This window comes from Eleutherodactylus coqui, chromosome 1 (assembly GCF_035609145.1).
Source record: "Eleutherodactylus coqui strain aEleCoq1 chromosome 1, aEleCoq1.hap1, whole genome shotgun sequence".
Classification (NCBI taxonomy): domain Eukaryota; kingdom Metazoa; phylum Chordata; class Amphibia; order Anura; family Eleutherodactylidae; genus Eleutherodactylus; species Eleutherodactylus coqui.
The window spans coordinates 513,450,719-513,594,897 of NC_089837.1; the positions used below are offsets into that span (position 1 = coordinate 513,450,719).

The 144,179-nt window shown below is 46.8% G+C and overlaps 1 protein-coding gene across 3 annotated transcripts; it reads left to right on the plus strand.

The window, feature by feature from the left end:
• Positions 1 to 10,606: 10,606 nt before the first annotated feature.
• LOC136588448 (leucine-rich colipase-like protein 1) lies at positions 10,607 to 94,602 on the plus strand. Of its 3 annotated transcripts, XM_066587663.1 has the most exons (7): positions 10,607 to 10,794; positions 11,868 to 12,032; positions 14,560 to 14,682; positions 34,324 to 34,446; positions 65,979 to 66,101; positions 91,451 to 91,582; positions 93,761 to 94,602. In XM_066587663.1, exons 1-7 carry the CDS (start codon positions 10,714 to 10,716, stop codon positions 93,956 to 93,958), a joined length of 945 nt encoding a protein of 314 aa, XP_066443760.1. In that variant the 5' UTR covers positions 10,607 to 10,713; the 3' UTR covers positions 93,959 to 94,602. The 3 variants fall into 3 exon arrangements, with proteins under 3 accessions (XP_066443760.1, XP_066443777.1, XP_066443769.1); XM_066587680.1 differs by lacking the exon at positions 11,868 to 12,032 and having other exon boundaries at positions 10,612 to 10,794; positions 14,563 to 14,682; XM_066587672.1 differs by lacking the exon at positions 11,868 to 12,032 and having other exon boundaries at positions 10,615 to 10,794.
• Positions 94,603 to 144,179: the final 49,577 nt, after the last annotated feature.

Consider the following 144,179-nt stretch of genomic DNA (forward strand, 5'->3'; position numbering starts at 1 on the left):
GGAGCATATAATCTCTACTAAAGGAGGAAAAACAGCGTTAGTGCAAATAATCTGCTTAAAACAGCAACAACGAACAATGTGATCAAAATAGGCGATAGCCCAAGATCTTCAATAACGAGAAGTGAATGTCAACTTGGAGACACATCACAAAAAGTCGCAATCACCCGGAGGGTCCGAACTGGATAAGTGTGAAGCCAGGTCGGCGTCCGGTGGGAGGCATAGTGAGAGTTCTAGATGACATCACTTCTTCAGTCGTCAGGGGCAACAGGAGGGTCTTTGGCCTTCTTCTTTTTGTTTCTGGGCGACTTAAGGTTACTCGCCACCTGCCAGGATTCTGGGAGGGAAAGCTTTGGAAGCTTAGGGAACTCCGGGAGGGGGAGCCAGTTTGGCAGCTTTATTGGGTCCATCTCAAGGTGCTCCCAGCAATTACTGAGGTCGTCTGGAGTACGAATCAATAATCTGCGGCCGTTGTATGATATATTAATGCCGAAAGGGAAGAGCCACGCGTAGCGAATGTCTCTTGCTCTGAGGGCTTCCAGAAGAGGTCGCATAATTCGCCTCTTTGTAAGAGTAGCAAGGGATAGATCCTGGAAAATTTGGATTGAAGAGTCCCCGTATGTTAAATTTTTGTGTTGTCTGGCAGCTTTCAGGATGGCAGACGTGTCCTGGAAGGTGAGGAGCCTGCAGATAACATCCCTGGGGGGCTCTGCAGGTGGGGGAAGGGGTCTAAGAGCGCGGTGGATGCGTTCCACAGAAATTGTCGCCACTCTGTCTTGCCCAAGTAGCTGGCCAAATATTTCAATGGCAACTTTAGACAGGGCCTCCGCTGCCCAGGATTCAGAGATTCCCTTGAAACGGATATTGCACCTCCGGTTACGATTCTCTAGGTCCCCCTGGAGAATGAGGGCTTTATTTAAATTGTCGTGCTGTTCCTTTAAGACTTTAGCCATGGCCAGGGCATGAGATGTAGCAGAGGCAGAGGCAGACTCCAGCTCCTCAACTCTGCCACCCATCTGCCTTATGTCAGCTTTTATCTCTGTTAGCTCGTTTATGAGGGGGGACAGAGCCTTTGAGATAAGCTCCTTCATAAATCCCCGGGACACAGGGCTGGAATCCTCTTCATCAGAGGAGAACTCTCCCTCCCCCTCCTTACTGTAGGCAGATGCAGCCTCCGAGGCCGGCACTATCTTGATGAAAGGGTGGGGGGAGCGGGAGCTGTGCTCCTTCAGAAAGCGCTGCATCCCCGTCTGGCTTTTGGAGGTCCTGGGTGAGCAGGCTTGTTCTCCACCTTTGTCCCTTACAGGTTTGGGCATTTTGATGCTGCTATAAATGCTGTGGGTCCCCTGTGGGCGCCTCGCTGAGGGAGCTCTGGTCTCAAGCGGCCATCTTGCTCAGGAGTTAGGCCACGCCCCCCCCCTTTTTACTATATTTAACAGCTCCATACAAGAGCTTGAAACACGTATGGAGCATGTCGAGACCAAAATGAGCGAAATCACAGCTTCTCATAACAATTTGATAGATGCTCACTACACGCTGGAGGAAGAGGTGGAGTTCATTAAAAATAAACTGACAGATCTGGAAGACAGAAGCAGGCAAAATAACGTTAAATTCAGAGGCATACCTGAGAATGTATCACAAGCAGAACTAAAAAACTATCTCACTAAACTAATCAAGATTGTACTTCCTAATTCCATGGAACATGATTGTATAATTGACAGAGCTCATAGGCTGGTGAAACCAAGCTTTTTGCCAGACTCTATTCCACGCGACGTCATAGCAAGATTGCATTTCTTTCATATAAAAGAAGAATTGATGACGACCTCAAGGAGATCTCACCCTTTTCCATCTCCATATGCTAACATTAGCCTCTATGCAGATTTATCACAATCTACCATCCGAGCCAGAAAAGCATTTTCTCAAGTGACCACAGCTTTAAGATCTGCCAAAATTCCCTATAAATGGGGCTTTCCAGCAAAAATACTAATCCATAGGAATAACGCTATGCACATAATTTCATCCCCAGAGGCCGGAGAAAAACTCTTAGCAAAATGGGACATTCTGCTTTCAGAAAACCCACAACCGGCTAAACCACAAAGAACTCAAAAGACCTCCAGTTGTCGCACTCTACCAACTACTCCCCCGCGAGAGGAGCAACCGATCTCTGAATGACTCTCCGTTGATCTGATTTGCTGATTTTCAAGATGCGTGAGTAAAATTAAAGGCTTTAACCTGCAAGGCGAACTTTTCTGTCCCCCAAAACGTACCAGGTTCCAAAACCTGATTTTCGACACTGGTTCACATGTTTTAAGTTTCAGGTCATAAGCCATATCTCTAGAACACTTTTATGCGTGTTTTTAATTAATGGAAGACCTGTACCCGGTTTATTATGCTGTATTCACCTTGTTTTGTTTGTTATTCTTGCTGCCAAACTGACTCCAAACAATAAGCTTTCTTTTACACTCCACCATGTCCATTAAAATATACTCACAAAATGCAAAGGGTCTAAATTCACCGTTCAAAAGGGCAATGGTTTAGAAAGATGCAAAAATGTCTAATGTAGATGTGTTATGCCTTCAGGAAAACCATTTCACACAACATACTTGTCCCAAATTCACAAACACATTTTTTCCCGCCAATGTGCAAAATAAAAAAAACAAGCAAATGGTACTAATAGCTTTCAAGGAGAATCTTCACTTCTCTTTAGAAGAACAAATATGCGACCCAAAAGGAAGATACATTATCTTGAAGGGCACACTTAACAAAATCCCAATTACACTGGCTAACATCCATGCGCCCAACAAAGCACAAATATCCTTTTTAAACAGGGTAATCAGAAAAGTCAAATAAATTCACAAAAGCAAATTAATTATCTGCGGGGACTTTAATATCATTCCGGACAAAAAACTAGACTCCACAGCGTATAACAGAACATCTGCTGTTTTGCAGCCTTGGCTCCACAGAGAAAGTCTTTATGACACTTTTAGATGTCTTAATGTTTCCTCAAAAGAATTCACTTTCTTCTCACCGAGACATAAAACCTTCTCTTGAATTGATTTATTTGTAGTGGACAGATGGACCCTCACTTCTATCACGAGTTCCACGATAGGAACAACCACATGGTCTGACCACTCTCCTATTTGCATCAATCTCAACCTCAACGTCCTTTTCAACCCTGCAAAAATATGGCGCAATGATGTAAACTTGCTCAAATCACCCAACACGCAAGAACAAATTAAAAAAGCCCTGACAGAGTATTTTGCTTTAAATGCAAAATCCAGAAATAAGCAATTTTACTCTCTGGAATGCCCATAAGGCGGTGATCAGAGGGGTTTTAATAAAATTAAAAGCACAAGAAGGGAAGAACAAACAAGCCAAAATTAATATCCTGCTAGAAAAAAATAAAAAAACAAGAAAAAGTGGAACAGGATAGCCCCCAAAGAAACTCTCAATCAGAACTAATCCCTTTGAGAAGAGAGTTGAGGAAAATTCTTCTCGACGACTATAACAAAAATCTCACATACCTCAAAGCTAACTTCTACTCTCATATAGATAAACCTACAAAATTAATGGCCAAACTAGCAAAAAAAAGACAAATAAAGGCAAAACTCCCCTACATTAACAGTATGAACGACGCTACAATAAAAATTTCTCATCCCCAACAAATTGCAGAACAATTTAAAACCTTCTATGCCAACCTATACAATTTGAAAGATAGTACAAATACCCCTCAACCTTCACAAGATATTATAAACAAATTTCTGAATAGCATAACTCTTCCCACTGTGGGATCAAATAAAGAAACGCTTAATCAATCCATATCTATAATAGAAGTACATAAAGCAATAAATGCATTAAAAAAAACCCATAAATCTCCTGGTCAGATGGTCTATCCAACGAATACTATAAATTATGTGCACCTATCTCCACATCTCACCTCCACATTCAACGATTCAATGAAAAAGAGCACAATGCCAGAAGAAATGTTACAAGCTACAATTATCACATTAACTAAACCAGGCAAGGCTCCTACATCTCCAGCTAATTTTAGACCGATTTTGCTTCTTAATACCGATACAAAATTATATTCTAAAATACTAGCAACAAGGTTACTAGAGATTTTACCTGAAATAATACACAATGATCAGGTGGGGTTCACAAAAGGCAGAAACACAACAGATGGAGCACGAAGGGCCCAGAACTTGGTTGAGATGATGGGCTCGAGTCGGACGCCTTCTCTCCTCCTTTCCCTGGATGCAGAGAAGGCGTTCGATAGAGTCCACTGGGGGTCTGCTTTTGCTGTCCTCCGGAAATTTGGAGTGGGAGACTATTTTCTCCGGGCGGTTCAGGCTCTTTATGCGAAACCCTCCGCAAGGATAAAGGTAGATGGAGCCCTGTCCTCCTCCTTTTACATAACCAATGGTACCCGCCAAGGGTGTCCCCTTTCTCCCTTACTATTTGTCATGATTATAGAGCCCCTGGCGGAGTCAATTAGAATGTCCACAGAGATTAGAGGAATACCGATCAGTTTGAGACAACATAAAATTGGACTTTTTGCCGATCTCCTCTTGTATCTAACTGATCCCCTAAACTCCCTAAGAAGCGTATGGGAATGCATCTCACATTTCAGTGGTGCTTCATACTATAAATTGAACTCAGACAAATCCCAAATTTTGGGAATCAATGTGGACAAAAAACTAAAAATAGATATCCAAAAAGAATTCCCCTTTCAATGCCACTCAAAAATACCTTATCTAGGGATCAAAATATGCCAATCTAAGACAGAGATTATATCGTCCAACCTAGACCCATTATTAAACACACTCAAGAAAGAATTGGAAGATCTAGAAAAGAAAGAATTCTCATGGTTTGGCAAAATAACGCTCTATAAAATGCTGATTTTGCCAAAGATCCTTTACGTATTCCGCACACTATCCTACCCTATCCCCCAAAATACAATTTCTAATTTTCAGAAACAATTATTAAACTTTATATGGAATAAGAAAAAACCTAGACTAGCCGCCTCAATTTTGTACCTGCACAGGAAACAAGGGGGTCTCGGAGTTCCAAACCTACTAACCTACTACCAAGCAATTATTATAAGCCAATCAAGCGCGTGGTTAAGGGAACCCCAACTCCCTCCCTGGGGCCATATAGAAAAATACAGAAACAATAATAGAACTTTAAGCTCCCTTATAACAGCATCAACCTTAAAAATTCTATATCCAAAAATCGCCTTACCTTTACAAACACAAAATCTCTCTCCTTTAATGGAAACAACCCTACACTGCTGGAATTCGCTAGCATATAAATTTAAGTCGGTCCCTAGGGACTCACCTACGCAACTCCCCTTAGAGATTCTCTCCTATTTTATCCAAGACGTAAACACCAAAGAGTGGAACAAAAAAGGGATCAGGTTTGTGTCAGATCTCTTGGACAAGGGAAAACTCCTCACTTTTAACTCAATTCAAGATAAATTCAACTTACCAAACACAGAAGCCTACTCGTATATGAAAATGGCTTCTTTTCTCCACAACACTCAATTGGGGAGTTACTCTATTCCTGGGGAGATGGAATCTATATTCCACATATGCACCACCTCCAAAAGTTCGCTAACCAGAATAATATATGATATCATCTCTGGCAATATGAACAACGTAAAAAGAATTCACTTGCTAAATTGGGAATGTGACCTACGGAAAAAATTTCACCCTACGCAATGGCTTAAATCGTTTAATTGGCCGAATGGGGCCACCCTCTCAACTAGCCTACTAGTTTTGTATGGATGGTATTACACACCTACAAAACTAGCTAAATGCTTCCCAGATGCTAGTAAGGAATGTTGAAGAGGGTGCGGCTGCGAAGGTTCACTTTACCATTTGTTTTGGGGCTGCCCCAAAATTCAACAATATTGGAAAGAAGTATTTAACAATATACAAATTATTACTGGGGTAAAGTTAGCCCACTCCCCACAACTAGCTCTTCTTCTCTTGGACTGCGAGTCGATCCCTAGTAAGAAAAGAAAATGGATATGTCACTTTCTTCTAGCTGCAAAAAACAATATAGCGAAAAAGTGGAGAGTGGTGGATCCCCCCGCCGTTAAAGATCTATTAGACATGATATCAGATCATCATTGTTACGAAAAATTAAACGCAAAAAACAACAACTGTCTACATAAATTTAATTGTGTTTGGAAGTATTGGCAGCAGTTTGAGTTAAAAAATTTGTTTTAATGAAAAATGAATTCATGAATGGGTGTGAGTGAGAGCTGCCTCTGATTGGTCAGGCTTTGACCAATCAGAGGCAGCTCATTCAGCAGGCGGGGATTTTAAATCCCCGGCTGCTGAATACTACAGAAAGCAGTTCAGGAGAACTGCCGGACAGACGCGGCTGAACTCCGGCTGCAGCGGAAAGGTGAGTATACATTTTTTTTTTTTTTTTTACACATTTTAGGATGATTTTCAAGTAAGGGCTTATATTTTTAAGCCCTTCCCGAAAATTCATCCCGCGCTCACCGGCAGCCCATTGCTTTCAATGGAGGCGGCTGTATTGCCGGCTCCATTGAATTCAATGGGCTAACATCGTTCTGCCGGGACAAGGTGAGTATGTTTTTTTTTTTACTTTTTACACATTTCTGGATGAATTTCGGGGAAGGGCTTATATTTTTTATCCCTTCCCGAAAATTCATCCCGCGCTCGCCGGCAGCCCATTGCTTTCAATGGAGCCGGCTGTATTGCCGGCTCCATTGAATTCAATGGGCTAACATCGTTCTTCTCTGCCACAGCTGTTAGGGCTGTGGCAGAGGAGAACAATCGTTATGCTGACAGTGTGGGGGGGGGGATCTCACTCTTGCCACTATTGTGGCTTAATAGTGAGACCTCGGAGTCCAAAATGCAGCCCTGCATGTTGTTCCTTGCCTGCCCTATCCATTTCTGTGTTTTTTACATGACTTTGGTGATTTGCTAAGATTTTCACAAATGAAAACCTTAGCGGAGCACCAGTCATATACCAAAATGCTCGAGTCGCCCATTGACTTCAATGGGGTTCGTTACTCAAAACGAACTCTCGAGCATCACTGAAAATTCGACTCGAGTAACGAGCACTCGAGCATTTTGGTGCTCGCTCATCTCTAGTAAGAATGTATTGTCATTAGAGATGAGCGAGCATACTCGTCCGAGCTTGATGCTCGTTCGAGTATTAGGGTACTCGAGATGCTCGTTACTCGAGATGAGCACCACGCGGTACTCGTCTCGATTAAACGAGCACTGACCACTGAATTCAATGGAGCCGGCAATGCAGCCGGCTCCATTGAAAGCAATGGGCTATCAACGAGCGCGGGATGAATTTTCGGGAAGGGCTTAAAAATATAAGGCCTTCCCTGAAATTCATCCAGAAATGTGTAAAAAGTAAAAAAAAAATATACTCACCTTGTCCCGGCAGAACGATGTTAGCCCATTGAATTCAATGGAGCCGGCAATACAGCCGGCTCCATTGAAAGCAATGGGCTGCCGGCGAGCGCGGGATGAATTTTCGGGAAGGGCTTAAATATATAAGCCCTTCACTGCAATGCATCCAGAAATGTGTAAAAATAAAAAAATATATATATACTGACCTTGTCCCGGCAGACGGAGTTCAGCCGCTACCGGCGGCAGTTCTCCTGAACTGCTCTCTGTAGTATTCAGCAGCCGGGGATTTAAAATCCCCGCCTGCTGAATGAGCTGCCTCTGATTGGTCAAAGCCTGACCAATCAGAGGCAGCTCTCACTCACACCCATTCATGAATTGATGAATGGGTGAGTGAGTGCTGCCTCTTATTGGCTCAGTGACCAATCAGGGGCAGCTCTCAACCCCTGATTGGTCCCTGCGCTGAGCCAATCAGAGGCAGCACTCACTCACCCATTCATGAATTCATGAATGGGTGTGAGTGAGAGCTGCCTCTGATTGGTCAGGCTGTGACCAATCAGAGGCAGCTCATTCAGCAGGCGGGCATTTTAAATCCCCGGCTGCTGAATACTACAGAGAGCAGTTCAGGAGAACTGCCGCCGGCCGTGGCTGAACTCCGTCTGCTGGGACAAGGTGAGTATATATTTTTTTTTATTTTTACACATTCCTGCTTGGGGTCTGAGGATCAGCGCTGGGCAACATGTTTTTTCTCTTGTGTTACCACAGTTATCTCAGACACTTGTTTGGGCCAAACAAAAGGAGTGTTACTGCATTAATGAGACGTTTACATCTGCACTAGTATCCGAGTCTGCTTTATGCCCAGGATTACTGAGGGTGTGAGCCGAGGTTGAGGTCCTTGGCAGGGGGAAACTGCCTTGTTTGGGGGCCCTGATACTTTCTTTGGGTTCCAGGGGCTCGTCTATGCTGTGGGCACACAAAGACTTCCCACTGCGTTATTTTACCTGTCTGTCACAAACACACTGACTGACTATGGCAGAAATGTGGACCGAGGCCCTTAACAGGGTGAAACTCTGCCATGTTTGGGCACTCTGATTTCCTCATGTGTAATACCAAGCTTAAGTTCCTTGGGCACGCCTATGCTGTGAGTGCACAAAGACTTCCCACTGCATTGTTTTACCTGTCTGGCACAAACACACTGACTGACTAGGGCAGAATGTGGGCCGAGGCCCTTAGCAGGGTGAAACTCTGCCATGTTTGGGCACTCTGATTTCCTCATGTGTAATACCAAGCTTAAGTTCCTTCGGCATGCCTATGCTGTGAGTGCACAAAGACTTCCCATTGCGGTATTTTACCTGTCTGGCACAAACACACTGACTGACTAGGGCAGAAATGGGGGCCGAGGCCCTTAGCAGGGTGAAACTCTGCCATGTTTGGGCACTCTGATTTCCTCATGTGTAATACTATGCTTGAGTTCCTTGGGCTCGCCTATGCTGTGAGTGCACAAAGACTTCACATTGCAGTGTTTTACCTGTCTGGCACAAATACACTGACTGACTAGGCAGAAATGTGGGCCGAGGCCGAGGTCCTTGGTGGGGTGAAACTCTGCCATGTTTGGGGACTCTGATTTCTTCTTGTGTAATACCATCTTTGTGCACCCACAGCATAGGCAAGCCCAAGGAACTCAAAGACTTCCCATTGCGGTGTTGAGCTATCTGACACCTACAAAGAATGAACTGTGTGGGGACACATGGATTTCCCATTGCTATGTAACTCACGGCACCATGAGTCCCACAAGGTGGAGGCTGGGACCGAGCCTGAGCCTGGGCCCGCTCACGTGCTTCCCACACAGAGTATTGCTGCATTGTAGAGATGTGTACAAGTGCTGGCACCTGAGTCCCCTTTATGCCGAAGTTTGCGGCTCCTGACAATTTTGTGACGGAGGTGGCGTGGGATTGGAATGATGATCGTACGTCAATTTATCTTCAATTCTCAACAGTATTGTGGGCTATTGCCCACACTTTCAAAGAGGGTCGCTGCCTGGCCCTGCCAACCCTCTGGAGTGTGTGCCTCCGTTTCCTCATCATCCACTACGCACTTATAAATAGACATGAGGGTGGTGTGGCTATAAAGCGAGCATGTGGCATGAGGGCAGCTGAACACTGCGCAGGGAAACTTTTGTGTGTGCTGTGGATGCAAAGTCGTGTGGGGGTGTTGGACAGCAATGCCAGCATGTAACCCAGGAGAAGAGGCAGCGGTGTCATCCGCAGGCAGTGATTGTCCTTACTTCCAGGTAGTGTGGTACTTAGCTAAGATGTGCAAGCACGTATGTCTTGCTAATGAGGGTTTGTCCAAAGTAAATTGTTAGGGTGGTGATGCCAGACTCTTGCCCCCATTATGGCTTATTATTGGGACCTGGGAGCCTCAGATGCAGCCATGTATGCTGCCCCTGCCCTTCCCTATACGTTTCTGTGGTGTTTCCATGACTTTCTGATGTTTTCTGGTGTTTGACAAGTCATGACCTATGCGGAGCATCGGTCCCATACAAAAATGCTTAAGTCGCCCATTGACTTGAATGATGTTCCTTACTTGAAACGAGCTCTCGAGCATTATGAAAAGTTCGACTCGAGCAACGAGCACCCGAGCATTTTGGTGCTCGCTCATTTTTAAAGTATGGGATTGTGTGCTGTCAGTGCAGCCATGCCCCCCTTGCACTCCGCTGGTGTATTTGTTAAAAAATATTAAAAGTAAACTAGGGGCCATTTTTATTTGGAGAGGGGATCAGGCCAGGGACACTATTGTTAGGCTACATTCACACATACAGACCTGCACCAAAATCTGCATCAAAAACCTCCATTTGCCCGGGTGTCTATACATGGGGCGCAAAATGCTGCTGAATATCTGCAACAAATTCTGCAGCATTTCTGCATCCAAAACAGTCAAAATCGGCTTCAATGAGGATTTTGACTTCAAATCAGCTGCGCACGTAGCTTTTATTGGAAATACATTTCTGGTATACTGTCATTACATGTGATATGAGTTCAGGTGGTCATGAAGCATCACATATTTCTGTTTTCCCATCATAGAGATAGCCAAGAATATTTAAACTTTACTAACTGGAAGAGCAGGTTGGATGCAGCATGGGACAGTAAGCTCCGGGCGGTTTACATTCTTCCTGATCATAAGACTTTCTGACGTGTCACTTATGGAACTATATACATCCCATCTATACACAACATTCTTCAGTCTCCCTGTCTCTTCCTGCAGGCTTGCTGTAAACGTTCAAGTCGTGGCCATAGCTTTCATCGCTGCAGATATGGCACAACATCGGATTATGACCATCCTGCTGTTTGTGTGCCTATCGCTCTGCTTTGAGGTCGCACAGTCTGAATTGAAGGTAAAGTAAATTCTTTATATCAGATTTTGTATTTTACACATTGTATATTTGCAATTATATAGATAGTTCAGGCTTCCATATTTAGATTCTCTCTGTGTTAACAATAGGGAACATTTATTACAAAAAGCCGAGCAAAAATATTATATATACACCCTGACAGAGGCTGGAGAAGGATTTCTAAGGGCTCTTGCACGCTGGCAAGAGCGATATTGGGCTGTGATTCACGCCCCCGATATCACTCTCACAAAACTTCCAAAACCCGTGGATGCAAGGTGTTTTCACATGGAAACAGCCTTGCATCCCTGTGGGCCTGAAAGAATCCCGCATACCAAGGAAAGAGAGTGAGGCGGAGTTGCAGGGGATCTCCTAGAGATTTCATATTTGGAGATGAAGGGGGCTAGGGCTAGAGGGCTTCCCCGATAGTGGGGTGAGGCTAGAGAGGGGGTGGGGATAGATCCCTTTAGCCCCACACCTTCTCTTGGCTAGAGAGGAATCACTATAAGAACCCCATCTAGCCCAGCCCCATCTCACCCCTGCTCTCAGGAAAGCCCTATGGAAGCCCTCTAGCCCCACCCCCTATCTCTCCAAATATGGGGAGATCTCTGAAAGATAACCTGTAGCTCCGCCCCCTCTCTGTTCCCTCTAGGATTCATTCAGCCCCGCAGGAATACAAGGCTGTTTTACGATCTTCTCCCATTGATTTTAATGGGGCCGGCGCTTTAGCTGCCGACCCTATTGAAAGCAATGTGCGATATCGCTAGAGAAAAAACATGCTGCAATTTGCTTTTTGCATAGCACCGCAACGCAGGTAAGCATTACAGATGTGAATGAACACATTCAAAAGAATGGGGTTCATGTTTGTGCAAGATTTGTATGTCTCGCAACGCACAAATCTTGCATGATTTCATCACCCTAAATGGGGCAGATTCCTATATTTGTAGCTCTGTTGCATTTCATTTAGTAATATGCTGCAACTAGGAAACATGTTTTGATGGATGAGTGGTAGATGGCAGCAGAGAGGAAAATAATGGTGGAGGCTCTGTATATTGCATTTATTATATATCTTTTTATAGTCTCTTGGACTCCGTGGCCATGTGGCCAATTATGCTGGTGGTATCATGCCTAATGGGCGCTTCCCCGAAGCTCACAGGAAGCAATCCACATGGGGTGGATTTGCCACAGATTCGCCATGTACGTGCTCCACACCGGAAATAAGCAACATCTACAGTAGCAGCAAAGTAGGTGAGATTTTCAAAATCTCGTCCGCATGTTGTGAAAAAAAAATTGCACAAAACCCGTGTGGAGATTGCCATGCAGTGCAGAATTTAAATCCACGGAATGACAATGAAAGCACTGGATAGGCTACAGAATCCACCTCTAATAATGAATTCCACACCAAAATCCACGTTAAAATCTGCATCAATTCCTTACCAAATGGTGCCGTTTTTAGTATGGGTTTTCTGCTGTGGAATGTCCGCTGCGGATGTTCCCCAGCAAATCCATCCCATGTGGACATAGATTTATGCCACCTGCAGACGGCTGGGACCCGACCCGAGCCCCTGCAGGGACCAGTGCGGCGCTCACCTCTCCCACTGCTCCGGCTCTGTGATGTGCCAGCTGCCGGTCAGCCGGCGCATGCACAGAATGGTGGAGCTGGCGACCCACGAGTGACGTTTCTGTGCGGACCTCTACAGGAGCCGCACAGAAATAGAGCATGCAGCGATTTGTTTTCCTTGTGCATTTTCACGGGGACAAATTGCGGCCATATGCATTGAATTGCGTATTGTAATGCAATCCTATGCAGGCGGGCAGGAGCACATATTCTGCGGGAAATCCCGCAGCAGAATTTCCGCCCATGTGCAGGGGGCCTTACTGTAGAGGGGAATGGTACATTGAGGGGAGTGTAAGTGCAGCAGCGGTCCTGAGGAGAGGTGAGGGACAGATATAAGTCAGGAACTACTGGAGGCAATGGGACAATTAGGGAAAAATTAGATGCACACACTGAAAAGTGCCCCCAACGGATGTGTATGTCATGCGCCATATTTTTATGTCATCTAGAAACTTTTAACACCTCACAAGATAGTTTTGAAAAGTGTGTAGAAAACTCTTGGTATTAAATGAACCGATAAATGACTATAAGGCTGGTTTCACATGGGCGACAAAATTGCATGCTTTTCTTACATGCGATTTGCAGCGCTATCGTACCGCATGTGAAGCCCATGGGTTCTATGGGTTCCTTCACATTAGCGATGTTTTGTTGGCTGCTACATTGCAAGAAAAAAAAATTACGGGTTGCTGAATATTATTGCAATTTGCCATATTTTGTAGCCCATGTTTCCCTATGGAGCCTTCCTATGTGTTGCATCGTACGGAAACATGGTTATCGTGCGGTCTGATGCAACTTTTACAACAGGAAATCCTAATGTGTCCCCTAACATAAGCCCCAGCTGCAGTAAAAAAACACAATACATCACCTAAGAGGCGCTACTCGGCTTTGCCACACGTCTCCTCTGAAGTTCCAGCAGACTTGCTTATGGTTTTCCCCCAGCACTTCCTGGTCAGGGGTTCAAAATCGCTGCCTTCAGGAACTGCAGGGCTCTGATTGGTTCTCGAGTGCAGCAAATCAGAGCCAGTGCTCGATGAACCAATCAAAGCCATTCAATGCTGTAATTTTGAACCCCTGACCAGGAAGCACTCAGAGGAGGTGTGCTGCAGAGGCGAGCCGGACAGCACCTGTTAGGTGATGTATTTTTTTTTTTTTTTTTACTGCAGCTAGGGCTGCTCGCTAGGGAGCGCGGGCACACAGCCTTCTGATAAAAGTAATTTACTCCCTTCAATTATTGACTTATATATGTCAAAGCATGGCATGAAAAAGGCACACTTCTACTGCACCTTTGGGATGAGCACCAGCTACTCCGCTGTCGAGCTCTGCCTCACTCATCGTGTTTTTTTCATGGGGTCCACCTGCAAGGGGCACTGCTGATCTCCTAGGGAGGGCAGACATGTTGCAACAAGATCAGTAGGAAGTCCAGGGTGCTGCATACATCCAGGGAAATATATTTTATAAAAGCTCCCTTCGCAGAGACTTCAGTGACATGCAGTAGATTCTTCATGGAATCCGGGAGGTCGCTCCTTTTCTGGGAGTCTTAAAGGGGTTGTCCCGCGCCGAAACGGGTTTTTTTTTTTTTTAACCCCCCCCCCCGTTCGGCGCGAGACAACCCCGATGCAGGGGTTAAAAAAACCACCCGCACAGCGCTTACCTGAATCCCGGCGGTCCGGCGTCTTCATACTCACCTGCTGAAGATGGACGCCGGGATCCTCTGTCTTCATGGACCGCAGGGCTTCTGTGCGGTCCATTGCCGATTCCAGCCTCCTGATTGGCTGGAATCGGCACGTGATGGGGCGGAGCTACACGGAGCCCCATTCAGAAAAGAAGAAGACCCGGACTGCGCAAGCGCGGCTAATTTGGCCATCGGAGGGCGAAAATTAGTCGGCACCATGGAGACGAGGACGCCAGCAAAGGAGCAGGTAAGTATAAAACTTTTTATAACTTCTGTATGGCTCATAATTAATGCACAATGTACATTACAAAGTGCATTATTATGGCCATGCAGAAGTGTATAGACCCACTTGCTGCCGCGGGACAACCCCTTTAATGACATTCCAGGGGACAAGTATGAATTGCCTTTACATCCTGCTGTGACATAAATGTGAAACCTTATAAACAAATTCACTAAACATTTATTTTTTGTGTTTTACATCTAGAAGGATGGAGATCCATGTATAAATAGTGATGACTGTGAGAGCCGGTGTTGTCACAGGGATTCCCCTAACGGCTCTGGGAAATGTGTCCTAAAATCCTCGCCAGGTGTGAGATGTTACGGCCCGGTGAGTACCTGTAAGCCGCTCTTGTACCGGTTTTTCTCCCATGCACTCATTTTACGGCATCATTTTAACGGACGCATGCATAAAATGTGTGAGCCGGGGTATCGCTGTGTATATGGTATTCACTACATGCCAGTAAGATAGGGCAGGTCTATCTTTTCCCAAAAAAACAAATAACGGCCGGGAAAAGAGGTGATGTAAATGAAACCACTGAAATCCCATAGAGATCCGTGGTTTGGTTTTGTCCCGTTATATGGCTGTGATTATCACGGCAGTAAAAGGGGACAAAACCGCAATCATCTGAATCTGCCCTAAAATAGAACATGCTGCGTCTTTTATACTCAATGAAAAACACCAGTGTGGGTGGGACATACGACGTATTTGAATTGCTACGATGCACCGCATATTATGCTGCGTAATACGCGATTCAAATACGGTCGTGTGAATGAGCCCTAATTTCTGGTTCAAACAGGCTTTAAACTGACAGATCTGTGTAATCCTTCCAATGTGAAACTGCATGAGTGAGAATTCCCACTAGACGACCTGCAGCTCGGATTGGCAGAGCATTCAATACAATCCTAAAGTAATGCTGATTTAGCTGCAGATTTGGGTGTGGAATCTGTGCCCAATTGTGCAACTATAATTATACTATGTAAATGAGGCCTAATAGCCCTCTGTCTCTTTAAGTAACTACTTTGTATTACCTATAAAATATAAAACTTGGGAAATCAATGGGATATCGCCCATTGTTTTTAATGGGGCCGGCAGAAGCAGTGCTGGCCCCACTGAAATCAATAGAAGATCACAAAGCAGACTAGTAATTCCTCCCAAGACAGAAGAGAGAGGGGGTGGAGCTACAGGTGGATCTGTGACATATCTCCCCATATTTGAAGAGATAAGGGGCGGGGCTAGTGGGTTTCCCTAGAGGGGTGGGGCTTGAGAGGGGAGGGGCTAGATAGGATATAGTAATCTCTCTCTAGCCAAGTGAGGGGGTGGGGCTAGCAGGTTCCAGAAGGATCCTACAAAAGCGCTATCACTAAATTTATGTAGATTTGAAATTCACGCAGTGCATGCAAGACTTAAGTACGGGTTAATCTGCCCTGAAACAGAGTTAAATGTAATCTGCCTGGCAAGCAGCTATTTCTCATTGGCTGCTGGCAGTCTGAGCTCTAATTGGCCAGTCTGTCTGGTGAGTTGAACAATATGATTGCCTATCTGATGGTGGGGTGACAGTTGAGAAGCAGGGCTTGATTGGAAGTAGCAACAGAGCCCACGCAGGAAGACGTGAAAGGAAGGCCTGATGCCCACGGCTGGGTAAGATTCTGACAGCGAGATTCACTCAGGGGAATGCGAGCCATGCCCCGGCATTGACCTCCCGCTTACCTGTCAGGGTCTTCTCTCTCCGCTCTGTGATGTGCCGGCAGGCGCGCAGCCACTCATGCGCAGAGCAGAGCTGGTGTGTCAGCAGTGACGTTTCTGTGCTTTGATCCCTATTATTTAACTCCTTACATGCCACGGTCTACAACGACCATGGTATCTAGGTGATTAGATAGAGAGGCAGAGAGAGCTGCCATGGTAACCCTCCCCCAAATGCAATTACAGGATGCCAATGGGTAACCATGGCAGCCAGAGACTTGGGAAAGCCTACCATTGTGTGATTATTAGACTGATCCTTCAGCATCGCCTAATAGATGGCTTTGCAGTTTTAGATGCATGTGGAATAATTCTTTGTCGTATTGAACACCAAAGATCACATTGTGTGTCTAAATAAATAACAGAATAAATCTTAACTAGAGACGAGCGAGCAACAAAATGCTCGGGTGCTCGTTTCTTGAGACGAGCTTCCCGCGATGCTCGAGGGCTCGTTTCGAGTAATGAACCCCATTCAAGTCAATGGGCGACTCGAGCATTTTTGTATATGACCCAACAATTTTTACTTCGGACAAACCCTCATTAGCAAGACACACCATAGCTAAGCACCACACTACCTCCAAACAAACACAAGCACTGCCTGCAGGACGAGCCGCTGCCTCTTCATCTGGGTTTCATGCTGCCCAACCCCCCCTCCCTCGCACGACCCTGCGTCCACAACGCTCACAAAAGTGTCCCTGCGCAGCCTTCAGCTGCCCTCATGCCACATGCTCACTTCATAGCCACACCACCTTCATGTCTATTTCTAAGTGCATCCGCCATGAGGAGGAACCAGAGGCACACACTGCAGACGGTTGGCAGGGCCAGGTAGCGACCCTCTGTAAAAGGGGCGGGGCGATATCCCACAATGCTGTAGAGAATCGATGAGAAATTGATGTTCGATCTTCATTCCAATCCTGTGCCACCTCTGTCTGGAGCTGCAAACGTGGGCATGAGTTACGTAGCTATGGGGAGTCCATGTGCCCATACAGTATTCATTCTGTCTAGATGTCGCATAGCTCAATCGACACCGCAAGGGGAAAGCCATCTGCCCTCTACCCCCTACCCAAGTCAGTCAGTGTCTTTGTGCCAGACAGGTCAAACACCGTGATGGGAACTAAGTGTGCACCAACAGCATAGGTGGGTCCTAGGCAACCCAAGACATGAACAATAAATAAATCAGAACGGCCAAACATGGCAGACTTTCACCGCACCGACGACATAGGATATGGCCCACAGCTTCAGCAATCGTAGGCATGAAGTGAACTTTCACTGCACCCAGGACATAGACGCCTGCACAAACCCTAAGCAATTGCGGGCCTAGAGTGGACTCCAATGCTAGCAGAGCTGTGAATGTACCATTAGCGCTGTATCGCTCCTCTTGTTTGTCCCAATGCAGTGCCCCGGACAGCTGAGCTAATGTCAGATAAAGTACAGGTTGGCTTCGGCCCACACTGCATGCCCTAGTCAGGCTGGCCTTTTTTCATAGTCATAGGCAGGTACAACTCTGCTCTGGGAAGTCTGTGTTGACCCACAGCATGGGTGGGTCCCAGGAAGCCACGAATGGTACATAAATAAATCCCATTGCAGTCCCCCGTATAGCTGAGGTAACGTGAGATAAAGTACAGGTGGGCTTTGGCCCACACTGCATGCCCTAGTCAGGCTGGCCTTTTTTAATAGTCACAGGCAGGTACAACTCGGCTATGGGTAGTCTGTGTGCACCCACAGCATGGATGGCTCCCTTGAAAGCCACCGACAGTACATAAATAAATCCATTGCAGTGCCCCGGATAGCTGAGCTAACGTCAGATAAAATACAAATTGGCTTCGGCCCACACTGCATGCCCGAGTCAGACTGGGTTTTCTTTATTAATAGTCACAGGCAGGTACAACTCCGCTCTGGGAAGTCTGTGTGCACCCACAGCATGGGTGGTCCCAGGAAGCCACCAACGGTACATAAATAAATCCCATTGCAGTGCCCAGGATAGCTGAGCTAACGTCAGATCAAATACAGGTGGGCTTCGGCCCACACTGCATGCCCGAGTCAGATTGGGTTTTCTTTATTAATAGTCACAGGCAGGTACAACTCCGCTCTGGGAAGTCTGTGTGCACCCACAGCATGGGTGGCTCCCAGTAAGCCACTGACAGTACATTAATAAATCCCAATGCAGTGCCCCGGATAGCTGAGCTGGGAAAACTTAGTGCACCCACACTATGCACAGATCCCTGTAATATTCCTATAGCAAAGGTAGAAGCTGACCTCACTAACTATTATGTTGCAGAAGTCCAGGGAGACCCCAGTAACATTTCTGTAGTTACAGTATAGACAGATCCCAGTAACATTTCCGTAGCAGCAGTATGGGCAGAGCCCAGTATTTGGTACATTTCAGTAGTAATAATATAGACAGATCCCTGTAACATTTTAGTTGCAGAAGTATACGCAGACCCCACAAACATTTATGTAGCAGCAGTATTGGCAGACCCCTGTAACATTTTTGCAGCTAAAGTATAGGCGGACCCCTGTAACCTTAATGCAGTTACGCTCCTCTCCTTTGGCCCAAACAAATTTTTCCGATAACTGTGGTAACACGAGAGAAAATACATGATGCACATTGCTGATCCCCTGCCCCCAAGTGGTAGGAGGAGGTGGCATTACAATGCCAAGACAGCATGACCAGGACCTGCTATAGTCTGTGTGGGAAGCACGTTACCGGGCCCAGGGTCAGGCTGGGTTCCGCGCCTCCACCGTCAATTTTGCCTCCATGGGCAAAATCAAACCTTCAGATGCAAATAAGAGCCAATGGACAACAGTGAAGCCACAGAACAAAAGTGAAGCAACAACAGCTATATGGAAAAGCTAGTATTTTCTGAGACAAGAGGGTCATTTGATAGCAATGAAAAGGATATTCTAGGAACTAAAAGTCTGAACTTCTCCTCATCTCAATCAGAAATATGGAAAGGCTTCATTCACATGTTTTCTGTTGACCATTTCAAAGTGTTAGCAATACAAGTTTCTGGCTATACCACTCATCTTTGTCAGGAATTACCAAAGATGATCACAAGTAAAGGCCTCATCAATCAGCCCAAAATCAGTCCGGCAGTATGTGGATCTCAGCTGGCCTGCTTCCACCAAATATATGTGCCTGCTGCTACTCTGTGCCCAGCCCTGCAGGGATGCTGTGTTCTATAGTCGGCTCTATTCCTACCTCAGCTGTACAAATCAATATGTAATTATTATCTGCACCAACAAGATGGAAGCTGCTATTGCTATCGGTCAGCTGAATGCTTCAGCTAGGGATAATTGAATACGACCCCGGTTGCATTTAGTTGGTTTTCGGAACTGTGGCCAGGATTAAGAGGGACGGGGACGGGGACGGGGGGATGGGGACATTCCTATTGTGCCGTTTTAGGTTGAAATTCTTGGACCGCCGCAAGAGCGACCAAAGCTTAACCATTTGCCAAGAATGTTTTCATTGTTGGAGGAGGAGGAGGGAGAGGGTTTAGAGGAGGTGGCATAGACCGCCGCAGATCCCAGAACCAAGGAAGGACCCGCAATTCTGGGTGTGGGTAGGACGTGTGTGGTCCCAGGCTCTGACTCGGTCCCAGCCTCCACTAAATTCACCCAATGTGCCGTCAGGGTGATATAGTGGCCCTGCCCGTCTGTGCTTGTCCACGTGTCCGTTGTTAGGTGGACCTTCCCAGTAACCGCGTTGGTGAGGGCGCGTACAATGTTGCGGGAGATGTGGTCGTGCAGGGCTGGGATGGCACACCTTGAAAAATAGTGGTGACTGGGGACCGAGTAGCGTGGGACCGCCGCCTTCATGTTTTTGGAAAGCCTCCGTTTCCACAAGCCTGCATGGCAGCATCTCCAGGCTGATCAATTTGACAATGTGCACGTTTAATGCTTGAGCGTGCGCTTGCGTGGCGGCGTATTTGCACTTGTGCTCCAATGCTTGCGCTAGCGATAGCTGGGCGCTGCGCTGAGAGACATTGCTGGATGGGGCCGAGGACAGCGGAGTCTGCCTGCTCATCAGAATAGCCTTGATGGGTGATATTATTACTAAGGTTGTAACTCGGGAACTAGAGAGTCGCCATAACATACAGTGAGTATAATTCAATCTCTGCAAGACTGCTATAGGTCAGTCTTGTAGAGGATAAATCAGTAGTCATTAGAGATGAGCGAACGTACACGTCGAGCTTGATACTCGTTCGAGTATTAGCGTGTTCAAGATGCTCGTTATTCGAAGCGAGCACCACGCGATATTTGAGTTACTTTCACTTTCATCTCTGAGACATTAGCGCGCTTTTCTGGCCAATAGAAAGACAGGGAAGGCATTACAACTTCCCCCTGCGACGTTCAAGCCCTATACCACCCCCCTGCAGTGAGTGGCTGGAGAGATCAGGTGTCACCTGAGTATTTAAATCTGCCCCGCCCACGGCTCGCCACAGATGCATTCTGACATAGATCAGGGAAAAAGCTGCTGATGCTGGAGCTGCTATAGGGAGAATGTTAGGAGTTATTTTAGGCTTGAAGAACTCCAATGGTCCTTCTTAGGGCCACATCTGACCGTGTGCAGTACTGTTGAGGCTGCTTTTAGCAGTGTTGCACATTTTTTTTTGGTATATTTCGGCCGTGCAGACCGTTGCGTCCTCAGTCTGCAGTCATTGTACATAGTATAGGGCCAGTACTGGGGAGGCAGGGACAGTGGGAAAGGTGAAAGAGATACTGTCTATATAGGCAGTGGGCCTTTTCAAACAAATTTGGGAAAAAAACTATATTTGGGCTGCCTGTGACCGTCCTCAGTGTACTGCATGTCTGCTGGGGTACGCAGCTAAGCGTTACAGCAGGCTTGCACAAAAGTGTTTCCTGGCTCTGCGGGGCCCGTTACATCACCGCCGTCATCCTGTCCACATTGAAACAGTATACATATATACGCTGCCTACAGTATCTGTCTACTGTCTCAGCTCTGCCGTTCAAAAAATTGAAGCAAAATACTTAAGCCCTACTACTGGCGTTTGGCCACTTGACTGCTTCTGCGCTGTGAATTCCACTATCTCATTCCTACGCACCTACGTCTCACTACAGGCGTGCGCAAAAGTGTTTCCTGGCTCTGCGGTGCCTGTTACATCACCGCCGTCATCCTGTCCACATTGAAACAGTATACATATATACACTGCCTACAGTATCTGTCTACTGTCTCAGCTCTGCCGTTCAAAAAATAGAAGCAAAATACTTAAGGCCTACTAGTGGCGTTTGCCAACTTGACTGCTTCTGCACTGTGAATTCCACTATCTCAGTCCTACGCACCTACGTCTCACTACAGGCGTGCGCAAAATTCGTTCCTGGCTCTGCTGTGCGTTCCGTAAGCGAAGTCAGCCACCAACCACAGGCCAATAAGCGGCACATTTGATTACAGCGTTCTGTTTCTGCTCTACTCGTAATACACCATGCTGAGGGGTAGGGGTAGGCCTAGAGGACGTGGACGCGGGCGAGGACGCGGAGGCCCAAGTCAGGGTGTGGGCACAGGCCGAGCTCCTGATCCAGGTGTATCGCAGCCGACTGCTGCGGGATTAGGAGAGAGGCACGTTTCTGGAGTTCCCAGATTAATCTCACAATTAATGGGTCCACGTGGTAGACCTTTATTAGAAAATGAGCAGTGTGAGCAGGTCCTGTCGTGGATGGCAGAAAGTGCATCCAGCAATCTATCGACCACCCAGAGTTCTACGCCGTCCACTGCTACAACTCTGAATTCTCTGGCTGCTGCTCCTCCTTCCTCCCAGCCTCCTCATTCCATTACAATGACACATTCTGAGGAACAGGCAGACTCCCAGGAACTGTTCTCGGGCCCCAGCCCAGAATGGGCAGCAATGGTTCCTCTCCCACCAGAGGAGTTTGTCGTGACCGATGCCCAACCTTTGGAAAGTTCCCGGGGTCCGGGGGATGAGGCTGGGGACTTCCGGCAACTGTCTCAAGAGCTTTCAGTGGGTGAGGAGGACGATGACGATGAGACACAGTTATCTATCACTCAGGTAGTAGTAATTGCAGTAAGTCCGAGGGAGGAGCGCACAGAGGATTCGGAGGAAGAGCAGCAGGACGATGAGGTGACTGACCCAACCTGGTTTGCTAAGCCTACTGAGGACAGGTCTTCAGAGGGGGAGGCAAGTGCAGCAGCAGGGCAGGTTGGAAGAGCAGTGCGGTCGCCAGGGGTAGAGGCAGGGCCCGACCGAATAATCCACCAACTGTTTCCCAAAGCGCCCCCTCACGCCATGCCACCCTGCAGAGACCGAGGTGCTCAAAGGTCTGGCAGTTTTTCACTGAGAGTGCAGACGACCGACGAACAGTGGTGTGCAACCTTTGTCGCGCCAAGATCAGCCGGGGAGCCCCCACCACCAGCATGCGCAGGCATATGATGGCCAAGCACCCCACAAGGTGGGACGAAGGCCGTTCACCGCCTCCGGTTTGCACCACTGCCTCTCCCCCTGTGCCGCAACCTGCCACTGAGATCCAACCCCCCTTTCAGGACACAGGCACTACCGTCTCCTGGCCTGCACCCACACCCTCACCTCCGCTGTCCTCGGCCCCATCCACCAATGTCTCTCAGCGTAACGTCCAGCCGTCGCTAGCGCAAGTGTTTGAGCGCAAGCGCAAGTACGCCACCACGCACCCGCACGCTCAAGCATTAAACATGACATAGCCAAATTTATCAGCCTGGAGATGCTGCCGTATAGGCTTGCGTAAACGGAGGCTTTCAAAAACATGACGGCGGCAGCGGCCCCGCGCTACTCGGTTCCCAGTCGCCACTATTTTTCCCGATGTGCGATCCCAGCCCTGCACGACCACGTCTCCCGCAACATTTTGCGCGCCCTCACAACCGCGGTTACTGGCAAGGTCCAATTAACAACGGACACGTGGACAAGCACAGGCGGGCAGGTCCACTATATCTCCCTGACGGCACATTGGGTGAATTTAGTGGAGGCTGGGACCGAGTCAGAGCCTGGGACCGCTCACGTCCTACCCACCCCCAGAATTGCGGGCCCCAGCTCGGTGCTGGTATCTGCGGCGGTGTATGCTTCCTCCACTAAACCACCCTCCTCCTCCTCCTCCTCCTCCTACGCAACCTCTGTCTCGCAATCAAGATGTGTCAGCAGCAGCACGTCGCCAGCAGTCGGTGTCGCGCGGTGTGGCAGCACTGTGGTGGGCAAGCATCAGCAGGCCATGCTGAAACTACTCAGTTTAGGCGAGAAGAGGCACACGGCCCACGAACTGCTGCAGGGTCTGACAGAGCAGACCGACCGCTGACTTTCGCTGCTGAGCCTCCAACCGGCCATGGTCGTGTGTGACAACGGCCGTAACCTGGTGGCGGCTTTGCAGCTCGGCAGCCTCACGCACGTGCCATGCCTGGCCCACGTCTTTAATTTGGTGGTTCAGCACTTTCTGAAAAGCTACCCACGCTTGTCAGACCTGCTCGGAAAGGTGCGCCGTCTCAGCGCACATTTCCGCAAGTCCAAGACGGATGCTGCCACCCGTTGGACCCTCCAACATCAGTTTAATCTGCCAGTGCACCGACTGCTGTGCGACGTGCCCACACGGTGGAACTCTACGCTCCACATGTTGTCCAGGCTCTATGAGCAGCGTAGAGCTATAGTGGAATACCAACTCCAACATGGGCGGCGCAGTGGGAGTCAGCCTCCTCAATTCTTTTCAGAAGAGTGGGCCTGGTTGGCAGACATCTGCCAGGTCCTTGGAAACTTTGAGGAGTCTACCCAGATGGTGTATGAATGGCGTCACCATTCCTCTGCTATGCCTCTTGAGAAGTTCCCTGCAATGCATAAAGGCAGACGCTTTGCGCTCGGAAACAGAGCCGGGGGAAGACAGTATGTCGCTGGATAGTCAGAGCACCCTCCTGTCTATATCAGTGCGTTGAGGAGGAGGAGGAGCATGAGGAGGATGAGGAGGAGGGGGAAGAGACAGCTTGGCCCACTGCTCAGGGTACACATGCTGCTTGCCTGTCATCCTTTCAGCGTGTATGGCCTGAGGAGGAGGGGGAGGAGGAGGAGGAGGAGGAGGATCTTGAAAGTGATCTTCCTAGTGGGGACAGCCATGTGTTGCGTACAGGTACCCTGGCACACATGGCTGACTTCATGTTAGGATGCCTTTCTCGTGACCCTCGCGTTACACGCATTCTGACCACTACGGATTACTGGGTGTACACACTGCTTGACCCACGGTATAAGGAGAACCTTTCCACTCTCATACCCGAAGAGCAAAGAGGTTCGAGAGTGATGCTATACCACAGGACCCTGGTGGACAAACTGATGGTAAAATTCCCATCCGACAGCGCTAGTGGTCGAAGGCGCACTTCCGAGTGCCAGGTAGCAGGGGAGGTGCGGAGATCAGGCAGCATGTACAGCACAGGTAGGGGAGCACTCTCTAAGGCCCTGGACAGCTTTATGGCTCCCCAGCACGACTGTATCACCACTCCCCAGTCAAGGCTGAGTCGGCGGGAGCACTGTATAAGGATGGTGAGGGAGTACGTAGCCGATCGCACGACCGTCCTCCGTGACGCCTCTGCCCCCTACAACTACTGGGTGTCGAAGCTGGACACGTGGCCTGAACTCGCGCTGTATGCCCTGGAGGTGCTTGCTTGTCCTGCGGCTAGCGTCTTGTCAGAGAGGGTGTTTAGTGCGGCTGGGGGAATCATCACGGATAAGCGTACTCGCCTGTCAACTGACAGTGCCGACAGGCTTACACTCATCAAGATGAACAAAGCCTGGATTTCCCCAGACTTCTCTTCTCCACCAGCGGACAGCAGCGATACCTAAACAATACGTAGGCTGCACCCGCGGATGGAAGCATCGTTCTCTATCACCATCAAAAACAGGGACATTTTTGCTTCATCAATCTGTGTATAATATTCCTCCTCCTGCTCCTCCTCCTGAAAGCTCCCGTAATGACGCTGAATGGGCAATTTTTCTTAGGCCCACAAGGCTCAGTCATATAATTTTTGTAAACAATTTTTATACGTTTCAATGCTCTTTAAAGCGTTGAAACTTTCACCTCAACCACTTTTTATTTTAACTGGGCTGCCTCCAGGCCTAGTTACCAATTAAGCCACATTAACCAAAGCGATTAATGGATTTCACCTGCCCTCTTGGTTGGGCATGGGCAATTTTTCTCAGGTACATTAGTACTGTTGGTACACCTATTTTTGGGGGCCTTCGCCTACAGTGTAATCAAATGAATTTTTAGCCCACCTGCATTACAGCTGACGTTACATCAGCTGTGTTGGGCACTGCAATGGGATATATTTATGTACCGCCGGTGGGTTCCAGGGAGCCACCCATGCCGTGGGTCCACAGGGAGTTGTAACTGAATGTGTCCACTTCTAAAGAACCCCAGTCTGACTGGGGCATGCAGTGTGGGCCGAAGCCCACCTGCATTAAGCACGACATTACCTCAGCTGTGTTGGGCACTGCAATGGGATATATTTATGTACCGCCGGTGGCTTCCTGGCACCCAGCCATGCTGTCGGTCCAAAGGGAGTTGTAACTGCATGTGTCTATTTCTAAAGAACCCCAGTCTGACTGGGGCATGCAGTGTGGGCCGAAGCCCACCTGCATTTAATCGGACGTTACCTCAGCTGTGATGGGCACTGCAATGGGATACGTTTATGTACAGCCGGTGTGTTCCAGGGAGCCACACATGCTGTGGGTGCACACGGAATTCCCATTGCGGAGTTGTACCTGGCTGTGACTATTTATAAAAAACCGCGGTCTGACTGGGGCATGCAGACACCTTGACAGAATGAATAGTGTGTGGCACATAGGTTCCCCATTGCTATGCCCACGTGTGCAGCTCCTGATGGCAGTGGCACAGGATTGTATTTCTCATTGCTTCTGTACAGCATTGTGGGCTATCGCCCCGCCCCTTTTAAAGAGGGTCGCTGCCTAGCCGTGCCAACCCTTTGCAGTGTGTGCCTGCGGTTCCTCCTCATGGCAGATGCACTTATAAATAGACATGAGGGTGGCGTGGCATGAGGGCAGCTGAAGGCTGGGCAGAGACAGTTTGGTGTGTGCTGTGGACACTGGGTCATTGGGGGGGGGGGGTTGGGCAGCATGTAACCCAGGAGAAGTGGCAGCGGAGTGTCATGCAGGCAGTGATTGTGCTTTGTTGGAGGTAGTGTGGTGCGTAGCTAGGGTATGCATTGCTAATGAGGGCTTTTCAGAAGTAAAAGTTGTTGGGAGGGGTGTGAGTGAGGGATGCCTCTGATTGGTCAGGCTGTGACCAATCAGAGGCATCTCATTCAGCAGGCGGGGATTTTAAATCCCCGGCTGCTGAATACTACTCACAGCTGTTTAGAGCAGTTCAGGAGAACTGCAGCCTGCCGCGCTGAACTCCATCTGCCGGGACCAGGTAAGTATATATTTTTTTTATTTTTACACATTTCTGGATGAATTGCAGGGAAGGGCTTATATATTTAACCCCTTCCCGACAATTCATTCCGCGATCGCCGGCAGCCCATTGCTTTCAATGGAGTCGGCTGTATTGCCGACTCCATTGAATTCAATGGGCTAACATCGTTCTGCCAGGACCAGGTAAGTATATATATATTTTTTATTTTTACACATTTCTGGATGAATTGTTGGGAAGGGCTTATATATTTAAGCCCTTCCCGACAATTCATCCCGCGTACGCTCGCCGGCAACCCATTGCTTTCAATAGAGCCCGCTGTATTGCCGGCTCCATTGAATTCAATGGGCTAACATCGTTCTTCTCTGCCACAGCTGTTACAGCTGTGGCAGAGGAGAACGATCTTTACGCTGACAGTGGGGGGGGGGTCTCACTCTTGCCGCTATTGTGGCTTAATAGTGGGACCTGGGAACTTGAGATGCAGCCCAAAATGTAGCTCCTCGCCTGCCCTATTCGTTTCTGTGTCGTTTCCATCACTTTCTTGTGTTTTGCAGATTTTCACAAATGAAAACCTTAGCGGAGCATCGGCGATATACAAAAATGCTCGAGTCACCCATTGACTTCAATGGGGTTCGTTACTCGAAACGAACTCTCGAGCATCATTGAAAGTTCGACTCGAGTAACGAGCACCCGAGCATTTTGGTGCTCGCTCATCTCTATTCGTGACACTAAAACAGGTTATTATGACTGTAATTATCATTTTATAGCTCACAGTAAATACTGATAAGGAGACTATATCAGTATCTGTACTACAGACATGTTTGACTTATAATTAGAGATGAGCGAGCACGCTCGTTTAAGGCTGCATGTCGAGCGAGTAGCAGTCTTATCGTGTTACTGTGTACTCACCCGAACAGCATACGGGTGTGTGTGTGTGTGGGGGGGGGGGGGGGGGGTCAGCGGGGGAAGAGAAAGATCTCTCTCTCCCCCTGCTCCCTCACGCTCCCCCTCACCGTCCCCACGCATGCTGCTTCGGCGAGTACACAGTTACTTGATAAGACTGCTACTCGCTTGAGCAGCAGCCTTAAACGAGCATGCTTGGTCATCTCTACTTATAATCTTTATTAGAGATGAGCGAGCACCAAAATATTTGGTTGCTCGTTACTCAAGCCAAGCTTTTTGTAATGCTCGAGAGCTCGTTTTGAGTAATGAACCCTATTGAAGTCAATGGGAGACTCGAGCATTTTTCAAGGTGACCCATGCTCTGCATAGAGGAGGGTGTGTGATTCACCTGAAAACATCAGAAAGTGATGGAAACACCACAGAAATGGATAGGGAACAGCAGGGGCAGCATGCATGGGTGCATCTAAGGCTCCCAGGTTGCACTATTAAGCCAAATTGTGGGCAAGAGCCTGGTAGTCACCCCCCTAACAATTTAGTTGGGCCAGACCATAATCAGCAAGGTACATGAGCTGGCACATCTTAGCTAAGCACCAGAATAGGTGGAACGAAGGCCAATCACCGCCTGCAGGTGACACCACTGCCTCTTCTCCTGTGTTACATGCTGGCATAGCTGTCCAAACCCCCAGAACGCAGGCACGAATCTGCATCCACAGTGTACTGAAATTTTTCCCAGCACAGCGTCCAGCTGTCCCCATCCCAGACGGAGTAAGGCGCACCCCTTCACCTACTCAGGAGTTCACAGCGTACTGAAATTTTTCCCAGCGCAGCACCCAGCTGTGCCCATCCCAGACGGGGTAAGGCGCACCCCTTCACCTACTCACTAGTCCACAGCGTACTGAAATTTTTCCTAGCGCAGCATCTAGCTGTCATTATGCCACACGATCGCTTGATAGCCACACCACCCTCATGTCTATTTATATATAAAGACGAAAGCCCTCACTGACTCACTGACTGACTCACTGACTCGCCAAAAGTTCTCCAACTTCCCAATATCGTAGAAACATGAAATTTGACGCAAGCATAGATTATCTCTATTATGTGATAAATAGGAAAAGCTAATGGGTCCCAACTCCATTATTCAATTCTATGCGCAAAAGAATTAGCATCCAAATTTTACGTACGGAATGTAATTCTTTCACTTTTCCGGTGTCATAGAAACGCGAAATTTTGCACGAGCATTGATTATGTCATAAATAGGAGAAGTTCATAGGTCCCAACTCGATTATTCAATTCTAGCGCAAAAGAATTGGCGTCAAAATTTTACGTACGGAATGTAATTGTTTCACTTTCCGGTGCCATAGAAACGTGAAATTTGGCACGAGCATTGATTATGTCATAAATAGGAAAAGCTAATGGGTCCCAACTCGATTATTCAATTCTAGGGCAAAAGAATTGGTGTCAAAATTTTACGTGCGGAATGTAATTTTTTCACTTTCCGGTGTCATAGAAATGGGAAATTTGGCACGAGCATTGATTATGTCATAAATAGGAAAAGCTAATGGGTCCCAACTCGATTATTCAATTCTATGCGCAAAAGAATTAGTGTCCAAATTTTACGCGCAGAATGTAATTTTCTCACTTTCCGGTGTCATAGAAACGTGAAATTTGGCACCAGCATTGAATATGTCATAAATAGCAAAAGCTAATGGGTCCCAACTCGATTATTCAATTCTAAGCGCAAAAGAATTAGTGTCCAAATTTTACGTATGTAATCTAATTCTCTCACTTCCTGATGTCATTTTATATAAAGGAAACATCGCATGGTTACCTCCCCGTGGTATTTCCTGGGTAACGCAGAGAACTATGCAAAATGGTGAACATATTTTTTTTTCTCAGTATCTCTAAAGTAACCACGACTTCATAAGCTTTTCTGTGTGAACACCAGATAAACACCAGTACCAAATTAACTCGGGTGAAGCTGGGTATATCAGCTAGTCTATTTATAAATGCGTATTGGATAAGGAGGAACAGGAGATGCACATTGCAGATGGTTGGCAGGGTCTGGCAGCGACCCTCTTTGAAATTGTGAGCGATAGCCTACTATGCTGATGAGAATTGCTAATAAATTAACATAGGATCATAATTTCAATCCCCTGCCACCTCCGTCACAAAATTTCATGAGCCACAAATGTGGGCATAAGGGGACTCAGATGCCAGTACTTCTACACATCTCCACAACTCAACAACCCATTCTAAAACATAAGGGTTTTTTTTACCCAGAGTGCAGGTGAACCCCTGAAAGATTTGTTTACCAAGAGTATAGGTGAACCCTTGAAAGATTTGTTTATTAAGAGTGTAGTTGAACCCCTGAAAGATTTGTTTACCAAGAGTATAGGCGAACCCCTGAAACATTTGTTTACCAAGAGTATAGGTGTACCCCTGAAAGATTTGTTTACCCAGAGTGCAGTTGCACCCCTGAAATATTTTTTTAACATAGAGCTCGTACTTGCTTAATGGGATTTAGGTGTCAGTCCACCGACAGGCAAGCTACCTGCCCCCACCCCTGACTCTCCCCAATGAGCTTTTTAACCAGCACCCCAGGGAAAGAGAGCAAGTACTATGAAGAAATTAGAGTGGCCAAACCAGGACAATTCATTCTGTCTCGGTGTCAGATAGCTGGACACTGCACTGGGATACATTTATGGACTCTGTGAGCATATAAAGCTGGAACCAGCACGTTTGCTGAACTCTAGGGGTGAACCAACCTTTTGAAAATTAGAGGTGAGAACCTGGAGGTGGCCCTCAGAAAAAATTGTTTTGACAGAGCCTGGAGGCAACCCTCCAAAAAAAATAGTTTTTACTGGGCCTTTTGGGCCTCTGAAGAATTGGCTGTTCAGCGTGCTGACATGCTGGTTTAGGAGGAGGAGGAAGATCAGAGAAGGATAGACCAAGCTACTTCTACCCTTTTTGGGGGTGATAGAGGGTGCATGGTTCTCCAATTCCAGCTTAAAGATACTTTATGTTAAGCTGCTTTCCACCGGTGGAGAAGAGAAGTCTGGGGAAATCCAGGCTTTATTCATCTTAATAAGTGTAAGCCTGTCGGAGCTGTGACTTGACAGGTGGGTACGCTTATCCATGATAATCGTTCCAACAGCACTAAACACCCTCTCTGATAACATGCTAGTGGCAGGGCAGTTCAGCACCTCCAAGGCATACAGCGCAAGTTCATGCCACGTGTCCAGCTTTGACACCCAGTAATTGTTTGAAGCAGAGGGATCACAGAGGTGGTTGTTACGGTCGGCTATGTACTCCCTCACCATTTTTTTATACTGTTCCCTCCTACTCAGCCTAGAGTGGTGAGTGGTGGCACAGTCTGGTTGTGGTGCCATAAAACTGGCAAAGGCCTTGGAGAGTGTTCCCCTGCCTGCGCTGGACATGCTTCCTGTTCCCCTCGTATCCCCTGCTAGTTGGCCCACTGAACTATGGCCTCTACCGCTAGCATTGTCAGATGGGAAGTTTAGTATCAGCTTTTCCACCAGGGCCTTGTGGTATTGCATCACTCTCGTTCCCCTTTCCTCTTTGGAAATGAGAGTGGAAAGGTTCTACTTATACCGTGGGTTGAGAAGGGTGAACACCCAGTAATCCATATTACCAAGAATGCATCTAACGCGAGGGTCAGGGGAAAGGCAGTTTAACATGAAGTCAGCCATGTGTGCCAGAGTGCCAGTACGCAACACATCGCTGTCCTCACTAAGAGGATGACTCTTCGTCTCCTCCTCCTCTAAAGCCCATACACGCTGAACAGATGTGAAGGAAGTAGCATGGGTACCCTCTGCAGTGTGGGCAGCAGTCTCTTCCCCCTCCTCCTCATCCTCCTCCAATACATGCAGAGAAACAGACCTGAGGGTGGTCTGGCTATCAAGAGACATATTGTCATCCCCCATCCCCTGTTCTATCCACAAAGCATCGGCCTTAATGCTCAGCAGGCAAATCAGCGGGATGGTTACGCTGATAATGGCAGCATTGCCGCTTACCATTTGTGTTGACTTCTCAAAGTTTCCTAACACATGACAGATGTCAGACATCCATGCCCATTTCCCTGTGAAGAAGTGCAGAGGCTGACTACCACTCCGATGGGCATGTTGCAGCTGGTATTCAACAAAGGCTCTACGCTGCTCATAAACCCTGTCCAACACGTGCAAGTTGAATTCCAGCGTATGGGCATGTCGCACAACAGCCGTTGAACTGGCAGCTGAAAGCAGTCTTGCAGTGTCCTGAGAGTGGCAGCATTTGTGGTGGACTTTCTGAAATGTGAGCGGAGCCAGGGTCAGACTCAGTCCCAGTCTCCACCAGGTTAACCCAATGTGCCACCAGGGAGATGTAGTGTCCCTGCCCGCCAGCACTTGTCCACGTGTCGGTGGTTGAGTGGACGTTCCCAGTAACCGTGTTCATGAGGGCACTGTTGATATTCCGTGACACGTGCTGGTGTAGGACGGGAACTGCACAACAGGAAAAATAATAGCGACCGGGGACCGAGTAGTGAGGGACGGCCACCGCCATGACGTTACGGAAAGCTTCAGTTTCTACCAGCCTATATGGCAGCATCTTCAGGCTCAGCAGTTTGGAGACATGAACGTTTAGCAATTGTCCATGCGGGTGGCTGGCTGCATATTTGCATTTGCGCTCTAATGTTTGTGTTATGGACAGCTGAATGCTGTACTGGGACACATTGGTGGAGACAGTGGAGGACCGTGGAGGTGAGAGTGTGGGTGCAGGGCGGGAAGGGGGATAGCATCTCAGTGCGAGCATGTGACACAGGGGAAGAGGCAGTAGTGTGACCCGCAGGTGGTGAATGGCCTTCGTACCACCTTGTCGGGTGCTTAGCTATCATATGCCTGCGCATGCTTGTGGTGGTCAGGCTTGTAGTGGGGGCTCCCCTGCTGATCTTGGTTCGGCACAGGTTGCACACCACTGTTCGTCCGTCGTCCGCGCGCTCATTAAAAAACCTCCAGACCTTCGAACACCTAGCTCTCTGCACAGGAGCTTGCCGCGAGGAGGTGCTGTCGGGGGCAGTTAGTGAATTACTTGCTCTGGCTCTGCTTCTCCCTCTGGCCACCTCACTGCCTCTTCCGACCTGTTCTGGTGGTGCACCTGCCTCCTCCTCTGAAGCGCTGTCTTCAGTAAGCTTACCAACCCAGGTCGGTTCAGTCACCTCATCATACTCCAGCTCTTCCTCTGAATCCTAAGTCTGCTTCTCCCTCAGACTTACTGCCCTAACAACAACCTCACTGACAAACAACTGTGCCTCATCATCATCATCATCATCATCATCATCATCAACAACAAATACCTCTTGAGACACTACTTGGAAGTCCCCACCCTCATCACCCTGAGACTGTGAAAGGTCCAAATTTTGGCCATCGGTCATGAAAAACTCCTCAGGTGGCTCATGAACCTTTGTTTGTCACTCAGGGAAGGGACCTGAGAACAGTTCCTGTGAGTATTCCTGTACTGAATTTCTCCTTTTCCTGGAGTGAGCAGGCTGGGAGGGAGGAGGAGCAGCTTGAGGATTCACAGGTCCAGTCCCTTGACTGGCGTGAGTGGACTGCATGGAAGACTGGATGGTGGATTAATTACTGGACGTGTTATCCGCTATCTATGTGATCCCCTGATAACACTTTTGTGGTTTTAATAATGGTGTACCATGCAGACCTTCAAACTGTGAGATGAAGCTAAGGAGCATGGATACGCAGCGTTCTTCTCCTCCCTCAGCAGCAGGCACTGTTTCACCCCGCCCAGAACCTCAACCTCTGCCCACATCCTCATTCGGACGCCTACGTCCTTGTCCTCATCCTTGACCCTTACCCCTAGTATTGATTATGTTGTATAACGCACTGCGTCAAAATGCTACGCAAACTGTGAGATATTTTGCATATGCTTTAAGCCAAAAATAGACACAGTAAACTGCGTGCAGTCTTGTTATATAGTACGGATTTACAGGACACACACAAAGGGTATTTTACGTATGCTTTAAGCTAAAAATAGACAGTGTAAAATGTCTACAGTGTTGTTATATAGTGCGGATCGACAGGACACACACTGGGGACTATTATGCAAATGCTTTCAGCCAAAAACAAATTAAAGAATTAAAAATGAGAGGAGTTTTGTTAGTTCCTATAAAGTCTGTGTACACCAGTAGTAGTATACTGTATAGAACTGGTAACAGTATGCAGTATACAGCCGTGAATGCTTTGTGTGCACTACTGGTCCCAGGCAGCCAAACTGATGATGCACAAAAGTGCATTTGTAGTCCTAAAAAGGACTGTTGGGTTCTTTGAAGATGGATCCTTGCATAAACGCTCCTTCTAACCTACACTAACGCTCTACCTCATTCACAGCAACTCTGTCCCTCAGCTAATCCAGCCTCCATGTGAGGCGAGCATCAGGTGACCTGGGTTTTTATGATCCTTGGTCACCTGATCCGGCCAGCCAATCACTGCTATAGACATGCATAGGGTTGGCACGTCATAGCAGGATGTGCCAATGCCTTCCCTGCATGTTTATTGGCTGAAAAAGCTGCTAAACAATTTGTACATAAAAAATGTCTGCCTGAGATTTTTTGGGATAACTTGCTCAAAAAAAAAATAAAGATTATTATTATTTTTTAAATTCTGATTGGGAACCCAGAAGCGAGATAATCAGGAAGTCTGCATGTCCCTGACTGCCTGCCATACATCTGCCACAAGGGCCACAAATAGTTATCTTGACATCTTTCCAGAGGCTTTGGTGACATATGGCAGATTTGCCAACCCTGTCGTGTATCTGGGAGTCCTCCCCTTTGTCTGGGAGGCTCATGGACATTATGGAAGAGTTGACAAGCATGTAATAATCTAACGTCTATTTTGTCTGTTTTACATTTAGAACAATGGAAATCCATGTTTTCACAGTCACCAATGTAACAGCAGGTGCTGCATTCCTGGGACCTCTGTGTACAATGCATTTTGTGTACCAAAATATGACAAAACTCGGAAATGTCTCGGCCCGGTGAGTACCTATAACCACCTGTTGTCTTGGTTTCTCATCTGCACACAGTATAAGGTGTTGTTTACACAGGTTTTAAACTGTCACATCCATGTTAGATTTTTCTGTCACCTTTTAGCTTCATCAATCTGTGTATAATATTCATCCTCCTCTTCCTGCTCCTCCTCCTGAAACCTCACGTAATCACGCCGAACGGGCAATTTTTCTTAGGCCCACAAGGCTCAGTCATATAATTTTTGTAAACAATTTTTATATGTTTCAATGCTCATTAAAGCGTTGAAACTTGCACCTGAACCAGTTTTTATTTTAACTGGGCTGCCTACAGGCCTGCTTACAAATTAAAGGGGTTGTCCCGCGGCAGCAAGTGGGTCTATACACTTCTGTAATGGCCATAATAATGCACTTTGTAATGTACATTGTGCATTAATTATGAGCCAAACAGAAGTTATCAAAAGTTGTATACTTACCTGCTCCGTTGCTGGCGTCCTCGTTCCCATGGAGCCGACTAATTTTCGCCCTCCGATGGCCAAATTAGCCGCGCTTCCGCAGTCCGGGTCTTCTGCAGTCTTCTATGGGGCCGCTCGTGTAGAATGCCGGCTCCGTGTAGCTCCGCCCCGTCACGTGCCGATTCCAGCCAATTAGGAGGCTGGAATCGGCAATGGACCGCACAGAAGCCCTGCGGTCCACGGAGACAGAGGATCCCGGCGGCCATCTTCAGCAGGTAAGTATGAAGACGCCGGACCGCCGGGATTCAGGTAAGCGCTGTGCGGGTTGTTTTTTTAACCCCTGCATCGGGGTTGTCTCGCGCCGAACGGGGGGGGGGGGGGGGGGGTTAAAAAAAAACAAAAACGTTTCGGCGCGGGACAACCCCTTTAAGCCACATTAACCAAAGCGATTAATGGGTTTCACCTGCCCTCTTGGTTGGGCATGGTCAGTTTTTCTGACGTACATTAGTACTGTTGGTACACCAATTTTTTGGGGCCCTCGCCTACAGTGTAATCCAATTACTTTTTGGCCCACCTGCATTAAAGCTGACGTTACATCAGCTGTGCTGGGCACTGCAATGGGATATATTTATGTACCGCTGGTGGCTTCCTGGCACCCACCCATGCTGTAGGTCCACATGGACTTTCCATTAGGGAGATGTACGTGCCTGTGTATACTTATAAAAAACTCGAGCCTGACTGGGGCATGCAGTGTGGGCCAAAGCCCACCTGTATTTTATCTGACGTTAGCTCAGCTGTGATGGGCAATGCAATGGGATATATTTATGTATCACCGTTGGGTTCCAGGGAGCCACCCAAGCTGTCGGTCCACACGGAGTTGTAACTGCATGTGTCCACTTCTAAAGAACCCCAGTCTGACTGGGGCATGCAGTGTGGGCTGAAGCCCACCTGCATTAAACATGACATTACCTCAGCTGTGATTGGCACTGCAATGGGATATATTTATGTACCGCCGGAGGCTTCCTGGCACCCTCCTATGCTGTCGGTCCACAGGGACTTCACAATAGGGAGTTGTACCTGCCTGTGTCTATGAATTAAAAACCCAGGTCAGGTTGGGGCATGCAGTGTGGCCCGAAGCCCACCTGCATTTAATCTGACGTTAGCTCTGCTGTCCAGGGCACTGCAATGGGATATATTTATGTACCACCAGTGGCTTCCTGGCACCCACCCATGCTGTCGGTCCACATGGACTTCCCATTAGGGAGATGTACGTGCCTGTGTATACTTATAAAAAACTCGAGCCTGACTGGGGCATGCAGTTTGGGCCAAAGCCCACCTGTATTTAATCCGACGTTAGCCCTGCTGTCCAGGGCACTGCAATGGGATATATTTTTGTACCGCCAGTGGGTTCCAGGGAGCCACCCATGCTATCGGTCCACACGGACTTTACATTAGGGAGTTGTACCTGCCTGTGTCTATGTATTAAAAACCCTTGTCTGACTGGGGCATGCAGTGTGGGCCGAAGGCCACCTGCATTAAACATGACATTACCTCAGCTGTGATGGGCAATGCAATGGGATATATTTATGTACCGCCGGTGGGTTCCAGGGAGCCACCCAAGCTGTCGGTCCACACGGAGTTGTAACTGCATGTGTCCACTTCTAAAGAACCCCAGTCTGACTGGGGCATGCAGTGTGGGCCGAAGCCCACCTGCATTAAACATGACATTACCTCAGCTGTGCTGGGCACTGCAGTGGGATATATTTATGTACCGCCGGTGGCTTCCTGGCACCCACCCATGCTGTCGGTCCACAGGGACTTCACAATAGGGAGTTGTACCTGCCTGTGTCCATGAATTAAAAACCCCGGTCAGGTTGGGGCATGCAGTTTGGCCCGCAGCCCACCTGCATTTAATCTGACGTTAGCTCTGCTGTCCAGGGCACTGCAATGGGATACATTTATGTCCAGCCGGTGGGTTCCAGGGAGCCACCCATGCTGTGGGTGCACACGGAATTCCCATTGCGGAGTTGTACCTGCCTGTGACTATTTATAAAAAACTGCGGTCTGACTGGGGCATGCAGACACCTTGACAGAATGAATAGTGTGTGGCACATAGGTTCCCCATAGCTATGCCCACGTGTGCAGCTCCTGATGGAGGTGGCACAGGATTGGATTTCTCATTGCTTCTGTACAGCATTGTGGGCTATCGCCCCGCCCCTTTTAAAGAGGGTCGCTGCCTAGCCGTGCCAACCCTCTGCAGTGTGTGCCTTCGGTTGCTCCTCATGGCAGACACACTTATACATGAGGGTGGTGTGGCATGAGGGTTGCGCAGGGACAGTTTGGTGTGCGCTGTGGACACTGGGTCGCGCGCGCGCGCGGGGGGGGGGGGGGGTTGGGCAGCATGTAACCCAGGAGAAGTGGCAGCGGAGTGTCATGCAGGCAGTGATTGTGCTTTGTTGGAGGTAGTGTGGTGCTTAGCTAAGGTATGCATTGCTAATGAGGGCTTTTCAGAAGTAAAAATTGTTGGGAGTGGGGGGCCACTCTTGCCGCTATTGTGGCTTAATGTTGGGACCTGGTAACTTGGTATGCAGCTCAACTTGTAGCCCCTCGCCCGCCCTATCCGTTGCTGTGTCGTTCCCATCACTTTCTTGAATTGCCCAGATTTTCACAAATGGAAACCTTAGCGAGCATCGGCGATATACAAAAATGGTCGGGTCGCCCATTGACTTCAATAGGGTTCGTTATTCGAAACGAACCCTCGAGCATCGCGATAATTTCGTCCCGAGTAACGAGCACCCGAGCATTTTGGTGCTCGCTAGAGATGAGATTCCGAACAATCTTCTGTAACAGCATGAGAGACCCCCTCTGGTTCGAGGTCTATCTATCCTTTACGCCTCTCCCAAAGAAAAACATGACCTTCCTGTATAAGAGCTTGCTACTCAACCAAGCCCCAGAAAAACCCTTGTTCATCAGAGAATGGGAAATCGAGCTAAAAATTTCCCTAAACAAGAAGGAGACCCAGAAAGTCCTTAGCAACTCGCATGTACAAAATCATCACTAGATGGTATAAAACGCCCGACTACCAATTTAAGCAAAACTTTCCCCAAATAATTACTGCTGGAGATACGAAGCCGACAGAGGCTCTCTACTGCACATCTGGTGGCAATGCCCTGCTATAAAACCCTTCTGGGAGAAAATTACCGATCAGATAAACAAAATATGCAAATCATCATAGACCTTTACCCCAGAAGAGGTCCTCTTGTGGAAACCTACTCCACAATTCACACCAGCCAAGAAGCACCTGCCGACTATACTCCTAACAGCAGCCAAATTGATCATTCCCCTCCATTGGAGAGAAAAATCAACCCCCAACTTAGACCTCTGGAGGGACAAAGTTTCGCAGATTTATAGATTGGAGGAACTGGTAGCCTGGGAGACTGCAAGCAGAGAGAGTTTCCTAGTAGTATGGAAGCCCTGGATCCACTATTCCGCAACACCCCAATAGACCTGACCTCCCACTCAAAAACTTGACCCCTACCAGAGCTCATTTAGGCACACCGAAGCATCTCTTAACATGAAAACACGACATCTCGCAGTTTCTTTTTTTTTTCTTGTATCCTATGTTACCCCCTTTCCTAGTTATACTCAATAACTCTTTCACTTACGCCATACCTACAAACTGTTAGCTATCTTTGCTACGCATTTATTAGCACTCATACCCATTATACAGCCTTCCTCACACAGAACTAATCTACTTCGTGACCTTATAATCCTACTATAACTGAAGATCTGCGTAGCCTACTATGATCAGTTTCTTTTGCATAATCACCTATGTTTGTATTAAAACTTGTAATGTGGATTTTTTTCACCGAGAAATAAATAAAAGAGATTGTTTAAAAAAGATATGTTTTTCCCAGCATTATTCTGTCCTCCCTTGTGATTCTAGACAGTCGTAATGTCTCGTTAACACAGTCAGTTCTTCTTCCAAACTTCATGGCGTGTGGGAGTTTCTTTTGATAACAATTGTACCAGGCACCTAGAATTGGTTTTCTTGGGAGAAAAAACAAATCATTAGACACTATACCGTACATCCAGCTCTAAAGTTATTTCTGCTTGAATTGTTTTACTACGCACAAGCTTATTTACATATTATAATGCTCCATTTTGTATCTAGCAGCCATTTTGAGATAGATTCTTCCATATTAAGAGCCTGTACCTTCTCAACCTCGCTCTCCATCTCCGAGTCCTGAGGAGCTTGTTCTGCTGTGCATTGCATTGATTGTGGTCTTGGCATAGAGCCTGGCGACTGCATGCTTTTTTTTTTTTTTAGAAATTTCTGCATAACTGTTAGGGTCATTTGTCTCCTCGGGGTGTCAGGGGGGTCACTGCTGGCGTTCTCTATTCCCCTTCACTATCTCTGACCCTTATTAAATGTAAGCAGATGGAGTAAGCGCTAGGTTCTTGAAATAGATCCTCGTGAGTGAAAATGCTAGTTCTGCCTTAGGCGACAAGTCGCCATCCTCCACATAGTCCTCCTTCAGTCCGCCATGTTTAGGATTAGTTCACTGCCCAAGGGCAGTAAAAATTAGAAAAATTGTGGTGGAATTAGCACCTCTACAGGAGGGTCCTGCAAAATTGTTATATCTTAGAACTTGACAAGAACGTTATGAAAAAATTAGAGCTGTGCTCTCAGAATGTCTTTTGTTTAATTGTGCAGTATGAGCTGGATGAACTGAAGGGTTAATAATCCTCTCAAAAGTTGATATAGTTTAAAACTTGACAGGAAAGTTCTGAAAAAATTAAAGCTGTTTAATTATGCAGTATAAGCTGAGTGAACTCAAGGGTTAATATTCCTCTCTGAGGTGCTTACTAGAGATGAGCGAGCATGCTCGTCCAAGCTTGAAGCTTGTTCGAGCATTAGCCTACTCGAGATACTCGTTACTCGAGACGAGTACTATGGGGTTTTCGATAAAAATATCCCCACGTTTTCAATGGAGCCACGGCTGCAGTCTGGCACCCCTGTATTCTTTTTCAGGGAAGGGCTTTACATATAAGCCCCTCCCTGAAAAAGAAAGATTTTAGTGTAAAAAAAAAGTTAAAAAAAACGTACCTCTCCAACGCCACCATGTCCCGCTGGCATGCAGAACACATTTGCTGCATGCGGCAGATGTTTCCTGCATCCCTGCAAGGGAAAAGAGTTCCCTGCTGCACCTCCACATCTGTGACAGATGCACCAGAGGAATTCTAAATCCCTCCGGGGAATAAAGGATTCCCTACCGCAGCTGTCACATATAACAGCGGCGGTGGAGGATCCTGTTGCCGGCACCCCTGAAATGTTTTTCAGGGAAGGCCTATAAATATAAGCCCTTTCCTGAAAAACAAAGAAAAGTGTTTAAAAAAATACATACGCACCTCCCTTCTGCTGTCGGGCTCAGCCGAGTCTTCTCCTGGCTGTCCCCGGCTCTGTATATCTCAGCTATCAGCAGCCGGGGATTGGCTGAGTGCTTCAGATTGGCTGATAGCTGAGCTCTACAGAGTCGGGGACAGCGGCAGAAGTCGCCGCTGAGCCCTGGCAGCCATTTAAAATAGTGTAACAAATAAATACTCACCTCCCTTCGGCTGCCGGGGTCAGCCGCGACTTCGAACTACAGAGCCGGGGACAGCGGCAGAAGTCGCGGCTGAGCCCCGGCAGCCAAAGGGAGGTGAGTATTTATTTTGCTATTTTTTAAAATCTATTTTACATGGCTTTTCAGGGAAGGGCTTATGAAGCAGTTCCCTGAAAAGCCATTGATGGCTTTTTTGATTTTATTTTGTTTTGTTTTTACACTAACATTTTTGTTTTTCAGGGAAGGGCTTATATGTAAAGCCCTTCCCTGAAAAACATTTCAGGTGTCCTGGCAGACTATTGATTTCAATGGAGACGCCGCTGTTATAGATTTGTACTAATATACCTAATGATAAATATCTGATTAGAAGGTTCAAGGCCTGAGGCATGTGGATGCACGGAAGAATCACACTGAAACCTGCTGTTCAGCTAAATGAAACTTCTTTATATTTAATCAAGCTACATTGGGTTTTATAGACAGTGTGCATGGTTAATACGTCATGAAGTACAAATCTGTAGTGATTGGATATTATCTTATATGGGTCTCCTCCTCCAGGAGCTGACGTCCCTATCTTGGTTGCATTCCTGGATGGAGGCGCCATATTGAGTAAAATTTTAGAAACACGGTAGGAGGGGGTGAGGAGGGGGAGTTAGGCTGCCTGTCCACGGGCGTTGCGGTATCCTGCGGCGGAAATTCGCCGTGGGATACCGCCGCCCAGGAGCAGGACCTGGCAGGAGCATCTCCGCCGTCAGCCTATCTAACAGATAGGCTGAGCGTGGAGAATTGCAGTAAATTTGCAGCTTGCTGCGAATTACCGCCTGTGGGCGAAGAATTGCAATGATTATCCGCTCATGGACAGAGGGGAAGCACTCTTCATAGCAACGCAATGGAGAGCTTTCCCTGCGTTCCCAGTGGCCGGATTATCAGCGCGAGGAATGCAATGAAAACCTGCCCATGGACAGTCAGCCTAAGTCAGCATTTTCAGATAGGAAGCTGTGTTAGTGATTGCTTACTTAGTGATTGTTAGTTAAAGTGAAAGCTGTGCTGTGATTGCTTACTGCGGGCAACAAAGACAGATTTTCTTTTAGACAGCTTTCGTAAATGTCATGTACAATAGTTGATAACGTTTAAACATAAACGGCACTATGGTGCCTTGTACTGCTGTACCTGTTATTGGTGATGGTGCTTGTCTGTTTATGCTATACTTTGTACAATACTCAAGTTATGGCCAGAGAGGTGCATGAGGAGATATTGGAGCACGTGGTGAATCACTGGGATGATTTCATAATTTTATCTCATGATAATGATGGCAATAATTATAACAGTTCTGCTGACTATTTTGCAAATAATTCACAAGCTCACACTTAGAGCTCTTTCCCACGAGAGGCTATATGGCAACAGAGCTTTTACATTTTCATGCCTGAATGGGTGTTTTTCCGTGAACACGGCCAGCGTTTTCTCATCCGTTTTAGCAAAAAAATACACCGCGCCCCAGAAAACCCTCGTTCTGCCCAAATCCTTGGAATGCCTTCCAGTGCCTATAGAGGCACCTGTAAGCTTTTCGCAGTGTGGGGCTGCTTCCCCTTGCCCTCCCTTCTCTTTCCCTGCTCCCATAGAAGTCTATAGGACCTGCCAGCATATATTGGCCAAACCATAGTTCCAGAACCAATGCTTCACATGTGTCTGTACTAATGCTCGGTGTGAAAATGCATCGTATATGTGCTCACAGGAATAAAGCCTTATGGTGGTTTGTGTGAATTAGTACAGTAGCAGCCATGCAAATATTTAGGTCAGTGTTTGTAATTAGAGATGAGCGAGCACCAAAATGCTCGGGTGCTCGTTGCTCGAGTCGAACTTTCCGTGATGCTTGAGAGTTCGTTTCGAGTAACGAACCCCATTGAAGTCAATGGGCGACTCGAGCATTTTTGCATATGACTGGTGCTCCACTAAGGTTTTCATTTGTGAAAATCTGGAAATTCCAAGAAAGTGATGGAAACGACACAGAAACAGATAGCGCAGGTGAGGGGCATCTCAGGCTCCCTGGTTCCGCTGTTAAGCCACAATAGCGGCAAGAGTGAGCCCCCCCCCCTAACAATTTTCACTTCAGACAAACCCTCATTAGCAAGGCACACCTTAGCTAAGCACCACACTACCTCCAACCAAGCACAAGCACTGCCTGTGGGATACACCGCTGCCTCTTCTCCTGGGTTACATGCTGCCCAACTCCCCCCGCACGACCCTGCGTCCGCAGCACACACAAGTATCCCTGCGCAGCCTTCAGCTGCCTTCATGCCACACGCTCACTTCATAGCCACACCACCCTCATGTCTATTTATAAGTGCATCTTCGATGAGGAGGAAACGGAGGCACACACTGCAGAGGGTTGGCAGGGCCAGGTAGCGAACCTCTTTAATAGGGGTGGGCTGATAGCCCACAATGCAGTTGAGAATCAATGAGAAATTGATGTTCGATCTTCATTCCAATAAAGTGCCAACCTCCGTCCGGAGCTGCAAACGTGGGCATGAGTTACATAGCTATGGGGAATTCATGTGCCCACACAGTATTCATTCTGTCTAGGTGTCATATAGCGAAATCGACACGGCAAGGGGAAAGCTATCTGCACTCTGCCCCCTACCTAAGTCAGTCAGTGTCTTTGTGCCAGACCGGCCAAACACCGCAATGGGAAATCTGTGTGCACCAACAGCATAGGTGGGTCCAACACAACTCAAGACATGAACAATAAAGAAATCAGAGTGGCCAAACCTGGCAGACTTACACTGCAACGACGACATAGGCCTCGGGCCACAGCTTCAGCAATTGTAGGCATAAAGCGGACTTCAATGCTAGTACACCTGTGAAGGTCTCATTAAATCACTTACATTTTCTTTCACCGCTCTAAAGACTGGATTAGCCAGGAAAAAGTTCCACAGGCCCAGCTTGGCGCCATTGCAGTTCCCCCGGGACATAGGCCTCAGCCAACAGCTTCAGCAATCGTAGACAGGAAGGGGACTTCAATGCTAGTACACCTGTGAAGGTTTTAGTAAATCCGTTACGTTTTCTTTCACCGATCCAAAGACTACATTAGCCAGGAAAAAGTTACACAGGCCCAACCTGGCGCCGTTGCAGTTCCTCCAGGACGTAGGCCTCAGCCAACAGCTTTAGCAATCGTAGGCAGGAAGCGGACTTCAATGCTAGTACACCTGTGAAGGTCTCATTAAATCACTTCCGTTTTCTTTCACCGCTCTAAAGACTGGATTAGCCAGGAAAAAGTTCCACAGGCCCAACCTGGTGCCCTTGCAGTTCCTCCAGGACATAGGCCTCGGCCAACAGCTTCAGCAATCGTAGGCAGGAAGCGGACTACGATGCTAGTACACCTGTGAAGGTCCCATTAATGCAGTTATGCTCCTCTCCTGTGGCCCAAACGAGTTTCTCAGATAACTGTGGTAACACGAGAGAAAATACATAATGCGCAATGCTGACCCCCTGACCCCAAGCAGGAGGAGGAGGTGGCCTCACAAGGCCAAGAAACCATGACCAGGCCCTGCTGTAGCCTGTGCTGAAAGGATGTGAGCGGGCCCTTGGCCAGGCTCGGTCCCAGCAAACACCTTGTGTGGCCCAAGGTGCTGCAAGTGACATAGCACTACTTATTCTATTTGGGTCTCGGTACCTCGTCGACAATGCAAGGGGTAAACCATCTGCACTCTGCACCCTACCTGAGTCTGTCAGTCTTTTGAGGACAGACAGGTAAAACATCTCTATGGGAAGTCTGTGTGCACCCACAGCATGGGTGGGCCCAAGGAACTTAAAGACAGTACACATAAAGAAATCAGAATGCCCAAACATGGCAGACTTTCACTGCAGCCAGGACATAGGCCTCTGCACAAACCCTCAGCAATCGCGGGCATAGAGCGTACTCCGATGCTAGCTGAGCTGTGAACATCTGATTAGCGCTGTATCGCTCCTCTTGTTTGTTGCAATGCAGTGCCCCGGATAGCTGTGGTAACGTGAGAGAAAATACATGTTGGCTTCGGCCCTCACTCCATGCCCTAGTCAGTCAGTGTTTTTTGGGGGGCCAGATAGGTAGAACACCGTGATGGGAAAACTTAGTGCACCCATAGTATGCACTGACCCCTGTAATATTCCTGTAGCAAAGGTAAAAGCTGACCCCAGTAACAGTTATGTTGCAGAAGTCTATGGAGACCCCACTAACATTTCAGTAGTAACAGGATAGACAGACCCCAATAACATTTCTGTAGTAACAGTATAGGCAGACGCCAGTAACATTTGTTTAGTAGCAGTATAGGCAGACCCCTGTAACATTTATGTAGCAGAAGTATAGACCGACCCCAGTACCATTTTTGTAGCAGCAGTATAGGCAGACCCCAGTACCATTTCTGTAGTAGAAGTATAGGCAGACTCAAGTAACATTTCTCTAGCAGCAGTATACGCAGACCCCTGTAACATTTCTGATTTTTAAATCCCCGACTGCTGAAAGAGCTTAAAGGGGTTGTCCCGCGCCGAAACGGGTTTTTTTTTTTTTCAATAGCCCCCCCGTTCGGCGCGAGACAAACCCGATGCAGGGGTAAAAAAAAAACTGGATAGTACTTACCCGAATCCCCGCGCTGCGGCGACTTCTTACATACCTTGCTAAGATGGCCGCCGGGATCTTCACCCACGGTGGACCGCAGGTCGTCTCCCATGGTGCACCGTGGGCTCTGTGCGTTCCATTGCCGATTCCAGCCTCCTGATTGACTGGAATCGGCACACGTGACGGGGCGGAGCTACGAGGAGCAGCTGTCCGGCACGAGTGGCCCATTCAGAAGGGAGAAGACCGGACTGCGCAAGCGCGTCTAATCGGGAGATTAGACGCTGAAATTAGACGGCACCATGGAGACGAGGACGCTAGCAACTGAGCAGGTAAGTGAATAACTTCTGTTTGGCTCATAATTAATGCACGATGTATATTACAAAGTGCATTAATATGGCCATACAGAAGTGTATACCCCCACTTGCTTTCGCGGGACAACCCCTTTAATAACAGTGCAGGGGAGCCACCAGGAGTTCGCATCTGAGCGCCGGAGAGGTGAGTAAATTTAAAAAAAAAAATTTTTACACACTTTTTGCTGATTAGCAGGGAAGGGCTTATATTTCAAGCCCCTCCCCGATAATCATCCAGTTGGGCTTGACAAAGCAGTGCTTTCAATGGGGTCAGCAGCAGTGCCGATCCCATTGAAAGCAATGGGATAGAATGCCGCGGACTTCTTCCTCAGCTGTGGCAGAGTATTCCTTTATCCCCGCAGTCCCTGTGGGGATAAAGTAAACTCCTGCCACAGCTGTCACAGCTGTGGCAGAAGTCTGCGGCATTCTCCCTATGTTTTCAATGAGGCTAGCACTGCTGCCGCTGGCCTCATTGAAAGCACTAGCGATATGCCAGTTATATACCGGCCTCTTTCTTGTGCTGCGAGGCGAGAGCTTTCTCGTGCTCTCGCAGCGCAAGAAAGAGAATATCGCTAGTGAGTGTCCACCCTAAATGTTTGCAGTCTTACCTTCTACTACTCTACATGCCTCAGTGAGGGCCTTCAGTTCCGCTTCTTGCGCTGAGACATGCGGAAGCAGAGCTCATACTTTTAGGACATCATGTTGTGAGACCACTACATATCCGGTATGGAATTGTCAATCCTCACCCTGGTACCTGGAGCCATGTACATAAAGCTCAAAATATGCATTGTCAAATGGGGTTTCAGTAACTGTTTCAAAACCTGCAGTTTCTTGTTGCATTAATGCTAGACAATCATGCTGATGTTCTACTTCAAATAAGTCAGAATCTTACTGCAAATAATTAAAAAATAGCTGATCTGCAATACCTAGATCACCTATGCCTACTCCTCCCCCCACTTGAACCGGGATACTTGATTGGAAGAAGAGTAGCTGGGTTCAAGGTAGTACAATTTTGAAAAGAGATGCTGGGAGGCATGAGAAGGGCACATTGTAGCTGGATCTGAAAGACCAGAGATAAGTGCTTGGGTTGCACTGGTGTGAGTAAGCTCTGGATGTATGAGTAGTGAGGACCACTAGGGAATAGTCCAGAACCATAACTTTGTTCCTCCCACCTAGGTCTTGGATCTTGTGGTAGGTGTCCAGGTGACCTTTTTATGTCTTTTTTGAGCTGAAAAGAGGGGTGTTTGCTTGAAAAAGTATCTTGCACAAAGCCCCCATTTGAACCAAGTCTCCCACTTGTCCCCCATTAGCATTTTCTTATCGGAAACTAAGGGAATACTGTTTGACCCTGGGGGAGGTGTATATCCTGGCTTCGGATAAACGATTACAGGGGTACATTCAATTTCCCAATGTCTGTCCTGGGGGTTAAGCACAATTTGTCAGGAACCATGGAAAGCTGAGTGTCTGCAGCGGCTGTCAGGACAAACACAAAGGAGCCGGATCCACCAAGAGAGCAGCTAATTTGCAAACATCTTCTGAACTGGCACCTGAGGTCTCAACCTGTACTGATTAGAGATGAGCGAGCACCAAAATTCTCAGGTGCTCGTTACTCGGGACGAAATTTTCGCAATGCTCGAGGGTTCTTTTCGAATAACGAACCCCATTGAAGTCAATGGGCGACCTGAGCATTTTTGTATATCGCCGATGCTCGCTAAGGTTTCCATTTGTGAAAATCTGGGCAATTCAAGAAAGTGATGGGAACGACACTGCAACGGATAGGGCAGGTGAGGGGCTACATGATGGGCTGCATCTCAAGTTCCCAGGTCCCACTATTAAGCCACAATAGCGGCAAGAGTGCCCCCCCTCCCAACAATTTTTACTTCTGAAAAGCCCTCATTAGCAATGCATACCTTAGCAAAGCACCACACTACCTCCAACAAAGCACAATCACTGCCTGCATGACACTCCGCTGCCACTTCTCCTGGGTTACATGCTGCCCAACCCCCCCCCCACGCCAGACCCAGTGTCCACAGCGCACACCAAAGTGTCCCTGCGCAGCCTTCAGCTGCCCTCATGCCACATCACCCTCATGTCTATTAATAAGTGCGTCTGCCATGAGGAGGAACCGCAGGCACACACTGCAGAGGGTTGGCACGGCTAGGCAGCGACCCTCTTTAAAAGGGGCGGGGCGATAGCCCACAATGCTGTACAGAAGCAATGAGAAATATAATCCTGTGCCACCGCCATCAGGAGCTGCACACGTGGGCATAGCAATGGGGAACCTAAGTGCCATACACTATTCATTCTGTCAAGGTGTCTGCATGCCCCAGTCAGACCGCGGTTTTTTATAAATAGTCACAGGCAGGTACAACTCCGCAATGGGAATTCCGTGTGCACCCACAGCATGGGTGGCTCCCTGGAACCCACCGGCTGTACATAAATGTATCCCATTGCAGTGCCCTGGACAGCAGAGCTAACGTCAGATTAAATGCAGGTGGGCTTCGGACCACACTGCATGCCCTAGTCAGACTGGGGTTCTTTAGAAGTGGACACATGCAGTTACAACTCCGTGTGGACCGACAGCATGGGTGGGTCCCAGGAAGCCACCGGCAGTACACAAATATATCCTATTGCAGTGCCCTGGACAGCAAAGCTAACGTCAGGTTTAATGCAGGTGGGCTTCGGCCCACACTGCATGTCCCAGTCAGACTGGGGTTCTTTAGAAGTGGACACATGCAGTTACAACTCCGTGTGGACCGACAGCATGGGTGGCTCCCTGGAACCCACCGGCGGTACATAAATATATATCATTGCGGTGCCCAGCACAGCTGAGGTAATGTCAGGTTTAATGCAGGTGGGCAAAAAATTACTAGGATTACACTGTAGGCGAGGGCCCAAAAAAATTGGTGTACCAACAGTACTAATGTACCTCAGAAAAATTGCCCATGCCCAACCAAGAGGGCAGGTGAAACCCATTAATCACTTTGGTTAATGTGGCTTAATTTGCAACTAGGCCTGTAGGCAGCCCAGTTAAACTGAAAATTGGTTCAGGTGCAAGTTTCAACGCTTTAATGAGCATTGAAACGTATAAATATTCTTTACAAAAGTTATATGACTGAGCCTTGTGAGCCTAAGAAAAATTGCCTGTTCGGCGTGATTACGTGAGGTTTCAGGAGGAGGAGCAGGAGGAGGGGGATGAATATTATACACAGATTGATGAAGCTAAAAGGTCCCCATTTTTGATGGTGATAGAGAACGATGCTTCCATCCGCGGGTGCAGCCTGTTGTTTAGGTATCGCTGCTGTCCGCTGGTGGAGAAGAGAAGTCTGGGGAAATCCATCTTTATGAGTGTAAGCCTGTCGGCACTGCCGGTTGACAGGCGGGTACGCTTATTCGTGATGATTCCCCCAGCCGCACTAAACACCCTCTCTGACAAGACGCTAGCCGCAGGACAAGCAAGCACCTCCAGGGTATACAGCGCAACTTCAGGCCACGTGTCCAGCTTCGACACCCAGTAGTTGTAGGGGGCAGAGGTGTCACCGAGGACGGTCGTGCGATCGGCTACATACTCCTTCACCATCCTTTTACAGTACTCCCGCCAACTCAGCCTTGACTGGGGAGCGGTGACACAGTCTTGCTGGGGAGCCAGAAAGCTGGCAAAGGCCTTGGAGAATGTTTCCCTGCCTGCGCTGTACATGCTGCCTGATCTATGCGCCACCCCTGCTACCAAGCCCTCGGAACTGCGCCTTCTGCCACTAGCGCTGTCGGATGGGAATGTTACCATCAGTTTGTCCGCCAGGGTTCTGTGGTATAGCATCACTCTCGAACACCTTTCCTCTTCGGGTATCAGAGTGGAAAGGTTCTCCTTATACCGTGGGTCGAGCAGTGTGTATACCCAGTAATCCGTAGTGGCCAGAATGCGTGTAACGCGAGGGTCACGAGAAAGGCATCCTAACATGAAGTCAGCCATGTGTGCCAGGGTACCTGTACGCAACACATGGCTGTCCTCACTAGGAAGATCACTTTCAGGATCCTCCTCCTCCTCAGGCCATACACACTGAAATAATGACAGGCAAGCAGCATGGGTACCCTCAGCAGTGGGCCAAGCTGTCTTTTCCCCCTCCTCCTCATGCTCCTCCCCTCCTCCTCCTCCTCAACGTGCTGAGATATAGACATGAGGGTGCTCTGACTATCCAGGGACATACTGTCTTCCCCCGCCTCCGTTTCCGAGCGCAAAGCGTCTGCCTTTATGCTTTTGTTAGCGCAATTTTCGCTATTTCGATATACTGTGCGTTTCCAAATTAAGATAATATGTGCAGGCCTGGAGAGCCTTTCAAAGATCACACGTCTACATCATGTGCCCCCGAAGAAAACTCTGTCTTTATTAAGCGCGCATAAAACTTAAATAAGTTTAACACAGGAAATGAAGTAATACAGTATTTAGCGAGCCGATTGGTCGTTCTCAGAGGGAGGTATTTGTGAGGTAGCTTGTGATGTCATCCATCTGGGAGGAACTTCAGTGAGCACGCTCAGTTCATTCTTGAATTTAGCTTCATGAGAGAAACATCCTGTGTCTCCTCTCTGTTTGTCAAGGAAAAAAGACATTCCTATGCCATGTGCTTTCAATTGGACCCCCCCCCCCCCACCATCTGAAGTAGCCAGTTTCTTTGATCAAAGGTTCAGAATCAACAACTCAATTCCCTAGACAATGCTGATGGTATCACAGGATTAACAAGACTCAACAGATTCATGGCCATACAATGTATATGGACAGAGCTCAAACAAACCTATACAAAATGGAATTGTAGTAAAAGCAGGTAGCATTGTTCTGTATAAGTAAGACCAATATACATATGTTAGACCTCTATCTTATACAAAGAACTAACAAGTCACATACACATTTCACAGTTACATCAAAGCTTCCTACACCAAACAGGTTTGAAGTCCACATGAATGTTCATAGCTATTTGTATGTAAAATGCAGAATGGAGAATAAAAGAAAATACAAAATGGAGGATGAAGGACAAAATGGAGGGCTACAAATAGCCAATTATATTTGCACCACAATCCACCCTTTGGCCATTTGTAGCCATCATATCACTATTTCATAATGTGATCAAGAAACATAAAATAAACATACAATTTAGGGCTGGAATATGCATTTTGACATATCATGATTTGATCTTCAAGTTCTATTAATGAACGATTAGCAGCTTCCAAATGTTTCCTTCAAATGTTCCATATTTTATATTCGTTCAATACGTCAAATATTAAAACATGCATATATATATATATATATATATATATATATATATATATATATATATATATATATATATATATATGTATATATATATATATATGTATATATATATATATATATATATATATATATATATATATATATATATATATGTATATATATACATCAGACAATAATATCATGGAAATTTTCATTCCGCTCACACTTTGCAGGGAACTTCTCAAGAGGCATAGCAGAGGAATGGTGACGCTAATGATTGCAGCATCCCCGCTCACCATCTGGGTAGACTCCTCAAAGTTTCCAAGGACCTGGCAAATGTCTGCCAACCAGGCCCACTCTTCTGTAAAGAATTGAGGAGGCTGACTCCCAATACGCCACCTATGTTGGAGTTGGTATTCCACTATAGCTCTACGCTGCTCATAGAGTCTGGCCAACATGTGGAGCATAGAGTTCCACCGTGTGGGCACGTCGCACAGCAGTCGGCGCACTGGCAGATTAAACCGATGTTGCAGGGTCCGCAGGGTGGCAGCGTCCGTCTTGGACTTGCGGAAATGTGCGCTGACCCGGCGCACCTTTCCGAGCAGGTCTGACAAGCGTGGGTAGCTTTTCAGAAAGCGCTGAACCAACAAATTAAAGACATGGGCCAGGCATGGCACGTGCGTGAGGCTGCCGAGCTGCAGAGCCGCCACCAGGTTACGGTCGTTGTCACACACTCCCACGCCCGGTTGGAGGCTCAGCGGCGCAAGCCAGCAGTCGGTCTGCTCTGTCAGACCCTGCAGCAGTTCGTGGGCCGTGTGCCTCTTATCTCCTCAGCTGAGTAGTTTTAGCATGGCCTGCTGACGCTTGCCCACCGCTGTGCTGCCACGCCGCGCGACAGTGACTGCTGGCGACGTGCTGCTGCTGACACATCTTGATTGAGAGACAGAGCTTGCGTTGGAGGAGGAGGAGGAGGGTGATTTAGTGGAGGAAGCATACACCGCCGCAGATACCAGCACCGAGCTGGGGCCCGCAATTCTGGGGGTGGGTAGGACGTGAGCGGTCCCAGGCTCTGACTCGGTCCCAGCCTCCACTAAATTCACCCAATGTGCCGTCAGGGAGATATAGTGGCCCTGCCCGCCTGTGCTTGTCCACGTGTCCATTGTTAAGTGAACCTTGGCAGTAACCGCATTGGTGAGGGCGCGTACAATGTTGCGGGAGACGTGGTCGTGCAGGACTGGGACGGCACATCGGGAAAAGTAGTGGCGACTGGGAACCGAGTAGCGCGGGACCACCGCCGCCATCATGTTTTTGAAAGCCTCCGTTTCCACAAGCCTATACGGCAGCATCTCCAGGCTGATCAATTTGGCTATGTGCACGTTTAACACTTGAGCGTGTGGGTGCGTGGCGGTGTACTTGCGCATGCGCTCAAACTGGTGTGCTAGAGACGTCTGGACGCTGCGCTGAGAGACATTGGTGGATGGGGCCGAGGACAGCGGAGGTGAGGGTGTGGGTGCAGGCCGGGAGACGGTCGTACCTGTGTCCTGAGAGGGGGGTTGGATCTCAGTGGCAGGTTGGGGCACAGGGGGAGAGGCAGTGGTGCAAACTGGAGGTGGTGAACGGCCTTCGTCCCACCTTGTGGGGTGCTAGGCCATCATATGTCTGCGCATGCTGGTGGTGGTGGTGGCTCCCCGGCTGATCTTGGCGCGACAAAGGTTGCACACCACTGTTCGTCGGTCGTCTGCATTCTCAGTGAAAAACTGCCAGACCTTTGAGCACCTCGGCCTCTGCAGGGTGACATGGCGTGAGGGGAGCTTTGGGAAACAGTTGGTGGATTATTCGGTCTGGCCCTGCCTCTACCCCTGGCCACCGCACTGCCTCTTCCAACCTGCCCTGCTGCTGCACTTGCCTCCCCCTCTGAAGACCTGTCCTCAGTAGGCTTAGCAAACCAGGTGTGGTCAGTCACCTCATCGTCCTGCTGCTCTTCCTCCGAATCCTCTGTGCACTCCTCCCTCAGACTTACTGCAATTACTACTACCTGAGTGATAGACAGCTGTGTCTTATTGTCATCGTCCTCCTCACCCACTGAAAGCGCTTGAGACAGTTGCCGGAAGTCCCCAGCCTCATCCCCCGGACCCCGGGAACTTTCCAAAGGTTGGGCATCGGTCACGACAAACTCCTCCGCTGGGAGAGGAACCATTGCTGCCAGGGGCCCGAGAACAGTTCCTGGGAGTCTGCCTGCTCCTCAGAATGTGTCATTGTAATGGAGTGAGGAGGCTGGGAGGAAGGAGGAGCAGCAGCCAGAGAATTCAGAGTTGCAGCAGTGGACGGCGTAGAACTCTGGGTGGTCGATAGATTGCTGGTTGCACTTTCTGCCATCCATGACAGGACCTGCTCACACTGCTCATTTTCTAATAAAGGTCTACCGCGTGGACCCATTAATTGTGAGATTAATCTGGGGACACCAGAAACGTGCCTCTCTCGTAATCCCGCAGCAGTCGGCTGCGAGACACCTGGATCAGGAGCTCGGCATGTGTCCACACCCTGACTTGGGCCTCCGCGTCCTCGCCCGCGTCCACGTCCTCTAGGCCTACTCCTACCCCTCAGCATGGTGCATTACGAGTAGAGCAGACATAGAACGCTGTAATAAAATGTGCCGCTTATTGGCCTGTGGTTGGAGGCTGACTTCGCTTACGGAACGCACAGCAGAGCAAGGAAAGAATTTTGCGCACACCTGTAGTGAAGCGTAGGTGCGTATGACTGAGCTAGTGGAATTCACAGCGCAGAAGCAGTCAAGTGGCCAGACACCACTAGTAGGCCTTAAAGGGGTTGTCCGGCCATAAGCATTAGATCTCATTACTTATGTTTGCCCATTACCATGTACTTTGTAATATACATTGTGAATGGTAAATGAGGCAAACAGAAGTTATTGACTTACCTGTAGGGGTGCCCCCCCTCCCCTGTGTTGCTCCTCGGTCGTCCCTGGTTACGACAAGAAATCTTCTTTTCTTGTCGGGCCGGCTCCAGGTCTTGACTGGACGTCGGGGACGCGCTTCTCGCTTCTGCTCTCTACTGTGCAGTAGAGCTTCAGCTGCTTGGAAGCTCTCCTATGCCTGCAGGGGACGTGCGGCTGCTGGATCTTGATCTTCATCTGTAAGGTAAGTGGTCCGCCGGGCTCTCGCAGGGGGGGGAGGGGTGTGTGTGCTGCTGGTGGTGGCCGGGCTGTCAGAAGTCCGGGGGGGGGGGAAGGGTGTCGCTGGTGTCGGCCGGGCTGTCAGAAGTCCCAGGGGGGTGTCGCTAGTGTCAGCCGGGCTGTCAGAAGTCTGGGGGGGGGGCATATTTATGTGTGTGTGTGTGTGTGTAGGGCATGCTTGATGCTACTTTCACTTTCAATAGCGGACGATTGTCTGCTATTGAAAGTGCTGCTAGAGATCACGATCTGCTCCTACTGCTGTGACATCTGTAGCAGTAGATTCCTTCATCTCCCCAGCATGTGCCCTCATCACTGGACATTGTGACACTGCTGTCCCAGTGTCCAGTGATGAGTGGACATGCCGGGGAGATGAAGGAAACTCTTGCTACTGCTGTCAGAGCAGTAGGAGCAGATAGCAATTCTCTCCCTGCTCTCTCATTACTTTGAATGGGGCCGGCCGGCTGCTGGCTCCATTCAAAGCAGTGAAGCGTGCATGATGCCGCTCCTCCAGTCATGTGACCAGTGTCATCGGGAGCGCGCACTGAGGAGAGAGAAGCAGCAGTGCATCATGGGAACTACCCAGTGGCGCCATCTTTGAAAAATCCTTCAGGCCAGCTTTATAAGGGGAAGAGAAGGAATAAAAAGGTGAGGAAAATATCGTTTTTCATGGTTAAAGGGGTGGTCCCGCAGCAGCAAGTGGGTCTATACACTTCTGTATGGCCATATTAATGCACTTTGTAATGTACATTGTGCATTAATTATGAGCCATACAGAAGTTATAAAAAGTTTTTCACTTACCTGCTCCGTTGCTGGCGTCCTCGTCTCCATGGTTGCCGTCTAATTTTCGCCGTCTAATGGCCAAATTAGATGCGCTTGCGTAGTCCGGGTCTTCTGCTTTCTTCAATGGAGCCTCTCGTGCAGGATGCCGACTCCGTGTAGCTCCGCCCCGTCACGTGCCGATTCCAGCCAATCAGGAGGCTGGAATCGGCAATGGACCGCACAGAAGCCCTGCGGTCCACGGAGGAAGAAGATCCCCGCGGCCATCTTCACCGGGTAAGTAAGAAGTCACCGGAGCGCTGGGATTCAGGTAAGCGCTGTCCGTTGTTCTTTTTTAACCCCTGCATCGGGGTTGTCTCGCGCCGAACGGGAGGGGGGGGGGGGGGTGTTGAAAAAAAAAAAAACCCGTTTCGGCGCGGGACAACCCCTTTAAAGCTGTAATGTGTGATGATTCTCCTCTACAGGGCATTCATGGGGGAAAAAAAATCAGTTTCGGCGGCGGACAACCCCTTTAAGTATTTTGCTTCTATTTTTTGAACAGCAGAGCTGAGACAGTAGACAGATACTGTAGGCAGCGTATATATGTATACTGTTTCAATCTGGACAGGATGACGACGGTGATGTAACAGGCACCGCAGAGCCAGGAAACTCTTTTGCGCACGCCTGCAGTGAGACGTACGTGCGTATGACTGAGCTAGTGGAATTCACAGCGCAGAAGCACTCAAGTGGCCAGACGCCCCTATTAGGGCTTAAGTATTTTGCTTCTATTTTTTGAACGGCAGAGCTGAAACAGTAGACAGATACTGTACGCAGCGTATATATGTATACTGTTTCAATGTGGACAGGATGACGGTGGTGATGTAACGGGCACCGCAGAGCCAGGAAACACTTTTGCGCACGCCTGCAGTGAGACGTAGGTGCGTAGGACTGAGATAGTGGAATTCACAGCGCAGAAGCAGTCAAGTGGCCAGACGCCCCTATTAGGGCTTAAGTATTTTGCTTCTATTTTTTGAACGGCAGAGCTGAAACAGTAGACAGATACTGTACGCAGCGTATATATGTATACTGTTTCAATGTGGACAGGATGACGGTGGTGATGTAACGGGCACCGCAGAGCCAGGAAACACTTTTGCGCACGCCTGCAGTGAGACGTAGGTGCGTATGACTGAGATAATGGAATTCACAGCGCAGTAGCAGTCAAGTGGCCAAACGTCACTAGTAGGCCTTAAGTATTTTGCTTCCATTTTTTGAACAGCAGAGCTGAGACAGTAGACAGATACTGTAGGCAGCGCATATATGTATACTGTTTCAATGTGGACAGGATGATGGCGGTGATGTAACGGGCACCGCACAGCCAGGAAACACTTTTGCACGAGCCTGCTGTAACGCTTAGCTGTGTATTAATTAGGACTACTACCCCCAGCAGACACGCAGTACACTGAGGACGGTCACAGGCAGCCCAAATATATTTTTTTCCCCCAAAATTTGTTTGAAAAAGGCCACTGCCTATATAGCCTGTATATCTCTTTCACCTTTCCCACTGTGCCTGCCTCACCAGTACTGGCCCTATACTATGTACAATGACTGCTGACTGAGAACGCAATGCTCTGCACGGCCAATATACAAAAAAAAAAAAAAAAAAGTGCAACACTGCTAAAAGCAGCCTCAACAGTACTGCACACGGTCAGATGTGGCCCTAAGAAGGACCGTTGGGGTTCTTGAAGCCTAAAATAACTCCTAACACTCTCACTATAGCAACTCCAGCATCAGCAGCACTTTCCCTGATCTAGGTCAGAATGCATCTGTGACGAGCCGCGGGAGGGGCCGATTGAAATATTCGGGTGACATCTGATCTCGCCAGCCACTCACTGCAGGGGGGTGGTTTAGGGCTTGAACATCGCAGGGGAAAGTTGTTATGCCTTCCCTGTCTTTCTATTGGCCAGAAAAGCGCGCTAATGTCTCAGAGATGAAAGTGAAAGTAACTTGAATATTGCGTGGTACTCGTTTCGAATAATGAGCATCTCGAACACGCTAATACTGGAACGAGTATCAAGCTCGGACGAGTACGTTCGCTCATCTCTAGTACTGATCCATCCAGTGAGAATTTGATGGTAGCAGATAGGGCTTGTAAGTGCCAATGACAGAGACAGGAAATAATTTAATTGTAAGTTACAACAGGGCAGACTAATCCACCAATATTTATCCACATTGGAAATGTTAGATCCTTTAAGCAAATCCATTATTAATCTGATTCTACCCGCCATGTATCATCAAATTTGAAAAAAAAAAAACCCTTTCCTGACAGCCCAAGATTCCCCCCCTCCCCCCCCCCATTACATTCCTTTACATCATCTAGCTCCACCCCCTTGCTTCTGGGCGTTCGCATGCTTCTTCACGCTTTCATTTGAAATTTGCAATCTGTACATTCACATCACAGACACGTTTTTTTTTTTTTTTTTTTCTACCTACTACTGCGGTATCTCCCTGTATGCTGATACTGCATTAAATTCACATTCTACCCTGAGTGTTCATTAAAGTCTTATGCAGAGGGGGAGAGAATATTTTCCCTGGTATATCTGCATCATACATTTTACATTCATCACAGCTTGAACATTGGTCATTAATTCTGAGAAATCACTTACAGCACAATTTTCTTGACACCAGTTGACTCTAACAATGAAAGTTTGTTTACTTAAGAACAGTTTCAAGTTTACATCCAGATTTTAGGAAGGGCACTAGTCAAAAAGTTTTCCTGGATGCTCCTAAATCTACTATTAGCTAGAATACGGAAAGATCAGGGGTTAGCTTTGGCTGTTACCTCTTCTGGCATTGCTGCCACATTACTAAATGGAGGTAATGTAACTTAATCCGGTTTTTAAAATACCCTTAAATCTGATGCATGTAAAGATACCTCTGTGCAACATATCAAAGTGGAGTAATAAGGCACAGATGCTAAAGAGACTAAGCTAATAGTATAAGAGGAATGCGCCATGGCTCATAAAGGTGGAGTTGAAGTCCTCAGTAGAACACTGAAAGATAAAAGGGGAAATGATAACTTAACGAGGAGTGCTACGGTTCTCTCAGCTGGAGACTTTTAGAAAACTTTACCAGGAGTATGGTTATGTTTAAAATCTTCATATTTATTGCTTCATATTCAGAAGCTCACCATAATACCAAATATGAGAGTTCTCTTAAGAAGTGATGCTTCCGATGGACATTTTTCTGAGATGTTACTTAAAATAGGAGATAGAGAAAATCTACACTTGAGGGTAAGATCATCATAACACCAAGCTTAGCCATAGTGCTGACATCTCTTACAGAATTGACTGCCAAGGTATACCCTGAGATCTCTTTTTTTTTTTTTTTAAATCAAATTTTTATTGACATTTTGAGTTTTTAACAATCAACAGACAGAATATAGATCAACGTCTCCAGAAGCATGTAAAGAAGGATTACATAAACGTAAAATGATCACATGAAATGCAAATCATTCCGTTTTAGATTAGAGACGAAAGCAGCAATAAAGTAGCAAAAGCCACTTGGGGAGGGAGATCGCCATACAGGGGGCTGCCCCGTACGGGGTGCCTCCAGATACTATCAATTAACTACGAACCTGGGGTACGGGTACATTAGGTAACAGAACAAAGTGGGAAAGTTGGGGGGGGGGGAGTAGGGGGGGAGGGGTGGTGTCTCGTGTTTCGTTTGTCTCTGTGTATAGTGAGAGCCCGCTCTAAGAGGATTGAAACGGCTAGGGGAGCAGCCCACAGATCGTGAGGGCTAACTCGGGGGGTCGCCATATAATATAATAGGAGGGTAGATCTTGAGTCAAGGTTCTGCAGAGGTATGGGTGACCGGGTATCCTTCCCAAGGCGCCCAGGGGGCCTATAATTTAGTCACAGGGTTACCCTGATAGCATGCCAAGGGCTCCAGGTCTCTAGATATTTCTCATGAGAACCTCTGGTATAGCTAGTCAGCTCTTCCAAACTCGACAGATCAACCTTTTCTCTCCATTTAACTAGGGAAGGGGGATCCCTTCTAAGCCAGAGAAGGGGGATGAGAGACTTAGCGACGTCAATCAAAAGTGCTATCAATTTGTTTTTCTGCGGATGGAAGGTAGCGGTCGGCCTCCACAGAAATACCATCTCAGGGGAAAGGACTAACCCTGGAGCAAGTCTGCTCAGCACGCATCCCACATCTTTCCAGAAAGGAACCAGCACCGGGCATTCCCACCACAGATGTAGATAGGAGCCGGTTGCGGAGTCGCACCTCCAGCAGGAGTCCTTAGAAGTGAGTTTATGGTCCGAGAGCCACTGGGGAGTCCTATACCATCTAGATAGCACCTTATAATGTGATTCCTGTGAAGTGACGCAGGGGGAAGTGCCGAATGAGTTGTTGAGAATGACCCTCGTATCACTCTCCGATAGAGAGATCTTGAGCTCCTTCTCCCAGGAGGTGATGAATGCTGGTTTAGAGTTGTGTGGTGGTGAGACATACTGTTTACGAATGACAGCTAGTTTCCTCTTGGATTTATTTTGGTCGTTAAGAGATTTCTCAAAATTAGATAGGGGTCTGGTCGACCTATGCATGGCCAAGAACTTTCTAAAAATATGTGTCATGTGCGCTGTCACAAGAAAAGGTAGCTTATGTCCGGGTAATAGTGCTTCCAAGATATCCGAGGGAGGCAGGTGGGCCCTCATCTGTAAGTCTGATATTGTTTTATCAGACAGAATCTTCCAACTGCCAGCAGAACATGGGTCCAGTTGTAAGCCTATTGTCGCGTGTAGAGCGTTTAAGGGGGTGAGAGGAGAGGGCCAAGGGGCCAACTCCTCTCTCAGCTTAAGCCAGGTCTCTATAGCTCCCCTCAAGAGGGGACTAACTGCACCCCGTCTCCGTAAGATCTGCTTAGAGCACCATAAGTCCTGAAGGAGGGTGGGGCCCTAAGAAGATAGTGCAAAGACATGTACCAGATGATCCTTAATAGGATGTACCAGCTCCATCCAATGACTTAGTTGGGTTGACAGATATATGTCCCTTGGGTTAGGCAAATCTATACCACCATCTGACCTTCTTTTTTCTAGCAAGCTGTAAGCTATTCTCGCTCTTCTACCCCTCCATACATAGTTCAAAATAATTGAGCGCAATGATTTAAAGAAAGTATTAGGGATATGGATCGGGAGAAGACGCATTTTATATATGAAAATAGGCATAACGTAAGATTGAAGGATATTCTTTCTCCCTAAGCATGACAAAAAAGGAAAGTCATATGAGCGCAACAAATTTTTTATCATAGGTAGGAGAGGAGAAAAATTAGCCGAGAACAGATCCTCCACTTTTTTGGTCAGCCGTATACCTAAGAATTCAATATCTGCTGTGGCCCATGTAAAAGGTGAATTTGACTTTAGTGCCCTACTCCGGTTAGATGGGATCGAGACACTCAGGACCTTTGATTTTGAGTAATTTATTTTGAAATTGGATAGGGTTCCGAATTCCTCTAACAGAGTGGTAAGACGTGGCAAGCCTTCCTCTGGGTTTGTGATTACGAAGACAATGTCGTCTGCGTAAGCAGCCAAAGAGAGGGTCTTCTGACCTACTTTTAGTCCACGGATACCTGCGTCTAGACGAATCTTCTGTAGGAGCGGTTCCAGGGCGAGGATAAATAACGAGGGAGATAGGGGACATCCCTGTCGCGTGCCGTTACCAATGTTAAAGGAGGGCGACAGGATCTCGTTTATTTTAAGTTTGGCATACGGTGCGGCGTAGAGAGAGAAAATGGCAGTGATAAAAGTGGAAGGTATTTTAAATTGAGAGAGAACTGTTTGCATGTATAACCAGTCGACCCGGTCAAAGGCTTTTTCTGCGTTGGAGCCGACTAAAGCTAATGGGATGTTTAATGTTTGTGCGTGTCTTATTGCATGTATAAGTCTAATGGAATTATCTTTACCCTCCCTGCCCCTGACGAAGCCAGCCTGCTCTTCATTCACCAAGGATGGGATGTATCTTTCAAATCTTTTTGCGAGAAGTTTAGCCCACATCTTCACGTCAAAGTTAATTAGAGAAATAGGCCTGTAACTTCCACAGGCTTCAGGATCTTTGTTCTCTTTATGTATTAACGTGATATGCGCTTCTTGCGCTTGTTTGGGTAGTGAATCTCCTCGGAGTAGGGAGTTAAACAATTCCGTTAAATGGGGAGTCAGGCAGGATTTAAAGACTTTGTAATAGGCGGCCGGTAGGCCGTCGGGGCCGGGGCTTTTACCCGATGGAGATGAGGTCAGAATGTCTTCCACCTCCTGGGAGGAGACTGGCCTCGTCAAGGTATTAGCTGCATCTTCGTCTAAACAAGGGAGGTCTAACTCGCTCAGAAAAGCCTGTATCTGTGTGTGAGCTGTCTGTCTCTCTTCCGGGGTGTAGGGGTGGCGAATGTTATACAGTTGAGAGTAGTAGGCTTGAAATTCCGCCACTATGTCCTTAGAGGATGTAACGGTCCTACCTGTGTTGGTCTTTAAAGAACTGATGAAGTTTCTTTTCTGGGCTTTTTTGATAAGAGCAGAGGTCCATTTACTCCCCCTATTTCCCTGTATATAAACTATTTTTTGCAAGTGTAGATATTTCTTGTTGTACTTTGAGTCGAAATCACCTTTCAGTTCCTTCCTGAGACTAGTTAGTTTGTCTAATGAGGCCTTGCATTGGGAGCTTTTCACGGCTTGTTCTAGTTTAGTAATTTGCTGGAGCTTTTCCTCTGTCTCTTTTTGATGCCTTTTTTTAATTCTAGAGCTCAGCGCGATTAATAAGCCCCTTGCATAGGCCTTGTGTGCTTCCCATGTCATTGGAGTTGAAACCTCTGGGGATTTATTTAATCGGAAGAATTCTTCCAAGCGGGACCTAAGGAATTGTTTATCCTCCTCCGCGTCCAGGAGCGATGGGTTTAATTTCCAACACCACTCCCGAGGAGAGGGAGGGATAAAATCTATGCTGATGTGGAGTGGAGCATGGTCAGAAATTAAAATGGAGTCTATTTTAGCTCCTTTGAGGGTGTTTAAAAGGGATGAGGAAATGAAAAAATAATCGAGGCGTTGGAAGGAGAGGTGTACATGGGAGTAAAAGGTAAAATCTTTCGTGGACGGGTTAAAATGTCTCCAAGCATCTACCAAACCCAACTCCGAAAGACTGCGGTACAGTCGTCAGAGTTTAGTCTGAGAGACGTGGGACCTACCGGTCGATGAATCGAGAATGGGACTTAGAGTCAGATTCAAATCACCCCCTAGGAGAATTGGGCCCTCTGCAAAATACTTTAGGGTCTCGAGCTGTCCCAACACCCAGGGCACCTGCCATACATTTGGAGCATACAAATTAGCGATAGTCACTTTTTGATTTAGGAGTTTACCTCTTAAAAAGAGGACCCTTCCCTCTTCGTCTGAATGTTGGGCTTCACATGTAAAAGCTACTGAATGATGGAACAGTACAGAGACTCCCCTCGCGGCGGATATCGGATGCGTGCTGTGATATGCCTGTGTAAATTGTCTACCAGGGAGTGATAAGCGTCTGTTTCCCCTGAAATGGGTTTCCTGCAGGAAAGCAATTTTAGTACCGTACCTTCTCAACAGCAGCGCAATGTGATGCCTTTTGGATGGGGAGTTCAGTCCTTTCACGTTCCACGTGGTCCATTTCAGTGGTTCATTCATGCTAAGATAGGCTCTAGCACACCTAGCTTTGGAGAGCGTGGGAGAAAAAGAAGCGTCAGTCGTGAGCAGATAAAGGTCAGCTACGCCTCCTGTGTACGGAGTCGCCTAGCCGGGTACACGAGACTAATTGGTAGAGGGATAGGGGGGGGGGGAGGAGAGAGCAACCCGAGAGAGGCTGGGGAGGGAGGACTAACTTAACAGAGACAAGAGGGAGGGTAGACTATAGGGAACGTATAAACGAGAAAGATAGGCTATACTCTCCTAATGGAGAGAACTGTAGGGTCTCACGACGACAAGGTCGTCTATTCGTGAGAAGATGGAAGGAGGGAGGGTAAGGTGGGTGTGAGGCGGGTTGGTCGGCCTTTACGCGAATAAAGTCCGATCAACTATGTACAGCCTGAACTGCAGGGGTCCAGCAGGGTCCTTAAGCTAGGACATCCATGGAAGGGGGGGGGGGGGAAACGATCTTGAATCCCCTCTCAAGTTGAGCATGAGAGGGGTGCAATCATAGCGAGAAAGTCCGCTTTAACATAGTAAGCCTAACAAAACATGTTGCGACATTGTATGGTGAATATAGAAAACCGAATCGGCGAAGGCGAGGTCGGTCAGGAGCCGAGAGGCTTGAAGGCTCGGACGCCGGCATAATTCCACACGAGCATTTTCTTAACAAAGTATAACCAGTCCGTGTATGTACAGCCTGTAAAAAGGTGAACAATATCAGTAGCGTACGGAAGCTTCAAGTGTCCTCGTTATTGCTGGTTTCCTTCGCCTTCTTGCGTTTCCCTCTCGGGGATTTTGTGCTGGAGGCTGGTTGCCAGGCATCCGGCGAAGGTAGTTTTGGCAAGTTCGGGAACCCTGGAAGTGGTAGCCAGCACGGCAGATCAAGAGGGGGGATATCCAACAAGGGCCAAGCTTTATGCAAATCCTCTGGGGTTCTTATAGTAAGCCTGCGCCCTCCTACAGTAATCCCAAGTCCAAAAGGGAACAACCATGCGTAACGTAAGTCTTTAGCCCTGAGGGCTTCAAGTAGCGGTCGCATGAGTCTCCTTTTGTAGAGGGTAGAGGGCGCAAGGTCCTGGTAGAATTGCAATGCGTGCCCTCCGTACTTTAATCCTTTGTGACCTCTCGCAGCGTTTAAGATCGCAAGGGTGTCTTGGTGTGAGAACATTTTGCAAATAATGTCTCTGGGCGGTTCGTTTATGGGAGGAGGGGGTCTAAGAGCCCTGTGAATGCGCTCAATGCCCATTTGTAGAGTTTTCTCAGTTCCTAATAAAAGTTCAAAAATTTCGGCTCCTACCTTAAGGAGGGAGTCCGCCTCATATGACTCTGGGAGCCCCTTTATGCGAACGTTACATCTCCTGTTACGGTTCTCTAAGTCTTCTTGGGCTATTATGGCGCGGTTCAGGTGCTCGTGTTGTTCCTTCAACACTTGTGTCAGAGCACGGGCGTGAGAAGTGATGGAGGAGGAAGAGACCTCCAAGTCTTCAACCCTTCTCCCCAGATGTTTCACATCCTCCTTTATTTCAGAAAGGTCTGAAATTAGGGGCTTCAGGGCATCGGCAAGGAGTTGCTTCATAAAGCCTTTTGATATGGCTTCATTATCCTCTTCTTCTTCAGATGAGGACTCCCCTCCCCTCTCCTTACTGTATGCTGGTGCAGCGGTCTCGTGGGACGGCGTCATCTTAGCCGGCTGGCGCGGTGACCGCGAGTCCCGATCTTTTAGATACCGCTGCATCCCGACTTGATTCTTCAGCGCCCGAGGGGTGCTCAACTGCTCTGCGCTCCTCTCCTTCACCGTTTTCGGCATGTCCGCTGTGTCAAGCTGATGATAGGACCCCGCAGGAACACCCCGCAGACAGAGCGCTGGACTCAGGCAGCCATCACGCTCGGAGGTCAGGCTCCGACCCTCATGTAAAGAGTTTAATTCCCCTGCAGTGGCCCACTGCCTGCTCCACTTCTGGTGTCTGTGGGGGCTGTCCTGGGAGAGCACTTACTTGTGTCCCTGTTGCTCTTGTTTCCCCTGTTCCTCTTGCTCTCTGGCTGTCCCTTTCCAGCCAGTGGCTGCTCCTCCTTGCCTGCTTCTTTGCAGGAGATATCTGTTGCTGCCGATCGCGGCCGGCCTTCACTTCCGGTCGGCCGCGTTTATAAATTTAGCCTGGGGATGCGCCCGGTCCAGTAGGCCGCAAAATCGCGGTTTCAGCTAGAGACCTGTGAGAGGTCTTGTTTTAAAGCCCAGGTCCCGGTGGTGCTAGCGGTAGTGGTTTCGGCCCCGTGGGAGCTTTTGGGACGGAGTTATTGGCACCGGAGTTTTCTAGCAGCCAGGAGTTTTCACTGCTGCTTCTTTTCCTGCTGCTGGCTAGCCACGCCCCCCTCTACCCTGAGATCTCTGACATCGTAAGCGAAGCCCATAAATTGGTTATGTGAGCGTGGGATTGTAACTCCCAAAAATGTCAAAGCAGCTGCTATTAATCATTTGTTGAATTCATTTGAAGGAGAAGAATTACAATATAAGTCTAAAGATTCAGTTCTACAAATAATGTGAATGTAATAATGTGAATGTAGTTTACAAAGAGGTCCTTCACTAAGGATTGCTAAAGGACCTTTCATAATAGAGATATTATGAGAATGGTTTATATAATTAAGAAACACCATATATATGATAATGAAAGCTAAACGTTTATAACTAGAGATGAGCGAACGTGTTCTAAACGAACACTTACGCACCCAGACACCGGCTTTACCGAGGACTTCAGTGTCCGCGCGTAAAGATTCGTCCGGCGCCGGGGGGCGGGGAGAGGCGCGGCGGCGCGGGCGGCAGCAGCGGGGAACAGGGGGGAGCCCTCTCTCCCTCTCCCCCCCACTCCCCGCCGCACCCCCCCGCGCTGCCACGGCGACCCCCGAACTTTTTTCGCCCGAGCACGGAATTGCTCGCAAAGTTCGGTGCTCGGGCGAAAAGGGGCGGAGCCGAACACGTTCGCTCATCTCTATTTATAACATAAGATAATTAGTGATGGATTAGCAGCATAATAATTCTGAAGATAGTTACAATTTCTATCATCTAGAAAGCGTACAAATTTCATGTGGACCAAGTCACAGGTAAAAGCTATAATAATTATGTACAGAAACTATGATTAGAAACTATGATTCTAAAATGTAACGAAGAACATGAACACAGTTTAAGAGGCTGCAAACAAATTTTCACGTAGTCAAGGAATTGAGTCATGTTTGCAGTTGTATGCAGCATGCTTTAGATACAGGTACAGGTATAGGTGGGAGGGTCTTGAGCCGAACTTTTGCACCCAGGACCCTGAGCCCTTAGATATGCACCTGCCGAGACTCCCAAAGATTGCTAGAACAAGTCAGATAAAGAGCTCATCTGATTGCTGTCCTTGCTATTTAACTGAAGACTGGCCCAATACAAAGCCTATGGGCTCACCTTCAGCAGACCAGCAGTGACAGCGCTTGTATGAGTGCTTTGGCTGTTTTATTTTTAGCAATCAGTGGGGTCTCATCATCTGCAGCCCTTGTGATTAAAGCTTTTCACACACCCCTATGACATGTCAAAAATGTTTGTAAAACACACTTCTTTATGTGACATAAATGTGAAAGCTTATAAATGAACTGATAAAACTTTTCTTTCCTTTGATCTACATTTAGAACATTGAAGATTTCTGTTATTCTAGTGACCAGTGTCATAGCAGGTGTTGCGACAATGAGAACACTGAGGGGAACTTTCCTGTATGTATAACAAAATCAGGAAATGCTAAATGTTTCGGTGCGGTGAGTACCTGCTGCCAGCTGCTGTACTGGTTTCTCCTCTGTAAATACAGTATAAGGCCTCATCCACACAAGCTTTAAAGTGTCAGATTCCACATTGTTTTTTTTTCCCCCAACATGTGTTTGACAGCTTAATGCACTGAGGCAAATAATAAAATGTTGCTCCCCCTTTGAAAAACCCACTAGTGATGACAAAGAAAAAAAATCAAAACAGATATCTTTGTAGATATTCTCTTTACCTCCCCAGCTTCTTTCTGAAAGTTTTATATGTAAGGAAAGGCACAGGGTGGCACTATGCCCCAAAACAATGCCTGGGGAATGCTTGCTGGCCTATGTTCTGGCTGTGGCTAAAGCTCTGGCTTGGCATCTAATTATTATTTTTTTTTTTAACCAATAATTTTTATTAGATTTTATAAAGAGGCAAGAGCATATACACATCATTACATATATAGGTAGCAGATATATACATCGTTACATAGTTTTCATAATATGACGATAAACATATCAAGCTTTACATTAGTGTAGCGATATATGTTTTAAATGTTGTAGATTACTCTTTGAATGTAAGCAGTAGTAGAAAGAATTCAACAAAACAATTTTGAACATGTCAGAACTTATTTTCCAGTTCGAATTTCTGCCAATTGTTCCAAGTGCTATTAAACTTAGAAATACAGTTGTTGGATTTAGCATATATCTTTTCATAGCAATAGTGGTCTGAAACTGCGCCCAAGAGGTCACCAATTGAGGGTGGGGGGACTCTCTTCCACTTTTTAGCTATAATACTTTTGGCGGTCAGTAGAAAGTGACATATCCACCTTCTTTTCTTTTTCGGAATTACTTGACAGTCAATGAGAAGGAGTGCCAGTTGAGGCGAACACTCCAAACGTATGCCAGTTATATATTGAATGGTATTGAATACCTCCTTCCAGTATTCATGGATTTGGTGGCATTCCCAAAACAAGTGATATAAAGTGCCTACTTGGCCGCAGTCTCTCCAGCATAAATTAGAATAAGCAGGGAAAAATTGTGCCATTTTTGAGGGAGTATAATACCAGTTGGTTACTACTTTGTAATGGGTTTGGAGAATATTGGCTGACCACATCGGAAGTGGTATGTTTTCTTTTAATGTGTGCTCCCAATTTAGTAGGTGGATCTTTTTTTTACCATATTTGCCATTAATTTTGATGGTTTATCAATATTAGCGTAAAAGTTAGCTTTGGAATAAGTAAGGCTTCTGTTATAGTCATCTAATAATATTTGCCTTAATTCTCTTCTCAATGGGATTAGCTCCGACTGGAGGTTATTTTGAGGAATGTCCTGTTCAATTTTTTCCTGTTTTTTGATTTTGTCCAGTATCGTGCTGATTCTGGCTTGTCTATTTTTCGTTCTTGCGCCTTTAACTTTATCAGGGTTCCCCTAATCACTGCCTTATGGGCATTCCAAAGAGTGAAACTATTTATTTCTGAGCTTACATTTAGAGCAAAGTATTCCATCAACGCTTTTTTGATTTGGTCTTGGGCGCTAGGAGTTTTAAATAGATTTATGTCATTACGCCATATTCTCGTGGGATTGAAAGGGGCGTTAATGTTGAGGATCATGTGGGTAGGGGAGTGATCTGACCACGTGGTTGTTCCTATGGAAGAGTTTGATATAGACGTAAGGGTCCATCTTTCTACTATGAATAGATCTATTCGAGAAAAGGTCTTGTGTCTCGGGGAAAAGAAAGTAAATTCTTTTGAAGTGGTATTAAGGCATCTGAAAGTATCGTAAAGACCTTCTTTGTGTAACCAAGGTTGTAAGGCTACGGCTGTTCTGTTAGATGCTGTGGTGTCTAGTGCTTTATTTGGGATTATGTTGAAGTCCCCGCAGATAATTAATTTGCCTTTTTGAATCTTCCTGACTTTTTTTATTGTTTTGTTTAGAAAAGATATCTGAGAGCTGTTTGGGGCATAAATATTAGCAAGCGTAAATGGAGTATCATTAAGTAAGCCCTGCAGGATGATATATCTCCCCTTAGGGTCAGATATTTGCTCTGCTATGGAGACGCGGAGACCCTCTCTGAAGGCTATTAATACTCCTGTGTACTTTTTGTTCTGAGCGCTGGCCGAAAAAATCTGGGGAAAATTTTTATTTTTAAATTTAGGGGAGGTTAGTTCTGTGAAGTGCGTTTCCTGTACACAGAGTATATCTACTCTATTTGTTTTGGCGTCTCTCCAGATCATAGATCTCTTAAATGGAGTATTTAGTCCCTTTGCATTTTGTGAATAAATTTTAATAGACATAATAAATTTTTAAGGAAAGCTTAGTGTTAAAGTTTCGTCTGGCAGCTGAAATGAAAAACAAAACAATACAAATATAAAACATTAAACCAAGTATAGGTCTTCTCTTGGGTAGTAATATGCTAATTGACTACTGTCCAGTTGGTGTAAGACCTGTAAATTCCAACAGTCAAACCTATATAAGGTGTCAAGTTTAACCTGTTGTGTTGTGTTTGGGGGGTAAAAGTCCGCCTTGCAGGGTAAGACCCTTCTTTTACTCACGCTTCTTGAAGCCCCAGCTAGACAAAACGGCGGTAGTTCATTCAGGGTTGGTTTGTTCTCCTCTTGGTGGCGTTGAGGGAAGCGAGCGTCTGTTAGATGGAGTTTGGGATCCTTGAGGTTTAACAGCATGCGTCACCTCTTTAAGCGGAATGTTCCATTTCGCTAGAATTTTTTCACCTGCTTTCACATTATTTTTGTGGATCATAATTTTTGTCGGGAAACCCCACTTATAAGGGATTTTGGCTGATCTCAGTGCTGCAGTTACCAACGCAAAGGATTTACGAGCTCGTATTGTGGACTGTGATAAATCTGTAAATAAATTGATGTTAGCATATGGAGACGGTAGTGGATGGGTTTTCCTGGAAGCCATCATTAATTCCTCTTTTATATGAAAAAAGTGTAGTCTAGCTATCACGTCTCTTGGAACAGATTCTGGCAAGAAGCTCGGTTTGGCAAGTCTGTGGATCCTGTCAATTGTACAGTCCTGATCGCTGGTGTCGGGAAGAATGGTTTTAATCAATTTAGTAAGAAACTTTTTTAGCTCTGTTTGAGGAACACTCTCAGGAACACCTCTTAGTTTGATGTTGTTCCTCCTGCTCCTGTCTTCCATATCGATTAGTTTACTTTTAATGAGCTCTACTTCTTGCTCTAAAGCATAATGAGCATCTATTAAGTTGTTATGAGATGCTGTTATTTCACTCATTTTAGCTTCAACATGGTCTGTACGGATTTCCATGTCTTGTATAGAGCTATTAACTGTGGCAGAGAGGGTTTGAAAGTCCTTCTGTAGGGATCCATGCAATGCAAGAATCATATTTTTAATAAAATCCTCTGACGCTGGGAGACTAGAGGAGGGAACACTGTGAATTAAATCCTCTTCAAAGGTAAGTCGCTGGTGACTTGTATTTGATGAGGAGGAGAAGCGGGGTCTCTGTTTTTCCGGGCTTATGGAGGGAGAGGAGGCTGACAGTGGGGAATGAGGGCTGATCAGCGCCGTTTTAAGTGGCTCTGCTGCGCTGTCATGAAGCCTTTCGGCTTTGTCACTCACCCCTTCCTGCCGACGAGCTCCCGGAGAGCCTCCGCTGTTTCAGCGTTGACAGCTCGTACCTCCGCTGTCTTTGGAGATGCTGTCGGTGTTTGCAGATCTTCTCTGTCTGCTTCTGGGCTTTTGCGCGGGACGGCGCCATCTTTGTCGGCATGCTGTGCTTGTGCCGAGCCGCGGGAGGAGAAGAAGTCCGACACTTTGTTCAGCGGTGTCTTTGCATTCTTCCTCTTTGGCATGATGCTCCTTGGAGTTTTATGAGGTTATTCACACAGTTTTTTCCGTGCTGGGATAGCTGGGAGTCGCTTTTGAAGGGTCTCAAAGACGGAGCTGAGATCTACACGTCTCTCACTCTCCGCATCAGGCCACCGTAGGTGGATCTTTTTTGATCTATTAGCGTTTTGAGTGATTGTGCTGTAAAAATCTTTGATTTGGGAAGCATGGGAGCTTTTGCATCTGAGGGAACTCCCTCTGAATATCCAGTTTTAAGTCAGAATCAATATTGATACCCAATATCTGGAATTTGTCTGAGTTTAGCTTGTACAGAGAGGCATTACTGTATTGAGTAATGCAATTTTTCACACCCCTTAGAGAGCTCAAAGGGTCTGTCATGGTAACGATGATATCATCGGCAAAAAGACCAATTTTATGTTGTCTTAAGCCCATAGATACACCCCTAATCTCTGGAGAGGTTCTGATCATTTCTGCGAGGGGTTCTATTGTCATGACAAATAGCAATGGGGATAGTGGACATCCCTGTCGGGTACCATTCGATATGTAGAAAGATGAGGACAACACCCCGTCAACCAAAACCTTGGCCGAGGGTTTTGTATAAAGAGCCTGGACCACCCGCAAGAAGCCCTCGCCCACCCCAAATCTCCGGAGCACTTCAAATGCGAAGCCCCAGTGCACTCTATCGAACGCCTTCTCTGCATCCAGGGAAAGGAGGAGAGAAGGCGTCCGACTCGAGGTGATTTGATCCATCAAATTTTGTATCTTGCGTGTGCCATCGGTGACACTTCTTCCTTTTGTAAAACCCACTTGGTCATTATGTATGACCGTGGGCAGGACCTCCAGAAGCCTATAGGCTAGTATTTTAGCATATATTTTTAAGTCAGAATTTAAGAGGGAAATAGGCCTGAAATTTGCTGGTGTTGTAGGGGGTTTGCCTGGTTTGGGTATGGTGACGATAGTGGCCTGGAGTATTTCTTCATGCATGGAACCCTTGTCCATCGCCTCGTTAAATAGCAAATTTAGATGTGGGGATAACAGTTGAGCGAAGTTTTTATAGTACTCGTTTGAAGACCGTCAGGCCCAGGAGATTTGTGGTTTTTTAAATCTTGAATGGCCTTAAGGACTTCTGCGTTGAAAATTGGTTTGTTTAATATATCTTTTTGGGTGTCTAACGTGGGGAGCGCTAATCCGTCTAGAAATTTATTTATTAACTCCGGAGTGGGTTGAAAGGTGCAGGGACTATCTTTAAGATTGTACAGGTTATTGTAGTAGTCCTTAAATTGCTCAGCTATCTGCTGGGGGTGGGAGATTTTTACCTGGGGGGCGTTGTTATTGATGATGAATGGGATTTTTGTTTTTATTTGTTTTTTTTTACAAGATTGGCCATCAATTTTGAAGGCTTGTCCATATAAGAGTAAAAATTTGCCTTGGAATACATCAGACCCCTATTATAGTTGTCTAGTAGTGTTTTTTTTAATTCTCTCCTCAAGGAAGATAGCTCCATTAGGAGTTTGTTTTGTGAAGATTCTTGATGGAGTGATTCCAGCTTCTTTATTTTTTCTAATAAGAGGTCTATCTTTTCTCTTTTGTTTTTATTTTGCTGTATTTTGAGTTTTATTAGTACCCCTCTTATAACTGCCTTGTGGGCATTCCACAATGTGGTGTTGCTTATATCAGGGGTGGAGTTAAAAGAGAAGTATTCCTCTAAAGCTTTATTGATGATTTTTTGGTTCTCAGGGATATTATACAAATTAGTGTCGTTGCGCCAAATTTTTGATAAGGTGCAACGGGTGCCCATGTTCAATTCCATGTATATCGGGGCATGGTCCGACCAAGTGGATACTCCAATCGTGGAATCAGTAATTGAAGTTAGAGTCTCTCTGTCTACCAAGAACATGTCTATCCTTGAATATGTTTTGTGCCTTGGAGAGAAAAAAGTTAATTCCTTTGAAGAGGAATTAAGACATCTAAATATGTCATATAAACCCTCTCTGTGTAACCAAGGGTAGAGGACCGACATGCTCCTGGTGGATGCTGTGGAGTCTATTTCCCTGCCTACTATTATGTTGAAGTCGCCACATAGGATCAATTTTCCTGTGAGGACTTTTTTGATCTTCTTTATTACTTTGTTCAGGAAAGAGATTTGGGATTTATTAGGTGCATAAATGTTCACCAGGGTGATTGGCGAATTATTTATGATGCCTTGCAATATCAAGTATCTGCCCTTGACATCTGAAATTTGTTTATAAAGAGAAAATTGAAGACTATCTCTCAGGGCGGCCAGTACTCCAGCATGTTTTTTGTGGGCATTTGAGAAGAAAACCTGTGGGTATTGTTTATTTGAAAATTTAGGGCAAGACTGCTGGGCGAAGTGCGTTTCTTGCAAACACAAAATGTCTATATTGGATGCTTTAGCATCCTTCCAGACCATTGAGCGTTTGAAAGGGGAGTTTAATCCCGTAACGTTCTGGGAGCAAACTTTTATATGCATTGTAAATGTGAGTTGTGAGCATATCTATTTGGAACACATTAGCAGCATAGCATACATATGAACTTAAAACAAAAGTACAGGTGGAAACAGTAATATGCCTGTTAACATTGAATGACATATAAATTGCGTTATTCATGCTATTTAGGAGGGCAGATTTAAGATAATAAATCTTATTGCTTGGAAGCATCAAGATGAGCCCTCTAAAGAAAAGACAATGAACTTGTAAAACTAAACAAATAAAACTTTGGATAAAAGCAGGTGTAAAAACCTGAATCCTGTTGTGGGGGTAAAGTTCGGCTTACAAACCATCAGCCTGGTATTGAAGGTCAGCGTAGAGTGTGTCCAGCGTCGTGTGAGGAAAAACACTTGGAATGCTTAAGCTGATTTCACGGAGGAGTAGAAGGGAGCGTGCGGCGATGGGAGGGTTTCAGAGGTCTCTGAGGCTTACTAGATTGCGGTTCCTCTGGGAGTAGGATGTTCCATTTTGAGAGGACGTTGGCGCCATCTTCTGAAGAGTTTAGGGCATGCACTGCATTATCCTTATGCACTATTATTTTAGCAGGGAAGCCCCATTTGTAGGGTATTTTTGCAGCTCTCAGGGATGAGGTGATTAAAGAGAAAGCCTTTCTTGCTTGGATTGTATTCTGCGACAAATCGGTAAAAAGGCTTATGTTTGCAAATGGAGATGGTAGGGTGCCCTGCTTTCTTGAAGCTGTCATCAGGGTATCTTTTATGTGGAAAAAATGAAATTTGGCGATTACATCCCTTGGAACCGAGTCTGGTAGAAAGTTCGGCTTTAGCAATCTATGCACTCTATCAATTGTGCAATCTAATTCTGAGGCATCTGGAAGGATGCTTTTGATTAGCTTGGTGAGGAAGCTTTTTAATTCGTGCTGTGGGACACTCTCTGGGATGCCTCTGAACTTGACGTTACATCTCCTGCTCCTATCTTCCAGATCTGTGAGTTTTTTTCCTCATGTCTTCTACTTCCTCCTCCAGGGAGTAGTGTGCATCTATTAACTTATTGTGGGATGCAGTTACTTCTCCCATTTTGGTTTCAATATGGTCGGTCCTCTCTTCCAGATCTTGTATAGAGGTGTTTAGGGAATTTGACAGAGACTTAATGTCCTTTTGCAAGGATCCCCTTAAGGCTAGGATCATTTGTTTTATAAAATCTTCCGTAGCAGGCATATAGGATGATGGGACACTTATGATGGGATCAGGCTCAGATGTGGGGTCCCCTTGATGTTGGTTGGTATCTGGGGAGAGTCGGGGGCGCTGTTTTTCTGGGCTTGAAAAGGGAGTGGAGGGGACAGATGATGGCTGAGAGTCCACCGGCGCCATTTTGTGGCCATATGGAGCAGAATTAACACTTTCCCCAGAGGGAACACTCACCCCGCGCCTGGACATGGTCTTCGGTGTCTCCTCTCCTTGCAGCTCTTGAGCAACAACTTGGTTTCTCCCGCCAGGCGACCGAGAAGGAGAGACCCCCGCATCCTCTCCGAGGCTTGTAGGCGAGGGGGAGCTCCCCTTGCTCAGCGGACCCTGTCTTCTCGGACCAGCGGCGTTTTGGTGCTCCTTCTTTTAGGCATTCTCCTTTAGAAGACCACCGGTCTGCTTTTGGGTGTTGTTGAAGTGGCTAGGATCGCTTTTAGTCACTGTAGGCTGGAAGCAATCAGAGCTCTGTGTTATGTAACTGTCTTGGTTCACTTTCAGTCTACACTCCCTCCAAAGTGGTTTTTTGCTAACCTCAATCAAAGTGAAAGTAAAGCAGTGTGTGTCCCGGTATACAGCCGGTTTCAGCTCATGCACTGTCAGGGGAGCTTAATCAGCAAGCTTTAGTGTAGGGAAATCACAGTTCTCAGGAGCCCTGCTGCTGGTACTCAGGTGCTACAGAGCTATTCTCTCTGTTTTCAGCCCACTGCTTGATGTGGGCAGCGAGTTTTCTTGTTCCCAGCCTCTTAGAATATGCAGACAGCTGTCTTGTCGGGAGGCTCGGGGAGATAGTGTGCGGTCTGGAGCAGTCACACTCACTTCTCTCTGCACACAGCACTCAGCCACGGCCCTGGAGGCTAAAATGGTGCCCCGTTCCCGCGCTTCAGGAGGCTTCTAATTATAGCAACTCACCGGGAGACCCAGCGGAGGTTGCTCTGGAACTCCGATCTCTCTCCTCTGTTGCAGGGATTACCTCTGAAGACGGGTGAATCCTCCGATGTGGCTCCAGCTGTTTTCACCTCTCCTGGTTGTGCTGGGTGACGGAGATCTCTATTCCTCCCGTTCCCCTCTTCGGTATCCAAGCTTTGCTTTTTTTTCCTGCTGTAGGGGTCTTTAACAGAAGTTTTGGCAAGTTATCTGCGCTGGAAATGCTTTTTAAAGTTGCTAAAATACCAGGTACGAGCAGAGCTCAGGGAGACACTTCTGCTCGGGTCTGCGTCTAGGCCACGCCCCTTGGCATCTAATTTTTGAGCCATTTCTTAGCCAAATTTTACAAAAGGAAGACATTTTTTGTACTGCTTAGCACCAAAATTTTCTCAAATGTTCACAATTTGCTTTTTTCACCATATGTAAAACTCACTGAGATGAATAAAACAGCTCATACAATGTGATAGTATGATGGAGTCCAGAGCTACACTAATTTTTAGCCGAGCGGCACAGTGATTTCAGTACCCCAAGATGGCAGCACTATTGCATATTGTCATACCGAGGTCAGCCTTTTGTTGCTAGGTGCATTGGTGATTCCTCTTTACAATAAGATATTTAACACTGTCATTGTCCATGTTATCTACAAATTATTTTGATTTTAAAGCTTTAATGGTTTTTGTAATGCTCAGCGAGACATGTACCGTTCTGAAAGTATAGTTGTATTCTATGTCAAACATGAGGCAGATGGTAAGAAGATCATGAGGAGCATTGGTACAGTTGATGGACATAGCAACAAAATTATGGAAATCCTGAAAAAATACTGGCCACTTTTGCTAGTGGATCTTTAATTGGAAAGTATCGAGAAAATGTTCATGGCTGAGTTACCTCCAGAGTTTGATATGGAAAGACATCCTGGAATCTTCAGGGAATCCAAATCCAATTATCATCTTTATTGAGTTAAAAACACCCTCAGCATGAACAACAAAACCTGCGACGTTTCGTCCTATGCAAAGGACTTTGTCAAGCATCTTGAAGATTCCAGGATGTCTTTCTGAAATAGCTTCTACTTGATGCTGCTCTCCATACACATTTTCTCTATGCTGCATTGGGATCTTTGAAGTCCGGATCCCCTAGGTGAGTGCGCATCTACTGGCTTGACGTCATATTCTATCCTTCTCTCCCTATTTGTGAGCCTATTGAGCTGAAGGTGTGCTGCTGAGATCTTTTGTTTTCCCTGTACTTAATTGGAAAGTATCATAACCAAACAACCCAGTATTACCCAGGAATTAACCCAGTTTCCCACCCCAGTAATTGTCAGGAACAAAATAATAAAGTAGCAGCACCAGCCTCATTGATTGGGAAACTGGGTTAATTCCTGTATACCTAGTGATAGGATTGTTTATCTCTCACCTGTACACTCCTCTAATTCTACTTTCTTAACTTAGGAGTCTATTTGATCAGGGTCTCTTACCCTGACCTAACTGACCTTTCACGCAATCCAGTTCCTGATGAGGCTACACCACTTTTAGCTGAAACGCGTAGAACCTTTGCTCTTTTCTTCTTACTGTTACTCGTACAGGAAGTTTCTCAGCTCTCAGTCAGCCGTGCTCCAGAATTTTGGATGACGGTGAACTCATTGCTCTTATCTGTTTATTTATGCGCCTACAAGAAGCTCCTTAAGTTTTTAGTCACCTTTGTGTAACTAATCCGAGTGACGTTCGTGATAGCTGGTTTCTGGTGTGGTGAATTATGCACTAGCTGGTGGAATTACTAGCTCCGACCTCAAACCACCCACACAACAGCTGCTTTCCATTTTTAGGAACTTTGTATATGATAGGAACATTTTGTATATCAAGCTGACCCTAGTCTTTCTTCAGCACACATAATTACTCTATGCTGAGTTTTAATGTGTCCTTTACTTGATTTTACATACGGAGGAACCCCGACCTAGGATAGGTTCCCCTTTTTCGGTCCAGCTTCCCCTCAATACGATTGGGGACTTGACCTAAACTTATATGTATGTGTGTTTGTCTGTGTCTCTCCAGGATTTGTTGGACATAATCCTTTTTAGTATTTCTGTTGATTAAAAGTTACGTTTTAGAGTTTAGTTGAACCCTCTCTGTGAACGTTGATCCAAACATCTAGGTGTTCCTCCTGCTACTGTGAAACCCCCTCCCCCCCCCCCTTTTATACTATATCAGTACGTCTGAATAAGTATGAGAAATTAATAGTAATGCCTGTGACTTTTTTCAGGGTGTAGCCCTGTCTTACTGTCAGCTTTTTCCTTATCACATTTAGGTGACTTCTTCAAGTGAAACACTGAGCTGGGAGGGTTTAAACATAACAAGAAGTGAACGAGCCACTGATTAGTTTTTATACAGGCTGAAAGTGAACGACTGACGAGAAGTGCACAATTCTCTTAGTCATTCAGTCATTAACTTACATTAAGACTTCATGATAATCATTCACTTTGCTTCATTTAAGTAAATTTTGAGCAAAAATTGTTATGTATAAATTGGCCAATTACAATTCATCTGGACTTTTATCCCAATATGTTCTTCACCTAGTGGCAGAATAGTGTCTGTTATTTATGTCTTACAAGACACAGTAGAGCATACACAGGCACATGTCTTTACTTCTTTCTCAGTTATCTAATTTCCAATGTCTAAGTGTCTGATATTATGAACTGCATATGCTCTAGTCATCTTCTATGTATGAAGGCAAAGGAGTGCAAACAAATTACAAAATACGGAACTCACCTCTTCTGCAGTGCTTCAATGTTTTGGCTGAAGATGTAGTGGGAGCCAAATCCTTACAGAGCTGTCGGCAAGCAGCTGAAGTCCAATAAAGAGCAAAGAAAAAAAGTGGCAGATAGCTGCAAACATTAAACTTCTTCTTTATTAGCAAAAGAGCATTGCACACACTGACGTCAAATGTGAGGACGCTGAACATGTATCGACCGTCAGGTCTTTCTCAACAGCCATGCTGTTAGCGCTGTGTGCCACCTGTGGAGGGGAGGAGGAATCCCACAGCTCTCAGAGAGCTTTCTGCAGAGGAGGAGGAAGGAGTGTCAGCTTTCCCCATACAGATCCCCTGCTCTCACCTGACGGGAGTCTGACAGGCTGTCAGCTCTGTGTGCCTTCAGCAGAGGAGGAGGGCCAAAACTCTGTGCGGGGAAGGACTCTGTTAGCGCGTGGGAAGCGCTTTTACCAGCTCTCTTCTGGTCATGCTGACATCTCCAGTGTATTAGCTGTGCTCCGGGAGGTGAGTGATCCGTGGGTCAGCGTGAATTGGTTGGTGAGGAGAACAGCAGTGAGCTGAGCTACTGGCTGTTCTCCTCATATCAACATCACTTAGCAACGCATGACTTTCCCTAACCACGCACTTCCATACTTAGCTGCGCACCCATAAACCTAGCACTGGAAACTTTGGCCCTACTCCAACAGGTGACTCGCTGTATCAAAGTCTAATTTTAGGATTTTAGGACAGTGGTAAGGATGATACACAACCACTGACACCAAAATCAACGAAGGTCTTGCAAAGGGGTCAAAGAGTGGTGCAAAAAAAAAAGCCTGTAGGCTTATTTATATTACTAGATTGATCCAATAAAAATGTTGGAAAAATGGTTGCAAATGTTTTAAGAACTGTTGAGCCCAGGATTCAGCTCGAAAAGTTCGCAGTCCACGGCTTGGTCTTCCACGTTCTGGAGACATGGCAACAGTCAATTAGTGTATATTACATGTTGGTATATTACACCATTTAGTATAGTATATTTTACTGTCGAGGACCCAATACATTCAGTGTATTGGGTCTTGCATGTCTCTCTCTGTCTCTTTCTTTCTCTCTGTCTGTCTCTTTCTCTCTCTGTGTCTGCCGTGGGTGTCTCTCTCTCTCTCTGTCTGCCGCACGTGTCCCTGTCTCTCGCTCTGTGTCTGTGTGTCTCTGTCTCCATTTGCTGTGTGTTTCTCTCTGTTTGTTGTGTGTGTTTCTGTGTCTCTCTCTGTCTGCTGTGTGTGTCTCTTTTTCTCTGTGTGTCTCTTTCTGTCCATGTGTGTATCTCTCTCTCTGTCTGCCATGTGTGTGTCTCCCTCTGTCTGCTGTGTGCCTCTTTTTCTCTATGTGTGTCACTTTCTGTCCATGTGTGTATCTCTCTCTCTCTCTGTCTGCCATATGTGTCTCTTACTGTGTCTCTCTCTGTCTGCCATGTGTATCTCTGTCTGCCATGTGTGTGTCTCTCTTTCTGTCTCTCCCAATGTCTGCTCTGTGTGTGCCTCACTCTCTCCCTCTCTCGCCTTCTCTGACTATCTCTGTATCTCCCTCTCTTCCTCTCTCTGTGTTTCTCTGTATCTCTCTCTCTCTCTCTCTCTTTGCATGTCTCTCTCTATCTGTGCTGTGTATGTATCTATCACTGTGTCTGTCTGCCATGTGTCTCTCACTTTGTCTTTCTCTGTGTCTCTGTCAGCCATATGTGTGTCTCTCTCTCTGTCTGCTGTGTGTGTCTCTCTCTGTCTCTGTCTGCCATGTGTATCTCCATGCCTCTTCTTTCTCCCCCCTCACCATGCTGCTTCTCTCTCCCCCTCCATGCTGCTTCTCTCTGCTTGTGTGCGTGTGTCTGTGTCAGTGTGGCAGAGTTCCTGTCAGTCAGTGTGTATGTGCGTGTATGTGTATGTGGGCATCGCTTGAACTTCCTTCTGTGGCCATTGCTTGAATCTCTTCCTGGGTGTCACCTGAATATTCCTCCTATGGGTATTGCTAGAATCTTCCTGCTGTGGTCGTCTCCCTCCTGTGAGCTTCAATTGCCTGAGCTATCGCTCTATGTCGTGAGACTATGAGCGTTGCTTAGCAACACTTGAATCCTGAAGCGCAGCTATACTTTAATATGGGGAACTTTGACTGGACCTATCAGGTCTCTCAGCTCAAATTTCAGTATTTTATGGCTGTGGTGAGGATCCAAGAAAATGAAAGACACCAAAATTATCCTCTTAAGGTGAAGCAAAGTGCACAAAGTGTGATGCAAGAAAAAAGAGTGTAGGTTTATTTATAATAAATATATCAAAATGGTATTAGACGGTTTAGGTCTGTTGCTCTAGGCTTGTCATTTGGGCCCTCATTTTAATTCAGATTTTTCTGTTGATGGGAAGTTTTATTTAAACAAAAGGTTTTGCTTTAAAGAATTACAATCTAATATCAATAAAACCCTAGGGAATTTAGTTGTTTGCTTCTGTATGTTTATCCATCTTCCTCAATGCTTCTGTATGCCGCCCATGTGCTGCTCACTAGGGAATTCTTGACAAAAATCACCTATAATTGAGTAACAACCTGCCAAAAGTGCTTACAACAAAGTTCACCAATCACATTAGCATTTGGTACTAGCTAAAAAGAATCCCTCTAGCTTTCCACTGGATAGTTCATCAGCTACAATGCTGTTCATACCAGGAATATGCTTAGCCTCGAAATGGATATTAGACTACATATGCATTTAATTATCAGATACTTTAATATATTGATAAATGTGACTGACGTTGAGGATGTTATTTACCACATCAACTGCATCCATGTTATCGGTCCAAAAAACAATGCGCTGATTCTCGAGGTTGCTCATCTATAACTTTCTTGCTACTACAACAGGGAATGGCTTGAATAGTGTCATGTTGTGCCATAGGTCATTGAATTCCCAGGACTTTGGCGACTGTCCAATGCACCAACAACCCTACAAATACATGCCAAAACACAATTGCCCAGGAGGTATCTGTGAAAAAGTCTGATTGTGGTTTGATTTTAGAGCTTCTGACCATACTGTTATCCCATTTCCCCCCCCCCCCTCTACGCCGCTTCTCTTTCCCACCTCCATGCTGCCCCCCTCCATGCTGCTTCTTTCACCCCTCTCCCCCCTCCATCCATGCTGCTTCTCTCTCCCCCATACTCTCCATGCTGCTTCTCTTTCCCCATCCACCCATGCTGCTTCTTCCCCCCTCTCCGCCTCTCTTAATGCTGCTTCTATCTACCCCATTTGCATGCTGCTTCTCTCTTCCCCTCTTCTTTAGTTCCAACCGCATGGTCCAAGATTCAGCAATACATCACATCCCCAAACAGCTAGAAAAAAATATAACTTGATGAGATTCCTACCCCATCAAGGTTATCAAACGACTGAAAAGGGGCAAGGCTAGCGGAAGCTGAAAAAAAGGGAAGAGGAGGGAGTTTAGTAGCATCTTGCACTGGGAAAAGAAAACAGCAGGCTCTAGTAAAGCATTGGAAGTCATTCCGAGGATTTATGCAGACCAAGGGATTTCTGCACTGCAGCGTATATTTACACTAATACGCAGCTGTCTGTGTGAATGGACGAGAAAATGCTAATTTAGAGCGGGACTTGATTAGATCGGGAATTTGCACTTGAGTTTTGGCCGCGGTGCGGTCAGCGTGGGAGGGGGTACAGTCGTGAGAAAGAGTCATTATTGTGACGTACTACTTAGTTACGCATATAGGTCTTCCTGGTGTTCATTTCTTGCATTCTACTAGCAAGTGAGCAGCGACACAGCAGGGTAGCAATCGACCAGTAGCACTCCCTGGGATTGTGATAAGCAGTTGACCAGCCAATGTGCAAAACTGAGGCCTTGTGATTCAGAAGGGTGTGAGTTGTGAATTTATGGTGCAGATTCCCTGTTTTTTATATTGCTGTATATGGAAGAGGCTTTCCGAATTGTACACCTGCCCATGTAAATGGTAATTTTGGCTAGTTCTACACCTTCATAGCCACCACAGGATACTGGTGCTGATGGAGTTCTGTGCTGACCAACCACTAATCCATTTGATACATTGCTCGTCAATTGCCATAATTTCTGTGAACCCACCAAAACAGGAGTATGGTTGGCCCTCAATCTTGGGGTAACACTATGTAATGGGCTATTGCTCCTTATTGAGGTGCATTTTTAGATATTTTAGTTTAGTTTGTGCCGGAAACTCCCCTGCTTGCACTCATCATTTTCCTGTCTGATGTGTCTAAGTTGGGCCATGGTTTTTCGGGAGTAAGAAGGGGGGCTTTGGCCTGCAATTTTCCACTAGAACCAGAGAGGAGCTCACTATGCTATCCAGCAACCTGGCACCACCCAGTGGTGTCATTTCTGATGTGGCCCATCAAGGTGCCAGAAGGTCACATGAAAGCACAAGCAGTGACTTTAATTTGGCTACCAGCATTGCAATGGGGCTTTTGGGGTACATGTCTGCTGGAAAAATAATCACAGCATTTTCTATATACTGCCGCAGTTTGTGATGTTTTGTAGCCCATGTTTCGCTATTGAGAAGCAATTTTTATGAGATGTGATGACCTTCCTTACCCATAAAATAAGACCTAGCTGCATTCCCAGAAAAAAAAGGAATACTTACCTAGTATGTGAGGTAATGCTCCTTCTGCTGCTGTCCAAAGCTCTGCGGCTCAGCCAATTCATAAATCCCACCTCCACAACATCATTGGCTCTTCAAAATCTGCTTAGTCAATCAATGCAAAGCTGAATGAACCAATCAAAGCCCTCACATCGGTTCATCGAGCGCTGCATTGATTCGATGAGTAAGTCCAAGCCTGCCAGGTAAGTATTCCCTTTTTTTCAGGAAATTCAGCTAAGGCTTATTTAAAGGGGTTGTCCCGCGGCAGCAAGTGGGTCTATACACTTCTGTATGGCCATAATAATGCACTTTGTAATGTACATTGTGCATTAATTATGAGCCATACAGAAGTTATAAAAAGTTTTTCACTTACCTGCTCCACTGCTGGCGTCCTCGTCTCCATGGAGCCCGCCTAATTTTCGCCGTCTAAAATGGTCGAATGGCCAAATTAGACGCGCTTGCGCAGTCCAGGTCTTCTGCTTTCTTCAATGGGGCTCCGTGTAGCTCCGTGTAGCTCCGCCCCGTCACGTGCCGATTCCAGCCAATCAGGAGGCTGGAATCGGCAATGGACCGCACAGAAGAGCTGCAGTCCACGGAGGAAGAGGATCCCGGTGGCCATCTTCAGCCGGTAAATATAGAAGTCACCGGAGCGCGGGGACTAAGGTAAGCGCTGAGCGTTTTTTTTTTTAACGTCCCTGCATCGGGGTTGTCTCGCGCCGAACGGGGGGGGGGGGGGGGGTTGAAAAAAAAAAAAAAACGTTTCGGCGCGGGACAACCCCTTTAAGGGGTAGTGCATAACTTTCTCGCGATTAAATCTCATGAGTTTATCCCGCTATTTTATTGCTGTCAGCAGCGAAGCGATGCATGATTTTTCACAAGAAAAACGCACCAGTGACGCTAAAAAATACAAGGCACACAGCTGCGATTTTGTAGCGCTTTATCGCTGCCCCCCTTGTGAAAAAGGTCTAGTGTCTATGTTATGTAGCAGACATTGTCAGGAAATTGTATCTGTTTGTGTATACTCTGACGAATGACAACAGTGGGAAGATTATGTTATGGGTTCTGTTGGTTTGCCACAAAAATGGACGGATTTGTTAAGTTTGCACCAAACTTCTGGCCTGGATGTAGTTTACTAGTGTGCGACCATCTATCTGGTGGAGGGAAGATAACGATCTGATGTGAGAACAATCCTCAAGCTGTCACACACACTATATGGAGACGAAATTATCCCCCATGTAGAATAGCAAAAAAATATTTTAATTATATGCACAGAACAATAGCCATAGTATGTGTATTTTTTTTCATTAGAACCATCTACCAATGCAGCACCAGCATCTCCTGTAACTGATTTCTTATTTTTTAAAACGTGCTAATCTTAATATAAACTCCATTCCCCTCCCTGACCCCATCCACCCGCAGCCACAGATAGAGAGGAGGAACAGCTGGAGGGAAGCATTACTCCATAACCCCCATACACAGACATTTCTCCTCCAATCCCACCCACTTATAAATATACACTGAATGTCCACTTTATTAGTGACTCCCAACTAGTAACACATTGGACCTCTTTGGCCTACAGAACCGCAATTATTTGTCACAGGGTTGATTCCTCTAGGTGATGAAACAGTTCTGCAGGATATTGGCCCATGTGGGCAGGAGACCTCAAAGTTTCCATAAATTAGATGGAAGTGCTGACATATTCTTGCTTTTTTCATGCAAGGCTTTCAATGCAGTTCCATAAAATGGTGCTTATATCAGATTAAGGCCTAGTGCCCACGGCCGTGACGGGCTCCACAAGCAGAATTCTGCAGCGGAATCCGTTATGGCGCCTCCCCAGATACCCCATACTCACCTCCGGATCCGCTCCCCAATGTCCTGCATCCCATGCCGGCGCGTATGCACAGTACAGCACATGACGCGCTTGCCGTGTCATATGACGCGTGTGTCAGTGGGCGGGGAAGCGTTTTCACTTTACCTTCCACTGTGCTACAGTGGAAGATAGCGTGATGGACGGCTTCCATTGACTGCAATGGAAGCCGCCCGCGCGTATGCTCGCGGCAAATAGAACATGCTACAGGTAATTGCGGGTGCTTTCACAGGGCGGAATTCAACTGTGGAATTCCGTACCGTGAGCATTGCGCTATTAGGTTCAATAGAATCTAATGGCTGCGGGGTAACGCTGCAGATTTCTGCTGCATGGTACGCGGCGGAAATCTGCCCATGGGAAGACCTGCCTCCATGAAAAAGTGTATGTGTCCTTTTTTTAAAGTTTTGCCATACATATCAAACAGGGTATCTTAGGCAGTCAACATCTCTACTGTATACAAAAGCGATCATCTACTTAATTCGTAGGACAAGCCTAATGAGAGATTTTTTGCTTACAGTTCGGAATAAGTAGACTGCCATGGTTTGCCTGGTTGTCTGCCCATTATAAAAACAACCAGGGGCCAGGGAAAGTAAAGATGAAAAGAAAATTCACAGATAGACAACTGTGGGGGGACGGGTGGTAGGGGAGGATAAGGGGGGGGGGGAGATTGGGTCAGGTAGGGGGGAGGGAAAAGAGGGGGCGGTGTCTCAGTGGGAGAAAATGTCCAAAAGCCTCAAGCTATGCCATGGAGTCCAGATCCTATGGAATCTGTCGTGAGTGCCATTTTTCCAACTCGATAACTCCTCAAGATTAAAGAGACTATCTACTTTCTCCTTCCTTTGTTTCAAGGAGGGGGGTGCCTTGCATCGCCAATGCAGTGGGATCAGTGTTTTTGCTGAATCTATAGGAAAGGCCATCAGTTTGTCTCTTTGGGGGTGAAACGTGGAGGTAGGTTTCCAGAGGAACAATACCTCAGGTGAGAGTGGGAAACTTGGCTTAATTCTCCTCAGGATCTCCTCCACCCCCTTCCAGTAGGGTTTCAGAGGAGTGCAATTCCACCATAGGTGGAGATAGGACCCTACCTCTCTGTTGCATCTCCAGCATTTATCTTGAGGTGCTAATTTGTAAGCATGGAGCCACTGCGGGGTCGTATACCACCTAACAAGAAGTTTGTAGTGCGATTCTTGGGCCGTGATGCAAGGGGAGATTCCGAAGGAGGTTCCTAATATTGAGTTGATATCCTCTTGAGATAAGGAGACACCAAGCTCCTTCTCCTAGGAGATAATAAAGGCTGGTTTAGTAACATTCTGTGGTATAATGAAGCGTTTACTCAAGAAGGCGATTTTCCTTATTTTGATATCATTATTACTCAATGCACTCTCAAAGGGAAGCAGAGGTCTAGACGATCTAAATGTTTTCATTAATTCTCCTATCACTATGGTCATCAATGCTTGGTGTAGAAAAGATAAATTATGAGAGGGTAGAAGGGTATGAAGGATCTCCGTGGGAGATAGGTGGGCTAAGGACTGCAAATCCCCAATCTTATAAGTTCCAAAGTTTTTCCATATCGAATCAGTAGCTGGGTCTGTCTTAAGGCCTAGTAATTTGTGGATTATGTTTAGCAGGATGGTTGGCGAGGGTGACGGAGCCAGCCTCTCTCTCTCACTATCCCAAACCGTGCAGGGGCCTGTTAGCAGGGGATTGAAGCTCTTTGCTTTGTAATGGCTTTTCTCTGGGAGCCATAGGTCCCCCAGTGAGGTTTCCTTGTTAAGGTGCAGGGCCATTGCTGGAAGTAAATTATCCCTAGTCAGGTTTACTAAGTTCATCCAGTAGCTTAACTGGGATGCTCGGTAGTAGTCAGGAATGTTGGGTAGATCAATGCCACCCTCAGAGCCCCTCCTTATCATTAGGCTATAGGCCAGTCTCGGTCTCCGAAGTCTCCAAGCAAAGCCTGAAAAGATAGTGCGCAGGGTCTTAAAAAAGCTTGATGGTAGGTGGATGGGAAGCATCCTTATTCTGTATAACACTATGGGGAGGATATATGACTTCAGGAACCTGCCGAATCAAGATATAATTGGTATATCATATGTTCTCAGGAGGTTTTTGATTTTATTTACTAACGGTATAAAGTTAGCTGCATACAGATCTTCTGCTTTTCTTGTTATTATTACTCATAAATAGTCCAATGAGATCTCTGACCACGTGAAAGAAGAGGACATCGAGAGGGTTCTAGAAAGAGCGAGGGGAATGGAGATATTTAGTATGGTGGACTTGTGGAAGTTAATTTTGAAATTTGAAATCTTTCCGAAGAGGTTCAGCAGTTCCACAAGCCCGAGGAGGCCCCACGCTGGGAATGGTGACCAGAAAGACAATGTCACCCGCAAATATTGCTGTAGACAGTACCTTATCGCCTATGGCTAAGCTTTTATGTTCGGGTCCTGTCTAACTTGCAGCAGCAGAGGTTCCAGGGCCAGTATAAACAGTGTGGGGGAGAGAGGGCATCCTTGGCGAGTGCGATTATTTATCTCAAAAGGGGGTGACATAATCTCATTTATTTTTAGTCTCACGTGGGGTTTAGCGTAAAGTGAGAAAATAGCAGATACAAAATTAGGAGGCAGATCATAGTGGAGCAGTACGCTTTTCATATATACCCTATCAAACGCCTTTTCTGCATCGGTGCCGATAAAGGCTAAGGGGATATGATGGCTTTGGGCGTAGCGAGCTGCATGGAGTAGTCTATGACAATTGTCTCTGCCCTCTCCCCCCCCCCCACAAAACCGGCCTGCTTCTCATTAATCAGAGAGGGGATGAAGGTTTCGAGCCTCTTCGCTAAGAGTTTCGCCCATAGTTTTACGTCAAAATTGATAAGCGAGATAGGCCTATAATTACCACAAAGTATGGGGTCCTTTTTGTCTTTAGGAATAAGAGTAATGTGGGCCTCCTGCGCTTGTTTGGGAAGTTCGCTACCAATGAGGAAAGCATTGAAAAGATCTGTTAATTTTGGAATTAAGATTGCTTGAAAGGTCTTATAGTAGGCCCTAGTAAGTCCGTCAGGGCCCAAGCTTTTGTTAGGCGGGCAAGAGGCTAATAAATCTTTCACTTCCGTCTGGGAGACTGGTGTCATAAGCGAGTTCACCTCTTTCTGATCCAATTTGGGCATCTTTAATTGCTGGAAGAATTGGTCTATTCGTTCTTTTATTTTGGATGTTTTCTCCATCATAGAGGGCCTTTGTAAATTATATAATTCTTTATAAAACAACTGGAACTCCTTAGCAATTTCTGCGGAAGAAGTAACTAGTTTTCCCAAGGAGGTTTTCATGGTTCTGATTATATTTTTGGCCCGTGCTTTTGTAATTAGCGATGTCATAAATTTGCTACCCCTATTTCCTTGCGCATATACTACCAGGTTCAAAAAGAGGTTCTTTTTATTGAACTTCGATTCAAGGGAGAGTTTTAATTCTTTTCTTAAGTCTTCTAAATTCTCAAGATTATTGATAGTTTGTGAAAGTTTAACGGATTGTTCTAGTTTAGCTATTTGTAAAAGCCTGTCATCTATTTCTCTTTGTATCCTTTTCTTGACTCTAGACCCCAAATCTATCAATAATCCTCTTACATAGGCTTTATGAGCCTTCCAGACTGTGGAAGTGCCAACCTCTCTGTTCGAGTTGAGCAGAAAGTATTCTTCAATTGCTTTAGAGAGAGCTGTATTTTCTTCCTCAGAGTCCAATAATGAGCGACTGAGCCTCCATCACCACTCTCTATAGGTTGATTGGAGTGGTCTAAGTAAGACATGAATGGGGGTGTGGTCAGAGATGGTCAAAGGATCTATTATGGCTCTATTTAGAGATTCCAGAAGTCCTGTAAAAACGAGTAAATAATCCAGTCTCTGGAATGAGGAATCGACCGGGGAAAAAAAAGGTAAAGTCCTTCACTGAGGGGTTGAGGAGACGCCATGCATCAACCATTCCTAACTCCTGGAGGCCCCGGCCGCGTTTCCTTAGTTTAACCAGGGAGACCTGAGACCGGCCCACAGAGGAGTCCAGCAAGGGATTGAGGGTGACATTGAAATCCCTGCCCAAAATTATATGGCCCATTGCAAAATGTTTCAGTGCGTCGAATTGTTTAAGCAACCACGTGACCTATTCTATATTTGGAGCATATAGGTTTGCTATGGTAATTTTTACATTATCTAGGGAGCCCTTAAGAAATAGTACCCTTTCCTCACCATCAGAGTATTGGGAGTCGCATATGAAGTTTACCGACATGAAAAAGTGTGGAGACCCCTTTAGATGCTGAGGAGGGGTGGCAGCTGTGATAGCACTGAGGGTAGTGTCTGCCAGGCAATGCAAAGCACCTATGCCCCCTGAAGTGAGTCTCCTGCAGGAGAATGATTTTTGAGTTGTACCTTTTTAGAAGCAGCGCTACATTATGGCATTTCAGCGGCGAGTTGAGGCCCTTGACATTAAATGATGTGAGGCATAGATCACCCGTAGCTTGTAATATTTGATAGGAAGCGACGGTATCTGAGGAGAAAAGATATTATTAGATGAAAGCAATACTTTTGTGGTCAAGCAGCAATACCCCCACCTGAGGGAAAGGGGAGAGGAGGTAGGAAAGAGAGGGAGGAAGGAACAAATAGGCTAGGAAACACTGGTGAATACTAGGCAGTTATAAACAGTGGTGAACTTTAACACTTAAAACACTGCTAAAAGAGGGAACCAGGTAAACCCTTGGTCCTCTTTTAAGGAGAGGGCGAACCTCAGTTAGATACTGCCACGCAGTAGCTAATGAAAAAGAAAGATCAAAAGAAAAAACTACAAACAGCTTGACCTGGCAGGAACATTCCAGGACTGTCTCAGTCCTGCACGGGAAAGAACATTTGTTCACGAATGGGGAGACAGCAGGGTCGCCACCAGAGCGAGAAAAGGAAGTGGGTATGGGGCATACCATGCCGCCGGCTGTCAAGTCTCCAGACCCGTTCCTCCGTCGCTGCCCGAGGAAACAAGGCAGGATTCTTGTTGCTAGTGATGGTGGCGGATCCCACTCCCTCCCTGAAACAACATTGCCCAACAAAAGGCGCAGTGAATAAACATAAAAATTTCATGAACAAAACATTCTCGAAGGAGGGGAAAAAAAGGGACATCTATGAAAAGATATCTTTTTTGAACAGGAGCCGGCTGTACGGCAGTCTCTTCCTTCAAGTGTCCATTTCTGCAGACTCTTCTCTTGCCTTTTTCTTCTTATTCCTTGGGGATTTGGAGTTACTCACTAATTGCCAGTTCTCCGGGGGGGGGGGGGGGTGTTAGCCTGGGGAATTTTGGCAAGTCCGGCAGTCGGAGTCATCCCTGGAGCTGTAGGGGCTCAATGTCAAGCAATTGCCAAAGCTGTTGGAGTTCCTCCGGGGAGCGTACGTTGAGCCTGCGACCCTTATAGGTAATTCCCAGCCTGAACGGGAACAACCAAGCATATTTTATGCCGCTATCTCTGAGTATTTCCAAGAGTGGGCTGTCTTACCTGCTCAAGATTTGGCAATTCTACAGGCTCATTAGCATACAAACTAAGCAAACTGAGACAGTTTTGAGGTGAAACAGATATAAAACATGAGTTTATTTACTCTTTAGTATATAAATTTAAGTGAAACTGTTAATTAACATATAAAGCATACAGATCACATGGGTAACAAAGATAAGCATCAATACATCACCGGATATTGTGGCATCACTCCGCAATCAGGGGATCTCCAGGTACGATTGGTAGGAGGAATCCTGGAAAACACCAGCATGTCTGCTAGACCACAAGTTGAGTCCCAAAATTCCCCTGAAAATCCCCCCCTTATATACTACTTTTTCATTATGTAACATATCCGCTTCTGCGCAGTTATGAGTATGTACATCATTCTTATATAACTAATCAGGCTTTACGCATGTCCAATGCAATATCTGGCAAATTTTATCTCATGGTTTCTCCATGAGTTAATAAACATCTGGATTCTATTACTTTGCAACATCTCGTGACTGAGTCATTCTAACTGGTCTTAACTGGAATATGCTGCATCTATACAGAATTTTAGTAGGATGTTCAGGCCAGTTCAAAAGTTTATTGAACTTGTATAACCCAAAGTGGAAAATCATAGGCAACTAGTTGCGTGATCACTACCTACCTATACCTTTGCTATAGACAATCTCTCAGCTCACGTATCACATGGGCACAGGGCCCGGTGCTTCGCCAGGGTTGACGGGGCTAAAACTTGAAATAATTGCATAGGTGCATCAGCATAGCAGATTTCTTTTTGTTGTCTGGCTGCTCTCAATATTGCTACAGTGCCGAAAACATAAGCAACTTGCAGACGACATCCCTTGGGGGCTCTGATGCAGGAGGTAAGGCTCGCAGGGATCTATGTATTCGCTCTATATTGATAGAGGTGGCTCTTTTAGCCCCAGTAGTGAGGAGAATATTTTGCTCGCCACTTTGGATAGACTGTCAGTAGCCCAAGATTCGGGGAGTCCCTTGATGCGCACGTTGCTGCGCCTGTTTCTGTTCTCTAAATCCTCCTGTATAATGAGGGTTTTGTTCAATTGTTCATGCTGCTTTTTTTAAGATTTTCTCTACTTCACATGAGTGAGTGATAATGGAGGCAGAGGTGGATTCCAAGTCCTCTACCCAGTGTCCCATCTGCTTGAAGTCTTCCTTGATTTCTGTTAAATCAGATTTCAATAGGAGTGGAGCCTGTGAGAACAGGTCTCTCATGAATGCTCTAGGGACGTTTTCTCCCTCTTCTTCCTCCGACGAGCCCCCCTCCTCCCCCGCCTTACTGTCCATGGCTGCAGCTTCCCGGGCTGGCGCCATCTTGAGCTGGGTTCGGGGAGAATGAGCACTCCGGTCTTTAAGGTAGCGCTGCAAGGCAGACTGTCCCTTCTGCAATCGGGGGATGTCTGAAGGTTCTCCCCCTCTCTCCTTGCTTATCTTTCCCATCTGCGCTGCTTCTGGCCGCTGTAATCAGTCCCGGAAGGTGCCGATGAGACGGAGCTCCGTGCCTAGACCTCCATCACGCTCAGCGGTCAGGCTCCGCTCCGCAGCTTACAGTTTTAAACAGAACTTCTACAGAAAAAAAGGGCCAAAAGAACATTTGAAATGCCGACAAACATTCTGTGTGAATGAGGGCTAAGACTGCATTCAGACAGACATTAGCAATTTGTGCGTGAGAATCTAGGGCTAGACTCGCAGCGGACAGCACAGAGATGTACATCCATATGTTGGCTAAGCGGCGGGTAGTGGACATTACATATCCTTCCCTCATCCATGACAAAGACAGGAACAGGACATGATCCAAGTGAAATAGCGCTCATGTGAATAGCCTTAGTGGCAACTATGTGTCTGTGTGCCGTGAAATACATGGACGGAACACAGATGGAGAAAAATGATGGTCTGAGTTGTCCCTAATAGTCTTTCCTTCCTCAGTGTATTTTTTTAACATTCACGCAGCAGTTCCCCATATGAATGACATGAAATACACGAATAAAGATCAGGTCAAATATTCATTCATGCTAATAAACGCTGCATACGGCCAAACATAAACCTGTATACGGTGGTGTGAAGGAGGCCTTATACACAGAATTATAATTCACATATCAATATTTATTTCCTCTCTTTTACATTTAGGACAATGGAGATTACTGTGCTCTAAATACTCTATGTAAGAGTGGGTGCTGCCAAGGAATTTGGCGTTATCGTACTTACAAGAGTGGTATATGTAAACGAAAAGCAGCAGAAAATGAGCAATGTGACCTGGAGGTGAGTATCTGTAAGCGACTGCTGTACTGGTTTCTCTCTCAAGGCGGCCCACACGGGCATATGTATGTGCACACTATGCGGAAAACAGAACCCACAGATTTAAATGGATTTGTACTCAGTCATTTCTTGTGCACACAAAAAATATAGGACATGCTGATTTGCACACCGAGGGTCCTTATAGAAGTCCATTAAGGATGTGCAACGCGCACACAGATGCATCATTCTGTGAAAAAAATAACACTTCCGGAACTCATTAGGATAAATAGACATTTTGTTTGCCTGCCGTGTGGAGATGAACATCCCTGCATGTGCAAAAAGTACAGCAAAATGTGCCAATATGCAGAGAAGGAGTCATTCATAGCGCAAATATATTGCATTGAGTCAGGTGCAAAACCGCTTATGGCCATGTGAAGCCGCAAAGAGCCAAATTTAAATGGGCGAGAGTGAGTTACGCTTGAGATTCCTGGGAGCAACACCCCTCGCAGTGCACTGCAGGTTACGGGGCTCATTCTTGTGCCAGATTTGCACAAAAGTCGGAAACACAATGATTTTTCAAGCCTGGATAATCAGTCTGTGAGAAAATTAAAATAAGGGCTCCTACCCACTAGCGTTTTTTTTCACTGCGAAATTCGCAGGTTTTTTTTTCTTCAGGGGGTCTATGGGACTTGTAACGTTAAAATCGCGATCGAGCAAAATCTCGATTTACCGTGAAATCGCGATTTTGCACAATCGCGATTTTAGCTTTACAACTCCCATAGCCCAAAGACCCCTGCAGAAAAAAAAAAACGCTGCGAATTTCGCAATAAAAAAACCGCTAGTGGGTAGGAGCCCTAAATGTGTAATTTTCTGTGCATCTTCTGTCCATCTCGGACACGGAAAGAACCAGCACAGAAGTATCAGCGGTGTGAATATGGTCTTAGGGCTCTTTCCCACGAGCGTATATCGCTATTATCTGGGGCGTAAAAGCTTGTGAATGGGCGCACAAATCTTACTTTCGTGCACCTGCTCACATGGCATGGGCCCTGGCGGATATGTGCCAAGGTCACCTTGCCGTCGCCCCTTTTCCCTTACTCGCCAGCGCAGGCTCACCTCTGCTCTCCTCCCCACTCATTCTTTGCAATGGGAGGGGGTGGGGCAGGGGCGGAGCTAAGTGCCGGCCCATCCCACCTCCTCCCATTGATGGCTATGGACAAGGAGAGGGTGGGAGCATGTCCTATTTTTTTTGTTTTTATGGACAAAAATCATCAATTATAGTCAATGGGAACACGCATTCACTTCTTTTTTATACATGTTGCCCAGTGGGAAGGGGGGGGGGGGGAAGCTAAGACATTTGCTCCTCTTATTGTTTTTTACACGTGTGAAAAATGCAGTAAATATGGATGCAAATAATATACACATGCATCAAAAGCGCATGGAACCCGCGCAAACACACAGTGATAATGGGGCATTTTCCCAGACCAAGACCTTGTGAATGAGCCCTTACAGTCACTGGGTTCACTTACATGTGCAGTTTCTGTCCCAGACCAATGGTGCTTATGAAACAATAGTTGCGGCACGTCCGGCTCTGGTGGGATTCTCTTACAATGCTCTGGCATGGCGTGGGAATGAGTTCTGTGCTTGTTTTTTAACACTCATTGAATTCCATAGGAGTTTTAAATTCTACCAGTTGGGTTGCCTCGCATTTTTTTCAGCCATGTGAAAAACTGATTGCAATCAGATGACACTTATGCGTTAAATACACAAAAACTGATGTAAAACGCCCCACAGTGACATCAGTCAGTATTCACAGAATAAAATATGTTGTCCCTTTCTACAGGGGCGCAAGGGGAGGAGGTGGGCTGGACCGTGAGCAGTGCACTGAGCCCCCCCCCCCCTCTCCACTGTTTGCAATGGGGGGCGGGGATAAGCCCCCCTCCCATCCCACCACCTCCAATTGCAAATATTGGCGAGGTATGGAGAGAGGGTGAGGGGGGGGGGGGGCTCAGTGCACTTCTGCCGGCCCAGCCCGCCTCCTCCCCCTGCAGAGAGGGACAGTGTAAATTGGTTGGGCATGAAAACCTGGTCGATATACGCTTATTCCGCCCTCACGTTGCGTTTCCAACCGCTGATCTTATATGTTAGTAACAGATGGCCAGGAGTCATAAGTGTCTTCTTTAACCCTATCATCTCTCCTTTCAGCCTGTTGGTGGGCTCTATAAGTACTGCCCGTGTGAGAGTGGACTTGTATGTGAAATGGATACATCTATAAACACGACCCACAAAATGAAAATGCTCTACAAGGAACTAAAAAAAACTTTGTCCGAGGACACGATCAAAGTGCTCTTAAATGACCCAAACAGAAGAATCTGCAAGAAACCAAACACAGGAAATAAGTGAATCTAAGAGCTGAGAAAGTATCCGCCGGTATCTACATGGATCTACAAGATGTTGTCAGTCTGAGTTCTTATTCACACGAGCGTATATCGGCCAGCGTTATCACGGCCAGCTGATATATGTTGCCATCTGATGCATTGGATCCTAATGCATCAGATCACACAGACATATTCCCGCGGTTTAAAACCTATCTTCCTGACGGACTATGGCCGCTGCCAATGACAGCGGTGGGAGGAGGAAGGTGGGAGGGAGTTTAGCCGCGTGACTGCTAAACTCCCTCCCCTTCATCCCTTGCTGATATTTGCAATTGGAGGGGGCGGGGCACGGGGCACTAAGTCCCCCCCCCCCGCCCCCCCCCCCCATTGCTGGCTGCTGACAAGGGGTGGGGGGAGAGCTTAGCTCCACCTCTGTCCTGCCCACTCCCATTGCAAACAGACGGAGAGGAGGAGAGAGGAGGTGAGTCGGCAAGAGGGAGGAAAGGTGACGACAGCTTAGCAGAGCTAAGCTGTCTCCCCCATCCAATGGCATAAACACCGAGCCTGTGCATCAGATGGTAGCGTATATCAACCAGCCATGAAAACGCTGGCTGATATACGCTCATGTGAATAAGCCCTTAAGGAAATAAAGTTTGTACAACTTCCTAATAAGTTTTGTGTTTCCTTTCTGCTTTGAAGAGCTCTGCTTGCTGTAAGTAAATGAAAACCATGATATTCAGAGACTTCTTTCACACCAGCATTTTATCGCAACTGTATAGCCACGATAAAACATCAGCCGAAAATCGCTACCATGTGAAGCATTGGATTCCAATGCATTCATTCACATACGATTTATATGTTCGTGAAAAATATTGCGCTACAATATTGTCAAATCAACGACCGTTTTCAGTCTCCAATTTTTCTTGCTGCATTAAAAGATAGGTCTTGACTAGAGATGAGCGAACGTACTTGGTAAGGCCAATTTCGCAATCGAGCACCGCAATTTTCGAGTACTTCACTACTTGGGTGAAAAGATTCGGGGGTCGCCGGGGGGCGGGGCGTAGCGTGGTGGAGCGTGGGGTAGCAGCGCAGAACAGGTGGGAGCTCTCTCTCTCTCCCTCTCCCCCCCACTCCCCTCTGCAAACCCCCCGCTCACCCACGGCGCCTCCTGAATCTTTTCACCAGAGTAGTGAAGTACTCGAAAATCGTGGTGCTCGATTGCGAAATCGGCCTTACCGAGTACGTTCGCTCATCTCTTGTCTTGACCTATCTTTTGACAAAAACGCTGCCGGCTCCCATATATTCCTATGTGAGCTGAAAAAAAAGGGAGGGGAGGGAGTTTACCTGCATCTGCCACTCGGAAATGAAGACAGCTGGCTCTATTTAAGCTATTTCAGCTAGTTGAAGCCATTTTGCCGATAGATGGAACTCCACACGGCAGCGTATTGTTCACACAATACGCCCGTGTGGATGGATGAGAAAACGCAAATTCATTTTGGGATTAGATTTTCAGCAGCGTGTGGCCAACATGAAGACACACACGCTCATGTGAAAGAGGCTGAGAAGCCGTCACCTTGTCCGTCTCACACAGCAGCAGTTTGTCATAATGTATCAGCCAGGAGTCTAGAACAGGAGTAAGGGCTCATGCCCACAGCTGTGTGCGTAAAATGCTGCGGGTCTCCCAAACCGTTTTACACATTACAGCACATACGCTCTGTCAGCAGAGAAACACATGCGCAGTGGGATTTTTCTATTTTTTTTTTAATTCTCTGCGCTGAACAAAACAGAAACGCTGCCCATATGCAATGTATTGGGTATGATATGCAGAGAAATGGAGCAGGCTGCAAGTTATTTCTTTTGTGTATCAATACATAGTGTCCATCCACAAGTGTGCACAAAACAATTAAAGTCCATTGACTTTCATTGGCTCCGCTCACCGCTTATCATGCGTTCGTGCAACGCCCATTTGATATGCTCTGAAAAAACAGTCGTGGACATGAGCCCCAAGAGTTCATTCACACAGGGCCTAAATACACTCTATATTATCTGCATATTATGGAGTCTATAGATTTCAATGTGTTATTTCATATCCGAGTATGTTTCAAATGATTTACAGTCCCTTATAAAAACGCAGTGTGTCCTGTTTTTATGCATATTATGCAGAAACGTTAGCCACAGAAATGATTATGACTACACACATATGCAGTGAATATTTATGACCAATGCAAGGTGACCGGCAAGGTGCTGGAGGGTAGGTATGTGTCGCCTAGGATGCTCTCCTATGCTGCCTTGGGGAGCGCTTGGGCAGATACGTGTCACCGAGCAGCCTGGGCTCGGTGGAGGAAGCCGGCAGTATAGTGTTAGTAGCATTAAGCTACTAACACATTGTAGTATGTAAGTGGCTCCAAGCCACATAATCCGGGCCGGCTTTTCCTGGAGTGACCAAAGTGAAGGGTGGGATGGTCACTCCCACGTACCAGGTGGGGCTGGTACCAGGCCATATAAAGCCTGGGCCTACAGGGCCTAGGAGAGGGCTGAGACCTCTGCAGGTCTGAGAGTCCTGGCTGGCTGTGTGCAGGAGCCATTTGTTTACCAGTACGTAGACAGGGACGCTACATGTTTAGTAAGTGCTCGGACGAGCAGGATTTACTTTATGTTTGCCTGATGTTAAGGCCTGAATTTTGCTTTGTTTTGCTTGGATATAAACCCAGGCAAAGCCTGGACTAAAGACTTTATCCTATGTGTCACTGTCTCTGACTGCTTATGCCCAGGTTGCTACCAATCCTAAACGCTAATCCCTCACACTACGCAAAGTACAGAAGTAATTATTAGGAAATTATAGTACCAATGTTTCTGGTAGTGCAATGTGCCACACAACTGTACTACATGGTACATCTATTATGATTCCCACACATCACACACACAGCTCTAATGCATCCATCCTGATTTGAGTGGAAGGGATGCGGAGAAAGTGAGTATGTCTTATTTTATGCTAGTTCTGCATCCTGAGGATCCATAGCAGGGCTATGCTGCACCTCCAGCAGCAACAGGGCTAAGAGGAAACAATTCTGCCCTTCACTGTTGCCCCCCAGCAGCAATGCTCTGCTTTGCACCTCCCGCTGTCCTCTGCCCTGCTGCAGCTGGTACATGGAGTGCCATGGTACCCTCTTCCTTTGACCACAAGGCCCCAAAGCCCTGTGGCTATGCCACAGCAAGACCTGTCTGGTGCAGGTGCCTCCATGGGAGCATTTCAGGCCATGTCCAACTAGCCATGGGTCGCAACCATCCCCAAGGCAGGCTCATGGCCAGTTTCCTACTCAGAAAATGTTTTATGCTCCCCCTTCTCTGAATCAGCCAGTTGATATTGGCTTAGAACAAGAGGCTGTCCCTAGCGAGCTGGGCCAAGTTCAAGTGGCTGAATCGTTAGGCACCCCCCTCCCCAGCAAGATGTTCCCAAATTATTTAATATGTTGTTTATTATTAATTTGGACTTTTTTACTTTTGGAAAATACAGTTTGTGGGCTTATTTAGACGACCGTATATCGGCTCGGTTTTCACGCCCAGCCAATATACGGTGTCCTTGTCTGCAGGGGTAGGGGATGGAAGAGCCAGGAGCAGGAACTGAGCTCCCGCCCCCTCTTTGCCCCTCGCCACTATTTGCAGTAGGGGGGGGGGGGGCGAGACGGGGGCGGAGCTAAGTAACGTCACTTAGCTCAACCCCCGTCCCGCCCCTCCCATTGCAAATAGTGGCGAGGGGTGGGGAAGGGGCGGGAGCTCAGTTCCTGCTCCTGGCTCTTTCATCCTCCCCCCCCCCCCCCCGCAGACAAGGACACCATATATCGGTTCAGCGTGAAAACCGAGCCGATATACGGTCGTGTAAAATAGCCCTGTATATGACATGCACAGAAGATTCTGTCATTATGCCATGCTTTTTTTTTCTGTTCTGTGTTTTTTTTTTTTATGTTTCGGAGTTTTACATTTTTTGTAAAAAAAAAGGTCCCTTAATTCAAGCATGAAAATGTTGTGCCCATAAACTGTTTGATGGGTGGCTTAGGGCCAATCATAGACAAATGAGTTTGGGTTAATGTTGTGTTGGAAATTGTAATAGGAAACTAAGCACCCTGTTGAGGCAATACTGGGATCCGTTCCTTCCTAGTAGTCTCATTCAGGTTTTGCATTTGTTTCTCTTCATTATCTGGCTCTTGTGGGAGTGATATTAGGTGAAACTCGCTTGGACTCATCTGTGGGTAATGCGGGTGGACTATTTAGCCTGTCCTTATGCTTAGCTCTTTATTGTTTAACTTCAATCTGCCTCTGATGGTGGTGGGAGTTAGAGTTGGATCACCTGTTTGCCTAATTCTCCACATAGTTAGGTATTGTCGTTACTATCGTGTATATATTGTATTTTATGGTATACTTCTTTCTCATGTAGGGTCTGCAAAGTACATGGTCAGGTTCACCCTTGTTAGGGTGCGTTAGGTCCCTTTCCTTGGTGTCTGGTTTCTTTATTGCTTACCACTATTTTGTGTGCACTTGTGCTCTGTTTGTTCACAGTCCTTGAGAATTTCAGGGTTGCAGCTTCAGCATATCCAATGTGGATGTGATACACCCCTGTCTTAGCACACCAGGGGTTTTGACAATGGGGGGGGGGGCAATTTAAGGCAGACTTCCATAATTAAATAATGTGCCCGTTCACGTCTAGTGGAACACCCACAGCTGGGTCATACAATGTTTTGAGACCCTGCACATGGTTGACTTTTTTTATACACTGTGACCAGTCATCGGTTTGTTTCACTGGCAGGCCTTAAATATGTGAATAGTTGTGGATTTTGAAGCAGACAAAAATTGTCTCCTGTAAGACAATGAGGATAAATTACTTTAAGGTCCGTGAGTTAGTTGTGAAAGGAACTGTTGTTTTCTCACCCGGACCCCATGAGGCAGACCATTTTTGGGCAAAGGTAGAGAAGACATTTTATTATCTACAACTCTGGTGTTTTAGACCTTTGTTTATTGCTGACACCAAAGTGGTCGCTTTAGCGCATGAAAAAGCAAACATCTGGTTCGCCCGATATTATAAATTTCTAGCTGGAAAAACTGCAAGAGTAGGAGGAGGCTGTAATGCATCAGACGTCATGTCTCCAAGCCCGTCCCTGAATAATAGCATGTGTCCCCTGCTCGCAGTTACACAGCCTGATATTAGGCAACTGCCATTCTGTGCCAAAGCAAACACACAACATAAGCCACAGAGCATCCCCCTTGGGACGTCGGGAAACTGAATTCTGGTCCAGCACGATTACAATGGGGAGCATGGGCCCTATCTACACCCGCAAATTTTGAAAAATGTTACAATGGCAATGGAGAGGAAATATGGGACCGTGCAGACAAAGGGGCAGCTCCAAAAAAGGTGGAGTGACCTTAAGCTAAAGAAGTCAGGCCGGTTGCAAGCCATCCGTAAGTAGATCCAGCACTGTAAAAGGGGTAAGCCGTGTGTCTATAGCAATTTATGGAAAAAGTGATCACTCCGCAAGTGTTTAGGCAACAGTTTTTTTCACAAAGAAATTTGTCGCAGTAGCGATCCTTTTGTCTGCGAATGCTTGCTTTGTGCATAGATCTTTCTTACTGTGAGCATTTGAGATGTCATGGCCAACAGGGATTGGTTGTAGAGGGACATATAATGCCCTCATTGTTTTCCTATTATAGTTTAGATTAATGTCTGGGAGACATGCATGGAACAAAGCCACTGTGCAGTTCTCCTGAATTTCAAAGAACAAACCCTTGAATATGGTGTGCTGTGCTGTCAGCTTGCTCACTTCATATATCTCACGATCTACTGCTTGCTTAAGCGGGTTCACCTGCCTCCGGTCCTGGGCTTTAAACAGCAAAAAATTCCATGCAGGAAAAAGTGTAATCCACGCTTGCTTGCAGAGTAAACTTTGTAATCTTCCTTTATTTAGTCATATTTAAAATTGCCAGGTATACACATCTCTAACCAGATGTGTATCGGCTGCACAGAGCCTTCGTCAGTGGCTCTGCAAGCAAGCATGGATTACACTTTTTCCTGCATGGAATTTTTTGCTCCTGAATTTCAGACATGTAGCTTGCCTGGTATGGCTTTCACCAAACACAACATTTTGGCCCAGTCTAGCTTGCTTTTTGCACCAAGTTTATAATTTGTGGATCTCAGCTTTCCCCGGATTCTTTGCCAATATCAATCCATTGAAAAGCAATGTTTAGGGGCAGAGCTCAGGGTAAAATATTAAAGAACACAGTAGAAAGCAGAAAGGGGAACTCATCAAAGCCTTGCGGTTTTGCCTAAAGTAAAGCGAACAGCAAGTCAAGGAAGCATCCCAAGGGCCCAATCAATATCTTGGATTCCTGTGTACTACATACATCCACGATGAGTGGTGAGTTGCCAGGGAAGAAGCTCTAGACCACATCCGCAATCCAGGGAAAGGCAGTGTATACAGAGAAAAAACAATAAATCCTGCGCTCACAGGAACAAATGAGAAAAGTACTTGTGCAAAGAAACTTACTTCTGTGAGAGGTCCCTGTCCTTGAGACCTCCCTGAAGCGTCATGGGGCAGAACCAAGTGACGACTTTCCCAGCAAGGAATGGAGGATCTCTTCAGTACTACAGATGGCAGGGTTTATTTTTCAAAAGACATACATACATACATAGGCTCTGACAATTAAGGCTGACAGAGGAATACAGGGGGCTGTGCAGTAGAGCCCCAAAACGCGTTGTACAGCCCCCAGTATTGCTTTCTCTCTGTATACAATATCAATCCATTGTTGCACTGTCTGCGGCAGTGGTGTATAATATGTGGGGACTCTACCAGCTCGTTGGTCAGCTCTTAAACCAACCGTATTTCTGTTCATGTATTCCTTGTTTACACTTTAAATTTGTTCAAACAGACTCCTCCGCCACAAGCATCTGGGGATGACAACCCCGGTAGGTATTCAATCTCCGAGACATGTTGCGTGGTATGGCTGCAATTATTTTGACCCCTTATCTCCATGTAGCAGAAGAGCCACTGGCTCAGTTTTACTCAGAGCCGGAGACTTTCCCTGCACATGTGGCTCCTCCTCACTCCCCACGGGTCCTGGTGGAGACATCTGAGGACTAGGTCATGGAGTTCCACCCTGTTCCTGGTAAGTCACAAGTGCATGTTGGTCACTAGAGATGAGCGAACGTACTCGTCCGAGCTTGATACTCGTTCGAGTATTAGCATGTTCGAGATGCTCGTTCCTCGTAACGAGTACCACGCGATGTTCGGGTTACTTTCACTTTCATCTCTGAGACATTAGCGCGCTTTTCTGGCCAATAGAAAGACAGAGAAGGTATTACAACTTCCCCCTACGACGTTCAAGCCCTAAACCACCCCCCTGCAGTGAGTGGCTGGCGAGATCACGTGTCACCCGAGTATAAAAATCGGCCCCTCCCGCGGCTCGCCACAGATGCATTCTGACATAGCTCAGGGAAAGTGCTGCTGATGCTGGAGCTGCTATAGGGAGAGTGTTAGGAGTATTTTAGGCTTCAAGAACCCCAATGGTCCTACTTAGGGCCACATCTAACCGTGTGAGGTATTGTGGAGGCTGCTTTTTGCAGTGTTGCACTTTTTTTTTTAGGTATATCGGCCATGCAGAGCATTGCGCCCTGCAGTAATTATACATAGTCCAGGGCCAGAAGCGCTTAGGCAGGGACAGAAGACATATTGATTGAATATAGGCAGTGGGCCTTTGCAAATACATTTGGGGAAAAAAAATCTATTTGGGCTGCCTGTGAGTGTCCTCAGTGTTCTGGGTCTCTGCTGGGTGTAGTAGTTCTCCAAATTCATACGCAGCCAGCTAAGTGTTACAGCAGGCTTGCGCAAAAAAATTTCCTGGCTCTGTCTGGGCTGTGAAATCACCGCTGTATTGCAGTCCACAGTGCAACACTCTGCAGTTCTTTGACATACTCCAGGGCCAGAAGCGCTTAGGCAGGGACAGAAGACATATTGATTATTGATTGAATATAGGCAGTGGGCCTTTTGCAAATACATTTGGGGAAAAAAATCTATTTGGGCTGCCTGTGAGTGTCCTCAGTGTTCTGGGTCTCTGCTGGGTGTAGTAGTTCTCCAAATTCATACGCAGTCAGCTAAGTGTTACAGCAGGCTTGCACAAAATTATTTCCTGGTGTCCTGTAAGCGATGTCAGCCTCCAACCACAGGCCAATAAGCGGCACATGTAATTACAGCGTTCTGTTTCTGCACTACTGGTAATACAGCATGATGAGGGGTAGGGGTAGGCCTAGAGGACATGGACGCGGGCGAGGACGCGGAGGCCCAAGTCAGGGTGTGGGCACAGGCCGAGCCAGTGCGGTGGCCAGGGGTAGAGGCAGGGCCAGACAGAATAATCCACCAACTGTTTCCCAAACCGCCCCCTCGCGCCATGCCACCCTGCAGAGGTCAAGGTGCTCTACGGAGTGGCAGTTTTTCACAGAGACGCCTGACGACAGACGAACAGTGGTGTGCAACCTTTGTCGCGCCAAGATCAGCTGGGGAGGCACCACCACCAGCATGCGCAGACATATGATGGCCAAGCACCCCACGAGGTGGGACGAAGGCCGTTCAACGCCTCCGGTTTGCACCACTGCCTCTCCCCCTGTGCCCCAACCTGCCACTGAGATCCAACCCCCCTCTGAGGACACAGGCAGTACCGTCTCCTGGCCTGCACCCACACCCCCACCTCCGCTGTCCTCGGCCCCATCCAGCAATGTCTCTCAGCGCAGCGTCCAGACGTCGCTAGCACCACTGTTTGAGCGCGAGCGCAAGTACGCCGCCACGCACCCGCACGCTGAAGCGTTAAACGTGCAAATTGCCAAATTGATCAGCCTGGAGATGCTGCCGTATAGGCTTGTGGAAACGGAGGCTTTCAAAAGCATGATGGCGGCGGTGACCCCGCGCTACTCGGTTCCCAGTCGCCACTACTTTTCCCGATGTGCCGTCCCAGCCCTGCACGACCACGTCTCCCGCAACATTGTACGCGCCCTCACCAACGCGGTTACTGCCAAGGTCCACTTAAAAACAGACACGTGGACAAGCACAGGCGGGCAGGGCCACTATATCTCCCTGACGGCACATTGGGTGAATTTAGTGCAGGCTGGGACCGAGTCAGAGCCTAGGACCGCTCACGTCCTACCCACCCCCAGAATTGCGGGCCCCAGATCGGTGCTGGTTTCTGCGGCGGATTATGCTTCCTTCACTAAACCACCCTCCTCCTACGCAACCTCTGTCTCGCAATCAAGATGTGAGCAGCAGCACATCGCCAGCAGTCGGTGTCGCGTGGCATGGCAGCACAGCGGTGGGCAAGCATCAGCAGGCCGTGCTGAAACTACTCAGCTTAGGAGATAAAATGCACACGGCCCACGAACTGCTGCAGGGTCTGACAGAGCAGACCGACCGCTGGCTTGTGCCGCTGAGCCTCCAACCGGGCATGGTCGTGTGTGACAACGGCCGTAACCTGGTGGCGGCTCTGCAGCTCGGCAGCCTCACGCACGTGCCATGCCTGGCCCATGTCTTTAATTTGGTGGTTCAGCGCTTTCTGAAAAGCTACCCACACTTGTCATACCTGCTCGGAAAGGTGCGCCGGGTCAGCACACATTTCCGCAACTCCAAGACGGACGCTGCCACCCTGCGCACCCTGCAACATCGGTTTAATCTGCCAGTGCATTGATTGCGGTGCGACGTGCCCACACAGTGGAACTCTACGTTCCACATGTTGGCCAGGCTCTATGAGCAGCGGAGAGCTATAGCGGAATACTAACTCCAACATGGGCGGCGTAGTGGGAGTCAGCCTCCTCAATTATTTACAGAAGAGTGGGCCTGGTTGGCAGCCATCTGCCAGGTCCTTGGAAACTTTGAGGAGTCTACCCAGATGCTGAGCGGGGATGCTGCAATCCTTAGCGTCACCATTTCTCTGCTATGCCTCTTGAGAAGTTCCCTGCAAAGCATAAAGGCAGACGCTTTGCACTCGGAAACGGAGGTGGGGGAAGACAGTATGTTGCTGTATAGTCAGAGCACCCTCATGTCTATATCTCAGCACATTGAGGAGGAGGAGGAGGGGGAGGAGCATGAGAAGGAGGGGGAAGAGACAGCTTGGCCCACTGCTGAGGGTACAGATGCTGCTTGCCTGTCATCCTTTCAGCGTGTATGGCCAAAGGAGGAGGAGGAGGGGGAGTAGCATGAGGAGGAGGGGGAAGAGACAGCTTGGCCCACTGCTGAGGGTACACATGCTGCTTGCCTGTCATCCTTTCAGTGTGTATGGCCAGAGGAGGAGGAGGAGGATCCTGAAAGTGATCTTCCGAGTGAGGACAGCCATGTGTTGCGTACAGGTACCCTGGCACACATGGCTGACTTCATGTTAGGATGCCTTTCTCGTGACCCTCGCGTTACACGCATTCTGGCCACTACGGATTACTGGGTGTACACACTGCTCGACCCACGGTATAAGGAGAGCCTTTCCACTCTCATTCCCGAAGAGGAAAGGGGTTCGAGAATGATGCTATACCACAGGGCGCTGGTGGACAAGCTGATGGTGAACTTCCCATCCGACAGCGCTAATGGCCGAAGGCGCATTTCCACGGCCCAGGTAGCAGTGGAGGCGCAGAGATCAGGCAGCAAGTACAGCTCAGGCAGGGGTCCATTATCCAAGGCCTTTGCCAGCTTTCTGGCTCCCCAGAAAGACTGTGTCACCGCTCCCCAGTCAAGGCTGAGTTGGCGGGAGCACTGTAAAAGGATGGTGAGGGAGTACGTAGCCGATCGCACGACCGTCCTCGGTGACGCCTCTGCCCCCTACAACTACTGGGTGTCGAAGCTGGACACGTGGCCTGAACTCGCGCTGTGTGCCCTGGAGGTGCTTGCTTGTCCTGCGGCTAGCGTCTTGTCAGAGAGTGTGTTTAGTGTGGCTGGGGGAATCATCACAGATAAGCGTACCCACCTGTCAACCGACAGTGCTGATAGGCTTACACTCATCAAGATGAACAAAGCCTGGATTTCCCAAGACTTCTCTTCTCCACCAGCGGACAGCAGCGATACCTAAGCAATACGTAGGCTGCACCAGCGGATGGAAGCATCGTTCTCTATCACCATCCAAAACGGGGACCTTTTAGCTTCATCAATCTGTGTATAATATTCATCCTCCTCCTCCTGCTCCTCCTCTTAAAACCTCACATAATTACGCCGAACGGGCAATTTTTTTTAGGCCCACAAGGCTCAGTCATATAATTTTTCTAAACAATTTTTATACGTTTCAATGCTCATTAAAGCGTTGAAACTTTCACCTCAACCAATTTTTATTTTTACTGGGCTGCCTCCAGGCCTAGTTACCAATTAAGCCACATTAACCAAAGCGATTAATGGGTTTCACCTGCCCTCTTGGTTGGGCATGGGCAATTTTTCTCAGGTACATTAGTACTGTTGGTACACCAATTTTTGGGAGCCCTCGCCTACAGTGTAATCCAATTAATTTTTAGCCCACCTGCATTACAGCTGACGTTACATCAGCTGTGTTGGGCACTGCAATGGGATATATTTATGTACCGCTGGTGGGTTCCAGGGAGCCACCCATGCTGTCGGTCCACACGGAGTTGTAACTATATGTGTCCACTTCTAAAGAACCCCAGTCTGACTGGGGCATGCAGTGTGGGCCGAAGCCCACCTGCATTAAACATGACATTACCTCAGCTGTGATAGGCAATGCAATGGGATATATTTATGTACCGCCGGTGGCTTCCTGGCACCCACCCATGCTGTGGGTCCACAGGGAGTTGTAACTGCATGTGTCCACTTCTAAAGAACCCCAGTCTAACTGGGGCATGCAGTGTTGGCCGAAGCCCACCTGCATTAAACATGACATAACCTCAGCTGTGATGGGCAATGCAATGGGATATATTTATGTACCGCCGGTGGCTTCCTGGCACCCTCCCATGCTGTCGGTCCACACGGACTTCACAATAGGGAGTTGTACCTGCCTGTGTCTATGAATTAAAAAGCCCGGTCAGGTTGGGGCATGCAGTGTGGGCCGAAGACCACCTGCATTTAATCTGACGTTAGCTCTGCTGTCCAGTGCACTACAATGGGATACATTTATGTACAGCCGGTGGGTTCCAGGGAGCCACCCATGCTGTGGGTGCACACGGAATTCCCATTGTGGAGTTGTACCTGCCTGTGACTATTTATAAAAAACCGCGGTCTGAATGGGGCATGCAGACACCTTGACAGAATGAATAGTGTGTGGAACATAGGTTCCTCATTGCTATGCCCACGTGTGCAGCTCCAGATGGAGGTGGCACAGGATTGGATTTCTCATTGCTTCTGTACAGCATTGTGGACTATCGCCCCGCCCCTTTTAAAGAGAGTCGCTGCCTAGCCGTGCCAACCCTCTGCAGTGTGTGCCTGCTTTTCCTCTGGCAGATGCACTTATAAATAGACATGAGGGTCACGTGGCATGAGGGCAGCTGAAGGCTGGGCAGGGACAGTTTGGTGTGCGCTGTGGACACTGGGTCGTGGGGGGGGGGGGGTTGGGCAGCATGTAACCCAGGAGAAGTGGCAGCGGAGTGTCATGCAGGCAGTGATTGTGCTTTGTTGGAGGTAGTGTGGTGCTTAGCTAAGGTATGCATTGCTAATGAGGGCTTTTCAGAACTAAAAGTTGTTGGGGGGGGGGCCACTCTTGCCGCTATTGTGACTTAATAGTGGGACCTGGGAACTTGAGATGCAGCCCAACATGTAGGCCCTCGCCTGCCCTATCTGTTGCTGTGTCGTTCCCATCACTTTCTTGAATTGCCCAGATTTTCACAAACGAAAACCTTAGCGAGCATCGGCGATATACAAAAATGCTTGGGTCGCCCATTGACTTCAATGGGGTTCGTTACTCGAAACGAACCCTCGAGCATCGCGAAAAGTTCGTCTCGAGAAACGCGCACCCGAGCATTTTGGTGCTCGCTCATCTCTATTGGTCACTATTCCCCAAAATATGGCCAGTGTAAATATACTGAAGATTGCATCACATTTGTTGTCTGCCCAACTGAAAGAGCTGGTAAAATATTCACCAGCTCATTCAGAGTCGAGTAGTGCATTATGATTGCATTTGTATCATTGACAGTCATATAATACTCATGCACTTAAGGGATCTTCTATCACCTTTCAGGGGCTAATGAATGAATGTGTACCTCTAGAAGCTTACAGATAGTGCTCCAAACACCTTAATTTTTCTAAATACCTGCCCAATTAGCCCTGGCAATCTGTCCTGATACTTTCCTGCACTGAGCATTTTAACAGTTTTAACATGTTTCTAAAGGCAATTAAAGCCCACAGAGTCATCCACTGAGCTGGATTTACAAAGCCCCTTTGTACACAAATTGGACCGCAACTGGCCCATAGTACCAGCTTGCATGGATTAGGAAACTGAAGGACAGATTTTGTGTCCTTACTAGTACAAGAAAGCAAATCATAAGGAGCTTTGAGGGCAGGGGATGTGAAGCAGTCTTTAAGAGTCATAGCAGACACCCTGTATAGTATAATACTACTTCCATGTTTTATGATGTTTATAAAGGTCAATGTAACTTACACTTACTCTTTTTCCCACAGTATGGCAAGACGTTCCCCCTGAAGAGTGAGGCATTCTGTGTAGATTGTCCTACCTCCATCAGTGCAGCACTTCCGATGGAGAGCTTGGGGTCGCTCCACTTCTTTGCCTGTCCCTCCAGTTCCTCTCCATCACCTACAGATTCCTCAGGATCCTTATCCTTGGCTTCTGTGATGCCGAGGGCAGATGGGGCCACTCTCTCTTTTATTTGTCCTGGACTCATCACTTGGGTTTCCTAGCATCCCAGTTGACCATTTTATATTTGTGATGCATTTCTCGTTTTGTTTAAAAAATAAAAAAAATTCCCTACAAAAAAAGTTGGTTTAACTATAAAGCTTTATAAGATAACCAATCTATCAAATACAACTGATACAACTGTCCTCAAAACAGTCTGTAGGAATCTGCTCACCCATTCACTGAACATCACACAAGTGTAAAGGAAGGCTGGTTGCTCGGTCAAGATGTCTAAAATACAGACATCCTCTAGTCAAGCTGGGGGAGCTGAGTGGTATGCAAAAGGAATTAATTTCAATAGTTTAAATTGTTGTGGCCCCATATTCTTGCCCTGTTGCCTTTGTGTGGCTACCCCAAAGAAATTTTGAAAGCTTAGCTTGTGCAACACAAATACAGCAAATGTCTGGCATTGAGCCTTCCTTTCATCTGCCAGCTAGGGGGCATATGTTGAGTGGAGCAATTTAGGCCTTCCTTTAATGGCTTACATTCATACCATGAGGGTGGCTTCACACGAACGTGTTTTTGTGCGTGCATACACGCACACAAAAACACGCTTCTATTAGAACCAATGCATTCCCTATATTGTGTTCACATGTCCGTGTTTTATAGGTGCGTGCCTGTAAAAATAGAACATGCGTACACCATAGGGAATGCACGCTTTGTCTTCAATAGAGCCACGGTCCCTGAATTGTTTTTACAGGGTAGGGTTTTACATATAAGCTCTTCTCTGAAAAACAAGAACTTTAGTGTCAAATAAATTAAATAAATAAAATACTTACCTGTCTGCCGCTGCCGTGTCCCCACAGGGGTGAAGAACAAATCTGCCACATGCAGCAGTTGTTTCCTTCATTCCCGCGAGGAAAAAGAATTCCCTGCTGCACCTACCACATCTGTGACGGATGCAGCAAAGGAATTCTTTATCTTTGCGGGGAATGAAGAGTTCCCTACCACAGCTGTTACATATGACAGCTGTGGTAGGGGATCCAGCTGCCGGCATCCTGTAATTGTTTTTCAGGGATGGGCTTTAAATATAATCTCTTTCCTGAAAAACAAGAAACAATGTTGATAAAAATGAAAAAAAAAATACTCACCTTTCTTCAGCTGCCAGGGCTCAGCTGTGTCCAGCCGGCTCTTCTCCTGCACTGCTCTGAGGAGTATTCAGCAGCAAGGAATTTAAAATCCCCGCCTGCTGAATGGGCTGTCTCTGATTGGCTGAGCACTGTGACCAATCGGAGGCAGCTCTCAGCTATTGAATGACAGCTGAGAGCTGCCTCTGATTGGTCCCTGCGCTCAGCCAATCAGAGGCAGCACTCACCCATTCATGAATTCAGGGAAGGGCAGGGATGAAGAATTCCTTTGCTGCATCTGTCACAGATGTGGCAGGTGCAGCAGGGAATTATTTTTCCTCACGGGGATAAAGGAAACATTGAAGCACGCGGCAGATGTGTTCTTCATCCCCGCGGAAAGACGGCAGCGACGGACAGGTAAGTATTTTTTTTACACTAAAATTCTTGTTTTTTAAGGAACTGCTTATATGTAAAGCCCTTCCCTGAAAAACAATCCAGGGCTGCTAGCAGATCATTGCCTTCAATGGAGACGCCGGCAGCGGCCACGGTTCTATTGGAGGCAATGCACGGACCTTCAAACACGCGTGTTTTTGCACGTACATAGGTGTGCACCTATGTACGCACAAAAACACGCTCGTGTGAATCCACCCTTACTCTGCAAAATGGGCTTCCACAGAGCCTGGCCACTTGAACAAGCTGACCCACAAGCAGCCAGCATATTGTAGAGCGAGATGAGCTAAGCAAATAGCTAGCGAGTTGTACTGGGTCTTTGCTTGTGAACAAATATGGCTGTCGCATTATGCCTCACCTGGCCCTCAGAGGTTTGGCCGCGGGATATGCACAGAGATGACAGAACCAAGCAGTACTCCTCAGAAAAAATTTCAACACCTGGTGATAAGACAGAGCAATATAACAAGGCCAGCCCGCTCTCTAACATCCCTCCATCCACTCCCTGTATAATGAGGATATCATCTGTCTTTGGGAAGATTTAGTGAGTTTTCCAGAGGGGCGTTCAGATTAGGCAAATGTCACCTTCATAATAAAAGTGGGACGAGCCAGAGCTTTCACACAGAGAGATTGCACCTTGCTAGCCATGCAGGTCATGCACAAAGGTGGGGATTTACCATGGAAGAACACATTCCTAGTTAGTAGTAGGTCAGTCCGGGCAGTGGTAATAACTAGAGATGAACGAGCACCAAAATACTCGTTGCTCGAGTCGAACGTTCCACGATGCTCGAGAGTTTGTTTCGAGTAACAAACCCCATTGAAGTCTATGGGCGACTCGAGCATTTTTGTATATGACCCATGCTCCGCTAAGGTTTTCATTGAAAAAAATCTGCAAAACCCAAGAAAGTGATGGATACGACACAGAAACGGATAGGGCAGGCGAGGGGCAACATGCTGGGCTGCATTTCAGGTTCCCAGGTCCCACTATTAGGCCGCAAAAGTGGGCCCCCCCGCCCCCTAACAATTTTTACTTCGGACAAACCCTCATTAGCAAGGCACACTTTAGCTAAGCACCACACTACCTCCAACTAAGCACAAGCACTGCCTGCGGGACACAGTGCTGCCTCTTCTCCTGGGTTACATACTGCCCAACCCCCCCGGAGGACCCTGCGTCCACAGCGCACAGAAAAGTTTCCCTGCGCAGCCTTCAGCTGCCCTCATGCCACAAGCTCGCTTCATAGCTACACCACCCTCATGTCTATTTCCAACTGCGTCTGCGATGAAGAGGAACAGGAGGCACACACTGCAGAGGGTTGGCAGGGCCAGGCAGCGACCCTCTTTAAAAGGGGCGGGGCAATAGCCCACAATACTGTACAGAAGCAATGAGAAATCCAATCCTGTGCCACCTCTGTCAGGAGCTGCAAACGTGGGCATAGCAATGGGGAATCCATGTGCCCACACAGTATTCATTCTGTCAAGGTGTCACATAGCTCAATTGACACCTCAAGGGGAAAGCCATCTGCACTCTGCCTCCTGCCCAAGTCAGTCAGTGTCTTTGTGCCAGACAGGTCAAACACCGCGATGGGAACTAAGTTTGCACCAACAGCATGGGTGGTTCCTAGGCAACCCAAGACATGAACAAAAAAGAAATCTGAGCGGCCAAACATGGAAGACTTGCACCGCGCCCACGGCATAGGCCTTGGCCCACAGCTTCAGCAATCGTGGGCCTACAGCGGACTCCATTGCTAGCGTAGCTGTGCACGTCTCATTAACGCTGTATTGCTCGTGTAGTTTGTCCCAATGCAGTGCCTCGGACAGTAGAGCTAACGTCAGATAAAATACAGGTGGGCTACGGCCCACACTGCATGCCCCAGTCAGACTGGCATTTTTATAAGTAGACACAGACAGGTACAACTCCCCTATGTGAAGTCCCTGTGGACCCACAGCATGGGTGGGTCCCAGGAAGCCACCGGCGGTACATAAATACATCCGATTGCAGTGCCCTGGACAGCAGAGCTAACGTCAGATAAAATGCAGGTGGGCTTCGGCCCACACTGCATGCCCCAGTCAGACCGGGTTTTTAATATATAGACACAGGTAGGTACAACTCCCTAATGTGAAGTCCGTGTGGACCGACAGCATGGGTGGCTCCCTGGAACCCACCGGCGGTACATAAATAGATCCCATTGCAGTGCCCTGGGCAGCAGAGCTAACGTCTGATTTAATACAGGTGGGCTTCAGCCCACACTGCATGCCCCAGTCAGACCGGGGTTTTTTAAAAGTATATACAGGCAGGTACATCTCCCTAATGTGAAGTCCTTGTGGACCGACAGCATGGGTGGGTCCCAGGAAGCCACTGGCGGTACATTAATAAATCCCATTGCAGTGCCCAGCACAGCTGAGGTAACGTCAGATAAAATACAGGTGGGCTTTGGCCCACACTGCATGCCCCAGTCAGACCGGGGTTTTTAATACATAGACACTCCCCTATGTGAAGTCCCTGTGGACCCATAGCATGAGTGGCTCCCTGGAACCCACCGGCGGTACATAAATACATCCCATTGCAGTGCCCTGGACAGCAGAGCTAACATCAGATTAAATAAAGGTAGGCTTCGGCCCAAACTGCATGCCCCAGTCAGACTGGGGTTTTTAATATATAGACACAGGCAGGTACAACTCCCTAATGTGAAGTCCGTGTGGACCGACAGCATGGGTGGCTCCCTGGAACCCACCGGCGGTACATAAATAAATCCCATTCCAGTGCCCTGGGCAGCAGAGCTAACGTCAGATAAAATACAGGTGGGCTTTGGCCCACACTGCATGCCCCAGTCAAACTGGGGTTTTTATAAGTAGACACAGGCAGGTACAACTCCCCTATGTGAAGTCCCTGTGGACCCACAGCATGGGTGGCTCCCTGGAACCCACCGGCGGTACATAAATATATCCCATTGCAGTGCCCTGGACAGCAGAGCTAACGTTAGATTAAATACAGGTGGGCTTCGGCCCACGCTGCATGTCCCAGTCAGACTGTTTTTTTTTTTATAATTAGACATAGGCAGGTACAACTCCCTAATGTGAAGTCCGTGTGGACCCACAGCATGGGTGGGTCCCAGGAAGCCACCGGCGGTACATAAATAAATCCCATTGCAGTGCCCTGCACAGCTAAGGTAACGTCAGGTAAAATACAGGTGGGCTTTGGCCCACACTGCATGCCCCAGTCAGACCGTGGTTTTTAATACATAGACACAGGCAGGTACAACTCCCTAATGGGAAGTCTGTGTGGACCCACAGCATGGACGGCTCCCTGGAACCCACCGGCGGTACATAAATAAATCCCATTGCAGTGCTCTGGACAGCAGAGCTAACGTCTGATTACATACAGGTGGGCTTCGGCCCACACTGCATGCCCTAGTCAGACTGGGTAATTTTTTTTTAGGCAATGTACGTGGAACACCGCAATGGGAACACTTAGTGCACCCATAGTATGCACCGACCCCTGTAATACTCCTGTAGCTAAGGTATACGCACACCCCACTAACAGTTATGTTGCAGAAGTCTAGGGAGACCCTATTAACACTTCTGTAGTAATAGTATAGCCGGACCCCAGTAACATTTCAGTAGCTGCAGTATAGGCAGAGCACAGTATCAGTTACATTTCAGTAGTAACAGTATCGACAGACCCCTGTAACATTTCAGTTACAGCAGTATAGGCAGAGCCCAGTATTAGTGGGATTTCAGTAGTAACAGTATAGACAGATTGACAACACCTTTGTGGAAAAGCTAGTATTTTCTAAGACAAGAGAGGGGCATTTGATTGCAATGACAAGGATACTCAAGGTACTGGAAGTCTGCACTCCTCATCTCAAGCTGGAAAATGAAAAGGCTTCATTCCTATGCTTTCCGTTGTCCATTTCAAAGTGTTAGCAAATAGCAATTGAAGTTTCCGGCTACTACCACACAAGCATCTTTCTAAGGAGTTACCAATGATGATCACAAGTAAAGGCCTCATCATCGGTCAGTCCAAAATAATTCAGGCAGTATGTGGTTCTCAGCTGGCCTGCTTCCATTTAGGGTCGGTACCTGCTGCAACTCTGTCTCTTGCCCTGCAGGGATGCTGTGTTCTATAGTCACCTGTATTCCGACCTCACCTGTACGCTAATCTTTGGACTTAGCAGTACCAACAAGTTGCAAGCCACCATCGCTCTACCAATCGGCTGAAAGCTTCAGCTAGGGATAACGGAATACTACCGTGGTTGTATTTAGTTGGTTTTCAGGATGTGGCCAGGATTCAGTGGGCTGTGGTGGTGGTGGTGGTGGGGGGGGGGCTTTCTTATTGTGTCTTTTAAGGTGAAATTCTAGGACTGCCGCCAGACGGACCACTGCGAAAACATTTGCCAAGAATGTTTTCATTGTTAGAGGAGGAGGAGGGGGGTGTTTTTGAGGAAGTACCTGTCCAGTCCCCGTCGTTATATGCACCTTACCAGTAACCGCGTTGGTGGGAAAGTGGTCGCGACTGTGGACCTATTAGCGCGGTTTTATTTAGTTGATTTTCGGAATGTGGCCAGGATGAAATGTGGAGTGTGGATATAGTAGCGTGGTTTTATTTAGTTGGTTTTCGGAATGTGCGCAGGATTAAGTGGGCCATAGTAGGGGGCTTTCTTATTGTGTAGTTTAAGGTGAAATTCTTGGACTGCCGCCAGATGGACTACTGCAAAAGCATTTGCCAAGAATGTTTTCATTGTTGGAGGAGGAGGAGGGGATGTTTATGAGGCAGTATGTGTCCCGTCCACGTGTCTGTGGTTATATGCTCCTTCCCAGTAACCGTGTTGCTGAAAAGTTGTCGCGCCTGGGGACCTAGTAGCACGGCCTTACCACCATCATGTCTTTGGGAAGCTTCAGTTTCCACAACCCTGTAACATAGCAGTAGCAGCAGTATAGGCAGAGCCGAGAATTAGTAACATTTCAGTGGTAAGAGTATGGACAGACCCCAGTAACATTTCATTGGCAGCAGTAGTTACAGACCCCACTAACATTTCAGTAGTATAAGTATAGACAGACCCCAGTAACAGTTCAGTAGTGTAAGTTTAGACAGACCCCAGTAACATTTAATTTACAGCAGTATTGACAAACCCCAGTAACATTTCAGTAGTTTCAGTTGCGACATGCCCCAGTCACATTTCAGTTCCAGCAGTGCAGACAGACCCCAGTAACATTTCAGTAGTATCATTAGGGACAGGCCCCAGTAACATTTCAGTAGTAACAGTATAGACAGACCCCAGTAACATTTCAGTTCCAGCAGTGCAGACAGACCCCAGTAACATTTCAGTAGTATCAGTTGCGACATGCCCCCGTAACATTTCCGTTGCAGCAGTGTCGTCTGACCCCAGTAACATTTCATTTGCAGCAGTATTGACAGAGTGCAGTAACTTTTCAGTTGTAGTAACAGTATAGACAGACGCAAGTAACATTTATGTTGAAGCAGTATGGGCAAAGCTGCAGATTCACATTTCCCTGGCAGCAGTGTAGGGAGAGCATTTTTGTTTTTTACATTTCAGTAGTAACAGTATAGTCAGACCCCAGTAACATTTACATAGAAGCAGTATGGGCAAAGCAGCAGAATCACAATTCCATTGCAGCAGTGTAGGGAGAGTATAGCATTTGTAAGATTTCAGTAGTAGCAGTATAGTCAGGCCCCAGTAACATTTACGTAGAAGCAGTATGGGCAAAGCAGCAGATTCACATTTCCCTTGCAGCTGTGTAGGGAGGGTACAGCATTTGTAACATTTCTGTAGTAGCAGTATAGTCAGACCCCAGTAACATTTACGTAGAAGCAGTATGGGCAAAGCAGCAGATTCACATTTCCCTTGCAGCTGTGTAGGGAGAGCACAGCATTTGTAACATTTCAGTAGTAGCAGTATAGACAGGCCCCAGTAACATTTACATAGAAACAGTATGGGCAGAGCCCACTATTGGTTACATTTCTGTAATAGCAGTATAGACATGCCCCAGTAACATTTCCGTTGAAGCAGTATGGGCAGATCCCACTATTAGTAAAATTACAGTAGTAACAGTATACACCAACCAAGGTAACATTTCAGGAGCAGAAGTATAGGCAGACCGAAGTTACATTTCTGTTGCAGATGTATAGTCAGACCCCTCTAGCATTACTGTGGCAGAAGTATAGGTAGGCAGAACAGAGTTACATTTCTGTAGCAAAAGTGTAGGCCAACCCCAGACACATCGGTGTACCATGAGTGCAGGCGAAGCCCATAAAAATTACTTGGATTACATTGTAGGCGAGGGCCCGAAAAACTGGTGTACTGACAGTACAAATGTACCCCAGAAAAATTGCCCATGCCCAACCTAGAGGGCAGTTGAAACCCATTAATCGCTTAGCTTACTGTGGCTTAATTTGTAACTAGGCCGGGAGGCAGCACAGTCAAAATAAAAATTGGTTCAGGTGGAACTTTCAATGCTTTAATGAGAATTGAAACAGATAAAAATTATTTTGAAAAGTTATATGAGCCTTTTGGCCCACAGAAAAATTGCCCGTTCGGGGTGATGACGTGAGGTTTTTAGGAGGAGGAGCCGGAGGAGGAGGAGGACGAATAACATACACAGATTGACAAAGGTCTTTAGGTATCGCTGCTGTCCACTGGTGGAGAAGAGAAGTCTGGGGAAATCCAGGCTTTGATCATTTTTATGAGTGTGAGCCTGTCGGCACTATCAGTTGACAGGCGGGTACGCTTGTCCGTGATGATTCCCCCAGCTGCACTAAACACCCTCTCTGACAAGACACTAGTCGCAGGGCAAGCCCGCACCTCCAGGGCATACAGCGCGGGTTCAGGCCACGTGTCCAGCTTTGACACCCAGTAGTTGTACGGAGCAGAGGCGTCACGGAGGACGGTGGTACGATAGGCTACGTATTGCCTCACCATCTTCTTACAGTGCTCCCTCCGACTCAGCCTGGACTGAGGAGGTGTGACACAGTCTTGCTGGGGAGCCATAAAGCTGGCAAAGACCTTGGAGAGTATTCCCCTGCCTGCGCTGTACATGCTGCCTGATCACCGTGCCTCCCCTTCTACTTGACCCTCGGAACTGCGCCTTCTGCCACTAGCGGTGTCGGATGGGAAGTTTACCATCAGTTTGTCCACCAGGGCCCTATGCTATTGCATCACTCTCAAAATCCTTTCCTCTTCGGGAATAAGAGTGGAAAGGATCTCCTTATACCATGGGTCGAGCAGTGTGTACACCCAGTAATCCGTAGTGGCCAGAATGCGTCTAACACGAGGGTCACGAGAAAGGCATCCTAACATGAAGTCAGCCATGTGTGCCAGGGTACCTGTACGCAACACATGGCTGTCCTCACTAGGAAGATCACTTTGAGGATCCTCCTCCTCCTCCTCAGGCCATACACGCTGAATGGATGAGAGGCAAGCAGCATGGGTACCCTCTGCAATGGGCCCAGCTGTTTCTTCTTCTTCAGGCTCCACCCCCTCCTCCTCAACGCGCTGAGATATAGACATGACGGTGCTCTGACTATCCAGCGGCATTCTGTGTTCCCCCACCTCCGTTTTTGCCCGCAAAGCGTTTGCCTTTACGCTTTGCAGGGAACTTCTCAACAGGCATAGCACGGGAATGGTGATGCTAATGATTGCAGCGAAGAAAGCTCTGTGGCAGCAGGCAGTGATGCAGTTTAAATAAATTTCTTTATTCTTCCACTCACACCATACGAGTGGAAGAATAAAGGAATTTATTTCAACTGCATAACTGACTGCTGCCACAGAACTTTCTTCTCTGGATACATTGTGCTGGGATTCAGCGATCCGGATCCATTATTGTGGCGTGCAACAGGTTGGTCCCACCCTGAGGGTATGGTGGAGTTGTGCTGTCCTGAACTTCTCTTATGCGCTAATGATTGCAGCATCGCCCCTCACCATCAGGGTAGACTCCTCAAAGTTTCCATGGACCTGGCAGATATCTGCCATCCAGGCCCACTCCTCTGTAAAGAATTAAGGAGGCTGACTCCCACTACGCCGCCCATGTTGGAGTTGGTATTCCACTATAGCTCTACCCTGCTCATATAGCCGGGACAACATGTGAAGCGTAGAGTTCCACCATGTGGGCACGTCGCAAAGCAGTCGGTGCACTGGCAGATTAAACCGATGTTGCAGGGTCCGCAGGGTGGCAGCATCTGTGTTGGACTTGCGGAAATGTGCGCTGACCCGGTACACCTTGCCGAGGAGGTCTGACAAGTGTGGGTAGCCTTTCAAAAACCGCTGAACGACCAAATTAAAGACGTGGGCCAGGCATGGAACGAGCGCGAGGCTGCCGAGCTGCAGAGCCGCCACCAGGTTACGGCCGTTGTCACACACGACCATGCCCGGTTGGAGGCTCAGTGGCGAAAGCCAGCGGTCGGTCTGCTCTGTCAGACCGTGCAGCAGTTCGTGGGCCGTGTTCCTCTTCTCTCCTAAGCTGAGTAGTTTCAGCCCGGTCTGCTGACGCTTGCCCACCGCTGTGCTGCCGCGCTGCGCAACACCGACTGCTGGCGACATGCTGCTGCTGACAAGTCTTGATTGCGAGGTAGAGGTTGCGTTGGAGGAGGAGGAGGAGGAGGAAGGTTTAGTGGAGGTGGCATACACCGCCGCAGAAACCAGCACCGATCTGGGGCCCGCAATTCTGGGGGTGGGTAGTACATGAGCGGTCCTAGGCTCTGACTCGGTCCCAGCCTCCACTAAATTCACCCAATGTGCCGTCAGGAAGATATAGTGGCCCTGCCCGCCTGTGCTTGTCCACGTGTCCGTTGCTAAGTGGACCTTGGCAGTAACTGAGTTGGTGAGGGCGCGTACAATGTTGCGTGAGACGTGGTCGTGCAGGGCTGGGACGGCACATCGAGAAAAATAGTGGCGACTGGGGACAGAGTAGTGCGGGGCTGCCGCCGCCATCATGTTTTTGGAAGCCTTAGTTTCCACCAGCCTGTAGGTGAGCACCTCCAGGCTGATCAATTTGGCTATGTGGAGATTTAAAGCTTGAGCGTGCGGGTGCGTGGCGGCGTATTTGCGCTTTCGCTCCAACTATTCTCTTAGCGAAAGTTGGACGCTGCGCTGAGAGACATTGCTGGATGGGGCAGAGGACAGCGGAGGTGAGGGTGCGGGTCCAGGCAAGGAGACGCTCGTGCCTGTGTCCTGAGAGGTGGGTTGCATCTCAGTGGCAGGTTGGGGACCAGGGAGAGAGGCAGTGGCGCAAGCTGGAGGCGGTTAACGGCCTTCGTCCCACCTTGTGGGGTGCTTGGCCATCATATGCCTGCGCATGCTGGTGGTGGTGAGGCTGGTGGTAGTGGCTCCCCGGCTGATCTTGGCGCGACAAAGGTTGCACACCACTGTTCGTCGGTCGTCTGCACTATCAGTGAAAAACTGCCACACCTTAGAGCACCTTGGCCTCTGTACGGTGGCTTGGCGTGAGGGGGTGCTTTGGGAAACAGCTGGTGGATTATTCGCTCGTTCCCTGCCTCTACCCCTGGCCACCCCACTGCCTCTTCCATCTTGTCCTGCGGCTGCAATTGCCTCCCCCTCTGAAGACCGGTCCTCAGTTGGCTTATCACACCAGGTGGGGTCAGTCACTCGGACTTACTGCCCTTACTACTACCTCACTGATAGACAACTGTGTCTCATCGTCATCGTCCTCCTCACCCACTGAAAGCTCTTGAGACAGTTGCCGGAAGTCCCCAGCCTCATCCCCCGGACCCGGGAACTTTCCAAAGGTTGGGCATCGGTCACGACAAACTCCTCCAGTGGGAGAGGAACCATTGCTGACCAATCTGGGCAGGGGCCCGAGAACAGTTCCTGGGAGTCTGCCTGCTCCTCAGAATGTGTCATTTTCATGGAGTGAGGAGGCTGGGAGGAAGGAGGAGCAGCAGCCAGAGGATTCAAGGTTGCAGCAGTGGACGGCGTAGAAGACTGGGTGGTCGATAGATTGTTGGATGCACTTTCTGCCATCCACGACAGGACCTGCTCACAATGCTCAGTTTCTAATAAAGGTCTACGACGTGGACCCAAAAATTGCGATATGGGGACCCCAGAAACTGTCCTCTCTCCCACTCCCGCAGCAGCCGGCTGCGATTCATCTGGACCAGGAACTCGTCCTATGCCCACACCCTCACTTGGGACTCCGCGTCCTCGACCGCGTCCAAGTCCTCTGCCCCTACCCCTACACCTCAGCATGCTGGATTAAGAATCGAGCAGAGACAGAGCGGTGTAAAATTGTTTGTGAATTATTGCTGCGTAGTTGGTGGCTGCCAGCGGTAATATAACGCTAAATGAAGCCAGAGATAAATTATAAGGAAGGCTGCACTTAGGCCTAGCTGTGAACTATGCAGTTTGTATGGGCGTGAAGTCCCACAGGCCACGCAAGCAAATGCCCTGGGTAACCGGTAGCCGTAAAAAAGATTTTTTTTTTTTAAATCTCCTTATTTTACTATGCAATGCAGGCTGAGGCTAGGCAGTGTGTATTGCACTTTCAATCTATGGGCGTCGGGCAGACCGTGAATTTCTGAGAAAGCACATGTATAACAGAGCGTTGTAGAAAATGTGTGGTTTCTTGGCGTACACTTAGAGGCAGAGTGAACTGAGGCGACGCAAAGTGCGGACAGAAAAATGTTTAAATGAAGGCTGCACGCAGGCTAGGCTGTGCAATACAGAGGTACTACAACTCCCAGCAACCACGGAGTTAAATGTACACGGTCGCAGGTTGCCCTAAGAAGAACCGTTGGGGTTCTTGTAGACAGGATTCTACACTACCACTGTCCCTGCCTGACCAATACTGCCCCTATACTCAAGTATAGACTGCAGCCTGAGAACACTACAGCCTGCACGCCCGATATACATTAAAAAAAAATTTGTGCAAAAGTGCTCACAGCAGCCACTATAGGTACTACAACTCCCAGCAACCATGGAGTTAAATGCACATGGTCACAGGTTGCCCTAAGAAGAACCGTTGGGGTACTTGTAGATAGGATTCTACACTACCACAGTCCCTGTCTGACCAATAGTGCCCCTATACTCAAGTACAGACTGCAGCCTGAGAGAGCTACAGCCTGCACGCCCAATATACATTAAAAAAAAAATGTGTGCAAAACTGCTCACAGCAGCCACAACAGTAATGCACTATGTTAGCTGTGGCCCTAAGAAGGGCCGTTGTGGTTCTTGAAGATGCTAACACTGTCCCTATAGCAGCAGAAGCATCAGCAGCACTTTCCCTGATCTCTCTTAGCGTGTGTCTGTGGCGAGCCGCAGGCGGGGCAGATTTAAATACTCGGGGGTCACTTGATCTCGCCAGCCACTCACTGCAGGGGGGTGGGATAGGGCTGGAACATCACAGGAGGAAGTTGTAATGCCTTCCCTGTGTTTCTATTGGCCAGAAAAGGGCGCAAATTTCTCAGGGAAGGAAATGTAATGGAGTCGAGTGCCTCGTGGTGCTCGCCTTGAGTAACGAGCATCTCGAACACCCTAATGCTCGAACGAGCATCAAGCTCGGACGAGTGCGCTCGCTGATCTCTAATCATAATCAATAAACGTTATATTTTGGAATCTTCCCTGTGAAAGCAGATGTTATCCCTATGTCAAATCTGACTGTATCCTTTGGGTAGAATTGTAAGACTAATGTTGTAAGACTAATGAAAGATACTGAACACCTTCAAAACCATTTGGATGTTACTAACCTCTTCCTTATGGAATTAAAAAACAAACTGTATGGGTAGGATATGAGTTGGTCAGCATAGTTACTAAGATCCAGATAGACACAGAGTATCACTAATATGATATTTTTACTGGATGGTCACCTACTGCAGGGGAGATGATGGATTTTATGTTTCACCCACTACTAATACTGTTTCTTTTGTTCATTCTTTTGAGTTTTTGCAATTTCTGGACATTCTGTGGAAAACGGAGACAAGCAAATCTGGAATTGTTCCATCTACGATATGTTGAAACAGTCATACGTAAAAGAGCAACAACAGTGGGGACCCGACAAACAAGACAATAAAGAAAGTCTGGCGGGGTGGCTTAGAAACCTTGATAGTACCACTACAAAGGCTCTTTTCAAGATGGACTGTTTCAAATGGGGGATTGTGAAGGCTATGGGCCTAAAATGTATACATATATTTCATCCTGTCTCCTATGATCATCTTTGATGTACACTTGTACATTCATGTGTTGTTTGCACAGAAAAATAGCATTGTTACAGGAATAGAAATAGAATATAGTACTCAGCAAAAGTATATATAACTTACATTCTTCCTTATTTTCTGTTACACTGTTTAAAGGTCAGTGTGCAATAGTGTCCAGTAAAGACAATGCCTTAATGATTAACTGCTATCTATCTAAAAGAATATGTGACTGATTAACAATAGACCACTCTCCATTAAAATCTATATATATAAAAAGATGAAAGCCCTCACTGACTCACTCACTGATTCGCCAAAACTTCTCCAAATTCCCGATGTCGTAAAAACATGAATTTTGGCACAAGCATAGATTATCTCCAAAATAGGAAAAGTAATTGGGTCCAAACTCGATTATTCAATTCTAGCACAAAAGAATTAGCGTTGAAATTTAACGTACATAATCTAAATCTCTCACTTCCCAATGTCATAGTAACTTAAAATTGGGCACAGGCATTGAATATGTCATAAATAGGAAAAGCTAATGGGTCCCAACTCGATCATTCAATTCTATGCACCAAAGAATTAGCATCCAAATTTTACGTACGGAATCTAATTCTCTCACTTCCCGGTGTCATAGAAACTCAAAATTTGGCAGGAACATTGATTATGTCATAAATAGGAAAAGCTAATGGGTCCCAACTCGATTATTCAATTCTAGCGCAAAAGAATTAGCGTCCAAATTTTACGTGCAGAATGTAATTTTCTCACTTTCCGGTGTCATAGAAACGTGAAATTTGGCACGAGCATTGATTATGTCATAAATAGGAAAAGCTAATGGGTCCCAACTCGATTATTCAATTCTATGCCCAAAAGAATTAGCGTCCAAATTTTATGTGCGGAATGTAATTTTCTCACTTTCCGGTGTCATAGAAACGTAAAATTTGGCATAAGCATTGATTATGTCATAAATAGGAAAAGATAATGGGTCCCAACTCGATTATTAAATTCTATGCGCAAAAGAATTAGCGTCCAAATTTTATGTGCGGAATGTATTTTTCTCACTTTCCGGTGTCATAGAAACGTGAAATTTGGCACGGGCATTGATTATGTCATAAATATGAAAAGTTAATGGGTCCCAACTCGATTATTTAATTCTAGTGCAAAAGAATTAGCGTCGAAATTTTAATAATCTAAATCTCTCACTTCCCAATGTCATAGAAACATGAAATTTGCCATAAGAATTGAATATGTCATAAAAAGGAAAAGTTTATGGGTCCCAACTCGATTATTCAATTCTAGCGCAAAAGAATTAGCATTCAAATTTTACGTACGGAATCTAATTCTCACAATTCTTGGTGTCATAGAAACATGAAATTTGGAACGGGCATTGATCTATATATATATATATATATATATATATATATATATATATATATAGACGAAAGCCCTCACTGACTCACTCACTGACTGACTGAGTCACTGACTGACCGACTCGCCAAAAGTTCTCCAACTTCCCGATGTCGTAGAAACATGAATTTTGGCACAAGCATAGATTATCTGTAAAATAGGAAAAGTTATTGGATCCCAGCTCGATTATTCAATTCTAGCGCAAGAGAATTAGCGTCGAAATTTTACGTACATAATCTAAATCTCTCACTTCCCAATGTCATAGAAACTTAAAATTTGGCACGCGCATTGATTATGTCATAAATAGGAAAAGTTAATAGGTCCCAACTCGATTATTTATTTCTAGCGCAAAAAAATTAGCTTCGAATTTTATGTGCATAATCTAAATCTCTCACTTTCCAATGTCATAGAAACAGGAAATCTGCCATAAGCATTGAATATGTCATAAACAGGAAAAGTTCATGGGTCCCACCTCGATTGTTCAATTCTAAGCGCAAAAGAATTAGCGTCCACATTTTACTTACAAAATCTAATTCTCTCACTTCCCGATGTCATAGAAACTTGAAATTTGGCACGGGCATTGATTATGTCATAAATAGGAAAAGGTAATGGGTCCCAACTCGATTATTCAATTCTAAGTGCAAAAGAATTAGTGTCCAAATTTTACGTATGGAATCTAATTCTCTCACTTCCTGATGTCATTTTATATAAAGGAAACATTGCATGGTTGCCTCCACGTGGTGTTTCCTGGGTAACGCAGAGAACTATGCAAAATGTTGAACATATGTTTTTCTGGTATCTCTAAAGTAACCACGACTTCATAAAATTTTCCCTGTAAACACCAGATGAACACCAGTACCAAATTAACTCGGGCGAAGCCGAGTATATCAGCTAGTTATGTCATAAATAGGAAAAGTCAATGGGTCCCACCTTGATTGTTTAATTCTAAGCACAAAAGAATTAGCGTCCACATTTTACGTACAAAATCTAATTCTCTCACTTCCCAATGTCATAGAAATTTGAAATTTGGCACGGGCATTGATTGTGTCATGAATAGGAAAAGTTAATGGGTCCCAACTCGATTATTCAATTCTAAGTGCAAAATAATTAGCGTCCAAATTTTACGTATGGAATCTAATTCTCTCACTTCCTGATGTCATTTTATATAAAGGAAATGTTGCATGGTTACCTCCCCGTGGTGTTTCCTGGGTAACGCAGAGAACTATGCAAAATGGTGAAGATATGTTTTTCCTCAGTATTTCTAAAGTAACCACGACTTCATAAGATTTTCCATGTGTACCCCAGATAAACACCAGTACCAAATTAATTCGGGCGAAGCCATGTATATCAGCTAGTACTATATAAAGGAACATGTTTTGCAATAAAGGTAGATTGCTTTTAGACACGCCATAACCGCCTCTGATTTGGAGCCTCAAATCATACTGATGGAACGATTGAATTTCCCTAACAATACCTCTGGTAACTCCTGAGTATGGCAGTCCCACGGAAGGCTAAGGTTCCTCTTAGTCACTTCCTTTCCTAGCCACACAGAACTGAAGGGGTCTGTGTGTGTGTCTCTCTCTCATCCAGCCTGACTGACTGATAGACCACTCCAACTGCTCCCTCTCATGCAAGCACCTTGCATTTACATACATAAAGCATGATCACATGACAAAGATACATTTTCAGACATCCTTGCATACCAGACAGTTAACCCATTCAGTGCTGCAGCTATTCAATACACATCATATTTATGAAATATGAGACATTGAAAATACAATTAGCATACAATTCACACAAAGTACATTTGGAGCATATTTACCACTTCGGAGAATCAACACCAAAATCTATATCAATTTCCACGCCAAAATTAGCACTATAAGGCCGCTTTCAGATGGCTCGAGAATCTTGCACAAGATTTAGTTGTTGCAAGATGCACAAATATCGTACGAATATGGACCCCATTCTTTACACAATGTCCTATGTTTGGGAAACGCATCGCCCATTGTCTTCAATGAGGATGGCAAAGCATCACACCACATGCTAGGTACACGCGAGTGCGATGCGTGGTTTCCCATTGAAAACAATAGTATAACACTCTGAGATCTGAATGGCTACTTCTCTGAAGTGATGCAAGGTATTTTAACACAAAAATGCCTTACATCAGGGTGGAAATTGCACATGCACGAGTGGGATATCAGGCCGTTTCATGGCCTAATATGGCTGTCATCTATGTGAAATTAGTTTGAGGCTGGGTTCACACGGGCGTATATCGGCCATGTATTTCAGCCGGGCGCTTTTATGGAGATAGGAGGTAGGAGTTTAGCAGTGTGACCACTAAACTCCCACCCCCTAGCCTGCTCCTCTCTACCCATTGCTGGCTGCTTGCAATGAGAGGGGGTGGGGCAGAGCTAAGCTCGACCCATGTCCCTGTTCCTCCCATTGCTGGCTGTGACAAGGGGCATAGAGGTAATGGGAGCTTAGCACACTAGCTCCCACCCCATCCTGCCTCCTTCCCTTGCCGAAGGACGGCAAAAGGTAGGGAAGGGGGAGACAGCTTAGCAGATGTAAACTGTCCCCCACCCCCACCCCGCCCAACGACATTGCGGCCTCAGCGTGAACTGTTCACGAATTTTTACGTCATCGGCAGGTGAAAGTAAAATGCCGACGCCAGTGTGAATCCAGTCTGAGTATGGATTTTGATGTGGATTTGCAGCAGAATTCACCCCTACAATTGAAAGGGTACTTTTATGAATCCTATTAAAAAAGTCAAAATTCACACCAAAAGGGGCAGATCTAAACCAAAATGTGCAGCACAAAATTCTGATTTTGGTGCGAATTTGCAACTTGGAAACATAGTGTAGATTTGCTGCAGACTTTCTACAGCTGAAAATTTACAAAATCCATGTTAAGATCTGCACAAAATACATTTTGATGTAGATTTTGGTAGAGATTTGCTTCAGATTTTTCAGCTGTGGAAAGCCTGCAGCAAATCTATCAGGTGTGAAAATACCCTTTATGGTGCATTCAGACATAACAGATTTGGTGTGGATTTTGATGCAGATTGAAAGGGTGAAATCTGCTGCAGATTCACATCAAAATCCGCCGTATGTGCACCCTAAGGGTGACTACTAGAGATGAGTGAACGTACTCGTCCGAGCTTGATGCTCGCTCGAGTATTAGGGTGCTCGGGATGCTCGTTACTCGAGACGAGCACAATGCCGTACTCGAGTCAATTCCATTTCCTTCCCTGCATGTTTTGCGCCATTTTCTGGCCTATAGACATGCAGGGAAGGTATTACAACTGTGACATTCCAGCCCTATCCCACCCCCTTGCAGTGAGTGGTTGGTGAGATCAAGTGACCGCCGAGTATTTAAAGCGGTCCCACCCGCTGCTCGCCTTTAGAAACACGCTGGCAGAGATGAGGGAGAGTGCTGTTCCTGCTATAGGGAGAGTGTTAGGCTACTGTTAGCGTCTTCAAGAACCCCAACGGTCCTTCTTAGGGCCACATCTTACCGTGTGCATTACTATTGTGGCTGCTGGGAGCAATTTTGCACAATTTTTTTTTTTCATCTTGGGCTATGCAGACTATTGCGTTCTCCGTCTGCAGTCAATTATACAGAGTATAGGGGCAGTACTGGTGAGGCAGGGACAGTAGTACTGTAGAATCCTGTCAACAAGTACCCCAAAAAAGCTCCTTTTTAGGGCTACCTGTGACTGTGTGCATTACTGTTGTGGCTGCTGGGAGTTGTAGTGGCTCACTATTAGCCAGCTAGGCCTTTTTGCAGCCTTGCATATAATTTTTTTCGGACTGCAGTGTGTGTTACATAACCGCTGTGATCCTCCAAGTGCAGGCCAATAATTGCATAATTTTTACACCGCTCTGTGAGTCCCGTCAACTTCACGTACAGCGTACGGCCACAGCCGCTGATAGAGGGAAAGACATATACAAGCTATCTAGGCTGTTGGTTTTTTCAATGGGGCATTTAGCTTTGTCAATCTGTCTCTGATATTAGTCATCCTGCTGCTACTCCTCCTCCAGAAACAACATGTCATAGCGCGGAACGGCCAATTTTTCTGCGGCCCAAAAGGCTCATCTACATCTACCAATTTTTTTTACAATTTTTCTAAGTTTCAAAAGTATTGAGACTGTAACTTGAACCAATTTTTTCAATAGGGCTGCAGACAGGCTCTGTTACAAATTAAGCAACAGTGAGCTGTATCTTTAAAAAAACATGTTTATGAGTTTCACCTGCCCTCTCGGTTGATAAATTTTTCAGAAGTACATTTGTACTCTTGGTACACTAATTTTTTGGGCCCACGCCTACACTCTTTTCCAACTAATTTTTCCAGCCTTCGCCTACGCTCATGGTATCCCAATGTTTCAGAGGTTGGCCTATACTATTACTACAGAACTTTTACTGGGGCCTGCCTATACTTCTGCCACATACATGTTAAAGGGGTCTGCCTATACTTCTGCTACAAGAATGTTACTGGGGTCTGCCTATACTTCTGCCACGTAAATGTTACAGGGGGTCTGCCTATGCTTCTGCTACATAACTGTTACTAGGGTCTGCCTATACTTCTGCCACATAAATGTTACAGTGGTCTACCTATACTTCTGCTAGTGAAATGTTACTGGGGTCTCCATAGACTTCTGCAACATAACTGTTACTGGGGTCAGCTTATACCTTTGCTACAGGAATATTACAGGGGTCTGTGTATACTATGGGTGCACTAAGTCTGCCTATCGTGGTGTTATACCTATCTGGCCCCCAAAAAAACCTCGACTGACTAGGGCACGGATTGTGGGTCGAGGCCAGCATGTATTTCCTCTCACGTAACCTCAGCTATCCGGGGCACTCCAATGGAATTTCTTTATGTACCGTCTGTGTGTTCCTGCTAGTAACCCATGCTGTGGGTGCACACAGACTTGCCACAGCGGAGTTGTACCTGCCTGACACTGTTAAAAAAACCATGAATGTCTAGGGCATGGAGTATGGGCCGCAGCCAACATGTATTTCCTCTGACGTAAGCTCAGCTATCCAGGGTACTGCAATGGGATTTCTTTATGTACTGTTTGTGTGTTCCTGCTAGCCACCCATGCTGTGGTTGCACACAGACTTGCCACAGCAGAGTTGTACCTGCCTGGCACTTTTAAAAAAACTCAGAATGTCTAGGTCATGGAGTGTGGGCCGCAGCCAACATGTATTTCCTCTCACGTAACCTCAGCTATCCGGGGCACTACAATGGGATTTCTTTATGTACCGTCTGTGGGTTCCTGCTACACATCCATGCTGTGGGTGCACACAGACTTCCCATTGAGGTGTTTTACCTGTCTGTCCCCAAAACACTGACAGACTTGTGTAGGGTGCAGAGTGCAGATGGTTTACCCTTTGCATTGTCGATGAGGTATCCGACACCCAAACAGAATGAGTAGTGTGTGGAAACATGGAGTCCCCATTGTCACACGCAGCACCTTGAGCCACACAAGGTGTTTTCTGGGACAGAGGCTGACCCAGGGCCCGCTCACATACTTCCCACACCGAGTATTGCTGCATTGTGGAGATGTGTAGAAGTGCTGGGTTGGCACCGAGTCCTCTTTATGCCCACGTTTGCAGCTCCTGACGGAGGTGGCCAAGGATTGCAATGAAGATGAAACGTCAATCTATTATCAATTCTCAACAGCATTGTGGGCTATCGGCCCCCCTCCCCCTTTCAAAGAGGGTCACTGCCTGGCCCTGCCAACCCTCTGCAGTGTGTGCCTCCGGTTCCTCCTCATCGCAGACGCACGTGGTAATAGACATGAGGGTGGTGTAGCTATGAAGCGAGCATGTGGCATGAGGGCAGCTGAAGGCTGTGCTGGGACACTTTGGTGTGTGCTGTGGACACTGGGTCGTGTGGGGGGATTGGGCAGCATGTAACCCAGGAGAAGAGGCAGCGGTGTGTCCAGCAGGCAGTGATTGTGCTTGGTTGGAGGTAGTGTGGTGCTTAGCTAAGGTGTGCCTTGCTAATGAGGGTTTGTCTGAAGTAAAAATTGTTGGGGGGGGCGCTCACTCTTGCCGCTATTGTGGCTTAATAGTGGGACCTGGGAACCTGAGATGCAGCCCTGCATGTTGCCCCTCGCCTGCCCTATCCGTGTCTTTGTGTTTTCCATCACTTTCGTAGGTTTTGCAGATTTGCAGAAATGAAAACCTTAGCGAACATCGGTCATATACAAAAATGCTCGAGTCGCCCATTGACTTCAATGGGGTTCATTACTCGAAACGAACTCTCGAGCATCGCGGAAAGCTCGACTCGAGCAACGAGCACCCGAGCATTTTGGTGCTCGCTCATCTCTAATGACTACACACTACAGCTTTTTTTAACTGCGAAATTCGCAGCATTTTTTTTTCTGCAGGGGTCTATGGGACTTGTATTGTGAAAATCGCAATCGCGCAAAATTGCGATTTTGTGGTAAATTGCGATTTTGCACGATCGCGATTTTAACATTAGAAGTCCCATAGACCCCTGCAGAAAAAAAAAACGCTGCAAATTTTGCAGTGAAAAAAAGCTGTAGTGGGTTGTCACCCTAAGGGCAAAGTCAGATAAGTGTTTTTTTGCACGCACCTATGTGCAAAAAAATAAAGCGCGTATGATAGAACCATTGGTTTTTAATGGTGTGTTCACATGTACGTCTTTTACAGGTGCAAAATCTTTGACCAGCAAAAGATAGGATATCCGTGCAGTGGCAAGGCCCGTGTTGCGCGTAAAATATCCCCGCAGGGAGTCCCCACATCATTGAACACTGTGACAGCAGACTTTTATGGACGCAGCAATACCAAATATATATTTTTGTTTCATTACTTAGATCCTTTTACTAAAAATATGGCAAAAGTTTTTTTTTTACTTTTTTAAAAAATAATTAGTAAAACTTTACTGATCTTATTCTTCCTTTTTTTTTGTAGTCTCCAGAGGGGACAACAACTAGCGATGCTTTGATTGCTCCTGCAGTATAATGTAATGCCATAGCATGGCTTGACAGGGATTCTTCCATGACAGCCCTGGGGCCTTTCAGAAGTCCCCCGGCTGCCACGACACCTGGACGACTCCCTGCAATCTCATTGCGGGAGCCGAACGTGACCCTTGAACATCGTTTAGGGGATTTAAATGCTGCTGTCAGAAAGCATTCAAAAGGTTAACTGTTGCCGCCAGGTGTCAGGTGTAATCAACAGACGGCACCCAGGATGTATGAAGAGAGATCACTGTGCAATCTCTCTTCATACATAGACTGCGGATACAGGCCGTCAAAAGGTGTATCAGTGGTTGTTAAGTGGCTTTTTCATTGCATAATACAATAAAATTATTAAAAAACATATATTTACCTACCATGAGGTTTTCACTGTGGTGGCCATTCCCTGCATTCACATTAATGGGTTGAAGCTAAACATAAAACATGTAAAGGTATGTTTACATATAGTAGAAATGCTGCAGATTTTCTGCAGCAGAAAAATCTGTAAAAAATCCAAAGCATTTACACAAAAGACAAAAAGTCAACATTCACAGCTGATTTCAGAAGATATTGCATTCCCCTCACCTTCAAACTTTTTGCGCTCTCTGTGTTTCCTTTACTGGGCACCCGGTGGCCTCTAGTTAGTATAGCGCTGCTGGTCAGGTGATGCAAAAGTAACCAGTGGCATTGCACAAAACTTTTTCTATCACAAGAATATTTAAAGATGATTCTAGTAATATTTCACCTCTTGAATCACCTTGAATTTTTCTACCAGGCAGGATTATTTTTATGACACACATTTCAAGTTTTATAAAATTGGTTTTTATGGAAGCCAACATTATGTGAAATACAGTTTATCTAGGAAGTTTTTGAAGATGATTGACGAGAATATTTTGCATTTGAGATGTCTTTTCTGATGGTCCAGCAATAGTCAGCCAGGATACTGGGACTCCACTTGCCTTGCTACCTCTGTTCCATCGCAGAGATCTGCTGGTTGCTCACAGTCCCAAGATTTTCTGAGAAGAAGTCCAGGTGGGAGTCCAAGAAATGAAGTTTTAATTTATCATCATACAGAACCGCAACATGTACAACATGAAGCTATACGACTGTAATCTGACACTGAGTACTACATTACCCTTGTTAGAGACCCTACAGCAGATGCAATGAAAGCTATATCCAGTTTAATTGAAGTATATAGGGGACTTACTTCTTAGGGGTGGCCAGTCTCACGCACTCCTAATCCCAGTAGACATGTAGAGAGAGCAAGATGCAGGAGATGTTCTGTTTCCACAGCAAATAGGCTAAAGTGGTAATCACCTCTCTCCCCCTCCTAGGATCCAAACACTCATAATGACGTGTTGTTAGTGTGGTGATGCAACGTATTCTCGTGCTCACGTGATTTAACCTTCAAAAGTGGAATGCAGCGATGCATCCCATAAGTTTGTAAAATAGCCGGTGGTAACGTTTTAAAGCGTAGTGATGCTGTATGTTAATTGCCCCCTCATTTTAATATGCTTAGATTGACTTACGTGGAGGTGCGTTCCACAACTGTTAAACTCCTTTTCATTTAGAGCTTCTATGGGGAGCGTCTGCTATTTATATATTCAATATTGGGTATACCCATTCAGTTTATATAGATTATCTGAAAAAACAAGACTATTATACTAATACAAATAGAAGGTCCCCTAAAGGTTTGGTACATAACTAAAGTATAAAACTACATTTGGTGGACCGATCATTACGTGTCAATTTATCAATATTAAAAAAACATATCAGCTATATGTGTATACTAGTCGATATATATAAAATTGAATGTATGCGTGTGTGTGTGTCTGTCTGTGTGTTTGTCCTTTATGCGCTACTACACCATTCATCCGATCGCCATGAAACTTTGGGAAGTTGTTGAGTACACTCCTGGGAAGAGTATAGGCATAGTAGATTTATGCTACGATAAATGGCGCGTGCGAGCGTCATCGACAGTTACGCCCCCCCCCCACGTAGATCGTTCGATTTCCATCATTGCTACTAATTCTTTCACTTCCCGATGTTGTAGAAACATAAAATTTGGCACGAGCATTGATTATGTCATAAATAGGAAAAGCTAATGGGTCCCAACTCGATTATTCAATTCTAAGCGCCAAAGAATTAGCGTCCAAATTTTACGTACGGAATCTAATTTTCTCGCTTCCCAATGTCATAGAAACTAGAAATTTGGCACAAGCATTGATTATGCCATAAATAGGAAAAACTAATGGGTCCCAACTCGATTATTCAATTGTAAGCGCCAAAGAATTAGCGTCCAAATTTTACGTACGGAATCTAATTTTCTCGCTTCCCAATGTCATAGAAATGTGAAATTTGGCACGAGCATTGATTATGTCATAAATAGGAAAAGTTAATGGGTCCCAACTCGATTATTCAATTCTATGCGCAAAAGAATTAGCGTCCAAATTTTACGTACAGAATGTAATTTTCTCACTTTCCGGTGTCATATAAACGTGAAATTTGGAACGGGCATTGATTATGTCATAAATAGGAAAAGTTAATGAGTCCCAACTCGATTATTCAATACTATGCGCAAAAGAATTAGCGTCCAAATTTTGCGTACGGAATGTAATTTTCTCACATAGAAACTTGAAATTTGGCACGAGCATTGATTATGTCATAAATAGGAAAGGTTAATGTGTCCCAACTCGATTATTCAATTCTAAGCGCCAAAGAATTAGCGTCCAAATTTTACGTACGGAATCTAATTTTCTCGCTTCCCAATGTCATAGAAACTCGAAATTTGGCACGAGCATTGAATATGTCATAAATAGGAAAAGCTAATTGGTCCCAACTCGATTATTCAATTCTAAGCGCAAAAATATTAGCGTCCAAATTTTACGTACGGAATCGAATTCTCTCACTTCCCAATGTAATACAAACTTGAAATTTGGCACGAGCATTGATTATGTTATAAATAGGAAAAGCTAATGGGTCCCAACTCGATTATTCAATTCTAGGCGCAAAAGAATTGGCGTCCAAATTTTACGTTCGGAATCTAATTTTCTCGCTTCCCAATGTCATAGAAACTAAAAATTCGGCACGAGCATTGATTGTGTCAGAAATAGGAAAAGCTAATGGGAATTTGTTGAGTACACTCCTGAGAAGATTACTGGCATAGTTCAACTATCCTACGATAGGTGGCGCGCGTGCGAGCATCGTCGACAGTTATGCCCCCCCCCCCCCCCCAGACAAAGATCGTTTGATTTCCATCTCAAGCACAAAAGCAAAAAGCATTACGAGTAACGGGAGGCGTCTTCAACTACAAAATAATGCAAGACAATTGCTGAATATTGAGAATGCTGAGGTAAAATAAAAGCTGCGCTGTGATTGGTTGCTATATATTATACCGCTGAGGTAAAATCAATGCTCACTGTGATTCGTTGCTATTTTTATGTTGCTGAGGCAGAATAAAAGTTGCGCTGTGATTGGTTGTTATTTCTCTTACTGCTGACGTAACATGAAAGCTGCGCTGTGATTGGTTGTTATATATTATACCGCTGAGGTAACATGAAAGCTGCGCTGTGATTGGTTGTTATATATTATACCGCTGAGGTAACATGAAAGCTGCACTGTGATTGGTTGTTATATTTTATACTGCTGAGGTAACATATAAGCTGCGCTGTGATTGGGTGTTATATATTATAAAGCTGAGGTAACATCAAAGCTGCGCTGTGATTGGTTGCTATATATTATACTACTGAGGTAACCTAAAAAAACTGCGCTGTGATTGGTTGTTATCTAGATATATAAAAACGAATGTATGTCTGTCTGTCTTCGCAGCAACGCGCGACGGGTAAGCTAGTATTAAATAAATATATTGAGTATATAAAAATTAGATTAAAAAAATTAAAAATATCAAAAGTTTAAGAATAAAAATTAATAAGTGAAGGATCCGAGTTATGATGTACTAAAAAATGTTTAGAGACACTATGTTTTAAAAAACCCTTTCTGATGTTAAACCTATGTTGGTTAATACGGTTATGTAAAGAGTTTATTGTATGACCAATATAACGCATATCACTGGGGCATTCCATTAAATAAATCAAGTATTCGGAGCTGCAGTTTAAAAATTGTTTAATCTGAAATGGAGGGTTATCTTGTCCTGTCTCAATGTATTTTCTTTTGTGGAAAATATTCTGGCAGCATTTGCAGCCTGTTTTTCCACATTTATAGGCCCCTGCTCAGGGAGAAATAGACGATTTTTTTTAAAATTGGTTTTCTTACAGTTTATTCTATTTGGATGGAAAGGGGGCTAGAATATTGCCCAGAGTTTTGCTTCTCTTGAAGATCATATTCAGGTTTGGTGGGAGTTCTTTAGCTAAAAATGGATCACCTCTCAGAGTGTTCCAATGGTTTTTAACTATAACTTTTAGTTCGTTCTGTTTTGAATTGAACCTTGTGATGAAACAAAGGTCACATTTATTTTTATTGGGTTCTATTTCTTTCGTTTGTGTTTCATTAGTTCATATAGATCTTCCCTCTTGATTAGCCCTTTCATGAGAAGTTTGTATCAATGTTTCTGGATATTTTTGTCCCTAAACCTATTGCGTTAAATGTTGGTCTGTATCTCAAAGTCCTCAATAGTTGAGCAGTTGCGTCTTATTCGCTTGAATTGTCCAAGTGGAACATTAGGTTTCCACTTTTTGGCATGGCTACTACGAAAATCTAGAAAACTATTTGCATCTACCTGTTTGAAGTGAGTTTTAGTATGGTACACTCATCAATATATATATCTAAATCTAAAAAAGTATATTCCCACTTTCATCGCCTTGTCATTGGAGACTGGATTTTTCGGGTCGTTTTCAGTTGTTTTTGGTTTCATGTGGGTTTTTCTACCGGTCTGTTTACCTCTTCTTCTATTCCTCCTTCCTGTCTGTTGTTGGTTAGGGATCTGCCTGGTGATTTGTAGTGTTGGGTAATCTTCATGCGGTATCCCGTATTGCTCCCATTGGTTTTGTATAATGTATTTCCTTTGTGGTTCAGTGGCATCATGGAGCTTCGGGTAATCCTTGCACCAGTTATAGATCTAGATGTGAAATCGCATCCCCTAAAAAAGGCATTACTGTTGGGGTAGGGTGAGAACTAGCTGAATTATTAAAAATCCTTGGAATTAATTTGACAAGAGGGGTATTAGTATTAATATCTGATCTATGTGGTGTATGTTCTTTATTCTGCAAAAAGTTAATGAGATCACTTGGGCTTCCTGGAATGTCTTCCATAATAAGGGGTTCATGGGGACATACATTGTTCAGGGATGGCAAACTATTGGGGAGGGGAAGTCTAGATGTGTCCCTTATGGTTGATTGATTTAATAGGATGTCTGTTGCTATAGGGGTTGGCAAACTGCAGGGTGTTATATCATTAGTAGAGATCAGCGAGCGCACTCGTCCGAGCTTGATGCTCGTTCGAGTATTAGGGTGTTCGAGATGCTCATGACTCGAGACAAGCACCACGCGGCACTCGACTCCATTACATTTCGTTCCCTGAGAAATTTGCGCCTTTTTCTGGCCAATAGAAACACAGGGAAGGCATTACAACTTCCTCCTGTGATGTTCCAGCCCTATCCCACCCCCTGCAGTGAGTGGCTGGCGAGATCAAGTAACCCGCAAATATTTAAATCTGCCCCGCCCGTGGCTCGCCACAGACACATGCTAAGAGAGATCAGGGACAGTGCTGCTGCTGCTGCTATAGGGACAGTGTTAGCGTCTTCAAGAACCACAACGGCCCTTCTTAGGACCACAGCTCACCTAGTGCATTACTGTTGTGGCTGCTGTGAGCAGTTTTGCACAATTGTTTTTTTTTTTATGTATATCGGGCGTGCAGGCTGTAGTGTTCTCAGGCTACAGTCTGTACTTCAGTATAGGGGCACTATTGGTCAGGCAGGGACAGTGGTAGTGTAGAATCCTGTCTAGAAGTACCCCAACGGTTCTTCTTAGGGCAACCTGCGACCGTGTGCATTTAACTCCGTGGTTGCTGGGAGTTGTAGTACCTCTGCATTGCACAGCCTAGCCTGCGTGCAGCCTTCATTTAGAAATATTTTTTTGTCCGCACTTCGTGTAGCCTCACTGCAGTCTGCTTCTAAGTGTACGCCAAGAAACCACACATTTTCTACAACGCTCTGTTATACGTGTGCTGTCTGAGACGTTCACGGTCTGCCCGACGCCCATAGATTGAAAGTGCAATACACACTGCCTAGCCTCAGGCTGCATTGCACAGTAAATAAGGAGATTTAACAAAAAAATTCCTTTTTACGGCTAACGGTTACCCAGTGCATGTGCCTGCGTGGCCTGTGGGACTTCACGTCCATCCAAACTGCATAGTTCACAGCCTAGACTGCGTGCAGCCTTCCTTATAATTTATCTCTGGCTTCACTTAGCGTTATATTACCGCTGGCAGCTAGCAACTGCGCAGCAATAATTCACAAACATTTTTACACCGCTCTGTCTCTGCTCGATTCTTAATCCAGCATGCTGAGGGGTAGGGGTAGAGGACGTGGACGCGGTCACAGTCGAGGACGCAGAGTCCCAAGTGAGGGTGTGGGCATAGGACGAGGTGAATCGCAGCCGGCTGCTGCGGGAGTAGGAGAGAGGAGAGTTTCTGGGGTCCCCAGCTTCATATCGCAATTTTTGGGTCCACGTCGTAGACCTTTATTAAAAAATGAGCAGTGTGAGCAGGTCCTGTCGTGGATGGAAGAAAGTGCATTCAGCAATCTATCGACCACCCAGTCTTCTACGCCGTCCACTGTTGCAACTCTGAATCCTCTGGCTGCTGCTCCTCCTTTCTCCCAGCCTCCTCACTCCATGAAAATGGCACATTCTGAGGAGCAGGCAGACTCCCAGGAACTGTTCTCGGGCCCCTGCCCAGATTGGGCAGCACTGGTTCCTCTCCCACCGGAGGAGTTTGTTGTGACCAATGCCCAACCTTTGGAAAGTTCCCGGGGTCCGGGGGATGAGGCTGGGGACTTCCGGCAACTTTCTCAAGAGCTTTCAGTGGGTGAGGAGGACGATGACGATGAGACACAGTTGTCTATCAGTGTGGTAGTAGTAAGGGCAGTAAGTCCGAGGGAGGAGCGCACAGAGGATTTGGAGGAAGAGCCGCTGGACGATGAGGTGACTGACCCCACCTGGTGTGATAAGCCAACTGAGGACTGGTTTTCAGAGGGGGAGGAATTTCAGCCGCAGGACAGGTTGAAAGAGGCAGTGGGGTGGCCAGGGGTAGAGGCAAGGAACGAGCAAATGATCCACCAGCTGTTTCCCAAAGCACCCCCTCACGCCAAGCCACTGTGCAGAGGCCAAGGTGCTCTAAGGTGTGGCAGTTTTTCACGGAGACGCAGGATGACCGACGAACAGTGGTGTGCAACCTTTGTCGCGCCAAGATCAGCCGGGGAGCCACCACCACCAGACTCACCACCACCAGCTTGCGCAGGCATATGATGGCCAAGCACCCCACAAGGTGGGACGAAGGCCGTTCACCGCCCCCAGCTTGCGCCACTGCCTCTCACCTGGGCCCCTACCTGCCACTGAGATCCAACCCCTCTCTCAGGACACAGGCACGACCGTCTCCTGGCCTGGACTCACACCCTCACCTCCGCTGTCCTCGGCCCCACCCAGCAATGTCTCTCAACGCAGCGTCCAGCTGTCGCTAAGAGAATCGTTTGAGCGAAAGTGCAAATACGCCGCCACGCACCCGCACGCTCAAGCTTTAAATGTCCACATAGCCAAATTGATCAGCCTGGAGATGCTCCCCTACAGGCTGGTGGAAACTGAGGCATTGAAAAACATGATGGCGGTGGCAGCCCCGCGCTACTTTATCCCTAGTCGCCACTGTTTTTCATGGTGTGCCGTCCCAGCCCTGCACGACCACGTCTCACGCAACATCGTACGTGCTCTCACCAACTCGGTTACTGCCAAGGTCCACTTAACAACGGACACGTGGACAAGCACAGGCGGGCAGGGCCACTATATCTCCCTGACGGCACATTGGGTGAGTTTAGTGGAGGCTGGGACCGAGTCAGAGCCTGGGACCGCTCATGTACTACCCACCCCCAGAATTGCGGGCCCCAGATCGGTGCTGGTATCTGCGGCGGTGTATGCCACCTCCAATAAACCTTCCTCCTCCTCCTCCTCCAACGCAACCTCTACCTCGCAATCAAGACTTGTCACCAGCAGCACGTCGTCAGCATTCGGTGCTGCGCGGCAGCACAGCGGTGGGCAAGCGTCAGCAGGCCGTGCTGAAACTACTCAGCTTAGGAAAGAAGAGGCACACGACCCACGAACTGTTGCACGGTCTGACAGAGCAGACCGACCGCTGGCTTTCGCCACTGAGCATGGTCGTATTTGACAATGGCCGTAACCTGGTGGCGGCTCTGCAGCTTGGCAGCCTCACGCACGTGCCGTGCCTTGCCCACGTCTTTAATTTGGTGGTTAAGCAGTTTCTGAAAAGCTACCACACTTGTCAGACCTCCTTGGCAAGGCTCGCCGGGTCAGCGCACATTTCTGCAAGTCCAACACGGACGCTGCCACCCTGCAACATCGGTTTAATCTGCCAGTGCACTGACTGCTTTGCGACGTGCCCACACGGTGGAACTCTACGCTTCACATGTTGTCCCGGATGTATGAGCAGCGTAGAGCTATAGTGGAATACCAACTCCAACATGGGCGGCGAAGTGGGAGTCAGTCTCCTCAATTCATTACAGAGGAGTGGGCCTGGTTGGCAGATATCTGCCAGGTCCTTGGAAACTTTGAGGATTCCACCCTGATGGTGAGCGGTGATGCTGCAATCATTAGCGTCACCATTCCCCTGCTACGCCGGTTGAGAAGTTCCCTGCAAAGCATTAAGGCTGATGCTTTGCGGGCGGAAACAGAGGCGGGGGAAGATAGTATGTCGCTGGATAGTCAGAGCACCCTCATGTCTATTTCTCAGTGCATGGAGGAGGAGGAGGGGGAGGGGGAGGAGCCTGAGGAGGAAGAGACAGCTAGGCCCACTGCAGAGGGTACCCATGCTGCTTGCCTCTCATCCATTCAGTTTGTATGGCCTGAGGAGGAGAAGGAGGAGGATACTCAAAGTGATCTTCCTAGTGAGGACAGCCATATGTTGCATACAGGTACCCTGGCACACATGGCTGACTTTATGTTAGCATGCCTTTCTCGTGAGCCTCGTGTTAGACGCATTCTGGCCACTACGGATTACTGGGTGTACACACTGCTTGACCCATGGTATAAGAAGAACCTTTCCACTCTCATTCCCGAAGAGGAAAGAGGTTTGAGAGTGATGCAATACCACAGGGCCCTGGTGGACAAACTGATGGTAAACTTCCCATCTGACAGCGCTAGTGGCAGAAGGCGCAGTTCCGAGGGCCATGTAGAAGGGGAGGCGCGGAGATCAGGCAGCATGTTCAGCGCAGGCAGGGGAACACTCTCCAAGGCCTTTGCCAGCTTTATGGTTCCCCAGCAAGACTGTCTCACACCTCCCCAGTCCAGGCTGATTCGGAGGGAGCACTGTAAGAAGATGGTGAGGGAGTACGCAGCCGATCGTACCACCATCCTCCGTGACGCCTCTGCTCCGTACAACTACTGGGTGTCAAAGCTGGACACGTGGCCCAAACTCGCGCTGTATGCCCTGGAGGTGTTGGCGTGCCCTGCGGCTAATGTCTTGTCAGAGAGGGTGTTTAGTGCAGCTGGGGGAATCATCAGGGACAAGCGTACCCGTCTGTCAACTGATAGCGCCGACAGGCTTACACTCATGAAGATGAACAAAGCCTGGATTTCCCCAGACTTCTCTTCTCCACCAACGGACAGCAGCGCTACCTAAAAAACGTTGTCAATCTGTGTATGGTATTCGTCCTCCTCCTCCGGCTCCTCCTCCTGAAACCTCTTGTAATCACCGCGAATGGGCAATTTTTCTGTGGGCCAAAAGGCTCATATAACTTTTCTAAATAATATTTATCTGTTTTAATTCTCATTAAAGCATTGAAACTTCCACCTAAACCAATTGTTTTTTAGACTGGGCTGCCTCCAGGCCTAGTTAAAGGGGTTGTCCCGCGCCGAAACGTTTTTTTTTTTTTCAACCCCCCCCCCCCCCCCCCCCGTTCGCGCGAGGCAACCCCGATGCAGGGACTTAAAAAAAAAAACAGCACAGCGCTTACCTGAATCCCCGCGCTCCGGTGACTTCTATACTTACCGGTTGAAGATGGCCGCCGGGATCTTCTTCCTCCGTGGACCGCAGCTCTTCTGTGCGGTCCATTGCCGATTCCAGCCTCCTGATTGGCTGGAATCGGCACGTGACGGGGCGGAGCTACACAGAGCTACATGGAGCCCCATTGAGAAGAGAAGAAGACCCGGACTGCGCAAGCGCGTCTAATTTGGCCATTAGACGGCGAAAATTAGACGGCAACCATGGAGACAAGGACGCCAGCAACGGAGCAGGTAAGTGAAAAACTTTTTATAACTTCTGTATGGCTCATAATTAATGCACAATGTACATTACAAAGTGCATTATTATGGCCATACAGAAGTGTATAGACCCATTTGCTGCCGCGGGACAACTCCTTTAAAAATTAAGCCACAGTAAGCTAAGCGATTAATGGGTTTCACCTGCCCTCTGTGTTGGGCATGGGCAATTTTTCTGGGATACATTTGCACTGTCGGTACAACAATTTTTCGGGCCCTCGCCTACAATGTAATACAAGTAATTTTTATAGGCTTCGCCTGCATTCATGGTACACCACTGTGTCTGGGGTTGGCCTGCACTTTTGCTACAAAAAAGTATCTCTGTTCTGCCTACCTATTCTTCTGCCACACTAATGCTACAGGGGTCTGAGTATACTTCAGCAACAGAAATGTTACTTCGGTCTGCCGATACTTCTGCTCCTGAAATGTCACCTTGGTTGGTGTATACTGTTATTACTGTAATTTTACTAATACTGGGCTCTGCCCATAATGCTTCTACGTTAATGTTACTGGGGCCTGTCCATACTCCTACTACTGAAATCTTACCAACACTATGCTCTCCCTACACTGCTGCCAGGGAAATGTGAATCTGCTGCTTTACCCATACTGCTTCTACGTTACTGTTGCTGGGGCCTGACTATATTCCTACTACTGAAATCTTACCAATACTATGCTCTCCCTACACTGCTGCTAGGGAAATGTGAATCTGCTGCTTTGCCCATACTGCTTCTACGTAAATGTTACTGGGGTCTGTCTATACTGATACTACTGAAATGTTACTGGGGTCTGTGTATACTGCTGCAAATGAAATGTTAGTGGGCTCTGTCCTCACTGCTGCCAATTAAATGTTACAGAGGTTTGTGCATACTCTTACCGCTGAAATGTTACTAATTCTCGGCTCTGCCTATACTGCTGCTACTGCAATGTTACAAGGTAGTGGAAACGGAGGCTTCCCAAAGACATGATGGTGGCGAGGCCACACTACTAGATTCCACAGGTGCGACAACTTTTCAGCAACGCGGTCACTGGGAAGGTGCATATAACCATGGACACGGGGACAGGACACGCACTGCCTCAAAAACGTCCCCGTCCTCCTCCTCCAACAATGAAAACATTCATGGCCGAAGCCCACCTGCATTTAATCTGACGTTAGCTCTGCTGTCCAGGGCACTGCAATGGGATATATTTATGTACCGTCGGTGGGTTTCAGGGAGCCACCCATGCTGTCGGTCCACAGGGACTTCACATAGGGGATTTGTACCTTCCTGTGTCTATGAATTAAAAACCCCAGTCAGGTTGGGGCATGCAGCGTGGGCAGAAGCCCACCTGCATTTAATCTGACGTTACCTCAGCTGTGCTGGGCACTGGAATGGGGTTTATTTATGTACCGCCGGTGGGTTCCAGGGAGCCACCCATGCTGTCGGTTCACAGGGACTTCACATAGGGGATTTGTACCTGCCTGTTTCTATGAACTAAAAACCCCGGTCAGGTTGGGGCATGCAGTGTGGGCCGAAGCCCACCTACATTTAATATGACGTTACCTCAGCTGTGCTGGGCAATGCAATGGGATTTATTTATGTACCGCCGGTGGCTTCCTGGGACCTACCCATGCTGTCGGTCCACAAGGAGTTGTAACTGCATGTGTCTACTCATAAAGAACCCCAGTCAGACTGGGGCATGCAGTGTGGGCCGAAACCCACCTGCATTTAATCTGACATTACCTCAGCTGTGCTGGGTACTGCAATGGGATTTATTTATGTACCGCTGGTGGGTTTCAGGGACCCACCCATGCTGTCGGTCCACACGGAGTTGTAACTGCATGTGTCTACTCATAAAGAACCCCAGTCTGACTGGGGCATGCAGTGTGGGCCGAAGCCCACCTGCATTTAATCTGACGTTACCTCAGCTGTGCTGGGCACTGCAATGGGATTTATTTATGTACCGCAGGTGGGTTCCAGGGAGCCACCCATGCTGTCGGTCCGCAGGGAATTCACATAGGGGATTTGTACCTTCCTGTGTCTATGAATAAAAAACCCCGGTCAGGTTGGGGCATGCAGTGTGGGCCGAAGCCCACCTGCATTTATTCTGACGTTACCTCAGCTGTGCTGGGCACTGCAATGGGATTTATTTATGTACCGCTGGTAGGTTCCAGGGAGCCACCCATGCTGTCGGTCCACAGGGACTTCACATAGGGGATTTGTACCTGCCAGTGTCTATGAATTAAAAACCCCGGTCAGGTTGGGGCATGCAGTGTGGGCCGAAGCCCACCTGCACTTAATCTGACGTTACCTCAGCTTTGCTGCGCAATGCAATGGGATTAATTTATGTACCGCCGGTGGCTTCCTGGGACCCACCCATGCTGTCGGTCCACACGGACTTCACAATAGGGAGTTGTACCTGCCTGTGTCTACTTATAAAAAAAAACAGTCTGACTGGGGCATGCAGTTTGGGCCGAAGCCCATCTGCATTTAATCTGACGTTAGCTCTGCTGTCCAGGGCACTGCAATGGGATATATTTATGTACCGCTGGTGGTTTCCAGGGAGCCACCCATGTTGTGGGTGCACACGGAATTCCCATTGCGGAGTTGTACCTGCCTGTGACTATTTATAAAAAACCCCGGTCAGACTGGGGCATGCTGTGTGGGCCGAAGCCCACCTGCATATAATCTGACGTTAGCTCTACTATCCGTGGCACTGCATTGGGACAAACTACGGGAGCAATACAGCGCTAATGAGACGTTAACAGATACGCTAGCATAGAAATCCGCTGTAGGCCCGCGATTACTGAAGGCTTGTGCAGAGGCCTATGTCCTGGGTGCAGTGAAAGTCCGCTTCCTGCCTAGGATTGCTGAAGCTGTGGGCTGAGGCTTATGTCATGGGCGCAGTGCAAGTCTGCCATGTTTTGCCGCTCAGATCAATTTTTTGTTCATGTCTTGGGCTTCCTAGGACCCACCTATGCTGTTGGTGCAAACTTAGTTCCCATCGCAGTGTTTGACCTGTCTGGCACAAAGACACTGACTGACTTGGGTAGGGGGCAGAGCGCTGACGGCTTTCCCCTTGCAGTGTGGATTTAGCTATGCGACACCTTGACAGAATGAATACTGTGTGGCACATGGATTCCCATTGCTATGCCGACGTTTGCAGCTCCTGACGGAGGTGGCACAGGATTGGATGTCTCATTGCTTCTGTACAGCATTGTGGGCTATCTCCTCGCCCCCTTTTTTTTTTTCCGAATATTTTTTATTGAACATTTTCAGTGAATACACATTGATACACTCTCACAATGACACGTATATGTAAATAAAGAGACACATATTTACATTTTCATTATAATGCTTTGTCTAACATTTGGAAAATAATGATTAAATTCTTACAGATTACATTAATTATGAATTAGTATATGTAGGGTAAAACGTAACGTAACTTTTCACAATTGTGTCTATCAAACATATATTATTGCCTAGGTGTTGCAGCATTTGTTTTATAAATTTCAATAATAGATTTTCTAAAGGTGAGAGATTGTTATACACATTAGTTGTTTAACCTAGTAAAATGTATATTTTTTTTTAATTCAAAATTTAAAACAAATTTACAATTTGAACTTCTGCCAGTACTCCCAGACAAAATTAAATTTATGTAAGCAATTGTTATTTTTTGCATACATTTTTTCATAGCAGAGATGATCTGCCATCATTTCCAACAAATCTTTAGTTGTAGGGGGGGACTCCACTCTCCATTTTTTTGCGATAATATTTTTTGCTGCTAAAAGAAAATGACAAATCCATTTCCTTTTCTTTTTGGGAATATATTCACAATCCAGGAG

Coding starts and splice junctions, on each gene's coding strand:
- LOC136588448 (XM_066587663.1), top strand. CDS start 10,714: ATGGCACAACATCGGATTATGACCATCCTGCTGTTTGTGTGCCTATCG. Junction 12,033..14,559: donor ACATCTACAGTAGCAGCAAA/GTAGGTGAGATT, acceptor TTTTACATCTAG/AAGGATGGAGATCCATGTAT. Junction 34,447..65,978: donor CTCGGAAATGTCTCGGCCCG/GTGAGTACCTAT, acceptor ATCTACATTTAG/AACATTGAAGATTTCTGTTA.